At 37.8% G+C, this 144,179-nt stretch overlaps 1 protein-coding gene across 2 annotated transcripts; it reads right to left on the minus strand.

The window, feature by feature from the left end:
* Window positions 1-5,077: 5,077 nt before the first annotated feature.
* dgkg (diacylglycerol kinase, gamma) lies at window positions 5,078-108,448 on the minus strand. 2 transcript variants are annotated; one of them, XM_079881129.1, is made up of 26 exons: window positions 108,150-108,419; window positions 90,897-91,242; window positions 82,776-82,852; window positions 80,515-80,535; window positions 79,947-80,100; window positions 73,183-73,443; window positions 72,822-72,968; window positions 70,875-70,924; window positions 70,424-70,498; window positions 70,210-70,329; window positions 70,002-70,119; window positions 69,259-69,347; window positions 68,441-68,557; window positions 67,705-67,803; window positions 66,290-66,397; window positions 66,122-66,195; window positions 64,186-64,260; window positions 60,108-60,193; window positions 56,617-56,706; window positions 53,039-53,199; window positions 40,958-41,022; window positions 25,957-26,047; window positions 24,149-24,350; window positions 8,837-8,957; window positions 7,970-8,030; window positions 5,078-6,123 (listed from the first exon to the last, which is right to left on the minus strand). In XM_079881129.1, exons 2-26 carry the CDS (start codon window positions 90,955-90,957, stop codon window positions 6,025-6,027), a joined length of 2,622 nt encoding a protein of 873 aa, XP_079737255.1. In that variant the 5' UTR covers window positions 90,958-91,242; window positions 108,150-108,419; the 3' UTR covers window positions 5,078-6,024. The 2 variants fall into 2 exon arrangements, with proteins under 2 accessions (XP_079737255.1, XP_079737256.1); XM_079881130.1 differs by lacking the exon at window positions 80,515-80,535 and having other exon boundaries at window positions 108,150-108,448.
* Between the last annotated feature and the right edge of the window lie 35,731 nt (window positions 108,449-144,179).

The raw sequence follows: 144,179 nt of genomic DNA on the forward strand, positions 1-144,179 counted from the left end.
GGGCAATACCTTCCAAAGACACATCTTTGTACCTTATCAACACCTAAAGCATGCATATTAGTACCTTTTGAGGGTACTGCCCCAATGACAAGCTGGTGTACTCATAAAGGTACAATTGTCTGAGAGTCTATGAAGCCACACAATCTAATCAGTACTCATTGCAGATTCTCACTTCAGTGTGCAGGGTCAGCAGTGCTGTGCATATAATGGGAGAATAACACAGCCATTACTTGGGAAAGATTGAATTAAAAAAGCTTGCAATTTCTTCAATTTCTTGCAACTGTAACATGGTAAGATTTAAACTCTTCTGCAATCATGACTGAAGGTGTTGTTTTAGAGATGGAAGCAAGTGTGAAACTATGCTGACATGAGGACTAAAGTCAGTGGATCTTGAGTACAGCACTTAAGGCTCACAGTATTTCTCCCGAGAACCTCATATCATCAGTGCAGGAGCACAGAAATCTGTGATTTATTGTGTGAACTGAAATTCAATCACGTTAAGTAGAGGATTGTGTCGGCGCCATTGCCGAATGTGAGAAAGCATTCCAATCGAGCCACCCAAAGACCAACACCAGACACAGATCTTCAGTCTCTCTGTTTATTCAATAAAACTCTTTTGTCCATTAACATGGATGCCAACAGCTTACAAGAAACAGAGTAACTCTGTGGGTCTGTCAAGGGCAAGATTCACCCTTTAACCCCATCTCACCCAGGACTCCTGTCCTTGAACTTTGTTGCCAACCACACAGATGGACTTGCTACAAACCACATTAACCCTAAGGCAGGAATAAGACAGTGAGTTAACACACATGTAGAACAACACATTCAGAGTTGATATGGGCTCTACTGCATCAGTGCTGCTCAATACTGTTCAACTGTCCCAGCTAAGAATAGAGCTACACTGAGATAAGCCATACTGTCTCTAAGAGACTGGTAAGATGAGCAGAGAAAGAGAGAGCATCTGTTTGATTCTCACTGTTAGAGGGTAACATGTTGCTTAGAAGATCATATTTGAGTCCCGGATTCTGGTTCACCGTTCTTAAAAATCTCAAGGGTCCAGGGTTGGGCAAAACTAAGAACTGAAGAATCAGCTCCTTTTCAACTCATGGGGTGGAATTTGAATAGAATTGCCCATGTCCTTCATGAATTTTAAATGGAATAACAGTAAGAGTAATTTAATGCATTGTAATTCAAAGAAATTCAACACAGGTAAAGCACTCTGGAAAATCAATCAATCAATCAATCAATCAATCAATCAATCAATCAATCAATCAATCAATCAATCAATCGTTCTCTCTGTCCAACCCCTCAAACTTCAAGACATCTTTGCAAAACTTTAAAATAAGGATTTTTTGTTTAAAAATGACAATTATATGAACTTCTTTGAATTTCAATTCATTTTAAATTCATAATTCTGCTTTCTTACATTCACATTCGATATGCAATTCTGCATCCTGCAATTAATTTAAATTTAAAAGGCATTCTCTATTCAATTCTGAATAGAGCACAACCCTGCAAGAGGCAGCACGGTTTTGACAGATAAAATTGGATTATTGTTTTGAGAAAAGAGACAGTGATGGGCAGATTGAGCAATCACAGTTTTAGGACGGCTAAAAATAATAGATAAAAGTCAGTCAGTCCACAAATGAAGACGTATGTGGTGCCAGAGGTCATGAAGCTCCTTTGTGATGTGCAGGACATCGCTCTATCACCTCCCTTCTCTGAGAGCTGAGAGCGAGTAAGCCAGTGTGATGACACTAACAAAAATGAGTTATTGCAACACAGCAAAACAGATGTTGACCTCTCTTTTTTTTCTTCATTTGGTTGATTTTTCAGTGACTTGTATTGCAAAAATCTTTGCTCCAGGCAAAATGCTATTTTGTATCGGTAAGTTAAGGCTATCAGTTATTCACAGAAATGAGACAGAAGGGGACATTGGTACGATTTAGAAATGGCATTTCAGGTGACATTCATCAGTTGCCCATTGATCAGCATATATTGGCGCCAAACCTCAGTCTACAAAATACCAAACAGAACAAAGAACCGCCACAGAGGTACTTGTACAATGAACATGCTACTAACAGATCAAGGAAAAGTACAGTGGATAGATACAAGGGGCTTGGATAGGGTCCAAAATATAATAATGTGAAACTAATAAGGTAGCAACAATCAGCGTGGTCTCTCTTCAAGCAGACGTCTTTGTCTTCTTTGTTTCAGCAGGCATGCGGTGGTTAAACTTTAGAGAAAATATAAACAATATCTATATATACATGACTGTTTAAAATCATTCTAAACTGTAAAATGAAAAGTAGTTGTAAACATGCACTCGTAACCAAACCGCCGTTCTTTAAACACCAGGCTGTCACACTGGATAAACCATCTGTCCAATGACCACAGAAACAATGGGGCTCTATTAGCCGAATCCAACATTCACTTCTATGATAAAGCCATCGACTGGAGCTGGACGTCAGTTCTGTGGTCATATGGAGAGAGATTCGCTTTTTTTAGGACACTGGCGTAGCTTCTGCGGTTCAGTGTTCTTTAAAGGGAACATTAACCTGCTAACCCTGGTAAGAGCTCAGTTTCCAAAGCCCACACCTGAACTTTAAGTCAATCTGACCCCAGTTCTGTATTGGTGAAACATATATACAGTTCCAACACAGACCTTTAGACCCTACGGCACACCGCTAAAGCATCTGATGATCACTGCATGTTGATCTATATCAGGCACATCTGCCTGATGGCTACAGTCAATCATGTGACCCATTAGGTGTCACTGCTAATCTCTGATACTATATTAAGTTATACCTTTAAACACATTCATATATATGCACACAAGGCTCTTGGATTATACAAATACTGATACATCTTTAGGTTAAATACTCTTCACAGGCCTTCTCAGAAGGGCTAAAAGATGAAAAAGATCATTTTTTGGATCTTGAAGTCACTGTTGTTGACGGTAATGGTAAGTAACTTACGATCTTTTCATTCATCTGGATCGCTATCACACCCGTTTAACTGTCGACCTGAAATTGTGAACTGATGTTTTCATGCTGCATTTAGGAATAGTGTTTCACTCCCTGAAATAGGAAGTTAAATTTAGGCTCTGTCCATGCAGCAGTAAATCAAACCCCACTGCAGTAGCTTGTTGTGACAGATGAGGACCAGAGGATTCAGTGTTAATACCAGCGCTCAATTGATTTCAGCCCGTCTCTAAAGGGAGATGCTGTAAGCTACAGCAGAGACTTTCTCAGAAATACATAGAAATTTTCTTTAAATTCTTATTTTTGTAACACCTCATAATATGATTCAATTTCTTAACATTAGTTAATGTGTTTGCGATCATAAGCAAACAATTAATAATACTTTTACAGCATTTAATAATCTTGTTCAATGCTAATTTCTACATATTCATAGATTTTTTAACATTTAGGCTGTGTAAATTAATATTATTTAATATATTCTGAATATACAACAATGAACAACAGTATAAATTAGAGCTAAACTAGATTAATAAATGCTGTAAATGCATCGTCATTGTTAGTTCTTGACATCTAATGCATTAACTAATGTTAATGAATTGACCCTTAAAGTCATAAAGCATTACCATTATTTCCTTATTGTTCCATTTGTATAGCCTGGCAAGCCAGACCTACATCAAGATGTTGGGTCTGGGAACACACCATTGGCAGGGCTCAATCCGAGGGGCGGGATAAACGGTTGTCTTTCAAATTCCCTCTGCACACAATAGGATAACGCTACAACCAACCAGGGGTGGGTTTCCCGAAAGCATCGTTGGCCAACTATGGTCGCAAGTTCCGTCGTTACCAATAGAGTTCAATGGACATTGCGATGAACTTGCGACCATAGTTGGCCAACGATGCTTTCGGGAAACGCACCCCAGAGCGTTTTCCCACCAGTGGAGCTTGTTGATAGATTAAACTTTTGCAGTATCTGGTCGGCAAAACTACGAACACATCTTCCTTTTTAAGAATGACTTAAGTGCCGTTCTTTGTTCTTTTCTCAAAGAAAAGCTTAACTCCAAGTCCTCCAGAGTCACGGCCAAAGCCGATTCGAAAGACCACTGTTCGCCAGCAGCAGCCATTCTATGTTTTCAAGTAGCAGGGAACCGTCGCAACTCTGTCGTCATTATGTTAAGCCCGCCCGCCGACTCTATACACGATGTGATTGGCCTGACTAGAGTTTGGTTTTTCCAGCTCGAAAGCCAAAGGAGAGCTGCTAGACCACCCAGGCTGCAAATAAAATTTGCTGTCGCTAGGGTGCGTCTAGATTTCTAGGCTACCATTTGTAAATAATTGAATTCAAATCATACCTTGCTGATAAAACCGGCATAAAAGAGCGTAAACTGGTTTGCTGGTCTTAGCTCACGCCAAGACGAATATTTGGTGCGAAAATTCAGTGCGATAAACATTTCAATTGAATGAACGACTGTTATTGCAGCTGTTCAGACCGATACAAACAATTGCATGTCATTAATGCAACAGATTTTTTCTACAAAGTGGTGTTCTAATTCATAGCAGTATGAAGAAACCAAACAATAAGATTTGTGCTTTAGGTCACATATGCAGAGCCACTACTGTTACATAAAACTACAGACTTTCTTCTTTGCTGTAAGTGCCACCTACTGTTAGAGAGTGAAGTTGCATTTTCAATATCCTGGTCTGCCATTTTTCTGGTTTAAACAAACAAAACAAATGCAAAAATGTTCATGACAAATGTTTGTGTTGGTGTGAATTGGCTGTTAAGTTGGTCTTCATTTGGTCTAGCTGGGTAACCTGCTAGTCTCCCAGCCTGACCATTTGAAAAATGCCCAAAACCCCTCTAAAACCAGCCAACAGACAGGCAAACCAGCATAGGCTGGTGTAAGATGTTTTTTATCAGCAGGGTATTTCAATGAAAATCAAATGGACTCTTCCCCTAAACTTAATGGCACAATATTTTTGATTTGGCTTAAAAATATAATAAAATGATTGCACAAATTGCCACTTTGCTAATAAACGATAATTGGTAAAACTGTTTTAGTACACTTTCTCTTTTCTGAGGGTTTTCTTTTTTTAAAGACTACAGGTCCATTCTCAACACCGAGCACTAGCACTGTCGTTTTAGAGGGGAGTATAGGATTAAATAAACATCCAGCTAACTGTAACAACTTGCACTGGTCAGTTTTGCGGCCTGAGGGCGAACACCAAAAATGCCCGGGGCAAACTACAGAAGCTGAAATGTTACATCTCTTTCAGGCCAGTCTAACCTATCCCTATCAGCAGACCCCCATAAACATCTTCATAATGGATGAGTTTGCCGTTTCATCTCTTTAGTGGTGGCATGTTGTAGGGCCTTAGAGAGGCACTGGAATGAGTGCTTTGCATGCACTGATGTATAATTCAGTAAGCTCCTTTAGGAGGAAAGTTTGTTCCCTGGTCCTGTTAGGCTAAGCCAGGGCCCAGTGACGTCCATATGTGCACCACCAACTGTCATGTGAAGAACATTATTGTGCCAGGGTGTCTCGCTCTCCTTCTCTTTTCACTTGAACACACTTCTTGTCCATTTACTGGGTGAGTCTCTTGCTCTTCTGGTCCTGCCTCTCTCTCTTTTTCTCTTGGAAATTGGCAGTATCTTCTGATGAGCCGTCTCAAGAGGAGGGAGAGGGCACACAGTGTGATCCCAAGGCAGTGGCCTACTGGTAGGGGGAATTTGGTTGGAATTGAGTCATAGCTTACAGGTCACGAGCCTGTGATAAGACGTTCTGGATGATAAGACACAGTGGTCATGACACTCAGAGAAGGTCTGTTTAACTGGTTCAGCCAGGCTGTGTTGAGAGATGGAGTCCATTAGAGGGCCCATTACAGTGCTGTATTTATATTGATTTGTTCCACAAAAGTGTTTGAAAAGTCTCTTCTCTTTGGGTCCCACTAGCCAAAGACAAAGAAGAGGCTGAGGAAGGTGGAGATGCTTGAGTGTGTTTGTATGATTGTAGAAGAGTGGCTGATTTTTGCAGTCCCACATTTAGTCCCGACTTCTGTTGCGCTTCTTGAAGAAGAAGAAGGGAGTTTTCTGTGGCGGTCCCAGCAGCATAGGCACCTGGTTCTTATGCGTGATCCGTATCTGCAGGAAAGAAGGAAACATTACTCTCCGAAAACAACCAAATCTGAACAGTTGGCTAAATCCTTCTGGTTGCTAATCACTCAAAGTTTTAAGCAGTTGTCTCATTCACATTCAGCAAATGAGCTGACATAAATCACACATGTCCAAATTAACAGGCACAAATTTGAGAACGTGAGAGCTGACCTTGAAACTGAAATAACATCCCATATTCCCCTCTGCACAGTTGGGCAAATTAGAGAGGACTAAAAGCACAGCGGCACACTTTTTTATAGCGCTTGCGCTGACAGAGATGTATATATAGCGGAGGACATTGTGTTGGCGCTATGTGCAGATGGAAAGCTACATGTTTATTCCCCTCTTTTAATGACATAATCAGTCAATGGCAGGGTGTGACATGACAGTGTTTTAATTAACAGTCTGCTCGCTGCGACGGCTGAATGTACAAAGCTGCAACAGATCGGAGGAGGCAATTTTCTGAGATGGAGAAAAGGTTCTACTCTGAATTGACACCTATCATTGAGCGTTGGGTGGATCTGACTTCACATTGCATCAGAGGCTCTTGTGAACTTTAAGAGTAGACAGATACTGTGGTCTCTTTCAGAATATGTTTTGTGTTTATTGGTGCAACTTCAAAGAACCAACAAGGTATGTGAAAAAAAAAGTAGTAAACTCTTAAGGCCCCGATATACTCACGGCAAAGTTCTTTTTCGTTCTTCGTTTAGAGGTAAAACAAAGTTCGAAATACGTGAGCAACGATATACTGTTATCGAACATCTGATGCCGCCAACACTGCTGAGAGCGATGGTTCGATGAATATGTAAATATGTGCTGCACGCTTTCCTCGCAATAAAATGCACACACAACAAAATTGAGAAAACTGCAAGCCTTTTAATAAAGCATTTGAAAAGCTTCTGATTATAGCAATGTGGTTGTGTTTGCATGAGCTCTACAGCACTCCACTGAATTCACCTCACGTTTATTTATATATCACTTTATACACTAGTTAAAATCAAGCAGCTTTATCATATTAAACACAAAAAACAGTGCCAGTGTCTCATTTTATCAGAAGTACAAGTGTATTTTTCTACTATAAAGCAGCTCTCCAGTGTGTTCATGTTTTCACTCACAGACATCTGACCTCGACCGACTGCACAGGCCAAATAAACCAGAAAAGATTTTCACGTGAAAGAAGGCGGAGCCTCTATGCACACAATCCTACGGCTTCCTTTAGCAGCCGGAGCGAACTTTTCGGGGAAGTTCGCTTTGGTAAGCTGTTTCGAACTCCCAAAACGAACTTTGTTTCGGCCTGATTTTGTTCGAAATTACATCATAGCAGTTCGTTTTTTCGATTTCGCTTGAAGTATATCGGGGCCTTTACCATTTGATGTCATATTTCAGGTCATTTAGTTGATCTAAAACCTAACATCTACACCCAATCCCAAAAAAGATGGTCTGGAGTACTTTCAGTTTAACATTCATGTACATTCAGGTTCAAATTGTGCGATGTATAGTTTGCATATTTAAAATAGAGAACAAAACTGGTATCTTGTCCTTCCCAGTGTTAACTAGACAAGTAACAGAGAAGTCATGTTCAAACCAAGTAGATTTCTGTTGGTCAATGTGGCGAATCTGCGTGACTAGTTTTAAAACTCGTTGAAAAATGTGTGTGGGGAAATCTTTTGCCCCGATTGTTTGGATTCCTATCGAAATGACTGGATTTTGCCCACAGAAACTAATAATGTAGTGTCATAATGTGTCAGAAAAATTGTCTGGTATGGGTCATGAAAGAGTGTGTTTCAGACATTTAAATAAAACTGTTAATGAAAGCAAAATCAAATGAGCTGACCGTGCATGGAGGCTGCATCCACGGTTCTCCATCGATCTGCATGGGCAGCAGCCGGGACGTCCTGCGGACATAGAGACAAGAACAGAGAAAGAAAGACAGAGCTGTTACGGGTCAGGTCATTGACCAGGCAGACCGCGGGCACGAGGCTCCTATACAACACTTTTCCTGGACGGCTCTGAACACTGTGCTCTTTGTTCCCACAGCCCCATTCCCAGCCAGGCCCCTTACTCTCTAAACTAACACACTCACACAGTTCAGCACCTCCATCTCCATATACACACAGTTACAAAAAGTTAGTTTAGTCTTTTCAGCAGGGCCACTACGAGTTAAAGCAACACAGCATGGGAGAATGACAATGATGAATGCCCTATTAATGCAGATTACGGAAAGTATTAGGCCATAGGCAGACTATCCTGTGTACAGGTGAGGAAACAGCAGTGAAAATTGTGAATAACCACCTCGCTTCAATTCAGCACTAACTGTTGAGGTCATTATGAGTGTTTAATGGAGCGTAGCAAGCTGGGCAACACAAACTTGTGAACTAGCACCTCAGACGTGATGAGTCTCCACTGGTTCATTAGCATACGTCAGGACTGAGCAGTGTGTGTGTTTAGACATGCTACAAACATCATTATTCATCAGTACGAGCAGTCCAGAATGTTAGAGTTGTTGGCAAAGCGAGTGACAGCGGGTCAAAGGTCTGATTTACTAGCCGCACTGGCCAAGATAGGACGTCCTGCTGAGGGGGAGGGGGAATAGAGAGACGTTTCAGAGTCATGGACACGAGAAGTCAGAGTGTTTGTCTATGAGTTGGACAAATACTGAACTCTTAGTCAATGTGTATGTGGATGGGCATGAACTACTGACCTGATGGTGACACTGGAACACTGTGCAAGGCGCCGCCCAGCGCTCTTGAGACCCGTGTATATCTGACCCATCTCGATGGCTCCCTCCAAACCCACCACCTCCAGAAGCTGATCACTCAGATCTGTTTAGCCGCAGAGGAACAGACAGATAGATTCTTAGCTGTTTCATTTAAGTATCAACATTTTCTCAGATCTAGTGGTCAGATCTTTCTCGATATCTAGGGATATAGTGATTTATTATTAGTTAATAATTTGGTCTTCGAAGAATTTGATGTGAAATAACTGAGTTCATAATGAAATTGTTTGATTGCAGCACAGTTTGTGGCATCATTAAAGGGTTAGTTCACCCAAACATTTTAATTCTGTCATCATTTACTCATCCTTATGTCATTCCAAACCTGTTATGTTCACATATAAACATTGATCACTGAACATACATAGAGCACAACAAATAAGGTCAAAACAAACAAAACCAACAAACATAAAACCCTCAAGCATATTTCATTGACGCACAGGAACAAACCACTTTGCTTCTTGTACGTCAAGCACGTTTGAGCTTCTGTTTACTATATTTGATGTGCTCGTATGTGTGTTGATCAATGTTTATATGTGAAAAAAAGCTTAAATGAAATCTGTTCATCATATAAAGCAATTTTTTCTCTTCAGAGGACTCAATTCATGTGGATTTCATATTCGTTCCCTTAATTAACTTTTTGAACAAAAGTTTAGGTTTCATGAACTTTTAATAGAGGAATATAAATTTCTCAGGATTTATTAAAAATATCTTCATTTGTGATTTGAGGATGAACAAAAGTCTTATGGGTTTGGAACGACATGAAGGTGAGAATATGACCAAAATGTCACGATATCTAAGATCTCCTCTGAAACTCCAAAGGAGACACATTCTGAGAATACTGGGGTATTTTTCTCACTGCGAACAATATGAGAACCAAGATGTAGGGGAAAAGACTCAATTCATTAGAAGTGATCTCTCATTGCTGTCTAGGAAAACAACTGTGATATTAAAGATATAATTTACTTTCTTATAGGAAAGGAAGAACAGGAGAATCATATAGAAATATCTAAATAGCATCTTAAAAAAACATATCAATAGCAAACTTTAATTGGAAAGTAAAACTGCATTTAGGTGGTAGTATGAGAAATAAGCATAGAAAATAAGCATAGAACTAGAGGGGAAAAGACATTGAGGTCCCCTCTAGTTCTTAACCTACTAGTAGCCTAGGATTTAGTAAATGCTTGTGGAACATTGTTATCCCTTTACTCACTCATTAACTTTCTCTCACACACACTGGGTCATGGCAGCAAGTGTCCTATATGCGCACACGCGCACACACACACACACACAACACACACACACACACACACACACACACACACACACACACACACACACACACACACACACACACACACACACACACACACACGCACGAGGGAATGGATATGTCTGTTGCAGAGTAGAATCAGGCACACTAAATGAGTGATTTATAAAAGCCTCTTTATTTCAAAGAGTCTCCTGGGTCATTTATTTATATATTTATAACTATTATAGTTTATATTAATATTTTGAATTAGCTTTTATTTTATATTTATATTTCATAGTTGCATTATTAGTCATTTTGTTTTAGTAACTTTTGTACTTTTGTACTTTTTAATTGCTACTATTTAGTTGTAATTTATTTTCATTTCAAGTTCAGTTTTAATTCAGTTTAAGCTTTCCATTTAGTCATTTTAGTGCTTCAACTTCAACTTATTAAGTTACCAAGGCAACATTTCTAATTTTCTTTTAGTTTTTCCATCTAATTTTTATTTAAATTTAATTTCACCTTTATTTCAAATAGTCTTTCCCTAAACTTTTGCCAGTGATTAGAGTTCTTGCTGGAACATATGGGTTCCATTGTAACAAGTGTGACAATCTGGGGAACACAAATTGTACTAAATATATGGACGAAAAGCCACAAACCTTTAATTCTGACATGTTCTGATAACCATGTCCTGTGTTCATTTGCAAATTAGAAGCGATTAAAATGAGAGTTTACTAACGCTATAAGACTGAGAAATCATTAAGAAAATGAGGCACTCTATGCTACTACTACCCAGCAGTCCAAAAGACCATGTAGTACAAATCCCTCTTCTCTTTCACACTCCATCAGTTCCAAAATTTGACCCACATTCCTGGCTAATCAGTGAAAGCTCTAGCTATCTGTTCAATGTATCAGTGCATAACATCCACACAACCCAGAATTCATCATAAGTTCAAGCCAAATATTCACCATACGGAGCGATCAGTCAAGGAGATGTTCCAATTTTACTCATGTTGGGTCCACCTATAAAAAAGCTCATCCAGACTATTATTAACAAAAAGGTCTCTAATGTGTGACATGTAAAGCACAGCTGCAGAGTCCAGACAGGCAGTGATGGTGTGTTTAGATGAGGCTATATGCAGTTTAACACACTGTAAACATTGTTAATAATTTCACAATGTCACACTTTTGCAACCCGGCAGGAAACTGTCGCCTGGCTTATTCTTGTCCTAGATAGAGACTTGCGCAAGAACAATGATGCAAGTTTGAGCTCCATGAGAACATCACACCCGATGCTGACCAGACAGAAATACCATCCAAATTGGATAGTGTTTGACTTTTGGTTACAATGAAAGGTCAAAATATTAAGAATACTATTTTTATTTTGGCAAAACTAAATATATACAGTACGTATATATGAACAAACAATAAACAAAAACTTTTACAGCATTTCTATAGGTTAATGTTAATGTATGAATATGCTATTATCGCTGTTATTTCATGAAATTGTATGCATTAACTAATGTTAACAAATTTAATATATTGTAAACTGCAATCAATAGTCATGCAGTAAGTACAAATTCTGTTTCAGAAAAAAAATCTGCTGTCTGTTAACAGTAAAATCCAGAATTAACCCAGACATTTGAAACATTTTAATATAAAGGTCAGGTCTCTTGAAACCAGTACAAACTACACGTTGAAATGGGAAAAATCCGTCCCTGATTTCGGCGTTACTGATACTGTAGGTTAAGATAATAAATTCAGCAGCTGTGAATATTGCATTTACGCAGGGAGCAAGTTAGTGAGTCATTGTCAAGTTTAAATATTTCACAGAGCAAATTTCACGGCACATATCACAAAACTTGTCCTCGGTGAACATGGCCAACTTCTAAACTGTGCTTAGTACACTCCAGGAACGCCTACTCGCTCAACAAGGACTTCTGTGAGAAACTTCACTACATTTCATTGAGCAGAGGACAACATATGAGTCGAAATCTGCTAAGAGATAATTCAATTTAATAAATTGTGTAAAATGTGTTATCTATTTTTTGGAAAAATTAAACAACATTTTACCAAACTTTGATCTTTTAAAAAGATAGTGATCAAACTACATTCTATAAAAATCACCTGTCAAGTTTATAATATACTGTATATTACATCAGCATATGAGAGTCAAATTGGACTACTTCTTTAATCACTTATTTAATAGTTAATCTATTGCCAAAATTATACAAAAAAAGATCCAAGAAAAGAAAATTATTGAAAATATTCAAATCAGGAATATCAGAAACAGATTGCGTAGTTTGAGCACAAAATGTCCGTCAAAAACCAACATGTTGAACGATTTTTTCAGTTGGATTGGCGTTTATTCTCTTTAGCATGCAGTGTGAAGTATTTCACTCAGTTCCTTGATTGTTCTGATTCAATTTCAGCGAGTGAAGAACAAATTTATATTCACGTGCGTTATGTATTATGCACGCTATCTTCTCTGACAGACAGCATTTTGAAGCTGCACAGGCCGCCATTTTCTCCAATGAGTGGTTTGGATGCACAAAGTTGTTTTTATTGTCTCTTATAACAAAATATTTTTTTAAACCAATGAAAATTCAGATCCTGTTGTAAATAACAGTGAAAAATAAGACAACCATCCCATTATTACCCCTTAGCAGATTTTGATTCATAGCAAATTCTCCAAATTTTGATCAAAAACTTTTTAGCAAAAACTAGTCTTTAAATGGCTTTTGTGTCCCAAGGCTCTGAATACTGCCGTGCAATAGTTTTCAGCATGTGGTATGACCTGTGTATCTCTTTTGTTGAGTCATGACCTGGCTGAAGAGAAAAAGCTGCCTGCCAGTGTTTATAAAGTGTTTATTGATTGATGAGAAGTGGAGAGGTCTGAACCTGCCTGACTGTGCAGCATTGCTGGGGGATGTTGTGACTCTCCTCCTCTGAAAGGTCAGACAGGAGAGGTCTGCTGAGAGGTGAACAAACCGTAGGCTTCGCATGGAGGGCTATGAAGTGCCTCAACGGAGAAATCCGTGCCTGCTATCCTTTATCCACCTCCACAATGCTACTATTTGACAAGCATGTCAAAGATCTCGATGCTTTGTGAGCTCTATACATCTCATGAGTTTTCCCAGAAAGAATAATAGGATTGAGAGCTATAAGAAGAAAAGAAGGAGGTAAAGAGGGCAGATTAGGACTTCAGCACGATATGAAATGACGTGAGTGACAAACGGCTCCCTAACACCTAAAACTGCAACAATATTCACCCTCACACACATCTACATGGACTCTGCGTCTGCAGAACTCTGAGAATGCTAATTTGCCAATTTTCTGCAAAATTCAAATAGTCAACATTGAATTATTCCATGTATTCCTGATCTCTCGTGTATTCATTAAACATTTTTGGATAATTTAAATATGCTATCTAGGGATGCAGTGATATTAAAATTCTGCCCGATACGGATAAGCCGATATAAATATCTATTATTTGCTGTTCTATTTTGTCTAAATAAATTGTCTAAAAAAATAAACAAATAAAAGTACAGTAGAAACTAAAATTTGACAAAAAAATAGGTCAGTTGTTTTAAATGTAACAAATTAATTTATGCATTACAACGTTGTAATTTACAGTATGAACAATGGATGTTCATTTTGACATATTTTGTTTTTAAATTATTAGGCCGTGTGTCACCAAAGCGTATTTAGCCAGCTGAAGACGCTAGGCACTCCGGTGAAAATGCCTAGCTGTGGGCGCTTGAGGGTTAATTTTATTTTTATTTTTTTCAGTTGAGACGCTTTGCTTGCTATGATACGGAATATACACTGAAGTGTTTCTCATTTCGCACATATTTTGTTTCTGTGCTGTTTCTATATAAAAATGTTGACACAATGTTTGCTCTGGCTCTTGTTTGAAATTATTTTGTTCCGTTATTATGCTTGTTGTTGTCATCTGTTGACGTTGTACAAGCAGAATGTGGCGGTTGGTCAATGTGGTATTTGTCCCGCCCCTCCTCCATTGTGATTGGACAGCTGGATAAAAAATGACAGTGATGAGCGCTGCGTTTTACCCAAAATTTTAAGTCCCCATGAAATCAAAATTGACCCTGTTTACTTTGTTAGCGCATATTACTAGTCTTGTGGTGAACAATTAATCCGTGCAAGTAAATATAAAAAAAATAAAAATTATTTACCATGGTAATCTTTAATCAAAATCTAAAAAATGTTACTTCCGGTCTGGAATGGCGTCTTTTTCTGATGACGTAGGTTTGACGGCTTGGGTTGAGAAACGCTTAACCACTCCCCTCAAACCGTTAGTCTGCTAAGCAGAGATGGAGAGGAGGAGCGCTAGAGTAAAACCCTGCCCTCTGTTCAATATTACGTTTCACTTGGAAATACGTCATAACACTGGAGAAAAGTCGTTTGCAACTTCCGGTTCACGGAGACTTTAACATTCTTCAACTCTCGGCGACCGGTAAAACGTGAAGTAGACACTCACAACTACCGTTTTGAAAACGTGGCACTCCCACTGAAAACAGTTGGAAAAATGCTAGTTTCTGGATAAACGCTTTGGTGGACACACGGCTTTAGTGTTTTTTAAAGATGAACTTTAAGCGTTCGATGAATCTAAATATAATAAGGATAATGAGCATAAACAATTAAATATCCAAATAAATATATATTTTTTCCATTTTTTTTGCAGAATAATATAGTCAACCAGTTATTATGAAAAATTCTGTAAATCACTGTAAAAAGACGAGTAATAATATATTCACATATGCTGTATGCCATATCCAACTGTGTATTTACTGTCAGCCTTTTGTTTTGTGGAGCAAACCTATTATTATCAAACACACAGCCTCTTGTTCGTTGCCCCAAAAGCAGCAATAAAATAATAATAAAGAGAGGGAGGGGAAAAAATTGACGGGAGCCTTATTTTCCTCACGACACGAATGTTTCCCGCTCTGTCAGGTCTGGGCTTTCTTATTCCAGGCAGCGCATCACAGTGAGGCAGCGCTAAGAATAGCTCACAAACGCCTTCTTATGTAACCGTGTCAGAATGCATTGTGTGGAGGATATGAAGTCCTGGCTAAGCAGGGTCGTGTTGGAAGTATAGAACAAACGACAGTGATCTAAAAACAAATTTCATGATCCACACTGTAGAAAAGGACTAAGTTTAGTTGATCACTGCCATTTACTTAAGTGGAAGCCCCTTCTCAGTTACCTGTGATTTCAGCTGAAATCATTCACTGAACACTACTGAGGTCAGCATACTTTTCAACACTGGCATTTTGAAACTCGCTCGCATTTTAGAAAGCAACAAAAAGTGAACCTGCATGTGAAGCTCAAACTGTTCACCTTGTATAATGACAACTATTCATCTAACTCTGAGTTGTTCCTGTTCACGGTCACCTTGCACTTGCTGACCGAACTAGAGACCCGACAGCCTGTAAAGCTGCTTTGTGACACTTACCATTAATAAAACTCTATATAAATGATGAATGGAATTAAACCTACAGCAGAAAGAGCCATGAAACCGGTTTATAAAGGAGCATCAGGACCCATCAAAAGACAGAAAACTGAGGGGTCTGTGGGATGCCACATGGGTGAGGAGAGCAATTATTTATTGCGTTCTGGTTCCCTCTGGCCTGTGCTGTCCCTTTGGTGTCTTGGGCAAGTCGAAGAGAAGGCAGATGGTCAGAAGGAGCTGGAGAGGGTGCAGGAGCTGTGGTAGAGGTGCGGGGGTGGCCGGTCTCTTGGCTCATGGACAAAGCATGAGAGCCACATCTCAGTGTTTACAGAGAGCAATCCACTGTCCACAGTTTCAGCCCGTGTTACAACTCACGCTCACTCAGAATGAGCATTCCTGTACTACGACTTTACAGTTCTCTTGCATACTTCATTGGAAAGAGCTTCTTTTGCACTCTTTGCTATCATACTATATTCCAAAGCTTTTCTATTTACTTCTTTCTAACATACTTTATTCCCAAGATCATCTTATGTACTCTTCACTGCATACTTTTCCCCTGAGATTTCCTTGTGTACCCTTCTCTAGCATCTCTGAGATCTTCAATCGCAAAGCTATTCTTATATACTCTTTTCTAGCATGTCATTCTCAGAACTCTTCTCTGGTAAACATCATCTCCGAGATATTATTCACTCTTTACTAGCATTCTTTTTGATCAAGCTCTTATACTCTATGCTGAGTATGCTCTATATTCCAGATCTCTTTATGTACACTTTCCTAGCATTCTAGCATACACTTTTTACTAAGACTTCTTTGGGGCTGTATTCGCAAAACATTCTTATGAATAAAATTAGGACTTAAGAGTAAAACCGCAAATTTTCATCTTATGTTCTAAGTAAAAAAAAAAGTTAAGAATATTTTGTTCTCCTAAAATACTCTTTAAAAGCAATAATTCACCCAAAGTTAAAGGTGCATTGCGCAACATTTCATGTTAAAAATACCCGTTTTTCTAACCCACATGCTTAAACAATTACCTGATGGGCTGAATGAGCCCTTCTCTGATCACTGCGATTGCCTCTATAATCCTGTACAGTAAAATAAATAAGAGGGATTCGGGACGGAATTTGAGACTGGGCGTGACGTCATGCGCGTTCACGCTCACCTGGCTATGTCTGGCAGGTTTGTGTATTCGCCGCCATTCTCCATATCAGCGAAGACAACTCGAGCGACAAAAGTAGAAGATGGATTCAAAGAGACCGGCTTGTAGTCCATTCCAAACCCCAACGCAAACTCCACGTAAGACAAAGACACATGCGTGTGGTCCATGAGCGTGCACACCTCTGGTTGCAGTTTCGCTTGTCGCCAGAGGGGGCATAGTTCTGCAAAAACTCAGAGACTTGCGCAATGCACCTTTAATGAAAAGTTCATTTACTCATGAACTATCGCTTTAAGAACGTTTTACCCTTTTTCTTAAGATTGTTCTTAAGACAAAACAAAAAGAATGTTCTCTCATTGTAAATAACTTATTAAAGCTCCAAATTGTCTAAAATAAACAAAGGTCAGATGTTTAATTCAATTTATTGGGTGGTTTCAAATATTAAGAACTCAGCATTAGCAAAATATAATACTAATACAAGATTTTACTTACACAATATAGCTAGTCATTTTTTTTTGTAACAATCAAAGTCATTAGCACATCTCAGAAAACCTTAAGTTGAAATATATATATATATATATATATATATATATATATATATATATATATATATATATATCATGAGGGGCTTGCTACTTAAAAAGGGTTAATAGATGGGCAAATATATATATTGTTAAAGGAGAACTCCGGTCAATTTTAACATTGAGCTCATTTTTTTGTACATTTGGAGTGCTGTCAATACAGAGAACAACGGCAAAAATCGGTGTTGCCTACACCGAGTTATTCTATTTTTAAAATTTGCACCCTGTTGACTTCAATGGGGCAAGTACTAAACCTGCTTTTAGCCTCTTAACATCCTTGATGTGTCATTACAAGTGCACAGAAAATGTGAGTGATTCCTTCTGAGTGAACACGAGTGAATCTGACTGCAGTAGATGTGAAAGAAATGTATAAAAATGATGTTATTTAAGCCAGCGCAAATACCTGTGTTTACATCCTGTTTTTCGGTTAAAGTCCAAAGTAGTCGATTGCCGAGTTCACGCGCATAGGTTTAGTTACCTATGATCACGCGCGTGAACTCGGCAATCGATTACTTTGGACTTCAACCGAAAAACAGGATGTAAACAGGTATTTGCGCTGGCTTAAATAACATCATTTTTATACATTTCTTTCACATCTACTGCAGTCAGATTCACTCGTGTTCACTCAGAAGGAATCACTCACATTTTCTGTGCACTTGTAATGACACATCAAGGATGTTAAGAGGCTAAAAGCAGGTTTAGTACTTGCCCCATTGAAGTCAACAGGGTGCAAATTTTAAAAATAGAATAACTCGGTGTAGGCAACACCGATTTTTGTCGTTGTTCTCTGTATTGACAGCATTCCAAATGTACAAAAAAATGAGCTCAATGTTAAAATTGACCGGAGTTCTCCTTTAAAGGGTCAGTGCATCCACAATTTACTCACCCTCAAGCCATCCTAGGTGTATATGACTTTCTTCTTTCAGCCAAACACAATCGAGTTATATTAAATAATATCCTGGCTCTTCCAAGCTTTATAATGGGAGTGAATAGTACCTGAGATTTTGAAGTCCAAAAAAGTGCATTCATCCATCATAAAAGTAATCCATACAACTCCAGGGGGTTAATAAAGGCCTTTTGAAGAGAAGTAATGCGCTTGTGTAAGAAAAACGTCCATATTTATAACTTTAATCACTAGCTTCCGCTAACGTTTGTCCGCAAGTTCATGAGAGAGTCAGTTCCGACATATGACATATGATGTAGGATGTTGGAGTAGCGTAAGCTTAGGTGAGAGTAGACGCCTCTCTCGGTTCAAACAAATAGGGCTAGGCAACAAACTCAAGCTCCTCCGATATTTCTCTATTTGCCCCAGACCGAGGGAGATTGACCGTCATCTTGAACTTCTTCCATTTTCTAATAATTGCGCCAACAGTTGTTGCCTTCTCACCAAGCTGCTTGCCGATTGTCCTGCAGCCCATCCCAGCCTTGTGCAGGTCTACAATTTTATCCCTGATGTCCTTACACAGCTCTCTGGTCTTGGCCATTGTGGAGAGGTTGGAGTCTGTTTGATTGAGTGTGTGGACAGGTGTCTTTTATACAGGTAACAAGTTCAAACAGGTGCAGTTAATACAGGTAATGAGTGGAGAACAGGAGGGCTTCTTAAAGAAAAACTAACAGGTCTGTGAGAGCCGAAATTCTTACTGGTTGGTAGGTTATCAAATACTTATGTCATGCAATAAAATGCAAATTAATTATTTAAAAATCATACAATGTGATTTTCTGGATTTTTGTTTTAGATTCCGTCTCTCACAGTTGAAGAGTACCTATGATAAAAATTACAGACCTCTGCATGCTTTGTAAGTAGGAAAACCTGCAAAATCGGCAGTGTATCAAATACTTGTTCTCCCCACTGTACTTCTAGGATGGCTGGAGGGTGAGTAAATTATGGGACAATTAAATTTTTGGGTGAACTAACCTTTTTAATTAAATTAACCTACTTTTAGATTTACCAGTGTAAAGTTTGAATTTACGGTATTAAAAAAGGCAAACTCATGAGTAAGATTTGTCTGTCAAGATCTTTCATTTTATCCCTACGATAAAATTAATTACATTGTTCTTAAACGAATATGTGAAAAATGCCCTTAATTGCACTCTTCTCAACATTCTCATAAATATCTTAGAATTTCTCTTTTTTTGACTTTTTTCTTAAGATTTTTGTGAACGCGACCCCTTCTGCACTCTTTATTGAGTATGTTCTCTTTAGCTCCAGCCCTGCTCTATTTATACAACATAACTCCTCATGACACACTTCCTTCCCATGCTTCTATTCAATAGAGCTGTTCTCATTATGTCAGTATTGTGACATGTCTTAAAACAGTCTCACACCACAGCAGACATTTACGACGAGCTCAAATGAACGATAGGTGTTAATTTTTACATTGTTTAGCATTTCATGACTTGTCATGACTCACATACCGGGGTGGGTGTTGTTCAATGAGAGCCCTACTGATAGTCTGCCACACTGCTCAGGCTCTTCTCATCATCACACGCTCACTGTACGGATGCGCTCCGTTCACTGGCGTTCTGCATGCAAAAGAGCTCGCCAGTCTCCCAACCTCTGTTCCCATGCCATTCACAAACAAAGCTCCTCTCACAAAGCAGGCCAACAATCACAGCTCTCATGACGCAGATCATGGGAAAGGGCCTCTTGGGCCAGAAACATCTTCAATGATTTTGAACCCCTGAGGGGTGAGAGCCACTCTTCAGACGTCCATCACTCTTGCTAAAGCCAGAGCGAAGCCGTCGATTGGCTTTTTTGGCCACCGATCGAGGACGCTGAGCCACAGTGGAAAGCGTCCCTTTCGTCCACTGAGTCACCGTGTTCCCACAATGCTCTATGGGTGGAGAGTTTTACTTCTATTTCTGTCATGTGCGACGGGAGTGAGGAAATACAACACAAATCATTCGCTCTGTGTTTACGAGGTTCAGAGTGTGTGTACGTGTGTGTTTTTGTTTGTGGGATGTAACAATGAATGGCACCAGTGCCCTAAAATAGCCAGCAACATGAGGCAGTGTGCGGCAAGATCGCAGTGGGAAGGGTGGAGCGACTTGTGTACGAGCCATAAAGAGAAAGAAAGAGGAGAGTTAAAGGGTGTGGGAAGCAGGTGAAAGGACAAAATGTCCCTCTGTGACCCTGAAATAAAGAGAGGAAAAGGGAAGAGCCTATTTGAGATAAGAGATGTGGAAATGCTGCCTACTACACAAATACTGCTTCATTATTTCAGATATTCCTGAAATATACAAAAGAAGTCCTGTACATTTTGATTGTCTAATTTATTTATTAATTTTTGGCAGAAAGGCATTGTGATTAAGCAACTTTTGCATGTTCATTTCATGTTATACTTATGTTTAACTCATTATCATCATAATGATCAATCTCGTACAGTATGTTAATTCTACAACTCTTCAATGAGGCATGCTTACTAGAACATAGGCTACACTACCATTGAAAGTTCAGTTAGATTTTTTTAAATATTTTCATTCAGCAAGGATGCATTAAATGATCAAAAGTGACAGTAATGACCATTTCAAGCAAATACTGTTCTGTTGAAAATTCTATTCACACAAAATAAATAAATAAATGCACCACGGTTTCCACAAAAATATTAAGCTGCACAACCATTTTCAACAATGATAATAATAAGAAATGATTCTTGAGCACTAAATCATCATATTAGAATGATTTCTGAAGGATCATGTGACACTGAAGACTGGAGGAATGATGCTGAAAATTCAGCTTAGCCATCACAGACATTTACACATTTTAAAAATAGAAAACAGTTATTTTAAAATGTAATACTATCTTACAATATTACCACTTATATTGTATTTTGATTGAATAAATCCCCCGTTGCTGATCATAGGGGACTTTATGCCTTTACACTATTACTGTTACAGTAAAGCTGCCAATCATACACTTTTAGAAAAAGGTTTTTTCAATTGCCTAACAATGCTTCCATCAAAGTTTGATAGAAAAGATGATACCAACAAAAATAAAATATTACACTATATAAGTATAATAAATATTTATAATTTATATAAAAAACAAAAATGTAATAACAAAACAAAAAAAAGTGTAGTTGAACACTAGTACCTAAATATAACCCCCACCTACATTTAGGGAATGCTTGTTTATTATGGTCAATTTTTTTTTACCTCCACCCCTCTACAATTTTCAGAGCTCTCCAGAAAAGATTTAGTGCTACAGGTCTGATAACACTCCTGCTATTACAACAGTCACATGCAGACATCAATTAGGACCTGAGTCATGTGCAAATTGTTGTGTAGAGCGAGTGAGAGGAATTCTCTATTCATATAAACCTCAAAATACACTCCATAGAGAGGTGGAGATGAGGTCATGATCTTACAGCTGTAAACAGCAAGTCATGTAACCCGTGCCATCTAAACATGTGGAGCGAGTCGGCATCACCTAACTGACTGTTGAGTTCTCAGAAACCCCGTAGCACTTATGGCTTCATGCAGATGATTGGACTAACTAACTAACTAACCAACAGAGTGATCACAGTTACTTTAGATAGGATGTGGCTACAGAGCTCTACTGTATATGCTGTATGCAGTGCTTGAGTATTTGCGCCTGAAGGCCAGTTAAAGATTACTGATATTAGTCACACTGCTCACAGCAGCCCACTCTCTCTCTCTCTCTCTCTCTCTCTCTCTCTCTCTCTCTCTCTCTCTCTCTCTCTCTCTCTCTCTCTCTCTCTCTCTCTCTCTCTCTCTCTCTCTCTCTCTCTCTCTCTCTCTCTCTCTCTCTCTCTCTCTCTCTCTCTCTCTCTCTCTCTCTCTCTCTCTCTCTCTCTCTCTCTCTCTCTCTCTCTCTCTCAGCCCCGATACGCTGTTCCTCAGTTCAGGAGGGCCTGGAGGTCTCCATGGTAACATGGATTCATGTGAGTCAGTCAGTGGAGTACAGAAAGCACACACAGAGAGAAAGAGAGAGAGAGAGAGAGGGAGTTGTAAATGTGTAGAGAACTGAAACCGACCAGAGAGAGAGAGAGAGAGAGAGAGAGAGAAGGAACAGGTGATGAACACACAGGTCATCGAAAATGACAGAGGTGCCTAAATACATCAGAAGGAATTTCAAAATCAAGATGCTGCTCTCGAAGGTCACAGCCATCAATTACTGACGTCAGCCAAAAAGGGAAAGAAAAGGAAACAAAACAAAAACATCTCAAGGGTCATGATGACTAGAAACCCATATATGGGCTCTATTATGCGCTGTCATGCATATCAATTTGTTTTGTAAGCATACACACTTTTGCACAAACAATCCCACTGGATGAAGCTGAGGGATGTATGTATATTAAATAGTGCTGAAAATAATGTCACAATCACAATGTTTTCACCTAAATATTGAAGCCTGTTCCCGCCTCATAGTAAAATAACAAAGTGAAGTAATTGTGAGATTAAGTTTAACATTAAAAGTTTAAAAAGAAAAGATGTCACACGATTATAATATATATTATAATTATAGTCATAACGACAACTAAGGGGAATTATGAGGTTGCATTATCTGGCATAGTCACATTGCAAAATAAAGTCATAATTACAAAATATAAAGTCGCATTTACACTACCGTTCAAAAGTTAGGGATCAATAATTTTTTTAAGACATAAAACATAAAAATAGAGAATTTTTTTTTAAAAATTGTAATTATATTACTCTTTTTACTGTATTTTTGATCCAATAAATGTAGTCTTGGTGAGCATAAGAGATGTCTTTCAAAAAAATCTTGACAAACCAAATGTACCAAATGGACTTTCATACATACAATGTGAAACTTCCTCATTTAGCTCAGGGGTTTTCAACCTTTAAAGAAAAAGAGTCTCTCCACAAAGTCTCTCAACCAATACAAGGCCAACCAGGATTTTCTTATTACACAATTTTAATTAAAAAACAGATTTTTGCATGCTGGATTAAAACTGGAGTGCAGTTTAGAGCCAGAGGCATACAGCCAGTCTAGATACCCCTTGTATATGACAAGTACCTTCACCTGGGATATACATTTTCATTTCAAATTGAAAGAATTTTAATTTCCCTTTGACAAAACACATGCCTGGTACTGAAGGCTGATTCACTGCCACCTGAAACAGCTGCTGTTGCTCTGTCCTTGGGAGTCGCAGTCACATCCAAGCTCCGATCTCTTGACTGAGACAGCTGATGGTGACGCCAGAGGCCCGGAGGCTGGCGTCACAAGGGCTTTTGTGGTGACTTACCCTCCCTGAAGGACAGTCAGTAGGATGGTGACACCAGCCTCTGTGGGATCTGGAAAATCTGCGACTGCATTCTCAGTGAGGCGCTGACACAGATATCGCTATCCCTAAATGATGATTAACACTGCTAATAGTGCTTCACACTCTGGGAAATGAACGCAGGAAGTCCCAAAACACAGTGAGACTGAACATCAGTGTTACGAGCAGCCGGAGAGGCTCCCGCTCATTAGCGATGGGTTAAAAGCTCCACGGCAGCTGTGAGTCAGAGATGCATATGAAACAGCTCCACATGGTGTGCTGATCTACCGAAGACGGCCAGTAATTTGAATTTTATAGCAAGTGGCAGGAAATCAGAGGTTTCGGTCAATTTTCGTCATCAGCACTTAAATGTACTACAATGAAACAACAGCTGTACAACAACACCAGTAGCAACAGCTGAATTTAAAAAGGATGCTGTGATCATTTCCCTGCTATATATAGAGATTTGGTTGTACAAACATTTCAGGAGCAACCCAGGTCTTATTCAGGGGTTTACGTCCTAAAGTCTGACTCACCTTGCACACAAAACTTGAGCTCCTTGGCATCAGTGACAGTGCTGCCAGTCATTCTCTCTGGCACTTTCTTACTCATGCGATTGTAATTCCGTCTTTTCTTGGACTCGCCCCACAGGTTGGAGCCCCCGTGCATGCTGGGAATATTGAGCACAGCGATACCCTCCAGAGCCGTGCTGCTGAGATCCAAGATGATGCCATCACACTGGGACAGAAACAGAGAAAACAGAAAATGCTGAACATTTCTTGACTGAAGAAAATCTGCAAAAATATAGATACAATAAGCCTCTTATGCTCTTACATAAAGTCCCATATGCTCACCAAGGCTGCATTTATTTAATCAAAAATACATTAAAAACATTAATATTGTTAAATATTACTACAATTTAAAATGACTAGTATTGAATTTGAATATATATATTTATTAATATGTAATTAATTCCTGTGATGGCAAAGCTGAGTTTTCAACAACCATTGCTTCAGTCTTCAGTGTCACATGATCCTTCAGAAATCATTCTAAAATGCTGATTTGCTGCTTAAGAAACATTTCTTATTATTATCAATGCTGGAATCAGCTGTGCTGCTTAATATTTTTGTGCAAACAATGATAAAAAAAAAAAAAGCAGGATTCTTAGATGAATAGAAAGTTCAAAGGAACAGCATTTATTTGAAATAGAAATCTTTTGTAACATTATAAATGTCTTTACTGTTACTTTTGATCAATTTAATGCACCCTTGCTGCTAAATACTGTATAACAAAGAATAATAAAAGCAGTCGAGGCATGATAAACTGTATCCATGTTTTTAACTATTGGGATGGGTGCATCAATAACAATCGCATTCCAGACACGAGAGATGTGAAAATGCCTGCCGGCGATCCAAAAATAGAAATGTTGTACAGTATTTTATGATGTCAGAGACCACCCTGAATCAAACCAAGGGCTTGAAAAGGTACAGTGGAAAAGTACACAAACTTCAAAAGACGAATGCTGACACATTTACGACATAATGAGATGCCTTGATCTGCTTGAGATCCCACACAAGAGTGGGAGAAAGAAACAGCATTTTTTTCAAATGCAAATTCCTTTACTGCTGATGTTTTCATAGCTCTTCTAATTTCATAACAGTTGTGAAACATCAGCCTCTTCGGTCGGAATCAAAGTCCCTTTAAGGCAAGTCAGTTCACTTGGCGGCCATGTTGACAATGCCCCTTGGCAGCTTTTTTTTTATGTAGGTAGTGAACATTCAAGTACGGCTCTTATGTACCAGAATGGAAAAAAAACATGAAATCTTGTTTGCTTCTTTTAACTGAAAGGCAATTTCTGATTTCTCCTATTCATTATACAAGAGTGGTTCATTTTGCCTCTTTATAATAATATCTGTCTTGATGACATATCAAGCAAGCACTTTAATAAATAATATTATATCAATTAAAAAAAGAAATACTCCTCATTTTCAATCACATCATGCATTATTCATTATGTACATCTAACCACATGCACAAACTGGCCAGTGTGCAACTTTCACATGATGGGAATGCTGTCAACAGAGGTCATCTGCCACTGTTTGCTTTCAGACAGACGTTCTGACGTGTTCCCTCAACATTGACTGCGTAAGAGCTGGCTGAGGTTTACTGTAGATACTGTAGCCAGCTGCATTAATGAATCTCAGTTTGTTGAAGGAAGTGTTCAGTGGTTATACTGACCCGATACACAGTTAAAAGACTGTGAATGTGGCTGTATATAATTACAACATTTAAGTAAAACAAGTAAAACAGGGCACTATTGATGGGCTAAATGTCCTGGACTCACCTCCACCTCAATGGTTTCGTTCAGCTTTTTACAAGTGGCTGAGATGGTCTCTGTGGTGCCAAATTCAAAGTACCACAACTTGTTTTTCATCCTGAAGAGAGAACAAAAATAGTTAAAAGTTAAACAAAGAATTTAAACAACAGTTTTATACTCTGTGGAATATTCTGTGCACATTGAATTACACTGTATTAAACTGGTGGGGACATTGAATATAAATAATAATGAATATTCATGAATAATAATTACATTATGCATAAATCAGTAACCATCTTTTATGGTTCTGGTAAATCAATAATATACAGTTGCAATCCAAATTATTCAACACCCCTAGAGACTGTAATAATTTACAAATGTAAGCTTTTCTAAAGATACAGTGTTCTTTTTTTTCTTTTTCTTTTGCCTCTTTAACAGTTTTGTGGCAAATTAAATGTGATAATGTCAATATATAAAGTAATGCTTTTAAGTTATAGGATTTTTTTTGCAATACAGCTATGTCATAATTGTTCAACCCCTATTCAATGCTGCTGTTTTAAGTCACTTATTTGTATGGTATGGTACTATGAAGTTTTGTTAAAACACTAAAGAGCCTTTGTAAACTCTGTAACAAAACAGAATTAGCTTGTGCTGTTACACATCCATACATTTAGCCCATGCATGTGCTAAAGTTGTGTAGCAAAAATGGCCAAGTCAAAAGAGCTCTCACAAAAGCTATAGAACAATTGTTTTATTGCATTAGAAAGTCTATGGCTTCAAGAAGATTTCCAAAACACTAAAAGTTCCTAGATACACAGCTGGCAGCCTTATTCATACGTTTAAAATGTGTTGTACCAGAAAACCTTTGAGGGTGTTGAAGAAAAAGGACAATATCATTAAGGGGAATACAATGTTTGATCAGACCAACTGAGAAAAACCCTCAATTTACAGTCAAAGACTTGCAAGATGACCTGATGAAAGAAGGAAAAAACATTTCAATGCAGAGTATAAGAAGAACACTAGACAAGCATGACCTTCATGTTGGGACATCTTGCTGAATGCCACTCTTGAACAAGAAAAACACACATTGCTAAAATTCATTTGGATAGACCTATGGAGTTCTGAAAGAATGTTTTATAGAGTGATGAGACCAAACTGGAACTTTTTGGACCCATGGATCGGCAGTATGTCTGGTGCAAAATAGGCAAAGCTTATGAGCAGAAGAACACCATCTACATGCTCAAACACGGAGGTGGTCCAGTCTTGTTATGGGGTGCTTTGCTGTTGCAGGAAGTGGAAATATTGACTGTATGAAGGACATCATGAATTCTTTGAAGTATCAAGCCATTTTGGCAAAGATGATCTCTGGACTTTCCTGCAGGACAGTCATCACAAAGTATACATCCAAATCTACTGAAGCTTGGTTCAGGGATCAGTCGTAGAATATTATTGAGTGGCCTGTACAGTCTTCAGATTTAAGTCTCATTGAAAATATTTTGTGGAATTTGAAGAAAGAAGTTGGTAACTTGAAAACTAAAGATTTTTCAAGAGAGGAATGGGGCAAGATTGCAGTATGAGGTGACAGAAGCTTCTAAGCACTTACAGGCAGCGTTTATTGGAGGTTATAAAGAATAAAAGATTCTGCACAATATTTGACTTTTGGGGGTTGAATAATTTTGTACATGAATGTTTAGAGCCAATTAGATGATTTTTCTTCGATTTTCATCAACTTTAGATTCTCAGAATCACTCAAATGTGTATTAAAGGTTTAGTTCCATTAAATCTCCTGGCTCTTCCAAGCTTTATAATGGCCGTGTGGAGCACTTTTATGATGGATAGATGCACTTTTATGGACTTCAAAACAGAAACAGCCATTCACTGCCATTATAAAGCTTGGAAGAGCCAGGACATTTTTTATATATATATATAACTCCGTTTGTATTCATCTGAAAGAACAGAAGAAAGTCACATACACCTAGGATGACTGGAGGGTGAGTAAATCATGGGCTAATTTTCATTTTATGGAAAAAAATACTATGGAAGTCAATCGCTACTGTCAACTGTTTGATTACTAACATTCTTTAAAATATCTTCTTTTGTGTTTAGCAGAAGAAAGAAACTCATACAGGTTTGGAACAACATGAGAGTGAGTAAATGATGACAACATTTTTGGCAGACCTATCCCTTTAATAAACGTTCTATAATAGTTTACTGATGCCTTTGTTAAACTGTTTTCATAAAAAGAAAATTGTTCTTGGCAGCAAAATGGTCAAGGGGGTTGAATAATTTTGATTGCAACTGTATGTAATGTATTAACTTGGATAACATTTGTACAGTATTTGCTCATTTTAAGTCAAAACTGAAATGTTAACATGGCAAAAAGCGGACACCTGTGCGTCTAACTGTTCTTAGATGACCTCAAAAGAGTAATTTACAAATTAGTAATAGTGCACAACATGATTTAGAACTCAAGACAGAAATGATGACTCAATGTGCAGCTGTTCTATCATTGGAACAACAAACAAGTTTGCGTTTACACACCCCAATGTTAATGCTGGCGTGAAAATAAATATTATGGGATGAACAGAGCCTTGGGCTGTCAACGGATAAAAGACAACCGCTCTCTGATCTAACTCTGGTCAAAAATGTACTTCATTTGCAACCACACATAACATGAATTTACAAAAATCTTGTTTAGTTTAGTAGAGGAATTATTATTTAAAGCATCACATTTTTACTATTTAATTCATACAGAACTCTTTGACTCTTTGGTAAATTTACAATTAATTTAAATCTACACTATAGTGTTCAAAAGTTTGAGGTCAGTTAAGTGTATTTTTTTAAGAAATGAAAAAAAATTCAGCAAGGACACATTCAGTTGATCAAAAGTGTCAGTAAAGACATTTATAATGTTACAAAAGGTTTCTATTTCACATAAATGCTGTTCTTTTGAACTTCTATTCATCAAAGAATCGTGCAAAAAGGTATCACAGTTTACACAAGAATATTAAGCAGCACAACTGTTTTCAACATTGACAATAATAAGAAAAATGTTTCTTGAGAATTCTGATTTCTGAAGGATCATGTGACACTGAAGACTGGAGTAATGATGCTGAAAATTCAGCTTTGCCATCACAGGAATAAATTACATTGTAAAACATTTCTAAATAGAAAACATTTATTCTAAATTGTACTAATATTTCAAAATATTACTGTTTTTACAAATAAAATACTTCTTTCAAAAAACGTTTAACCCCAAACTATTGAACGGTAGTGAACAGGCCTAACTCTGTCACAATAAGTTTTATTAAACAAAATGAAACGAAATGTGCTCAGTCTGACTCAGTCTGTCTAATCTTACCAATTACAATCTTTGCTCATTCTTGAGGACATAGTTGAGGTCATGGTTAGGACCAGGGGGCCTTTGGGCCAGTTCATTTTGTCACCCTCTGCCCTTCCCCTGGCCTTCTGAAATATTGATATGCTACAAGGAAAGCTGAGGCAGACAGGTGTGAGAGGACATGAGCGACAGTGAACTTGGCCTCAGCTTCCATAAAGAAACCAGAGCCACCATCGGCAACCTGAGCACAATCTGACATTAACGCTTCCTGGGACACTGAGAGGAGCCAGCTGAGGACAACAGACGGTGCCAATATATCACAGAAGGATATGACAAATCTAAAAGGAAGACCTTATGCTTCAGCTCAGTGTATAAATATATGAGATTAAAAAAAAAAAAACAGATTTGCAACACTGGGACCCTATCAATTCTCTCTCTGTTGTACATGTTGCATTTTCACTTTGGTTATTATGAAACAGGGCAATTTACACTCATCAGATGGTGACAACCAGTGACAAGGCCCTGCAAAGGGGTGTTCTGCTGATAATGACAACACTATTGTTTGCATAATAGACAACATGCAATGGGGGCTTCTCCAGGCCCACAAGGGATGGACACAGAGCAAACATCAGTATCAACTATATAAAGCACGTAATCCGCTGAGGTACAGGAACAAGAACCAGAAGTACAAGACTTGATGGCTGACATAAGCTAATGATTGCTACACATGCTCATGAGTCTCTCAAATTCATGTTTTTTTTATGTTTAACAAATTAAGCTTGAGGAAAATGCTTTGATGCTTCATGTTTGATGTCAAATTATGCAAATGCATGTGAAAAGAAATTCAGACAGTACAAGTCTGTCATCAATGACCTGGTAAAAAGCATGGTATAATGTCATTTTTCTCAGGTTTTCAATACATAAAAACAGTGTTGGGGAAGCAATGTTGATTTTTCCTCCTTCAATCAGAGCAGCACTAAATTGCAAATTTGAACAATTATTTAAACAAAATATGATATTTATTTATCATTTATATAACTTATTACATGTAATATTTAATCATGTATATAGGTCCTGTGTTCGATTCCCAGGGAATTCATGAGTTGCTCAAATGTATACTGTATCTTCAACGCATTAATGAAGTCAGTTTGTTTAGAAAAGTGTGTTAAATTCCTAAATGCAAATAAAAATATATAATATTACCGAGTAAAAAACTGATGATGGACAGCAGCAGTACATTTTCTTTCTTTCTTTTAATTGAATCAGACCTCCCATGTGTTATGCCAATAACAGACATTTTGGGGGAGTGTGAGTGTTTGACAATTCCCTCAGTTTGCTGCGCTGTAATACAATATGTAATGCAATACAATGTGACAAAAATAGCAATGTAGAGTTTTGTTGTGATATTCTGCTACTTGTTTGAAAAAATGTAGCTTGTTACTGGAAAAGCTCCTCTGTTTTGAAAACAGATGAGCCACTGTCACGCTACTGAAAAGTAAAGTACTGTTAAGGCGGTATGTTGCTACTGTTCCTTTAAAACTTCATTCTGTTGTCCTCTCCCTCAGTTAAACTCCAGCAACTTGCTACCTCCATTCTGTCAAATTAAGGGATTATGAGCAGATTTGAAGCTCACAATTAAACCCGCACTGTGTTCTCAACAGGGTCAAGCTGCCTAACCCAATTAGCTAACTTCCATCTGAGAAGCTCTAGAAAAAAAATAGCCATGGGTTTCTCTTTCCACACCACCTCCAGTTGAAGTTTGATGCGAAAAAAAGTTTTGTTAGCAGCCCGTTAGAAGAAGCAAATCATCTTCTGAGCTTTGCAAAGGCCTGGAGGAAGCTGTAGGGACTAAAGGCTTCATGCATAATCATTTTGAGTTGAGTGTTTTCTGTGCTGGCTAGGCCGTCGAACAAAAGTAAGCATTCAAATTGCATCAAGAGGCCGACTAAAATATGATGCTAAAATGCTCTTGACTAGAATTGTGCTTGAAATCTGGATCAGCACATAGAGATGTAGATGTTAAGGGTCAGCGAACCTTTGAATTTAACCAACACATTCCTCACACCCTGCTGGTCATCGAACTAAGATAACCATCTCCCATAATCCCTTCAGAGACTGATGACTTTTTGACCCGTGAGCTCGCAGCCCCTGTATCACTGTGGCAATCAGTCACAACGCAGCTCAGCTCTTATCCTGCTGATCGTGACTCTGATACAGCCTTTGACTGACAGCTCAAATGGGAGTGATTTTAAGGACGGGAGGAGGGCAGTTGGGGGTTAAAGATAAGATGTGATGAACCTCTTGTGATGGGAACAAGAGAAGAAAGGCTGCAGTGTGAACATCCCCACTGTAATCTGGCAAGGCTGAGCATCATGTCAGATGGATCAATGTGACTGCTTTCCATCAGAACACTGAACTCAGTTGTGTCTTTCATTAGTTCTGTTGTCTCTGAAAAGCACTTCAAAAAACACTTGCAACAACATTAAGAATTTATATTTCAATATATCAAACTGTTAATAATATAACTAATATAATAATTGTATTATTATTTAAACGTTCATTCTTAATTACGATTTATTATTAATCTCTTATTCTATTTCTTGATCTAACAGATCTTTTCTGAAAAGCACTTTGTTTTTATACAAATAAAATGGATAATAATAATATTATTTTAATATTACATTAATAACTATCCAATAAAGATCCTACAGTGCAAAATATAATATAAATAAATAACAACAACAACAACAACAACAACAACTTGATACTTCAAGTATGAATTCTATGTATGTATAGTTAATTTGTTGATCTGACTAATTGCTTCTGAAAATCACTGTGTAAACAATGTTGTAAAAAGTTTTATAAACTAAAATGAATAATAATACAAATTATAAAAAATAATATTACTATGAATAAATATAATACTAATGACTGAAAAACAAAATAAATGATATAATAATAATAATGATAATGATTATTATTATTGTTGTTGTTGCTATTATTATTATTATTATTATACCATTTATTTTGTGTTGTGTGCGTCTTTATATGTGGGGTCAAATGAACATTTTACAGCAGTTAGTTCAGCACATCTTCAGCTAGTTTTATGACTATAGTCTGATTCCAGGTAGCTCATGCTCCTCCACAGTCTGTCTGTGACCTGCTCCACAGCAAGTGTGTGTGTGTGTGGGAAGAAGGGTCAGGGCAGGGGGCACGTTCTGTTGGGCTGCTCTATTGGCAGCAGCCAGAGGCAGTGAGGAAGGGAAGCATATATTTATCCCTCCCCACCACGGGCATGGAGCAGCAGGGAACAACAGGTTCCAGAACACAGCCACGCTGGGTTTCTGCTGAGCCCCGGCACACACACATATGTGCACGCGGAGGGATTTGCGCACATGCACACCCACGCACGCATACGGTCCTTGCACTAAAATACACAATGAATTGGCCACCGCATACACACACAGTACACAAACATCCTTACTCGCATAGACATAACCTAGACACCCTCTTAGGGGTTATGAAACACATGCTCACATGCTGAGCAGACAGACGGCAGCTTGGGTCAGGACCATATTTGGCCTTTTCCTCTATCGGTCACATGATCGGAGGAGGTGTTGTAACAGTACAGTTTCATCTCATGACATTTATTACCTTAATCAACCAATTTAACCGGGAAGAGAAAAAAGTCTTCTTTTTATTCATTCAATAATATCTTAATTTCTCTCTTTCTACTGTATAACATAATGCAAGATTTATGTGCAACTTTCAACCCACGACAAATGATCAAAACCTCAAGACCCTGACATTTGAAAGCTGACAGAAAATTACAAAACTTACATTCTTACAGGGGTTTTCACCCAAAAGTGTCTTTTAGCTACCTGCAAAAACTGTCACACACAACAGATTTACTATTTTGTATGAAAGTGTAACGTGTCTGCAAAAAACAATCATAAAAAAGTAGAAAAAACACTAATGTTTTACTGCAGGGCAAATATCTTTCAGAGCACAGCTGTTAATGGCATGTGCCATATTTGATTTTTATGGTGCAAAGTAAAAAGGGACATCTACTTGACCCTAAACAACACATGGTGAAAGCCCAGTGCTTTTCACAGATCAATGTGAAAATACAGTAGCCTAACTGACTTCCCTGTCGGCCACTTGCATGCTGAGTTGCATGCTGATAATCAATAAATGGCTCTTTGAGGCACAAATAAATGCATTTTAATGCAACCCCCACCCCTCACTGACTGCCACATGCAAAGTAATTGTGAAGTATTCGTTCAGAAAAGTTCAAATCTTCATCAACATAATAATTCAACTGAGCTGTTTCCCTTGCAAGTTTTACCATTATAACTACAGTAGAGCTTTAATGGCTGGAGATGACAAGGCTTTGGATTATAATAATATTATTTAGGGATATTATTTGTGGAAAAAAAATGGTTAAGACAATTATTGCTACTACTTTAAACACAATCAAATAATATGAGATAGCCTCAAATGGATTTCAGATTATTTATTTTTTATCTTACGCAGTACATTATCTATTGACAGTCGTGGCTAATACCAATCTACTATATTCTTAATGTACTTTAATGTTATTAATGTTGAATGTTTTTCATTTATTATAGATTTCTATTTTTATCACCATTACAGGAACCTTTTTTTTCTGTAGCTGTAGTTTTGTAGCAGTACTACATTGCATATGAAACAGTTATGCCAATAAAATACTTTGAAATTGGTGTTCAAAAGAAAACATTACGAAACTAAAGAAATAAAGTGTGGGAATGTAATCCACCATGATATTAGGAGAAACAAGACCCCCCCCCCCCCCCCATGTGCCCCCACTCTGTGTTCAACCCTACCTCTCTTGTCATTGTTTGCTTGAGAAACTGACTGTCCACAGAGCCATCATTGTTATTTTAATCAAAAAGACAAAGGCATCTTAGAAGGCTTTTTTCTTTTCTATGGGGCAATTTGACACCTCTTAATCCAAAACTTCCTCTGGCTGCCCCGTTGGGAGGAGCGGACACAGAGGCTCGGGTCCATTGTGCATTCGCGGTCATTAACACCTGGGCTGCGGGTTCCCTGTAGGCCGACTACTGACACAGATCACTGAGCACCGAGGCGAGAGAAGTCACACATATTCCCCCCTGCGTATCCCACGTCACTGTGGGAATGCATGTGGATGTTAACACATGCACTTATATATAAACAGAATATTTATACAGAACATTTTTATTTTAAACTGGACTTTTAACCAAGTGTATGATTATGCTGTTCTGTTCTCTGTTTCCATAGGAGTGAAGTATAACAGGTGGACAGAAACATGTCACATGAACAGGTTCATTGAGGATAAATCATGCAACTCCATGGCAACCATCAGTTGTGTGCCATCTGGTGACACGTTGCCTCTGAGAGCGCAAAACCTAAAAACACTGAGCACAGCCCTCATTAGAAAGCCATAGATTGGCAGATGCACTGGCTAGCTATTCTAAATCTGCATAACAAAGAAAAACAGATGAAGCATTTGGTTTGGCAGTGTTTTATATTATGTTTCTGGGTGACTCACTCTAGGATTAAACACTGGATGATTTAAATAGGCTGAGGACATAATTCCATTGTTCTTATTTTGGGCTCTCTGTCCGTCAATCACTTAACTGCAAATGAGCCACATTTGAATGAAGCTTGCAATGAAGGAGACTAGAAACCCGGCATTGTGGAGAAACCACGGGACGTTTGGCATCACATTGCACCATATTTAATGTGCTGTGGAAATCTAGGTGTATGAATTATGAACAACTGAAACATTAACTAGTTAATTCAGCCAGGCAGGTCCCATAATTCAGATCGTGTATGAGTCATTAGGGACTTATTTAAAAAAAAGTCATTAAAAAGCTGTGCTGCCGTGACAGGCTCTCACTCAAATACAGTAAACTGAGTGGTGGTGGGTGTCATCCATCTTTATGTAAACCCCATCATCCAGAGTTTTACAGCAGAGCTCTGTATACAGGACCCATTCTCTGTCACATCATGAATATGATCTACAGTACCTGTCACTGCCACTCAAACACACTTCCTGTGGCACAGTTTTACAGATTCTGTTAGCAGAAAGGCAACAGAAAATACCTAACATTCATTTAAATAGCAAATAATCACTTGAGCATTATATAGCAGTTAGTTCTAGTCCTTTAATCTGATTGGTGTTCGAAGAGTCAGCACAGGGACTTTTCATTGTTTGAAAAGACCTTATTCAGAACAGCTCCATGACAGGCATGAAAGCGAGGCTGTGAGGGATAGACTTACTGTGTTTTCAATGGCATATGGTGTGTATAAAGCTCCTAGATCACTTATAATTTTCCACAGCTCATGCTGTCTGGAGTTTTTTGTCTACTGAAATTTCTTGGAGAGATATTTTTGCGCCAGCAGAACAATCCAAAAACAGTACAACCCACTAAAGAGATGTATGTATATCTCTCGCAGCCTCGCTTTTATTCCCATTAAAAATCAAAGATGGTGCTGCTGTGAATAAGGTATTTTGACTGAAAGTGGTGCGATATAAAAAACAGCAGGGAAGCACTAATTTTAAAATGATGACCGATATTTATAAGCCAATAATTATTTTTATGTTATGGTTGATAACCAATAAATGGCTGATATCTAATTAAAATGAAAGACTAAAGCTAAATTCAAGCATTTCAAATGTCAAAAGTTATTATAGGAATCACAAAATTATAATGTACAGCATGGCAAATGGATATTCATTTTGAGATTTGCTATGGATTCCCTTTAACAGTGTTATCAAATTATTAGCATTTTTAAAGATGAACTTTAGGAGTGTTAGATGATGACAAAGGTCATATTAACATTTTAGATGACCTTTGTCATCATCTAACACTCCTAAAGATGAACTTTAGGAGTGTTAGATGATGACAAAGGTCATCTAAAATGTTAATATGACAAAGAATATCCAATGAACAATTAAATATCCAATATCGACGTATACACAAATTAAAAAATTAAGGTAACAATGAAATGTGTGTTCATTTTTTCAATTTTCAGCATCATTCCTCCAGTTTTCAGTGTCACACGATCCATCATAAATCATTCTAATATGCTGCTCAACTTTTCTTAATGTTGAAAACAGTTGTGCTGTTTAATATTTTTGTGGAAAAATGTACATATATTTATTTTTAAGTGTAAAAAGAAATCTTTTGTAACATTATAAATGTCTTTACTGTTATTTTTGATCAATTTAATATCCTTAAAATCCTTCACTATTTCTTAATATTAAATATCAGCCCTCTTGGAACATTGTTTGTCCAATCACATCAGATTATGCAACCAATAACAGTTGCATAAATTTCAATATTTGTGCTGCCTTATTGAGTTGCTTTGGTGAGAAAATGAATGGCAATCTAAAATGCCTGGAATCTTACCAAGCTAGACCACTGAAAAACTAAAAAGCCTCATTCTTTCAGAGCGCTTCCCGGCCAAGGGCTACGCAAGCTTTTTACAACATTTCTCAATAGAGGCATCAACTAACAGAATAGAGAACAGTACAACTGACTTGAAAGAGATCCACATCAAAGGGAGCTGGGAATGGCTACTGTAAAGTGCACCAGAGGCTCTGAGGGACTTTTTCTTAAGATAAAACATGTTTTATGGAGCTGTTAGAGCCGACCCAAAGTGCTGTACTAGGGTCAGTTTTAGCCGTTATCCTTTTATTGCTGGAAGACTGAAGAAGGCTTATTGTAAACTACAAATATCTCAGAGCAATGATGATTTCACTACTGTCCTTCCTCATGCTGAATTGCCTCGCTAAAGTCGTCATGACCCATTCTACCTGCTCATCTCAACCATTTATCTCTCCTCCTTACTTAAATTGACACAATTTAGTGGAGATAATAGTAGAGGGATCAAATTAGACCATATCTTTTCTACCCTACCATTCTAAATGGATACTCTAAAGAATACATTACCGGTTTACCTTCCACCGCTGAGGCAGAGATGCGTTGCATAACATTTAATTAAGAAACTCCATTCAAACGGACTCTACTTGAGTTAGCAAGCTCAAACCTTCATTTTGTCCTAATGATATCATTCACTCGAGATTTTTTAATTTTTCATTGATTCGGTTGGGCCAGGTATGGTATCTCTTATCAACAAGTGTCTCAAAATGGGCTCTGTTCCTGCCAATGTTAAAGGTCCATATTGTCAAAAATGACTTTTTTTCATGATAGCAGAGGTCTGGGGGCTATGTAACTACCATATAAGTTTCAAAACAGTCAATCCACAGACAAATGCACACAGCCTGCATAAAGTAGCTCTGCCTTTTCACGAGCCGTTGTGACTTCCATAAAAATGTGATGTCAGAACTACTCAGTCACCGCCTTCAGTCTCACCCCGAGCACTTTTGTCCAACCCCAGACAACATTGTTGCTGATCGAGCAACAACACGGAAACAAGTCGAGAAAATGCTGTTCAATCGATGGATGTAGAGACCTGCACTCCCACGGGACCCAACCATAGACTGTAAAAAAATAGGACCCAACACAACAGAGTGCGGCACGGGACTAGATTTGATGGCCGAGTGAGGGCGCGGGTGGTAAGGTAACGTTACTCGTGTGTGTGCAGGTTGCGGAAGAATAAAACGATTTGCTCAAAATAGAAATATCTAAAAATAAAACATCTAAACACAAATAAATTGTTATTCATATGTTGCACAAAACCAACAAGAGTAACTAAAACTAAATAAAAATGATTTACAGGCCAGAATGAGTTTCTATTTATAACATGTTTGCAGCGTTGAGCAATGTAGCCAATCACAGACATATGTGTTGATTACTTGAACGCAATGGCCAATGAGATGCATTTAAGATAGAATCCACTCACCACTCAAAACTGAGTTTTTGTTCAGTGCTGAATTCTTCAGCTGGTGAAGAATTCTTCATAACAAACGAGGTGTAGACATTATGAAAGAATTATTGTGGAGCTTTGTGAGATCGCGATGAACTGAGATATCAACTTTTTAGGAATTATTAAGGGAGCGCACTTTGCACTATTTCTGTCATGCCAAACCATGCACATAGTAGCCTATGCTTGCTTTTATGTTACATTAACAGTGGTTTGTGAATGTTTATGCTTTAATAACAAATAATTTATCACCATCATTACAGGTGTTTGATGTACCTACTTGTGAGCATCACCAAGCCACAGCAGGCTACAGCATACATGACCCTAGTCACTTGTGATTGGCCTGGCCGTGCGTCACTCAGAAAACAACAGGCCAATCAGAAGAGAGGCTCATGAATATTAAGTAGACAGGCCAAAATCGACCTGTTCTTGGCAGAGCTCCTGAGAAAGGAGCTGTAAAAATATATTGAGATGGTTTTTGGTACTTAAACCGCAAATATATATTCTTAAGGACATCAAAACCTAAAATAAAACTTCAGAAAGGTGTACAATATGGGACCTTTAAAGTGGCTACGGTCACTCCTCTACTCAAGAAGCCTTCACTAGATTCACTAAAAAATATTTCGGCCTATCTCTGTCTTACCTTAAAACTATTGGAGAAAATTGTGCTGGATCAACTCCCACACTTTTTGTCAAATAATTGTAAAGGCCGCCCTCCTGAGAGTGCTAAACGATATTTATCTCTCTACTGATTCCGGAGATACTGTGGTTCTTGTTCTCTTAGATCTTTCATCAGCTTTTGATACCATTGACCACCCTACTCTTTTATCTAGACTTGAGTCTTGGGTGGGTCTAAAAGCTTCTGTCCTGAAATGGTTTCAGTCATACCTGTCTGACAGAAAGTTTAGAGTAAAGATGGGTAATTTCTCCATCTCTATGGCACCTCTGACCTGTGGTCTTCCACAGGGCTCTATTTTGGCTCCTTCTTTATTTTCTCTATACATGCTACCTCTGGGCGCTATAAGGAGTCATGGCGTAACCTTTAATGTTTACACGGACGACACTCAAATTTATATTCCAATCAAGAGAAACAACCCTGTAGCGATGAATTCTCTTCTGCAATGCTTAAAGGAGGTTAAAGCATGGCTAGCCAAAATTTCCTCTTCCTAAATGAAGACAAGCCTGAGGTCATTGTTTTCGGCCCAAATGAAAACCCTCAGTGTATAAGTCTAGAGTTAGAGAGTCTATCGGCTTTTAAATCCCCAGGGGTGCGGAACTTAGGTGCTCTTGTTGACCAACAAACAGATCTCATCCGTAATCAGTTCCAGTTTCTACCAACTTCGTCTATTGGCTAAAATCAAAGGCTTCCTCACCCCGAAAACTCTGGAAATGGCTGTTCATGCATTTATTACATGTCGGCTAGATTACTGCAATTCCTTATATTGTGGTATATCAAGTTTTCAAATTGCTCGTCTTCAGTTAGTCTAAAATGCTATGGCCAGACTTCTACATAAGTGTCGCAAATATGACCACATCTCTCCAATTCTCAAATCTCTTCACTAGCTGCCAGTTCGACAGAGAATAGATTTAAAAATTCTACTCTTTGTTTTTAAATCTCTTCATAACTTAGCTCCTGCCTATCTCTCTGAACTTGTCCACCCCTACACTCCTTCCAGAAGCCTAAGATCCAACGACCAGGCTCTGCTGGTTGTCCCTTGCGTTAGACTTAAGCGTAGAGGGGAGCGTGCATTTGCGGTGGCAGGGCCATGACTCTGGAACACCCTACCCCTTGAGATTAGAACGGCTCCTACTCTGTCTGTTTTCAAGTCTCTGTTAAAAACCTACCTGTTTTCTTTAGTATATTGATCTCTTCTCTAATGGTTGGTTCTACTATTTTATATTTTATATATTTATATAGTTTGATACTGTTTTGCCACTCCTGTTTTTACATTCTATATTTGAGTTTGACACTGCTTTGCTACTCCTGTTTTACTATTTGAGTCTGATACTGTGTTGTCACTTCGGTTTTAAGGTTTCGCTTAGCTTTGCTGCTCTTATTTGTGTTTTATGTGTTGTTATGCAGGTCTTACTATATTTTAATCTGATTGTTCTGTAAAGCACTTTGGTCAGCCTAGTGTCTGTTGTAAATGTGCTATACAAATAAAGTGAACTTGAACTTGAACTTAGCAAAGCAATCGAAACAGTCAGGCAGACGACATTGTGCTAGATCTGACACCTACACAAGCAGATTGAAGAGGCGAATAACACCGAATGGTGATTCATCAGGTATTTTTCACGCTAAAAAATAAGTCTCTATTTGAAGGTCAAATAATAAAACTTCCATTTGAAATGATTTTGATCTGAGGACACCCAATTGATAGAGAAAAGTGTAAATAGTGTGTTTAGACCAAAGTCAAAGATGTTAAAATACAAAAGGAGTGTAAGTCTGCTCATGATGCAGTAAAGTGAAACCTAACTTATATAGAGAATAAAAAGGCTTACATTTTGGTCCAATGAGTTTTCAGTGTGGGCGGGGCTATGCTGTATGACTCAGCAGAAAAAGAAACCAATGTCGTGTAGTTTATTGTCTGTCATGGCTGATTTGGACAAAAAGTCAGTAAAGGTTTTAGTTCCCTCTCAGATGTTACCTCAAACTTACTTCATATTTTTTTCTCCTCTCTTTTCACTTGCATCATTCATCTGCAGTTTTTATTGAAATTCCCATTAGCATTTTTTCCATATGCTCATATACAAACGTGCATGTTCTCTTACCTGCTGTTAAACTTCTCTGGATGTTTTTCTCTCATTAAGTGGAAGCGATGCGCTATGGATGCGTCCTGAAAGGGGACACAGAAAACAGGAAACACAGGTTGACTGCCTCTTTTTGCTAAACACATAAAATTGTTTTAAGTCTCAGGCTAATGAGCTACAGACAGTGCTGTTGGATGGCTGATGTTAGCGCCCATCCTAAATCAAGTAGTGTTCAAAATCAGGACTGAGAGGAAACAGCAGCCCTAGGCCATACAGCATAGCCATAAAGCTGTTCAGACATGACCCAGACGATGTGGCACAGCCATCCCTGCTAACACTGATCAATGTTTAACCCTCTATGGAATGGCAACAAATTATTTTCATAAAAATTAAATCAGAAAAAAAAAACTAATTGCTAGAATTAAAAGGACAGCCTCTAAAAACAAACAACACCATAAACAATAAATAACAATAATATACATATTTGATTTGATGAAGACATTGTTTGTAGGATCACCCTCACAGGGAACACACATGCTGAGATGCTCCTTAAATTTATGTAGATATCTAAATTTTTCTGCTTATTTGATAAGTTAAATATATGTTTTTTTTTTCTGTTCACAAATCAACATTGTATAGTATAGTAATAGAGGAATATATATATATATATATATATATATATATATATATATATATATATATATATATATATATATATATATATTACCATTTCATTACCGTGCACTCCAGTGGAATTGCACTTGAATCAAATGGCATCAATTATATTACTGCAGTGCTTTGTTTATTTTGAACTGTTGATTATAATGCTCATATTAAGAATAATTGTAAAGGCTAATGAGTCAAGTAAATATACACCATTGATTGGGATCTGTAAGATTGTTTTATGTAATCCTGATGGCAAAGCTGAATTTTTATCAGCATCATTACTTCAGTCTTCAGTGTCAAATGATCCTTCAGAAATCATTCTGATATGCTGATTTGTTTCTTATTATTTTGATTCTTTTTATGTCTATTTGCCTATTTTTTTGTCAAAATAGCCATCACTAGAACATAATGACTTAGATTAAGCCAGTTTTACTAGCATTTATAAGCATTTGATGTCAGTGCAAGTTGCTTTCAGTTAAAACAGCTCAAACATGCATTTCAGTCTGGGACTAGCTTAAGACTTGTCTGTGAAACTTGGGGAATATTATTGAGTGCAGAGCCGATCAGCCCTATATGCACACTACGCAAGGTGCGAAGGCCCCTGCAAATTACTCAAGGCCCCTCCTCCCCCTCGTGTCAAAGCGCATCAATCAATGTTTACAATATCGATGAGAAAATGAAGCGGAACTATCCTTCTGGTCACGAAAAGAGAGAGAAAAAAACATCATGAGAGTGAATTGCGGCAAAAGTTATCAGGTAGACTTGTGTGCTCTCCTCTCAAAGTTTGATGTCAGCAAAGAACAGTAGGCTAAAGTTAAGTTGATGTGAGTTGATTTATTATGTTTAATAAACGACAAAGGACAACGGTGTTTGTTTATAAACTGTAGCTCGGAAAAGATAACCGCGTCGTGGGTTAACATGCATTCATATGCGCGTGCATGAAATGAAACGCACACTTTCCAGCAGAAACATCTGTTGTCGGGACCAGTACAATATGGGAGTGATGGCATTCCTCATTATAGTTTTAAAACAAGATGATGATTATCTAGTCTCTCAGTCAAGGTTTAGTTACAACTCTGCACTAAAGCAATATGGAAAGCAATGTATTGACATTGACTATTGATAGGCTCCATTGAATTTAAAATGTTGATTGGCTGGAGATTCTGGTCAATATGGATGCACATCCCTCAGTAAATAATAACCATCAAGTATCAAGAATTGCTTTTATCATTTAAAACACAGTGACATGCTATGGCACCATTTTAGCTTTTATTCATTCACAGGATATGCATTTTTTATATCAATAATTCAATTTGTACTATTTAAAATGTGACTTTTTTAAATTCAATTTGTAACTTTTTATTAGTAACAATGTCTTCTCTGGAGAATTACATTTTCACTAGAACTAGTTAAAGGAGGGATTGTAGTGGGAACACTGGGGTGTCAGGTGTGACTGTGTGGCAATGGCAAATGGTTCATGGCTCACGGGTCAGGTATGAGGGCCCCTAAACAGAATTTTGCTTAGGGCCCCAGGGAGGTCAGGATCGGCTCTGATTGAGTGTTAAAGTGAAACCTAGTGGCTCATTGAGTTTATAGACTGATGATTTCAAATTGGTGCTAGAGAGGTGATTTTCTCTCTGGTGCAATAAAAATAGCCATGCCTAGAAAACGAGAGCTTCTCGGGTATTAACAGGCCCCTGTTTCACATCATGAGCTCATGTGCTATGGGGGAGGGATCTGCTTTTCAGATCTGTTGCTGTGGCCTGAGGGGAAGATGATTGTGCAGATAGGCCTGTTGGACAAAGTACACAATTCTGGAAACGGGGCCACAGCTCTAGAGTGCCTGAAAAAAAAAAAAAAAAAAAAAAAAAATATATATACTGTATATATATATATATATATATATATATATATATATATACTGTATATATATATATATATATAAATAATACAGCGAAGCTGGATGCATAAGAGATGGTATCAGCAGGAAAGAGGCTTTCCAGGAATGCCAGAAGATGATGGGGGAGGGGGAGGAGTCAAAGAATAGGACACTGAAGTCCAGAAAATGAACAGTTGTGCTAAGACAAGTAACAACCAAACTTTTACACCGCTAGTGTGTACTTCATCATACTTATCCACAGTTGTTTTCCTAAAAAAAAAAAACATTCCAGGGATTTCCTAGACATACAGTATTCCTGGAAGCAAATACTTCAGCTGAAAACAAAGGTTGAAGGTTATTTAACTGCCTCAAATAAGTAAACGAAAAAGAAAGACGTATCCCACAATGATTATCAGCTGCCTGTACAAGAGTAGTCATTAATAAATTATCTTATCTTGAAAATAGCTCAGGGCCACAGTGTCATTTGATTAATTACAATAGTATATATTTTCAACATCAGGGTAAATAAACTCTAATTGTTATTTTCTGAGGATAATTTAATTATTGTTTTCAGGCATTGTGACCACTTGTTATGCACAATTATGTACACTTTCACGAAACTGCTGTGGTTCAAAACAAGAAAATAAATACTATAATAATACAGAAGTGTCATCGTCAAATAAATATATATATATATATATATATATATATATATATATATATATATATATATATAAAAAACACTGCCTTAGCAAACACTAATTATTAAAAACACTGCCATAATAGAAAAGAAAAGCAGTTCTAAATACTTTTTTTGACAAAAAATGACCACATCAGCTACTTATATACCATTATCCTGTCAACTTGAACGATATTGAGCTCTGCCTGTGAGGACCTAATGGCAGCTGAGAGCATAAGGGATCAAACAGCGAGTTAAAAGGTTGTTTGCTCTTGCAGCACCAAACCAGAGTGGAATCCACTGTCAGTGAAGCAGCCTTGATTAAAATCAAAGCAACAGTGCGCAAACAGAAGAGCTAATTGATGAATCAGGTCTGCAACCGTAACTGATTATTTCTATATTTACACACGCACATGTAAAAGACAGAAGAGCTCAAAGCCACCACATCCTTCACTAGGCCCGAGCCTGAACACATTCACACACACGTAACACCTGTCTCGGAGTTTCGCTGTGTAATATAACGATGGATCTCGGCACACTGCAGTGCTCACCGTGTCACAGACTCAGACAGGGAGGAAGTGTGCGAGTGTGAGATTCTCAGGGTTTGATAGCTGCTGGCACGCCGATCAAGCCGCGAGCAGACGATGCTACGTTAGCACCTGTGCTGGCTTCCTGCCCGTGCTTGCAGGTGCTGCGGCGCTCACATGGGAGAGGGTACAGGAAGTATGGGGGGTTTGGGGAGGCTGCGTGGAGGGGCGGTGGACTGGCATCCCGCACATATCCAAACCACTGCAATGATGCATTGCATTCTACAGAAGGGACTCCTGCTGTGCTCCATGCACGTATGGTATCACTGAAGTCAGTCAAAATATCAAAGAATAGACAATGTCTATGCGACATTTTTCAATGCTCAGAAAGTCCATGCAGGTGTTCCACAAACTGGCATGTGTGAAATTAGAAGAGTACAGAACGCACCGTACCTCAATCACTGCAGTGAATGCCAAGACACGGAACGGGCACTGCACGACACCTCGCTTTAAAGAGCAACATAACTAAAGAAAAACAGGAAGCTGTCCTCAAAAAGCACTGCTCTCATCCAATGACGTTTTTATTTCCTTTACACAAAAGATAATACAATGAAAACAAGGGGTTCCAAAACAACTAAATCTATTAGAAACCATTTTCATTAATTATACTGGTTCATCCATATACTGGATAAAAGATTGTTTATATGATCCACTGCTGGAATATTCCTGAAAACATGACATCAGCATATTCTGAATAAGCTCAGACATGCTTTTCCTGCTTTACTTTTCCTGCAGTTCTCTTCTGTAAATACTAGAGACGTTTGTTCTAGCAAAGCATTTTAACCAACTCATTAATTCCTGTTCATGCTTACGATAGCACACAAGAGTCATGAGGCTCTTAAAAATGTAGGTCATGTTTTGTTTTGATGTCAGAGTCTCCTCCTTACTCCAAAAATGTGTTTTTTTTCAATCGCTCCAATAGTTCAGACCTACATGCATTTAATATAAGGCAGAATGACATTACATGTAGTTTGGGAATGCACAGATATAAATGGAAGGTTTTGTTCAGCTTCACAGTATCCCATCTGTATTGTATATTTTCTAAACTTTTAGCTGCCCACCCTTCTGGGGTGTTATGCTATGATTTATCCCAAACTGTGCACTATGGGAGGACATCATGTCCTCCACTAAGACATATCCTGTCCCTATGGAATGAAACTGCGGGCTTAACTGTTCTTGGCATTCCCCCTCCACTATCTGAACAAGGTAAAGGTTGTATATCACCTCGGGGTTTGTATCATATACAGTTAGACGGCTTCTACGTATTTGTGGACAAAGTTCAAAAATTAATTCAGTCCAAAAACAGATATTGTCCTCCTGGGAGAGCATGTTTCGATGGGGTGAAGAGGTGAAGGGTATTAAGAGAGGTGATATTCAGGTCACAGTGATTGGTGTGTCCACACTGGGTTATTGTAGCACTGTACTGAGTCAGTGCCCATCTGTGCTCCTGTCAGCACGTTGGGAGCAGGTGCATATGGGACTTATCGTGAGATTGGAGGTGCGTTCGTGTGAAAGTCCACATAAGTGCGTGAGTGAATTATGTGAATACTGTCTGAATGCTCTGAATGTGTGCATGTGTAAGGTGAATGGAGAGGTGGGCCCTGTTTTCCTTCTAACTTTAAGACTGGCCAGGTGTCACTCAGCACGGCCATTCATCATGGTGGTAACCTGGTCCGATTCTGGCACCCAAACACTTCCTGTCACTGATACTTCCCCTGACCTTCAGTCCGTGCCAGTGCTATAGACACAAATACACACACATGCACATGCATACACACAGACTGACAGGCTCTAAAATAAACACTCTTATCACATAGATAAGGTTGAACGATTGAATATACCTCTTAAACGGTTGTTTGTTTAGCTACCTATTAAACCAGCGTAAGCTCTTCACAGCCAAATCACAGCCATATTACACTAGGATAGACTGGACCCTTTTCACATTTCTGGGGTTCTCAGAAGCAGTAGTCGCCATATTTAGATAAACTTCTATAGTGGTGAACGGAAACTACAACAAATATAATTTTTGTGCTTCCATTAGCCCTAATTCCAAAAAAACATTTGTGTTTCTATATCACTTTACAAATAAGGCAAAAAACACTGAGATTGATTTACATTGGGCAGAAGAGAAAAAAAAAACCCGTTAAATTTGCCATCACTCCCTCAGTCGTCGTATTATGCTGCCTTCACGTGCTATCGGAATTATCGAAAATATGAGTTTCCTAGTTAAAAATTGGAGACAAATAGCCTAGTTGTATTTTCTACTGAGAAGCTCTAGATAATTTTTATACCTGAGTTCCTAAGTTGGGCTGGCCATTAACTTTAAACATTGTGGAGGGGAGAACGATTGCTACTAAACTGGTGCATATTTACATATATGAATAATCATTTGAAGCTTTTTGTATGTTTCATAAACTAAGCAGTATAACCAGTACCGCTGTCCCAGGGCAGAACTGACTGAAGTCACTGGAGACGAAGGTGTGCATGATACCACAGCAGTGAAAACATGATGGCAGCGGGACAGTTTTCCAAACACCCCAACCACGGGGAGGGGGAGAGGCTCACACAGATAAGTTGTTGATCTCAAGAGAGGCGATTCGATTTCAACTCTCAGACCTGGAGATACATGGAGAGACGTCCTTAAAGGCTGCTGACATGGTGTGTTTGCTGTCCTTAATTCCTCCTGAGGATTCTTTCCAGGGTGAATTGGATCACACAGCAGGATTGCAATGCCATTCTAAGATGTCTCAGAAATCAGATTCACATGGATGTAAAGCACTGCCCTCCTCTATCAGTTGGTGCTAGTTGGGGCGAAGGTTCACTCAAAGAAATCTATCATACCTGAAAGCATTTCTATTCATCTCAATGGTAGTTGCTAGACTAGTGCAGGGTCCTCCTGAAGTATCTTTGTTCAAAGAAAGTTTTGGGCCAATGACCTGAACTGCAACTACATGTGACCATTCAATGGAACTGGAGGAAAATCATGAAGAAGTTGATTGGCTAATGACACAAGAACACACACAACCCCAAACCTTTCACTGCTGACTGTCCTAAGCACTTTTGTACAATTGACTAATAACATGAATAACATTCTTAAAAACAAAATAAATTTGAGTAACTTTTATTGTTTAATAATTGGACTTTGCACAAGTCCCACATGTGATTTCACTTTCCGCACAAATATCAGTATCTTCCCTCCCACATCCGCACTCAATTCAAATCCAGTCCTGTGCCACACTAAGTTTCAAGTAGATAGGTCCCTCAAAGTGGACCCTTAAAAAACCACACAAATTAACACGATGGTAATCCAAACGACCCAAGTGGATGAATCGATGTCTTCTGAAACAAAACGATACGTTTGTGTGAGAAAAATACTCCCTAGTGAAAAATAAATACAACAAAATGTATTTGAAATACATTTACTTTATGCTTAGAATACTACAAATGCATTTAACTATGTGTGTACAGTACTTAATATGAATACCCTGAAATTGTACTTTTGATATACTAAATTGATATACTAATTGATATATATACAACATACAGTTTTGTACTTAATGCGCTTTAGTTATTCAGAAATAGTGCTGAAGTTCAACTAAAGATATACTAAAGTATATTTGACTGAGCTAAAGAGGAACTATTGCAAGTATACTTTACTGTAGGTACACTTTAAATATCTTGCATTTAAAGACTGATATTATACAGATATCATACTATCCTAACTATAGTGATATTAAAACACATTTTAGGCTTAATATTAAGAAATGTGCATTGTGCAATAAACTACAAATAATACTACAAAAAAACTTTAATTATAATATTTATATCAGTAAGTCTCAAGTGAACTTTGAAGAATCCATTTGCATTATATGGACTTATTTTTCGAAATATCTCAATTTGTGTTCCACAGAAGAAAGTCATTCTTCTGGGACGGCATGAAGGTGAGTCAATGGTGATAAACTTTTCATTTTTGGGTGAACTATCCTTTTTTTTTCTTTCCACATGGCTATTAGTTTAGCTAAAGAGAAAATGAGCTCTGTCACAAATGATGAAATACATAATCCTGGTGATAACGGCCTGAAAACCACAAACGCCATGGATCCACACCCAAGCGTCTATAGTCGACACAACCTTCATGGATAGTGACTGGAAAATGTTGAAGGCTGAAGCAGCATTACTAATGATTACATCAGGGCATGAGTCACTGCACTGCTTTACTCAGGTGTCAGTGGCGCCCAATGCGGAGCCATCTGTCCTGTCCTCCTGGACTCCCAGCACCCTGTCCCTCTGCTCCAGTGCCATGCCACACTGCACCAAACACCACAGTATCGTGATTTCACTTTCAGACACAAACGGCCCCCGACAATACTGCCTGCGTCCTCGGAACTGTGCATCAAACTGAAATGTAATTAACTGGAACCATCAAAGCTCACATTATTGGGTCATTCTTCATTCTTTCATGAACAGTCAGTTATCATATGACAGACTTTACTTTCATATCAGAAATAGTTTAAAGCAGAAGAGCAATGTTTGGATGTTTACAGTTTTTAGAAATATTAAAGGGATTTTTCAATAAAAAAATGAACAATCTGTTATTTAATCACCCTCATATTATTTCAAACCTGAATGACTTTCTTTCATCTGCAGAACACAAATTTATGAGACATTTCTCAAAATATATTTTTAATGTTCCATAGAAGAAAGTCATGCAGGTTTGTAACAACATTAGGGTGAGAAAATTATGATAAATGTTCATTAATGAACTACTTCTTCAACCTACAACTGTCTTATAGTTGTCTCAGTATTTCAAAATCCAAATATGACACACTACAGTTTAAAAGAAAAAGTCTAACTCACGAGTCTGTTTTTTATATTTTATTGATGTCTTGTGAGAACTAACTTCAGTGCCAAGCCACACAAGGACCCACATGGCACAGTCAGTCCACCCCCATCACAAGACTCAGGGTTCACAGTATAGGCCATTGTCCATTCATAGTCAGCACTCCTTCATGTTACCAGCCTCTTCTAACCACCACACTGTATCATCCGATGGTCTGACACTAGGGCTGTGCAATTAATCGTAATTGATTTTTTCGATTTTGGTTTCCAATGATTATAAAAACAAGATAATCAGCGTAAAACGATTATTGTGTCGCTGCCACACTCCTTCCCTTCACAGCGGTGCTCTTTCGTTCCTCCCTAAAAGCCCAAACTTGACATCCAAATCAGCCAAATCAAAGTGTTGTAAAATGCAGTCTAATGTTGCTAAACTTTGGGACGTGTTTGGTATTAAACAGTGTTATTAGAAGCATATTAAGCCGCAAAAGAGATACTGTTTCCAAGGCATCCTCCTGTGCGTGCGAGCTCCGAGACGGGACGTAACACACATAAGGAAAGAATACTGTGGGCTTCAGATACCTAAATGGTAAAATAGCCTACACACAAATATGTCGAAATGCCGTTTTGGTAAGTATCCTCATAAACACAGTCGGTTGCGTCTTAAGTGAAAGAGAAAGAGCGTGCAACAGTATATTAGATCCGTGCATTAGCTCTTAAAATGACAGCAGCCTAAAAAATCTGCAACTGTCATAACTGTTAAACAAACAACAAAAGACAAAGATAAAATCACTCACTGCCCTTGAATGAATTAACTGTTTTTGGTTTTAATAAGGATTGGTCTATATTTTATGTATACAGCAGTGTTATTTTACATTTGATTACTTTATTCAATTTATGTTGTAGTGTATTACTTATCCGAATACAACTGTTAGTACATCTTCCTGAAAAACCTAAAGCACTAATTATTTAATGTGTATTTTTGTTCTATTGTATTTTTTTCCAGTTTTGTTTATAATTTAGTTTCTTTTTTCTTATTGTATTACTGACTGTTTACTTGTCTTATGTAACTGTTTTCAGGAATTTTACTTACATTAATTAACCTAGTATTAGTTTTTGCTGAAGTATTGATATTTGTGAAATTTCACTGACATTTAAAATGATTCACATCATGAAATAATGCTTTTATCATATCACCCACCAATAATCGTGATTATGATATTTGCCATAATTGAGCAGCCCAATCTGACACAAACCTGACCAAAATTAACTACTGCCTCTTTACGGTGCGTCTGTCTTTTAATTAATTAATTAATTAATTTAATTTTAATTTTATATTATTTAATACCAATCATTAAAAATTTTCTATACATCAAAGAATCCTGAAAAAGGGTGACACTGACAATTATTTTTCCCCCATCACAGAAATTCATTATATTTTAAAATATATCAAATTAAAAAATAATTTCATAATTTGTTTCAATATACAGTTTGTACTGTATTTTATATTTAAAAAATGCAGCACTGTGCAGCACTATATATACAGTACTGTGCAAAAAAGCCAAAAAATGGTTTTAAGACCAGTTATTTATATCGTTTGCTGTAGAATGTCAGTAGGAAATATCAGTTTACATTTCCAAACGTTCATATATGCACAAGGAGTCTGACAACAGCTGGTGCTCCACACGGAGATCTGATTTCACCATCATCGAGTCTGTCTGTGATTACATGAAGAAACAGAAAAAAGTGAGACAGAGTAAATCCAGAACAATGGTGGCAACATTTCCAAGACGCTAGAACAAACCTTCCTGTAAAGCTACCTGAAAAACTATGTGCAAGTCTACCTGGACAAAAGCTGTCTTAAACACCAAATATTGATTTGATTTAGTTAATAGAAGTTAACTGATAAATACAATCTATTTATGACATTAGTTTTGAAAGCATCCTCACTTCACAGCATTTTTACACAAGTGTCTAAAACTTTTCACAGTACCGTCGCTTTGCAGGTCGGTTTCTTCAAGCGTCTTGGAGACGTTCTTCTACATTTAGTCTGTTTTTTCTGTTTTCTAGAAATATAAGATGATATTTCCTACTGACACAAGCAAAAATAACTGTGAAAAATACTAACGTGCCTAATACTTTTGCACAGTACTGTATATATATATTTTAAGTTACATGAAGTACTGGTTTATTAAGTATTATATAATACGTCATTAATTATTTTTTATTTCTTATAGAACTAGAGTGCTACATTTATCATTTGCACACTTCAACAATTTCTCAAGGCTTCTACAACAATAACACAGTCTGTACGGGAGACAGTGGGACACTAAGCTGAGTTACATAACAGCCCTGAAGTGGCGCATTCTTTTGACTTGTTTTCATGCCACCTTGCGTAAAGCTAGCATGTACCTCCTGCCACTCTTCACACCCATTTCAAGCAGGTCAGGTGGCCCGTTTCAGGTCATGTCACTATTTCTGGCCATTCTAAATGCGGCCTGACTACTTGGCACATTTCAGCGAGATAAAACAGCAATCATCCAACACACCTGGGATTCGGCTGATTATAATAGAATATTGGACATTTTTCAGAAATGAAAGCAGACTTACTATTTATAGCGACAGGTTCTAAAAACAGGCCAGAAATAAATCATTAGCTAAACAAGGGGAGAAAGACAGGCTCACGGAGACACACCTGGTCCCAGTGTGGCCAGACTGTGCTAGCGAAAGAACAGAAATTCATATAAAACCTCCTTGGCATTTATTCCTGCATCGAATTTTGTTTTCATCTCAGTTAGTTATTCCTCTGGAAGGTTCTGAATATTTTCAGTAGCTTCAGTCAGTAACTTCTTACTGTAACAAAAAGTGACCATCTATCCACCTGGCAAAACCACTTGAAAAAAAATAAAAATAATAATAATAAAAAAAATAACTTATTCATTTGTTATATAATCTGGTTTATAAAAATAAGTAGAAAAAGATTGCATAAGTAGTTTGACATTTAACTGCTCTGTTAATAAATGCTTGATGATAGCAACAACATGGGATATAACATTTGAACAGAAGAGGGTTGCTAAGCAACTGTGTGTGAGAAGGAGAATTCTGTCCAATGATACACGAGTCACAGGCATGAAACTGCTTCAGACGCAGTAAATCACATCAGCAAAGTTTGAGCATGTTGTCGTTCCTCTGACAACGATAATTAATTCTAATGCTACATGAGAAAACAACGTTTAATTAATCACAAATTACTTTTAGCCTCAGGCTTTGGTAAAAAATACACACTCATAATAGGGAGTAAGAGATTTTGACTGATGAATGAGTGTGGTTAGAAAGACAGGAGGAGGTTTCTGTAAAACATCTGATATAACAGCACTTTCAGGAGGTCTGATACTATAATGTTGAGTCTCTTTGAGCTGCAAGCATTTGTGAAAAAAACTGTAGTAAATTCTCACCACTCCGATGGAAAAGTAGTTGTTCACTATGCTGTAGGGTACAGGATCTCCCTTCTCCTCCTTATCATCAGGGACAATGTCGATGTTCCAGCGGTCAAGCATCAACTCGGTGCTGTGCTCAATATCCCTGAGGAACTTACCCAGACTGCCTCCTTCATAGCCTGTCAATCACAACACAGACACTGTGTGAACCTACATAACACAAAGGGTTAATTATAAAGACTTGAATTAGCCACACTAGAGCTGGACGATTAATCGTTAAAAGATCGTGATCTCGATTATAGCTAAATGACAATGATTCTCCTATGTCTATTAAACCTTTGACGAAATCACACCGGAACATTGGAATCTGTGTTCGCACTGCCACTGATCCAGAGAGAGAGCAGTTGTCGTGTACAGGTATTAAACCACTTTGCAAACAGTCTTTTCAACCACACAGTATCATTATTTCCGTGTTACAAATATTCATATTATCACAGAAGAACTGGGATAAAAGTTTATAGTTCGGTTATGAACACTGATGTCTACGGAAGTGATCAAAATAGACTAAATCACCTTTTAAAAGTAAAGCCAAATCGTTTTATGTCGTTACGCCAGCAGTGGCGACAAGTGATTGTTACAGAAAATGTTTTTGTCATTGAATCATTCATTCGAGAGATTTGTTTAAAAACACGACTCATCCAGTTATGAAACAAGTGAAGTCTTTTTGAGTGAGTCATTGAATCATTCACTCAACCCCGATTTAAAAAAAATCATTCAAATTAATTAAACATTTTTAAATTGACTGCAGCAATTATCACTTTGTCAGAACCTCTAGTAAATTACGTCATTTTGTTTACTTGTCTATTCAGAATTGTGGGAGAATCATGACATGAAGAAATGTACAAAAGCTCCTTTTTCTCTATGAACAAGAGTGTGCAAGAGTCCATGCATAGAAAAGAAGAATAAAACAAGCACGATTCAACTTTTGTTCAACTCATGACAATGAAAGACAATTCCAAGGTTAACATAGCTTAATTAAAAAACTCAACACAGCAAGATCAGATGATTAAACTTGCCAAAGTAACACAATGTTGTGAAAGTATAAAGCTATCTCTATCTCTCTATCTCAGATAGACCAGAAGTCATTCTCCAAACAGTTAATGGGCCCATTTGACTTCCATAGTATTTTTTTTCCCATCAAATGTTTGATTACCCATATTCTTCAAAACATCTTCTTTTGTGTTTAGCAGAAGAAAGAAATTTATACAGGTTTGGAAAAACTTTTTTTTTGGGTGAACCATCCCTTTAAATTGAGTCCATTTCACAAACAAACTGATCGTATGACTTAAGAAGATTTGGAATATGAGTCGTATCGACCACTTTTCTTATACATTTATGGTGCTTTAGGTCAGTATTGAAGGTACATTCATTGTAATTGCATGCAAAAAGAGCAACTAATACATTCTAATTTTGTTGAGAAATTAGAACAACATGAGGATGAGTAAATAATTTTTTTGTTTTTTGTTTTTGTAAGTATCTATTATAATCACCAAGGGTTTGGACACCATGACCTGAGAAGATTTTTTCAGTGCATGGCAACCCTTCAAACTGACATGAAGGGATCCTTTGAGAGGATATCTGAGGTGAATGAACTGCAATTACTTCCCAATTGTAATGGGAAGGATACAGAGGCTTCTTGTTACATCATAATCATAGAGGTGCCATCTCTTAATGAGGCCATCATGCTGTGAGTCATGTGGGGATATTGACTCACAACTGGCAACCCAAGGAGCAAAATATAACATGTGTGAAGACACCAGGTGCTCACTCTGCCTTTCTGGACCAGACATGCAGACACTTCCAGTCGTACGTTACACGAACATACGCTCACATGGCACCTCTTCACTGACTACAGGTGATACACCTTTCAAAGTCAATCAACTCACATGGAGAGAAAAAACAGCATACCAGCCAAATGAATTTAAGAATACACTCATGCAAAACCTTACCCGCTGGAACAAACCGCACACATGCACACACAGGAAACATTGATACGAGGCCAATTAATTCAGCAGCCTCTACAAGGCCATCCACACCTGTCTTACAAGCAGACGCAGGCTCACTGATGCATATCATTCCATCATAACCTTCTGAATAAACCCAAATATCGAAACAAGAACACACATATGCAATCACACGGGAATGTATTAGTGCAGGCAAGTGATTGTAAAGTCTATATACTGTATACTCAAAGCACAGTTTATTTATCTCTTGTTAGAAATGACTAACTAAATTCATTTTTAAACAATTCTTAACAGTATTGTAATCTTTAACTAAAATTAAATTGATAAATGTTTTTCGGTAACTGAAACTGAAATAAAATGAAACATAAATATTAATATTATTAAATACTATTAATTTTAAGTAGTAAAATTCTTAAAACTAAATCTGAAATAAAAATAAAGCTAAACAGAAATATTATAAAAACTTATAATAAAAATGACAAAATACATAAAACTAAAACTGAAATTAAAATGAAAACGGAAAAAATTCAAAATATTAATAAACAATATAATAGTACATACTTCTAAAATAGCACAGCCTCTTTAAGGGATAGTTTGTGCAAAAATAAAAATCCTGCTATTTATTATTTATTCAACCTCATGTTCCAAACCTTCTTGTGGATTCTATGGAAAAAATAATGTATTGGATACTACAATGAGAACTACAATGAATGAGGAATGTTCAAAAGTTTTCAAGCTTCATAAAAACAAAAACAAAACAAAAAAGCAGCATAAAACCAAGTCTATATTCTTAGTCTATATTCTTATATTCTATACGCTATATTCTTAATCTTCAGAATCCATATGACAGCTTTATGAGATGAACAGAGCAATATGAGTCAGTATTCACTGATAATGTTGACATCCACCATCTTCTAGAGAGCTCATGAAGTAATGATGTCCGTTTTGTAAACAAATGTTTTTTTCGGGTTGGATCTTTTTAATGAATCAATTTATTAGATTGACAAAACTGGCCTGAATGAGTTGTTTTTAAATCTCACTAACACACTGGTCTGTTAGTAGTACAGATTCAAAAGACTTGGATAATAGCACACAGGCTATTTTTGTGGCGTCAGCACATTATTCAAAAGTTCTTCTTTTGTGCTGATAAATGATGACAGAATTTTGATCTTTGGTTGAACTATCCCTTTAAGTGTACACTCAACTGGCTTAACTAACTGGGCAAGTGCTTGTCGCGGTCATCTATGTGATGAAGATCACAGAATGAAAATCCTGAAAGCAAGTGTGGTCTCAACAAATCCTGCTTTCTCATTCATGTGACTGGAGCATTCAACAAACTATGATTAAGTTTGATTATTACAGTCTGACCTTCTGTTCAGGGTTGAGTGTGGAAATGTTTAAAAGTTTTTAAATCCTTTTGAAGGGTTTATACAGGATTGCATCTAGATTCAAAGAATTCAAAGCCTAATCTCAACTCGAGTGGTTCTGTGAAGGAAAGCCCTTTAAGTTTTATTTCAAAGGCCTTAAGTAATTCCCTCCAACTGCTGGTGGAGTCTCTAGTTTTTTCCTCACCTCCACCCCAGCGCAGGCAGCGAGCGAGGTCATTCCCAGTCCCCAGCGGCAGGATCGCAACAGGAGGATGCCGAGCAAAATTGGCCTTATCTGTTGAGAAACAAAGAGAGCTATTAAAGCTTCTGCATTTTTAACTAGTACATAAAATATGTAGCCTAGAAATCTAGACGCACCCTAGCGGCAGCAAAATTTATTTTGCAGCCAGGGTAGTCTAGCAACTCTCCGTTGACTTTCGGAGCTGTAAAACCTAAATTGGGTCAGGCCAATCACGTCGCGTATAGAGTAGGCGGGGCGGGCTTAACATAATGACGACAGAGTTGCAACGGTTCCCTGCTACTTGAAAACAAAGAATGGCTGCTGCTGCTGGCGAACAGTCTTTCGAAACGGCTTTGGCCGCGACTCTGGAGGACTTGGAGTTAAGTTTTTCTTTGAGAAAAGAGCAAAGAACGGCACTTAAGTCATTCTTAAAAAAGGAAGATGTGTTCGTAGTTTTGCCGGCCAGATTCAAAAGTTGAAAGCTCAGCTGTTGGGAAAACGCACTGGTTGGTTGAAGCGCTGTCCTATTGCGTGCAGAGGGAATTTGAAAGACAGCCGTTAATCCCGCCCCTCGGATTGAGTCGTGTCTATGGTGAGTTGCCAGACCTAACATCTTGATTTAGGTCTGGCTTGCCAGGCTATAAAATATGATTATATTTAATGAATTTGCACGTATATGTACACTACCACTCAAAATTGATGTTTTTGGATTCTAAGGTGAATAGAAAGTTCAAAAGATCTGCATTTATTGAAAATAGAAATCTTTTGTAACATTATAAATGCCTTTGCTGTCACTTTTGATCAATTTAATGCATCCTTGCTGAATAAAAGTAGCCTATTTGTTTTTTTAATGACTAAAAATCTTACTGACTCATTTTGACTAGTAGGCTAAATTACATTAATTTGGAAATATATGTTATTATTGTCCAGGCTTTAAAAATTACACTCTTTTTTAAAGAATATGTAACACAATTCGATTAAATTATGATTCAGAGGGTAACAATTTGATTATAAAATGATTCCAGAGGCATCACGATGCATCTTTTCCTCAAATTCTTTCTTTAATAATAATTACTATATTATGCACCACTAAAGAGAACTAAATTCGGGATTGCAGGCAGCTTTCTGTGCGCTCGCTTCAGGTGTGTGTCAGTCAGCGGGAGTAACGCATTGAAATCTTTTCATAACTGTTTAACATCAAGCACGCCCTGCACTTTATTTTCACACTCATGCATGTTCTGTTCATAAAAACCGAAACATCAGATGCAAGTGCTTTATTTATATATAATGAGAGTAGCCTACTTTACAATAAAACAGTGCATTTATATGTATTATAGGCCTATTTAAAAAAAAATATATTCTTTTATTTTTATGCATCGATGCAGAATCGTTCACATCAGCATTGCAATGCATCGTAAAAACAATTACTGGTATATTCCACAGCTCTAGCAACAGGGCCTAGATAAAGACATGCACTAACATTGAAGTTAGGTATACAGCACTGGATAATGTCTTCTTCATTCATAAATGTGTATCATTCCCATGTAATATCCTTACAATAATTCACACATTAGATTTGTTTGTTTCTCTTGTTATGGGACACACAGAACAGTGTGTGCTATCCGCAGAAGAGAGTCAATGATGAACTGTATCTTTCTGTCCTCACGCTGATGGTCCCTGTGTGGCTCATTGCTTTGTGCAAAGGGACCGCGGGGACGTTGTTTTTGATGCTGGTCCGTATGGCGCGATGTACTGCCTAACCGCAGGGGCTCTCTGAGTAATCGTCAGCAGCAGACATTTTATAATACCAGTCAAACTCGTGTGGGTGAACAACAAGCAAGGACTGATCGCAGAGCGGCTCTCATTCAAAAGCTGCTCCTAAATCATCACTTTAGGGCAGTTAGAAGGACAAACTCCCACGTGTGTTCCTGTCAGCCTCAATTTGCCAGCCTAAAGATTCTCTAAGGCGATGAAGAGCACATCGCTTCTGATCTGAGTTCAGGTTTCAGTACCATCAGCCAATTGCAATTTCAAGCCAAAGGTTTGGAGACCAAGCTGATTCTAAATCAGCACTTAGCGGCGATATCTACCACCGCCCACACAAGGTTCCTCTCCAGCACTCATCCATTAACATCAATACGGCTGTTAGGAGGGGGAAAGACAGGCCATTATATCTCCACTGTTATCCTGCATTCACTCATATGAAAGAGGTCACAGATGAGTCAATGCTCTTCCTAGAAACAATGATTTGTCTTTCTGATCTTTCTGATGGTTAAACGTCATGATTATGTGTGCCTTAAATAAGAGCCAGTCTTGTGTCTAGTACCGCATGGAAGGACGTCCTAATGTTCAAATGTTTGTAGCTGAATTGGTCGACATGCTTTATTGATATCCTAGGGGAAATGCAGATGCAATATAGCAGCAAATTTAAAGTGCAATCAAGAAGTCACCTTTATTTATAAAGTGCTTTATACAATACAGATTGTTTTAAAACAGCAATAAACAAGGAAATAACAGAATCAATGGTGCAAACTTCCTCAAATACAATTAAAATTCTGCTGTAAAGCAGCTCCAAAAAGACAGTGGTTCATCAATTAAAGTGCAACAACCTTCTTTGTATTGACTGAGAAATTCACTTTTATTTGTCAGCAAAAGTTTTTCGTGCATGTTCATGGTAATCCGGTTTGAAATGTTGACTACAAACACAGACATTTTTCAGGTTTGCTGTTGCGGTGTTCTCTCCGTATTTTACGATTCTTTGCAGCATTTAGCCACTGCGATGAATACTTCACTGGAAATTTCACTTTGAATTCTTGCACATGGGAACAATACAAGTCGACACCATTATGACTAAAAGTTTGCTAAGAAGTATTTCCTACTAAAACAAGGCGGTATTTGACTCTGGTCAAGCATAAACATAGCAGACTGGTGGGACTGGCCTCGGTCGGCAACATGCCTGGTGCATTATGGGTGTTGAACCTATTTGGCAAAAGGAAAGACAACAGCCTTTTTTCTCTGCTTTTTCTAGTCAGGTAGCACCGATTTAACTTTTTTTTTTTATATTCACATTTCTACTGTACGCAGCCAAGGTTTATTTAAAGCTTATTTATTTAAAGTTTATTTATTTAAAGGTTTATTTATTTTATTCTTTTAAATCCAAACTGCAAGAAAATACATATTCTGTACCTCAAATGAAAGCTTTTCTTTGGTCATATCATCAAACACTAATCTTGAAAGATAAAAATGATATTTAGTAAACCAGAAATCACTTTATTTTCTCTGAAATGCAGCTGAAATGCAGTCGGTGTAAAGTCCCAATGCGAGCCTACTGTTGCAATTTGTACTTCGAATACATGTACAGTGTTACTGCTAATTTAGTCAGATGGTCTATTAAGTCCATGTAACCATGTTAATTATTACAGCTCTGGAAAGCACTGATGATGATGCGTACTCACCAATGCAGTCCAAAATCCACCCCACTGATCCATCGCCTCCACAAGCCAGCACTCGGAAATCAGGCACGTCTCGAAAAAAGTTGAGCCTGGGAGACATAAAAAACAATGAGAATGATCATCATTCCCCAGTGGCTATTCACAGTTTACTGTTCAATGCAATATGTTTGATCTGAAGGATGTTATAGAAGATTTATGTTTTTCCCATTCAGTGTCATGGGAGCAAATCTCAAAAAACAAAAACATCTCTTCCTTTTAATCTCAACTAAAGCCTCTTTTGACTGTGAAGCCAGTCTTACATTTGATCCTAAATTTGCTCACTCTTTATTTGTTTGTGAAGTGACCTTAAGCTGTGAGCAAAGCACTGAATGAATAAAGCTTCTCAATTTCTCACTAGAGACAAAAAATAAATGAAATTCAATTTATGTCACAGATCAGAAACAGAAGACAAACTGCAAAATCAAATATATTAAACATTACACGTTTTGGTCACACATTAGATTAGGGTCCAATTCTCACTATTAATTGACTATTAACTATGACTTTGCCTCAAAAAACTCCTAATTACTAGTTAGTAAGGTGGTTGTTAAGTTTACTTATTGGGTAGGATTAAGAGATGTAGGATATGGTCATGCAGAATAAGGCATTATATGTGCTTTATACAGTAAGTACTAAAAAAAGCCAATTTCATGCTAATAAACAACTAGTTAATAGTGAGAATTGGACCCTAAACTAACATTTTTAATGTATGTACTATTTTAATACATTTTTAAATACAATTTATTTCTGTAATGGAAAAGCTGAATTTTCATCAGTAAATTCCAGTCTTCAGTGTCACAAGATCCTTCAGAAATCATTATGGACCCTTTTCACAGACTATGTTTGCACATTTATCAATATTGCAAATATAGTAAAGGTTTTCATATTTTCATTTTTTTTTTTTTTTTTTTTTAAATGTAAAGCACATTTATAATGCCATACTTTGTGTTATATTACCTTGGCAGTAATGGGGAAAAAAAGTAATTAACGCTGCTGAGAGGGTGTTTCTAATTCAACTGCAAATTTGACATCATTCTCTCTTCTGACTGCTATAATCAATCTATAGATATTTTTTCCCTCTTTTGGAAAGTCGCCAAAATCCTATCACTTATTTTATCTGTAACACTTGACCTCCATCTCTTCACTGAACATTCAGAGGCAAGTTTAATAGAGCAGGACAGAGGCTGAAGAAGACACCACCCTCTGCTGGTCAGAAGCATGTACTGCAGCACAAGGGTGAGTCCAGGACATATCCTGCAAACAGGCACATGTGGGATCTGCTATAGACCTGAGCGTAATACACCAGCAGAGCAGTCACACAACTGTCTGAAATATTAATACTGTGTAACCTCTTTTGATGGGCTCTGACAATGCAGCATGTTTTATGTATGCAGGACAAGAGCGAAACAGACGAGTAAATGTGCCACTACATTTACAATGACAATGCAGTCAATTGGATTCAAGAGGTTCTGTTTTTTTGTACCTTCTCAGGTTTGTTGCTGTAGTGCCATAGAAATGCTCAAACTATGTCAACAACAATGTCCACAACATGGGTGTCCACTGAAGTTCAATGGGCGAGTAACACAAGTGGAACATGACTGTGGTTCTGGACAGGCTTGATCTGGAATCATGTTTCAGCCTGACTAAATGAGCTCTGCTCCAGATAAATTTGTAATGTACCAGTGCCAGTCTGTTTAAAATGGCAATGTTGCTGTTGTAGAGATGGGGGTTGCGTAAACAATTTCTTATCCAATGACATGGCAAAAGACAAGACACTTGAGCAAGCTGTTTTCTATATGCTATAAGAGCGGACTCTTCAGCACAGACAGTTAGCAAAAGTGCACGCTTGTCCTTTTTCATCTCTCAATCTTTTGATATCCACTCAGACCCCTGAGTGTCAATCACAAGTTTGGATATAATGAAATGAGCAAGAGATTGAAAAGAAAGATCAGTGAAGAATATAGCCAATTCAAAGGCGTTTGTTCTGAAACATCTGAAACAAAATAATCAATCTAGAGTGTTATAGTGAAGCTGTACTGATGATACACATTATATTTCCATTTAATTTTGCAGACACATACGTATATCCAGAGCAACACAATCAATTGATCATAAAGGATACAACATTAAATCAATAGTTCACTCAAAAATAAAAGATGTCATCATTTGCTCACACTCGTGTTGTGTATGACTTACTTTCTTCTGTGGAACACAAAAGAAGATATTTTGAAGAATGTTGGTAACCAAACCATTTTGTTGACCATGGAGTTCCATCGTATGGACACATTTTTCAAAATAACTTATTTTGTGTTCCACAGAAGAAAAAAAGTCATAGAGGTTTGGAATGACATGAAGGTGAGTAAATCATGACAGAGGTGAGTAAATATTTATTTGAGTAAGAGATCTCTTTTGCAGCACCATAATACCAAATCTCACAAGTACACTATAATATTAGAAAGGTAAAGTAGAAATGTAAGAGCAGTATAGAATTTTTTTTAGATTTATTTTAAAATAAAGGGCCTTAATCTAAAGGAAATACAAATAAGGGATATGTTTACTACTATTCAAATATAATATAAATGTTTGGACTGCATTTTGGTTGCTAGTTCTCTCTCTTTTTTTTGTATTAAAGAGGGTCTGTTATTACGAACAATGGCAGTCATTAACAAGATTAAAAAAAATCATCAAAAAAGGCTGCCAACCCTTGAACTATATGCTTATGAATTAGCTAAGTGCTTAAGAAAGAGAATTTTATGTATGATCATATGGTTCTCCATGAGTGAAATCATCATTGTCATACAATCTTCAATCCCCTTCTCTCTATTTCTCTCTGAATGGTCTCATGATGAGTAGTGCTACAGTCGTGACTACAGAACATTTCGTGGTGGGAGGGGGATCTAGGACGGAAGGTTAGCCTGCTTTCCCGTGGAACGACCATTGCTTTTGTTCTGTACTTTCTCTCTCTCTCTCTCTCTCTCTCCTTTTTCCTGAAGGAGAATCACTGTTGCACAACCGCAGGGTGCTGAACAGAATGTACTAGTGTGCTTTGAGTGGGTTTAAAGTATGTGTAACTGTGTAAGAGCACAATACAGTGGAAGTCCAAAAAAAACTAAATCTCCTCGATATCTAAATTGTTTCTTCTAGACAGCAAATGGATTAAACGGAAAACAAATAGTCTTCTGATTCTCAGATTTTTCTCTTGAGAAAAAGACTCCACAAGAGATCTGAATGTCTCAAATATGCTCAGATTTGACATTGAAATTCAAGCACTAAAATAATTAAATCTGAAATAAAAATAAATTAAACCTATATAGAAATATACAAAAAGAAAACAAAAAAAATATTAAAAATAAAATCTATTTCAAAATAGCTTTTACTAAAATACTATATAAATACTAAAAATACTATGATCACTCATAAACAATACTAAAATAATACTGCTCTGTATTCTTACAATGGTCTCATTAGCGTTTATTTTTCCTAGGAAATTTGAGGACAACCCAATATACTTAACCTCTGAGTACTAAAATGTTTCTTCGTAAGCAATCTCATCAGTTAGCTAAGATCATTAGAGTATGTGCCAAAATGTTAGAAGTTAGATTACACCACTATGCTACAATTAAAAACTGATTTGGACGACCCTGAGCTGGTCCAAATCAGGCGGAGTGTATGGGCTAAGAGGATTTAGTACAATATATTGTTGCTTAAAGAGGAAGCCTTGATGTGACTGACAGGCTCAGAAGTGCATTTATCACTTAAATGAATATATTTACACAGCAGGGTGTTGTTTGAGTCAAAGTAAATGTCTTGTAGGTCTCTCAAAGTCAGCTTCGCTATGTGAGTGGTTCCTCTCTCAGACTAGTTGATTGCAGGTTAGTAGAAGCAAAAGGATAAGAGCGAGAGGGAGCCATTCCAGAACAAAACAACAGTGAGAATGTCAAACAGTTTTTGAGCAATTCCGTAATGACTAAAAAAAGGTTTTTATTCGCACACATCGCACACGTCTCCATTGAAATTTGATGGTGGCTTTTAGTTGTCTTACCCTGCCATGGGTCCTCCTCGTTCCAGACTGTACACCTGTCTGGGGTTAAGCAGATACTGGAATTTCCGCAGCACCCTGATAAAGACAAACGAGGACACAAAAGCATTAAAAGACACATAAAGGAATGACATTTTTAAACATATAATCACTGTGAACTTTCCATTATGATAAAAGGCTTAACGGGGTAATTCAACCAAAAAAAAAAAAATCTGTCATCATTTACCAACCATTCCAATGTCTTTCCAAACTCAAATGACTTTCTTTCTTTCATCAAACACTAAAGTTGATTTTTTGAAGAATATCCTGGCCACTGTACAAAATCATTGAGTAAGGACTGGTGGTGACAAGCTCCAACAGCACAAAAAAATAATATAAAATATCATAAAAGTTATTATGTATAGAAAATCTTGACATCCAGCCTAGCTCTCTTTGGCACCTTCATGGGAGTTCATGAGAGAATGACAATGTTCGACTCGTTCTTTTCAATGAATCATTGATGTGATTCACACAAAAGGTCTGAATAATCTAAATAATCATGAATTATTATTTTGGAATAAATGTACTCTAAAACACTAACCTGACATTTATACTTTGTTTTAATAAATAGAACATTAATTATTACATGGACCCTAATAATAATCCGATTGTAATTGGAAATAAATGACCTTTGTGTCAAATTCTCCTTCCACTCATCATCTGTGAATGGAGCAGGACAACGTCCTACCAGACCTATATTCAGACTCTCATCCATAGACGCTTTTTTTTGGGTGCGGGAATGGGCATAATTATCCTCGTTTGCCAGTGTACTTAAGTTCCCTTGTTTCTGTTCATTGCTGTTGGGTCTCGTCTATTGTATGGTTTACTGTTCTCCAGGAATTACCTGTGGATTTATTGGAACAACATGAGGGTGAGTAAATGATGACAGAATGTTATATTTTGGTTGAACTAGTCCTTGAAAAGACCCAGATAGACACGCATATGGAGGAATGATATTCTTAAAACGTTCCATTCCATTATGAAAAAAATCAACACAATCCTGGGAATCATTGGAGTCAAGAAAGTCAGAAGCACATAAACACAGATTGCACACTGTTGCAGCAGTGCTCCTCAATAACCTTGAAGTAATAAAATGATTATTGAGGACTCTGCAATGTCCTTCACTTCTAACTGTGTTAGCGACTCTTTCCTTTTAGTATGCAAAGACACAGAGGAAGAGAGAGAGAGAGAGAGAGAGAGAGAGAGAGAGAGAGAGAGAGAGAGAGAGAGAGAGCGAGAGAGAGAGAGAGAAAAAAAAATAAGACGAGCTGCGTCACAAGCTATGCTTTTATGTGGGGTGATAATTTGAGCACTTATCAACACTGAAGACTTCATTTGTTCCCTATGCAAAGAACAAAAGAGTGCAGACAAATGTCAAACCCAACCTATGAGCTTTCAATACGCAGCTCGGGGTGAAAATGGTGGAAAAATACACTCAGTACAGTATGATTCAACGGTGACCACTCTGTTCCTTTGTTAGCATCAAAGAACCACCAAAATGGTCTTTCTTTTTTGGGGCCAGGGCAGTTATCACGTCTTTGTTTGAGCACATGTCTAATAATGGAGGATAATCGGCCAATTAATGGTATTTAAAACTGTGTTGCTATGGTGATGCCAGCACAAAATCCCAAAACTGGTCTCCCGGAGGACGTTGAGTGGGTGGTGAGAGCTGAAACAACACCCACATTCTTCCTCCTTAAACAGCATTACTGTCTCCTGCAAGCTTTGATGGTATTTAGGACACTGCCAGCAAGCAAGAAAAAGAGTGGGACTTTTGTTAAACACGTCTATGCAGATTCGACTGACTTTAAATGGTTAGGCAAACCATTCTCCAACCTTGTACTGCTGTACAGAATATGAAAAATGATGATGCAACAGTTTGAGTTTCAAAGATGTTTACCTCTCACCCTGTCGACCACCACTCTTAGGATTAACCAGCACAAGAAGGGGGTGTGTCCCAGGCAGAGGGGTGATCTTAAAGGCAGAAAGGAGGAAATAAGGTCACAAACACACACACACACGTACAACACAGATTTGAAGTCTCAGAGAGTGTCTGATGCCGGCTCACCTGCAGTGCCTGGCCGTCCCCGGTGAACTTGAAACACTGGGCAGTGTCCTCAGGGCTGGTACTGGGGGATGATTCTCCTTCACCTCTTTTGACAGCACACTGACGGTCCTACAGATACAGAGACATTACAGTCAACGTCAACAAAGAGAGATGGAGAGAAAGACAAATGTAATTTAAGAATCTGTCTCCCTTTATTTTATTTCTTTTTAATTTTAGAAAGAACTGATGTTTTAACATTTCTACAGGTCGTTTTACAAGGTCGTTAGACCAGACATGTTCACAAGTCTCTAATGTCCATGTCAAGTCTCAAGATCTTTCTATGTGCTGCAGGGCTTTTTCTATATGTTTTACAAATAAAATATATTACATACATTACCCCTCAAAGGTTTTTATTTTTATTTTTTTAAAGAAATTCATACTTTATTCATCAAGGATGCATTCAATTCATCAAAAGTAGCAGTAAAGACATGTATAATGTTATGAAAGGTTTCTATTTCAAATAAATGCAGTTTTTACTTTTCATTTCATATAAGAATCCTGACTTAAACTTAAACACCAAATCATCATATTAGACTGATTTCTGAAGGATCATGTGACACTGAAGACTGGAGTAATGATGCTGAAAATTCAGCTTTGCCATCACAGGAATAAATTACATTTTAAAATATATTAAAATAGAAAGCGGTTATTTTAAATTGTAATAATATTCCATAATATTACTGTTTTTACTGTATTTTTGATCAAATAAATGCAGCCGTGGTGAGCATAATAGACTTCTTTCCAAAACATTAAAACAATCTTACTGACCCCACACGTTTGAATGGTAGTGTACTTAAAAAAAATAAAAAAAGATTTCCTTGATTATTGCGTCATACTTGCTGACGAGACATTATATGATATAACTAACGAATCATTTTATCTTGATAACCATTTACTTTTAAAATAAATAGTTTATTTATTAAGTTGAGAAATCTGGGACAGCACACAACAAAAAACACATCCTTTATGCACATTTTTCTAACTGTAAATTCTCAGTCAGTAGGATAATTTGTCTTGTCGTTGTGCACAAGAGACGTCCTTTTGATAAAAAATATTTTTCTTTCATTGTAGATGTAATTACTGGATAAAGTAAACAGCCAATGAGTGTAAGTCGTAATTAAATTCTTTTGTGATATGTGACATATTATCTCTGTGTTAGATCAAAACATTGCTTTTTGTAAAAATATTTGCAAACTACAGTAGCATGCAGGAACTGTATTTGTATTCTCTATACTATAGACTACTCGTTGTTTCCAGTGGGAAAGAGGCCCATGAGGATTTTGTCGAGGACTCCGACCTACCCATAAACAAAATTGTCCCGTGCTTCTTGAATTTTAACATATCATAAATGTGCAGTGGAAAAAAACACAACTCACCAGAACAACAGGGCAGATGTACGAGGGCAGGAGTGTGTGATCTTTTAACGGTCCACCATCACACTCAGGCTTCACATTGGACGCACACTTGTTATGGAGCTGGAAAACAATACAAAATACAAATATAGATGAGGAGTGGTGGAGAAAGACACATCAACAGACTGGAATGACACTAATTTAAACAAGTAAGAAGACATTAAATGTTAGGAGCAAAGGGGACAGCAGGATATGTACTTGATATTAAATTAGTTACAGTTTTAGAGTCGAAACTGACAGGAAAGCTACTCGATAGAGATAGTGTAGGAGTATATAATGTGATAATAAAAATCATTATGGAGAGAAAAAGCCTTTAGATGAGTGTTAAGTGCTGACACTTATCTTTATTACAAAGGCTATTTTTAAAACAAATCAGCCACGGCCACCAAATACTGTGAAAACTTAGTGAAGAACACCACCAAGTGGTGTGAATAAGTATTACATAAAAAATGGCTTTTATAAAATAGACAAAACCACAAATTATTTTGAATTGTATTCAGTCTTTTTTCTGTGTTTGATCAAGGTCTCTTGCAGCAGAAAAATAAATTGCAGATTCATATATGAAAAACTATAAATAATTATATTGATGGATTCTAATTATGTGACAGTCTTGAATGAATGAATGAAGTATGGTTGCAAGAAGTGTTACTAACACATAAGAGTTTCTCTTGTTGGTCACAGTATGTCTGTTTATACTCACAGTGATTTGACACCAAACACAGTGAAGGCCTGTTAGACCTTGATAGCACTTGATACTGCGGTGACATTTGTCACATTTTGTTGGGGAGTTGCCCTCAATCCAAACATGCTGCATAGCCTAGAGATACATTGAAAAGAGACATAAAAGAGAAAGTCATTATCTGTGAAATATTCAAACAGCACATCTAAACATCACTGAAAGTATTATCTTGAACTGTTCAATGCAATTTTATTGCCTTTTACACTAAAATTAAACTCCACATCACTTAACACATCACATAACACATTCTGTGAAATCATAATATAATGACAACATTTTGAGCGTATATCTTCCATCTCTGTGGTAGTTACTGAATGGGGAGCTTAAGTTCTAAAGAGGTGTCAGAGACTATTAAAACAGCGTTGCATGATCTCACTTTTCCCCCTCTAATTCTCAGTACTAAAAAAAGCCGTTACACACAGGATGTTCTCATAACCTTCCTGACATGTCTACAGAACATTACTTTGAGATTTAACCAAGAGTTAAGGGTCTGGGAAGTTGCCTTGGGTGAAACTGAACTGGACTGTGGTCAGTGGATAAAATAATCATAACACAAATCTTCTATAATAGAACACTGTGTTTGTTAAACTATGAGCTCTGTACTTAATAGATCAATCTTGGACTCACAGTTAAAAAAAAAAACTTTTTTTTTAAATTTACCTATGATTTTATTATTTCTGGCCCTATTCTTCAAAAGAATCAGTTTAAATCTTCAATCATCAGTTTAAACAGTGGTGAAGTGTTCATTTGTAAGCGTATGTTGCTGTTTATGCACTCACATTGGTGTGTCTGCGGGACTTGGCGTAGGTGCTAATGCAAGGAGCAATGTCTTTGGACACACAGCGCTCATGGACTGTGTACTTGCATACTGCCAAACAAAAGACAGGACTGTGAGGGATGGAGAGTGAGAGACTGAAGGGAAACATTTCAAATGAAAAACTGCACACCTTCAGGTTAGACACATCAAATTTCAATGAATACAGATAGACAGAACAAAAAGATAGAAATAGAGAGACAGCTGGATAGACAGACAGACAGACAGACAGACAGATAGATAGATAGATAGATAGATAGATAGATAGATAGATAGATAGATAGATAGATAGATAGATAGATAGATAGATAGACGGACAGATGGGCAGATAGACAGACAGATAGATAGATAGATGGGCAGATAGACAGACAGACAGATAGACAGACAGACAGATAGACAGACAAATAGATAGACAGACAGACAGACAGGCAGACAGACAGATAGATAGACAGACAGACAGACAGAGAGATAGGCAGACAGATGGGCAGATAGACAGACAGATAGATAGACAGACAGACAGACAGACAGACAGATAGGCAGACAGACAGACAGACAGACAGACAGAGAGATAGGCAGACAGATGGGCAGATAGACAAACAGATAGATATAGACAGACAGACAGACAGACAGACAGACAGATAGATAGACAGACAGACAGACAGACAGACAGACAGATAGGCAGACAGAATGATGGACAGACATACTCACTTGAGCAGCAAAGGCCCTGTTTTCGTACTCCTAACAACATTGTGTGGCAGTAATTACAGTATGCTGGCTTGTTGAAATGCTTTAGTCTCCATACGTGCTGCCCATCTTCCTGTACATTCTGAACGTATGTGAAAGAAATACAGGAATTGAGGAATACATTTTTATGTGTTGTTTACTTTTTACAACTCACAATTACTTTTTTCCTCACCGTCTCCATTCCCAGCAGTACCAGAAGTGGTATGGTGGTCATTCCTCCTCTGATCCACTCCTCTAGTGTGACCGTTCCATCCCGGTCATAGTCAATCTCCTCCATCATCTCCTTTAGAATCTACAATTTTAGACATTAAAAAAGGGACAATGAGATGTGGATTTCACTGTGCATGATGGGACGGCCTGGTGGTAAAGTTTAAATTGATTCATACCGGCCGTAGTTCTGTAGAGTCCCATTCCAGGTACTCGGCTACATGGACCATCTGATTTATTATACGGTCAAGCTCCTAAATTGACAGATAAAATTGCTTTACACATCACAGACAATAAAGCATAAAGTTTCAAATTCACTTTTCACGCATCCTGTTATTTACAGCTTCCTCTAAATATCAGTTAAAAGTTTCAAACAAAAAGATCAATAATATACGAGCCACTCTCTGAATCACCAAGGCCTGATAGTGCAAAGATGAATGAAACAGAATCAATGAGAGGATAATAATAATATTACATAATCCAAAATAAATGACTATCAACCCAACACAATGACATCACACACGGAAACTACGAACTGTATTAATCCCACAATATAATGTGTACTGCATTATTAACTCTTTGTCAACAACATCTAACCATTACACATTTTAACAGAGATTTAGGACTTACCGAACTGTCCAGTAAGCCATTGCCATCTGTGTCGTACAGCCTGAACATGACTTTAGGGTGAGAAATGAGAAAGATAATAGACTGAATCTTTTTGTAGTGTGAAAAACATTTGTCAAGTACAGACCCCATGCTAGCACCTGAAGCCCAGGTTATCTATGGACAGACTGAGGCAGCTAGTGAGGATTAGCTTTGGGCAGAAATAACTTCCTATGCTAAAGAAAGCTTGTCTACACTTGGCAAACAAGGACAGGAGCGGAGATAAGCCTTTACGGAATGAAAGCGAGAGCGAGGAATTCTAGAAGTCTCCTCCTGTCACTCTCACTTTGTTAAAGGAGAACTCCGGTCAATTTTAACATTGAGCTCATTTTTTTGTAAATTTGGAGTGCTGTCAGTACAGAGAACAACGACAAAAATCGGTGTTGCCTACACCGTGTTATCCTCTTTTTAAAATTTGCACCCTGTTGACTTAAATGGGGCAATAGTTAAACCTGCTTTTAGCCTCTTAACATCCTTGATGTGTCATTACAAGTGCACAGCCATGTGAGTGATTCCTTTAGAGTGAACGCGGGTGAATCTGACTGCAGTAGATGTGAAAGATATGAATAAAAATGATGTTATTTCAGCCAGCGCACATACCTGTATTTACATCCTGTTTTTGGTTGAAGTCCACAGTAATCGATTGTCGAGTTCGGGCGCATGATCGTACGTACTAAACCTATGCGCGTGAACTCGACAATCGACTACTGTGGACTTCAACCAAAAACAGGATGTAAATACAGGTATGTGCGCTGGCTGAATAAACATCATTTTTATTCATATCTTTCACATCTACTGCAGTCAGATTCACCGTGTTCACTCTAAAGGAATCACTCACATGACCTGTGCACTTGTAATGACACATCAAGGATGTTAAGAGGCTAAAAGCAGGTTTAACTATTGCCCCATTTAAGTCAACAGGGTGCAAATTTTAAAAAGAGGATAACACGGTGTAGGCAACACCGATTTTTGTCGTTGTTCTCTGTATTGACAGCACTCCAAATTTACAAAAAAATGAGCTCAATGTTAAAATTGACCGGAGTTCTCCTTTAAGGTCAGAAGTCTGCATTAAAATGCAGAACTGACAAAGGCGTGGTTGGGTGTATCTACACGTAAAAGTAACTTGTAGCTACTATAGAAAGAAATTAATTATTTTATTCACCAAGGATACTTTAACTTGATCAAAACTGACAGTAAAGGCATTTATAATGTCACAAATATTTCTATATCAAATAAATGCTAATCTTTTGAAATGTCTATTTATTAAAGAATCTTGAATACGTTTCCACAAAAAAAATACTGTTTTCAGCATTGATAATAATAAGAAACATTTCTTGAGCAGCAAATTAGCATATTAGAATAATTTCTGAAGGATCATGTGAAACTGAAGACTGGAGTAATTTGCTATCACAGATTATAAAAGCATCTTGCTATGATTTTAACAAAACAGTTCAAACTTATTTGATGGTTTTACTTGACTGATGTGTGGTAAGCATGATAAATTATGCTGACACAAAGGCTACAGACACTGAAATGAAATTAACTTTGCTTTAACATTTCAAAGATCCATTTACCTTGCATATGCTGCATTTAAATATGTATTGTGAGAAAAGAAATGAAATTCGTGACAGCTGCCAAGAATAAGGTTACTTTTTCACGTTTGTGACTAATAGTATGATTTCTGTGGTTTGGCACGATTGGTTTAGGGAAAGTAATTTGCTAAATTACTTAAATTATTCTTTGGATATTTTGTCTTAATGTAAAAAATGAGATTAAAGGAATAAACGAGTTGAAGTGATAAGCATTTGAAACTGTATTTTAATGTCTTAAAATTAATCCTAAAAATTTCCCAAACACAGCTAAGATAAAAAAAAAAAAAAAGATATGTTTATAATTTCCACTCCAACTTACACTCAAGCTTGTCCTCTGGCGTCCCCCTCTCCAGCAGAGACAAGTAGCACACAATGTCTTTAAGGAAGACCACTTGGGGCGATGGAGAGCCATTTTGTGGAGAAGGACTCCTCCGGAGAGATGTACGATTCTCAGATTGATTACGCTCTGGAAGGATGCCAATTATATGTCTATTAGTAATGACACCTGTTATCACACCAAAATATGTGTGAACTTTCATCTTGTTTTACAAGTAGTGCAAGTTTTGACGAATTTCTGTCAACAAAACATGATTCTGATCAGGCAATATTGCTTCATAAGCAATTCCCTGTGTAAAATGTGTGGCAAAGATCAAGGTTGTTCACTTGTACACGACTCTGACCTGGGGAAAGGCGCGGGGAGTTTGTGGTCTTGGAGAGAGCCAAAGCATTGCTGCTGCTGCTACTGCTGCCCGCTGGGGGTCTGGGCTGCATGCTGGGTGACCGGTGGGGGCCTCTGGGTGTGTGGCCCCCTGCGCCTGATCGCTGTGAGGAGGAGCGGGACGAGCAGATCGACGTGGTGGCCCCTGAGCCTGGAGTCATCCCTACAGAGTTCTCTGGTGTATGTCGGCTCAAAGCACTCAAAATACTCTTTCCATTCATACCTACAAGAAAAAAAAGTGATACAGGAAAAAAAAGAGAGGAGAATGAAGGTTATAATCTGAAATGAGAAAGGAAGCAACAGAGCGTAATACAAAAGAAAAGGATAATGACATAGCGTCTCATTCAATGAATGTGCGTACACACATATTTATGTGTAAAACCTGTGCATGAACACAACAGAAATCTTGACTCATCAAGAAGTTAGCATTTTTTTATTTATTAAAACTTTTGACATTGACAGGGTTTAAGCATATTTGGCGCATCTGAGCTAATACAAATTGCCCAGGTGGCTATTCATTTGAATTCTCTACAAAATACACATCAACATACAGCATAACCAAATACATTATCCATTATTACACATACACACTGAAGGGGGTGGATTGGAATCCACTGCTGTTTCAATGTATATGTAATGAGTGATTATAATCAAGGTATTAATCAATATTTTTCCTTCTAAATATCACATGAGTTGAATGACTTCTCTAAGTTTCTGAGATTTTACTTTGTTATAGAAGTTACCAGTGTGATCACTGCAATGATCGTTTCATGTATTCTCAAATGTCTGTATTTGATATGAATGCAGTAACAGTGCTTGCTCATTTAGCCCTGCTTCCAGAAATGAAATATGGAAAGATGTTTTGTTTGAGAACGATCTTCAACATGTGTCAATACATACATCTGTTTTTAGATATAGACCATACAACTATGGTCACAAGGGTCAATGAAGTCTATAGTTTAAGGGACCATCTCTTTGTTAAAACCTTACTTTCCAGTTAGACTAAAGTGTAGCTCTCCTTGAGAGAAAGAGCGCATTATCTTGATGTTTTGAGACGACTCTTCTATTTATAGTTAGAGCCTGGCCAAACACAACCTTGGATAAGCTGTGTGTCAGTGTGTGTGTGTTAGTCTTTTTGGTTGCAGGTTAAGGAACCACTGGCATTATTGGAGATTGACTGAGTTGTTGTTCTGGACATGTTGGCACCCAGCAACCCAAATCTGAGAACTGGAAGGTCACAACTTCAGGGTTCGAGTGTCAGCTGCATAATCGATGGAGATATGCTTCAGTCTATCTGTAAATGTGTGGAAAATTACTATGTTTATCTATTTCTTAGCGAATCAGAAACTGCAACCTGAAGCAAGGACGTAGCTTAGACCTTGGTTTAGGGTATAACTGCTGTGATCTTTGTAACTGTAAACGGGGTGGCCTACAAACTCCTGTGTGAGTCTTGAAGCTGACTTCTGCTGATGAAACTTTTCTTCAGTTTATTATAATACTGACTCCGGGTCTTCTTTCAAACATCTGGTCCTTGGGTCCTAAACTGTTACCCCATAACAGTAATGGTGGAGGATGCGTGGGCAATTATTCTCAGTGACACCCCTGGCAAATCAGCAAACAAGGTAGAACGATTTTATTATTTGGTTAGGGCTGTCTGAATGGAAGAGATTGGGAAAGGAGAGCGGGAGGATTAATTATACTAAAGTATATGAAGTCGCTGATGGCGTCGTTAGAGGCAGCAGGCAGTGCTATGCACGAGTAAGTGCTAATTAATTATACTGAGAGTATAAGAAGTCGTTGATAGCGTCGTTACGATTGACAGCAGCAGACAGTGCAAGCGAAGCGTGCTCTGTGGGGGCCCCACTGGGCATTGCACCACCCCAGTAGAGTACGTCCCTGGATTGTACGTCCATTGGCACTGCAAACCTGATCAATCTCTTCCATCAGATAGGGGATCCCCGAATTTAGTGAATCAGGCAATTAGGGAATAAGCTATTAGTTAGGAAAACAAAAATGCTAACAAAAATAGGGTTGTTTGCCAGGGATGCATCAGGAACGATCCTGAGAGAAAAATAAAAAAAGTTGTGACCCAAATTGGCAATAAAATGCAGAAGCCAAGCTGTGTTGTTCAAAGATCGCTGCCTCCATTTCTGCAATAACTTCAGGTGAGTTTGAACCGTTTGATTTGAGTTTGATTAAGATATGGCAGACAAATGAAGTAACTTGATCAGTAACCTGAACAGTCCTGAAACAAATAGTGAGACAGAAGAGAGCAAACGCTGCAAGCAGCTGTGCTCTGAAGCTCTCAATTCAAAGAGATTTGCAGAAATTAAGAAAATGTTTAGTCAGGGTTTTGATTAAGATTGGAAAGATAAACAACAACTTGACTGGCTACAAACAAACAAAGAAACTGAAAAATTAAACGTTTTAGTCTCGTATTGCTTACAATGATTACAAAAAGCAAGTAAAGGAAATTATGGGTCGGGACCATTTCCTTGGACAAAAGATAAACAGAAACTCTGTGAAGACCCCTTAGAATATTTTGAACATTTTCGTGCAGCTTATGAAAATTAATGTTCTGCCAATGATAATGATGAAGATTATGATTCGGCTACTGTGATTGAATCCACCACTGGTGGACTGTAAAAGAATACAGAGAACTGCTTATCAGTGGCTCTGTTTACATTCCTGATTGGGACACACTGCTTCAATGGTGTGCTGTAAGTTGGAGCCGTTTGCAAGCTCACAATGACCAAAATGTAGGCAAGGTGTGTGCTGCTGTAGTTGAGGCTGACACACAGCCACCAGATAACAGAGAGTGTTTTACTGTAAATGGCACTCAGAAGGTGAGAAAATGTGAAAGTGACAGAAATTTCTGGTGTTAATGTGGGTTTGAAAGTAGATCAGTGTTTAATATGACGATAATAACGTTTACGTCTGAGAAAGAACAAGAGATAAAAACCAGGCCAAAAGATTGAAGTCTTTTGAAGGAAAGATCTATAATAATTTGTATAAGTGAACTGATAAATACAGGTTGACGTAAAATGAATGACTCCAAACTCACACGAAAATGTGAGTTGCAAAAATATATAAAAATTATGTTTATTTGAAAATGCATGTCATTTCTGGCAAAAATGCCTTAAGCTGGGCTAGAGTTAAAATATGGTAAATAAAGTCTGATGTTAGAAGTTTATGAGAGTGCAGTGTACCAATCCTGAATGCCTCAGAGTCTCTCTCATTCAAAGTCAGCTAAAAGCTGTTATCTGAGCCTGTGTCATAAGTGATAATAAGCTATTTATAGTAAGGCACAGTGTTTCAGTTGAAAGACATGATGTTAAAAGAAATCATGCTACAGGCAGTTCAGATTTGACACATTTAGAGGGCAATTTGTATCATCTACTGTAAAATAAATACTGGTTTATTTTGGGACCAGTAACTTATTTGTCTAGTCTTAATCTACACCATGATGATGCGGGGCTAATCTCCAGTTACAGATGTAACAGTACATTGAATGGACGGTTGTGATAACTAAATTCACTGAGTATAATCTCAGCACTGAGATTTTGCTGATTTGGAGATGTTTAATGGATTTTAGTGATTAAATACTGCTATTATTAACCTGTCTCCCTGTGTTAACACTATAAGGCAACCTGATGGCTCTGGTGACTCTTGAATGCGCCTTCCCTAAGCTCCAGAAAACAACTGATTATGTTGAAGAAAACTGTCAAAGATTCTGTTATGGGAAAGAGCGGTTACCAGTGTGCACGAGGTGATTTCCGAGGAGATCCTCTTTGGCCAGACAGAGGGCAACCTAAGGCAGGGTGTCACCGCCGCCACTGGGCATCTCCTGATGGGAGGTGTTTTATGTGAGATGGGTATGAGAGTGGAGTGGATGACCGTGAGGCCAGCAGCATCATTATATCATTAAAGGGCACCTATTATGCAAAATTCACTTTTACATGGTGTTTGAACATAAATGTGTGTTGGCAGTGTGTGTACACAACCACCCTATAATGATAAAAATCCACCAAGTGCTTTTTTAAAAATCCCCATGAATCACAAGCACTGTCTCAGAACAAGCCGTTCTCAGATTCGGGGCAATGTGACGCCACTTTGCACAGGCCCCTCCTACGACTGTTGATTGACACTGCAGTTTGAGCATAGACCCGCCCTGAGTGAGCTGGACACAGTCCACCATTGCTTCGACGCCGGAGCAGCTGTAGACAAGAAATGTCTCCTAAGCGATTGAGGTGTTTTGTTGTTGGATGTAAGAATGAACATAGCAGCCTTCATTTACTCCCGTTGTTACTCGAGGATGGATCTGTACCAACTGTTCGTGATCCAGTCTCTGGAGCGACAGGCCTAACGTTACTGACCACGGCAGAAATGAAAGTGAGAGTGCGCACTTTATGACAGCTCATCGAGTCATTTTTCCAGTTTATTAAACATCCACTGAAAAGGTATGTATATATTTGTTTACTGTTGGTTAGTTGTAACGAGTGTTTTGTGTACTTCGCTGTGTATGTTGGTAAGTTACACGGCGTTAAATTACCTCATGTCTCAAATCACATAACATTAAAATAATCATGAACGTAAACAACGTACAGATCTCTTACTTGTACTACCTGACTGCTGCAGATTCATTTCAGCATTGATAGTGTTGACAAAAAAACGCAAAAATCCGAATCTGAGAACGTGAACAGCTCCAGTTAAACGTCACGGGTTGCCTTCTCTAAATTACAGTTACGACATGGCGTGCACACAGCATAAGCTTGTTGTTTTGATTCAGGAGGAACTGTAAAGGGCGGCTGCTGTTTGTGGTGCTCGGTGACTGTCTGTCTACAACTCTACATAGCCTTAAGGAACGCGCTGATGACGTGTGATGTCTGTGTGAGCAGGGTGCGCGGAGGTATGGAAATACATATGTTGACAGGCAGGTAGGACATTGTATCATTGCATTCGAACCGAAATATTGTTTATATTTCAGAAATATTTTTTAAAATATTTTTTACCACTTCTATAATTGATTGCTATCAGGATGTGAAGAGAGTTTCAACCAGTATAACAAAATGTGTTTATAAAAAAAAAAACTACCCTACCTTTAACATTTGTTGACCGAGTTGCATGAAGGGCAAAGGGACCAACGGAAATCACTGATTGTACTGTCTTTGCCAGTCCAGAAAAATCATGGCACTAGATGGCACTCTTGGCTGTCAAACTTTTCATACAGTCAACTGATATTTGCCTTAATCATCTCCGGCCAATAGTGATAGTAGAGGTATTCAGACGCAAGGACACCAGCATTATAGTTTCCATTATAGTGGACTTTTACAACAGAAGTCAAATCTGTTCATTTGTCTAGTCTTCACAGAGAGCAGGTCTCCCGCCAAGAGCAGGATTCCGACATAACACGGAAGCAATTGCTCACCAGATGTGTGTGGAATCTTCAGGTGTCTACCAGTTCATTATTTTAGTCATGCAGGTTGGGTGTTTGTTATATGCAGGATAACACACAAACTGGTTATGCACAGTCCAATCTAATTCAAATAAAAAGGTAAAATGGGATTCAAAAGTACTTTTTTATGTCATATACACTGCAGTACAAAAGTTTGGGTTCAGTACAATTTATTTCTTCTTTTTTTTTTAAAGAAATTAAGTTTTATTCAACAAAGATGCATTAATTTGATCAAAAGAGACAGTTATAATGTTAATTCAAACCATTTCTATTTAAAATAAATGCTGTTCTTTTGAACATCCTAAAAAAAGGTATCACAGTGTGGCCAGCAGGACGAGGCTGAGGGCCGTGAGAGAACGGCGCGAGGCCGGTGGGGTGATTGATAATGAGCGACACCTGTGCAACGCATCTCTCACGGAGGAGCGGAAGCATAAAATGAGGAGCGACGACGAGAGAGGCCAGGCCTGGATTTATGTTGTTTTGTTATATGTGACAGCAGTCGTCCGTGAGGGGCTGCTGTCTTTACTTTAATTTTGTATTTGTTTATTTTACGTTTATTAAAGGCTTTGAATGTTCGCCGGTTCCCACCTCCCTCTTCCCACAACATTTCACCTTGCTACACACAGTTTCCACAAATATATTAAGCAGCACAACTGTTTTCAACATTGATAATAATAAGAAACGTTACTTGAGCAGCAATATCAGCATATTAGAATGATTTTATATTTCAAAATATAACTGTTTTTACAGTATTTTTGACCAAAGAATTACAGCCTTAGTAAGCATAAGAAAATTTGTCAAAAATATATATAAAAAATCATACCAACCCCAAACTTTTATACAGTAGTGTATATCTTTTCATTAGAAATTAAATGATCAGTATAACAATTTCAATGACCAGAAGAAATATCTTGAATTTCTTCTTTGTCCTCTTTTGCTTTAATGACAGCATTGCTTGAGCAGACATAAACTCCAAAAGTTTAATTAGTGACCTATAAATAGTGCAAAATTGTAAACATTCCTTATTTTGTCCTAAGGTTTATTATGACAAAAATGATTTGCTTATTTCCAGGTTTCCAATGTGGACCCAATTGTACATGTACTGTATCAGTGGGTAATAGTGATACAGTTGCTCATTCACAGCTCCTAAAATAACCTCAGGGAAACATACACTTTATTTTTCAGAACCTATTAAAATTAATATGAATATGAAATCCAGACTTCTACAGCGTGTAATTGATAGAATAAAGACATTATAATAGACTATTTACCCAGCATGCCTGCTCCAGATCGAGAGGTGTCAGGGGAGCTGCCTCCGCCATTCTTGCTCTTGAAGGAAGTGAAGAGGTGTTTGCACAGTTCCTCAGGGATGTCATTCTCCAGGTAGGTCGTCATGAATAGCTGGAAACCCTCGTAGTCGATGGGCTACGGGAGACAAGTGGAGAGTTGATGAGAAATAAGAAGATGGGAAACCTGTGAGATGAAATAAAGCCATGAATATTCAGCTTCCTGCTCCTTTTTTTTCAGCAGACAGAATGTTCCTGTCTCTGGGCATGAATGACACGCTCAAGCATTTCTTTATGAGACACGGCAACAAAAATACAGAGGGAGCTCACTGACACACATTTTTTGCAGCTCATAGAAACAAAATCATCTGAGGTTACAAAAACACCATGAAGACACATGGCTAACACTGAAAAGCACTGGGCACGACCTTTGACCTTCAGTAGACATTATGACCCAAGCTTGACGTTCTTGTTAGACAGGGATGGGCTGGGACATGCAGTCTGTAGACACATCGAACCACAGAACATGCAAACCCAGAAAGTAACATCTTACTTGGTTGAGAACATCTTGCTTCTGTGTGGCAGTAAGAGATATATGGAGAGGGTAGAGGGAGAGAGGGGTTATATACACTGCAGAGGTTGTTCGTGCAGAGGGAAGCGATCAGAGAATGGTGTTACCCGTCATATCCTCTGGTGCTCTGATGCTGAATGAATTCACATTATTCCATCTTTAATGCTGTATGGCATTAGTCCACCCGCATCATACTTAATGCTGTTCTGCAGGTTTATTTGCATAATCCTGACTTACTTCTTTAAGGTGGTAATTTGATCATAGTAACAAAATGGGGGGAAAAGTATGCAATAAAAAACTAAAAAGGGGAAATCTTTATCACTCTTAATGAAAACTAAATCCAAACATTTTTGTTAACTGAAATAAAAGCTAGCATAGCTGGGAAAAAATAAAATACACTAACCTTAAAATGTTTGGGGTTGATAAGAATTTTTTAAATGTTTTAAAGAGTTTCAATGCTCACCAAAGCTACATTTATTTGATCAAGAATAGAGTAAAAAGTAATAGTGTGAAACATTATTATAATTTAAAATAGCTGTTTTCTATGTGAATATATTTTATTCCTGTGATGGCAAAGTTGAATTTTCAGCATCATTACTCCATTTCTTATTATCATCAATGTTAAAAACATTTGTGCAGCTTAATATATATTTCAGGATTCTGAAAGAAGAACATTAATATCAATTTTAGCTATATGGTATATTATAAAACTCTTTAAATCTCACTGACGTTAAACATTAAATGGACAACAGATAGCAATAACACCAGGTTGTGCTAGGAAAATAAAACAGAATTGATTAAACCGAAACTAGAAAACTCTGAAAAACAAAAACTAACAATGATAGAGCAAAAACTAACATTGAAACAAAACAAAAGTTGAATTAAACTAAAATATAGCCTAAATAACTAAACAAATAAATAAAAAACTAAAACTAAAAGCCCTGTAAGAGATTTGATATGATACTGGAATTTATTTACATGTTTGTGTGATTTAGCACATAATTCACTAAGGTAAATATGCAAATCGGGTACTGGCACAAATGCACCACCAAATCTGTGCTGAAGATCATTTTCATGGGACTGCGAGTGCATTCACCATTAATCATACCAATGAAGGAATGAACAAACCTAAATTCATTAGATTCTGCCTGTTGCTGAAATTAAACTTTGTAAAAGGCAAAAAGCCAGTAAAGCAAAAACAGATAGAACAGGAGAGAATGAACTAGAGGTGGAAGAGAGGAACTTGCATGCAAAGGGGGGCTACGCTTGAGGGGCTGCAAACGTTGGGCAGATGCATGCCAAAAACAGGAAGGTGAAATTACCAGAACACAAATGTGTCTTTGTCTCAGTAATAGCAAATGTGTTTGTCTGTTTTGTAGGGGAAAAGCAGCGTAACCAGCCGTGGCTGTAAGAGGAACTTCCTGTCTGACTTTCAAACGTGCAAAACAGAGAGGCTGACTCCGCTAACAAATAATGCAGGAAACAATGAACCGTTTATTTAACCTTTCATCGGCGCCCATTTTTACAGACACTCGTCATTTGACAAAGGTTACAGAGTCACCCTAATTAAACTTCATTATAGAAAGGCACTCAAAAGAGCTGTGATTCGTTGAGGCTACGATGAAGGATATTTACTGCCCAGCCGTAGTCAGACAGTCAATCACGGCTGTATCATGAGTGAAATACAGCGCTCTGTCATCGTAAGCAGGCAGCACTGAAGGCATGTCACCTCCATTTTGTGATACTTTCAGGCTTTATGATCCATAGGTGGTCACAACTGAATTAATGAACAATGCGCCGGATGCAATTTCACATCACAGCCAACCTGGCGTCAGCTTCAGACCCATTAACTGCCACCGGTGCTGATTCTCTATTGATTCCGCCAAGACTCTGGGTCAAAACCTGTGGCGCCAAACCCTGAGCATCCTCTTATTTACGTCAGTGCGGAGGAGAGGAGAGAAATATAATGGTGACACTCCATAAAGCAAATTATAGATGCGGCTGCCCGCTGGCTTTGTTGTCACGGCAACGTGATGCATGGGCTTTATGATGTCAGCGAGGACCTTCTCTAATAGGAGGTGATATCTGGCCACTTGGTTTCGGGGAGCGGATGACTAAGCATTTCCTTTAATGACTTGAGCCCTGAGTCAGGTTGTATTGGTGTTCTGTCAAGTCACAGCCAGAGGCTCCGTTGCCTCTAAACAGATCATTTAATCAGGAGAGACCCATGGCCCCTAACATACCTGTTCAGGGTTGTACTTGGAGAGGACACCATTTCCATGAAACTCTTCAAGGACATCTTTAAGCTTCTTGGAGGAATCTGTGCAAGAGAAAAATTAAAAGGAAAAAATATTAGTTGCATATAGAGTACATCTGTACGTACTGTTTAAGTGTAGATACCACATATTAGTATGGAAATATTTAGATGCACACTACTGTTTAAAAGTTTTGGGACAATTTATTTTTATTTTTTTTAGCTTTTATTCAGCAAGGATTCATTAAAATTATTAAAAGTGACAGTAAGTACATTTATAATGGTTTAAAAAAGATTTTTATTTCTAATACATGCTGTTCATTTGAACTTTCTATTCATCGATGAATCCCGAAATGTTTCACTGTTTCCACCAAAATATTAAGCAGCACAAAAAAATTCAACATTGATAATAATAAGAAATGTTTCTTAAGCAGCAAATCAGCATATTAGAATGATTTCTGAAGGATCATGTGAAACTGAAGACTGGAGTAATGATGCTGAAAATTCAGCTTTGCACCACAGGAATAAATTATTTTTAAAAATATATTCAAATAGAATACTTTTTTTTTAAATTAGAATAATATTTTATATTACTACTGTTATACTGTGTTTTTGATCTAAGAAATGCAGCCTTGGTGAGCATAAGAGACATAAAAAAATTAATAAACCTAACAAATCCCAAACTTTTGAATGGTAGTGATTCTATATTATATATGTATAAAAAAATGGGTATGTAAAGAAGAGGACAAGTCTTTGACCTAACCAAATGCAACTTGGTAACTCTTAAGACAGTTTAAAAACGATTGACTGCACTTGCTGGAGGCAGAAACAAGCTGGATTTGTCTTGAATGCTAGACATTAGATGCTAACAAATTAAATGTCACTTAAAGCTGCAGTCCTCAGTTTTTCCTCTTTGTCGCCATCTCTGTTCGAAATCTGCAATTGCAGATATTCGCGGAATTATCAACTTTACGTGCGTTGTGCCTCGGCATGGCACAGCGCGGATGAATCCAATGTTTTCACAGATCCTACTTTTTGGAAATATGAACAACATAAGAATTTTCACCGGAAAATGTTGTCTAAACAAGTAAGTAACATCCACTTTTGTTCTGACCAACTAAGGGAAAAAAAGCATTGCAGTAAATCGCGCCGATTAAATCTAACGATCGCTTATCATATCACGTCAAACCGTGCAAATTATACTTTGTTCTCAAATTGTTAATGTTAACAACATCAGCATTACGTGACTACATTTAATGCCCTTCCGATATTTGTCCTTGTTTTCGCATGGGCCCAGTTGCAGTGTCTTTATTTCTGTAGCCACTCCGAAGTCCGAAGTCTTTTGCGTTTTACAACGGGTGAATCTCCAGTTGTCACTGGTGATTGTCGCTTGAACCTTTCTGGATCCGTCATCAAATTGCTAAGTTTAATTATATCAAGTGCTGTGAGAAAAAGCCTATAAATCTCCACCTCCAACATCCTCACACTCATAGCCTACTAGCCGAGACTCCTTCTTTATGAGTACAGATATGACGTAATGACGCAAAGACATGCTCGAATTTCCCGCGGAAATCCACCAGTACCACTGGAATTAAAAACTTTATTACAAGCTTACCGTTTTGAATCGAGCTAAGGCAAGCAGATAGTTTTGAACACTGGCTGGTTATGTACTTGCTCAAAAAATTATTTTGGATCATTTTTAACCCAAAAAAGCTACGGACTGCAGTTTTAAAAGCTGACACTTTGTGTGCGGTCTTCCACTCAAAAAAGATCCATTAGTCCATTTATCTATGAATATTCACTTTGATGAACTTTATTAGAACTATATCATTAGCATCATCAGTGAAACAAATCAACAAAGCATGCTTTCCTGGCAAGCTGTAACTCTGTTACTGTCTGCTAAATGATTTAGCTCCCAACATAGGCTGTTGTCCTATAGTACATCCTTTACATGAGGTCCTTTCATTAGGAAATTCTCTTGCAATTTAGCAGCATTACAAGCAGAAAAAAATCATGCAACCTTGTGTGTTTCATCAAAACATCCAAATTCATATTTCATTAGTCACAACTCAAAGCTATATCCAAACCCAACAGAAATGTACTTGAAACTTAAACTACATCCATAACATTTTGAAGAAGGGCCTTACATTCTTGCATCTGGTATCTAATATTGGGAACATTAGATGTATGCTAAAATAGGCTTAAGCAGAGAAAATAGCTGAGCAGAAAATGTCACCAAAGCGTATTAGCATTAGGACAGGAGAAATGAGCCTGTAATAAAATAAAAATAAATTAAAACTATATAGAATATGAAAAAAAACCTAATAAAAAAAAGAAAAAACTATTAATAAAATTATTAATACTAACTGAAAATATAAAAATGAACAATAATTCAGATTAAAACATATTATAATAGTATGGAAAAAACAATAAACCACCATTAGGGGAAGGAAAAGCCAACATTTGATGTGACTTACAGCGACAGTTCACCTAAAAAAGATTTTATTTCTCAAACATACGACAACTTGAAATACAGACTAATATTTTTTTTGGAGGTTGACTATATAAATCGTTACTGTACAAAAAAGAGTTTAAAGATTTCTACTTCCATGTTCCATGGAATAAATAACATACCGGTTTGGAGCAACATGATGGTGAGTACATAATGACATTACTATCATTTTGGGTGAACTATCTGTTTAAATGGATAAAAATAAATTCCAATATTCAAATCATAAGCAGTAGTTTGAGGTGAGTCAGTATATAGAGACTCGGTGGTTATGGGGAAAACAGTTGGGGGCAGCAGGGAATGTGACAGACCCTCATGACTGAAAACAAAACTGCACCCACTACTTAATCTGAGCAAAATGAGTCTTCCCTCAAGATGTGCAACTCAGAACAAAGCAGTCTGGTGATTTCTGTGGTCGGAAAGATTGACATCACACTTTTATTATCAATCAGAGGTTTACGAGCTGTTATAGTTTCAGATCATAATTCAGAACATGAAGTGTGATGTCAGAGGTCAAACACACAGGGCTCATAAATCTCTGATCTTTGGACTGAGACAAATGGACTCTGACACTGTTAAACGTACAAGACTCATCACTGACTTAAAGACTGACACCAAACTCCAAACAGCTTGGGGCTTCTGTGGGCAGCGAACACATCCTCTTACTAACAGATCTGTGTGTCTGGGTGTTTTAATAGTGGGGGATCTTATTGCTGTGACTGGAGTTTCAATTAGCAGCTCATTTTGCAGAGATGACAAATGTATTCCACTGATTATTAACACCACTGAATCAAAACAATAAAAGCCTTAGCACCTAGCTGAGCCAACACATTGCTCAGTGGCAAGAACATACACACTCTCTCCTCTTGAGGACAGCCTGCGTTGTATGACAGAACCAGTAAACAGAGTTTCATAATTAATTCACTCATAATTAGGAATGAAACAGTAACTGGTTTGACGATAAACCATGAAATCCCTGAGCAGCAGATGAGATAACTGCAGCGCATGTTTATAATAAACAGTGATATCACTAATATAGTTATTGTTATAGTTATAGTTCTTGGTGTAAATAGGTGTTAATGCCTAATAAATTAGTGTTTATAAGTGCAGCATTGCTTTTTGTACAGCGGTTATCGGCGAAATGGCTCTATTTCTGCTGTTCAGTAAGCACCAACAACTGGCAGAGAATGAATTTACGGTTACACTTTATTTTTAGGTGTTATTGTTACAGTGTAATTATATATTTAAGTACCAGGCAATATTAATTAACAACATGTACTTACTATAGGTTTAGGGTAGGATTAGGGTTTGGTTGAGGGTTAAGCCTGGTTCACACGGCAGGATAATTAGGCCGATTTTAGCCCCGATTCACCCCTTCCGACAATCTTAAAGTCCCCATGAAATCAAAATTGACCCTATTTACTTTGTTAGCGCATATTACTAGTCTTGTGGTGAACAATTAATCCGTGCAAGAAAATATTTAAAAAAACATTTTTTTACCATGGTAATCTTTAATCAAAATCTGAAAATGCCCCTCCCCTCTGCATTGGAGGACCTTCTCTGATGACGTAGGTTTGAGGAATTGGTTTGGGCAACGCTTAACCACTCCCCTCAAACCGTTAGTCTGCTATGAGCGAGAGATGGAGAGGAGGAGCGCTAGAGTAAAACCCTGCCCTCTGTTCAATATTCCTTTTCACTGGGAAATACGTCATAACACTGGAGAAAAGTCGTTTGCAACTTCCGGTTCACGGGGACTTTAAAGGAGAACTCCGGTCAATTTTAACATTGAGCTCATTTTTTTGTACATTTGGAGTGCTGTCAATACAGAGAACAACGACAAAAATCGGTGTTGCCTACACCGAGTTATTCTATTTTTAAAATTTGCACCCTGTTGACTTCAATAGGGCAAGTAGTAAGCCTGCTTTTTAGCCTCTTAACATCCTTTAAGTGTCATTACAAGTGCACAGAAAATGTGAGTGATTCCTTCCGAGTGAACACGGGTGGATCTGACTGCAGTAGATGTTAGAGATATTAATAAAAACGAAGTTAATTCAGCCAGCGCTCATACCTTTGTTTACATTCTGTTTTCGGTGGAAGGCCATAGTAATCGATTGTCGAGTTCACGCGCATAGGTTTAGTTACCAATGATCACGCGCGTGAACTCGACAATCGATTACTATGGCGTTCCACCGAAAACAGGATGTAAACAAAGGTATGAGCGCTGGCTGAATTAACTTCGTTTTTATTAATATCTCTAACATCTACTGCAGTCAGATCCACCCGTGTTCACTCGGAAGGAATCACTCACATTTTCTGTGCACTTGTAATGACACTTAAAGGATGTTAAGAGGCTAAAAAGCAGGCTTACTACTTGCCCTATTGAAGTCAACAGGGTGCAAATTTTAAAAATAGAATAACTCGGTGTAGGCAACACCGTTTTTTGTCGTAGTTCTCTGTATTGACAGCACTCCAAATGTACAAAAAAATGAGCTCAATGTTAAAATTGACCGGAGTTCTCCTTTAAGGATGCTCCGATTATCGTAAAATAATCTGATCAGATATTCCTGCCGTGTGTGGTGTGTTAAGACTGCTCTCGTCTGCTCGGAAGGACGTCGGGACCACTCCGATCTCAAATCGGGGATATCCAACATGTTGGATTTTTTTGGCCCGATTTCTCCTCGTGTGTGGTGTCCCCCGGGGACAAAGGAGCACGCAGCCTGTGGACTGTGGCGTGTAGCCAATCAGAAAGCGAGGTGACGAGGCGGCGAGGAAGCACCGGGAAACAAAATCAAAACAGCCGGCGGCATTAACTCTGAAGTCACGTTTGATCTCGAGGGATTTTGCGAGATTTCCCGTCTGACCTGGGAATGCTCGGGAGTCAAATCGGTTCGTGTGTGATGTGTTGATTTTGCCGCACCACACACTGTACGACCAAAACTGTTAGACCCGTGATTTTTTATCGCCGTGTGTGGGGTCTCTCAGGTTTGGAAAATCGGCCGACAATTTTAAAATTGTCCCGTGTGAACCAGGCTTTAGTTGCATGTAAATTTAAACATTTTGTGCATGTTACTTTTTAAGTCACCCAAGCAAAAAAATTTGTTTAGCCATTCAAAATCTGGCTGTCGTTCTTAGTGTTATTATTTTAATGTTCATGCAAACAAAAATTGCATAGGACTGTTCATTTTATCTGTTTGTTGGTTTTCGATATATAACTGATTTCAGTGTGTAAGTACTTTTTGAACATTTCCATCATATTTTAACAATAAAGTGATAATACTGATAACCGTGATAATTTAGGTCACTGTAATCGTGATATGAAATTTTCATACCATTACATCTTTACCTTACAGTAATGCTAAAATCAGGCCTGGCAATTCATCTGTGAGATGTAAAGTGTAAAGATTAATGCTTCATCTCACACCAACTGAATTCTTAATGGAAATGTGTCCAGTATCCCAAAATATACTCCACATAATGCATGTGCTATTTTTAAAGACATTATACCTTAAAAGTGGTATGATGGCAGAGTCCAGGCTGAGAGCACTTCTGACTGATTATTCAGTCTCCACTGTTCCTCAAGGGGTTTTAATCAAATCTGTTACCAGGCCCCAAACAAAAGAAATGTGAATTTCCTGACTTTATGAGTATTTTACATTTATTACCAGCTTCCAACAAGCCAATTAACCTCACAAAGCATAGATCGATGCTCCTTTTGAAAATGTCATGGTAATTCTACAGGTAAGCTCTTAAAATGGCACAAAGGTCTCTTTGAAATTCACATTACCCAGGCCGTGCAGATAATCACACAACAACAGTGGCTTTAGAGGTTTAGTATGTAAAGTTTGCTGTCTTATGAATATTATTTCATAAACATTGTCTAAATTATTTTTTCAAAACATTAAAACTGAATCAAAAAATAGAATTAAAAAGTTTTTGTTTTATTTACTAGAAAACAAAAAACATTTCAGCTGAGGTAATAGTCGACTGTGGTGTACATAATTCTTTTTAAAAATGTAACTGAGGAAGGCTCTAATGGTCAAGAAATAAACTTGTGATATTCAAACCTTCTTGGAGATATGGGAGCGTCTGATGGACCTACAATAAACTCTTAAAATCTCCTGTATTATAACTTAATAAAGTGCCCCTAGACCACGCAGAAAAAGATTAATGTTATTTTGCCATTCTTCCTGTACATTTTTATTTTTATTTTTTGTGTATTATATTAGTAAAATATCTATTAGTTTTTATATTTTGTATTTTAATAAACATAAAAACATTACAATAAATAATAAAATAATTACTGAGCTTGAATAAAGTCCATAAAAACGCCTAAATATGTACAGTATTCAGAATTGAGAGTTGTAATACAACAACTATAATATACAGTACACCTGTGTGTGTTTTATATTTTTAAAAAGAAGAATAAATGTTCATGCTTTTGGAAAATAATAAAGACCGTCAGAATGTGTAAGAATATGACATACTGTATCAGACCGCCTTTTAAAGAGAAGACTTTCTGAAATACACTTTCGCACTGATCTCTATGCTGCCAGCATCAAACCAACAACACTGTTTCTGGCAGCAGTGCAGCTAATGGTGTTGACTCCTGCTACCCATAATCCATTGTCCTACTATGTACACCAGCGTGGCTGTTCCATCCTCAATCTTGAATGGTGAACTGCTAATCACAATTAGCCAACTTTCCAGCAAAATTTATATATACTTGTATAACAAAATATGTTTGCATTCTTGCATTCACACTCTAATGTTGTTCTTGGCATTTGAGATCTAGCCTGAAGTCAACCACCTGTTTTGATATCTGCCAATTACACAATATGCTAAATAAACTTTGTAAAGAAAACATTCAAAATATCATCAACGCTAATGCAAGTAAAGCTTCCTCTTAGGTTGAATGGAGTAGTTAGCGAGAATGACAAACGGGCCGGTCCTTATTGACCAGATGAAGCATAGTCCTCCTCATTACACATGCTTATGTGCTGGCACAGCCAGTCCAATGATAAAAGATGAGTCAGACTTACCGAAAGCCCTTATAATAATAGAAACATGCTGAATTAATATCTGATCCTGCTTTAGCATCCAATTTCACTTTTTTCCTACATCAAATCAATATAACCACTCAATACTCCCTCAATACTGTCATATCACAGATCCCTTGCAAAATAAAAAGAATTGTGAACTGATAAGCAAGACCATCACTTTAAAATTTCATAGGCTTGTTTAGCTTATAAAGTGGTCTGCATCAATAACTGCATTAAACGTTGTTAATCAATACCGACGCAGAGAGCACTGGCAGCACATTGATGTGTTACGTCAATACAGCCTACATTCCCAGCATTGCTTCCTAAAAGTCAAGTGGGTCAGCCTCAGAATGTGTAAGCATCTTCCAAAATAATATATTGAGCAAAGCATCAGCTTAAACAATGGAGCTAAGTGGTACAGTTATCGAAAAGCATGGCCAAGAACCAACTAAATGGACCGATAAAATATCCCATCCATTCTTATCCACCTAGCAGCCCCAAAATCAATTCCAATCAACCCGCCAGAGGTCAGAGGAGAGGCTTCTTGTGCTCAGATACTCACACTCACTGTACTGCTGCAGCTGGGAGAATTCGGCTGGGCTAAGACACACCCAGTCTCCCATCTCGCTGATCAGAGCGCTCGCGGCGAGCTGGAGGAACCAAGCTGATTGTCCTCAGGTGAGGTTTGAGAAAGAGATGGTATGATCTGGCAAGTTCATATTGCTTTCCTATACGAGCAGATGGTGAATTGGCGTCCCTGATGAGGATTGGCGAAACAAGGGAGGGCGCAAGGACAAGGGCAGTGTGAAGGTGAGGTGCGTGCCGTGCCACCGGTCGGAGCAGCTCTGCTGTGGTGAGATGACTGGTGCACACGGATGAGCAACTGATGACCTGTCAACTGGAGTTATCTATAGAGTAAGACAGAGAGAAAAACAGATTTAGTAACGTCTCTAAGCTGACTTAAGGTTATCGACTCATGTCAAGCATTATTTATTATACATGTATTACAAGGTCTCTGATTCTAGCAAACAGCCCAATGACAACAGAGCCTGTGTGCCTGTAATATCTCAATTGTTTCTCCAAGAGAGTAAATGGAGAGAACATGAAGACTTTTGCTTAAGTCCTGCTTCTCCAGAAATCTCACATGTGTCTACTCTAGAGCGGTCTTCATCCACTTCGTCATTTTCATTCTGGCCAATAATACCATATATTTAATATCATATCACATGTAAATATATTAATGTAGCCTATATGGTTTTCACAATGCTGACATTTTTTTCAATATTTTATTTAATTCAACATAGAATTTATTACACAAACTTTTAGGCTATTTCAGAAGCTGCATCTGAATTGGTATTTAGATATATTTATAGACCAAAACAGTTTGATTACCAACATTCTTCAGTTCAAAATAAAAGAAAGTCATACAGGTTTGAATCGACACAAGGGTGTGTAAATGTAAAATAAAAGCATGTAAAATAAATGCACACCTCAGATCACTTCCTCCTCACTCTTAACCTCAACCTGGCTCAGGACACAAAACGCACTCCTCCACGGGTCACCTTTTGGCGTTTTTCCTTACGCTCACCCTCACCCTCCTGCCTATCCTCTTTGGTCTCATCCACACTTCCTCAGCTCTCATCACTAGATACTAACAGTGCAACTGACAATTTTTCCTCCACTCTAACCGGTATTTTCCTTACAAATGTTCAACAAAGGCATCATTTATGTCGTTTGGAATGCTGTGGGCTTATATTTTAAAAATAAGAAACTCAATGACATAAGGTTGCTTTCAATTTCAAATGCTGATGTGCGCTTTGTAAAGAGCACTCGCACATGTGGCTGGGTGTGTCTCTGTGTAAGTGGTTAAATGTAGGCCTACCTGCATCTCAAAATGCTTTTTAGGCTACTATTTTTATGTTTTGAAGCTATATTAGTTTATATATATATATATATATACACAATGACCTACTTAGTTCAGGTGCAAGGCGGGTGTGTTAAATGCGTTCAATTATTTTAACGCATTTAACACACCCGCCTTGCAGACCCTTATATACAGACCCTTTCCAAAAAATTAGAATATCATGGAAAAGTTTATTTATTTCCATAATTCCATTCAAAACGTTCAACTTCCATAGATTATAGATTCAGGGCCCACAACTTAAACGATTTCAAGTATTTAGTTGTTTATTTGTACATAATTTGGGCTTCCAGCTCATAAAACCCACGAAAACAGGATTTAAAAAAATTAGAATATTACATGAAATCACACAGTAATTACACAGTGATACCATGGTCATTGAACCAGGTTTTGGTTCTTTTGGCAGTGTGGGCAGGTGCAAATCCTGCTGGAAAATGAAGTCAGCATCTCCATAAAGCTTGTCTGCTGAAGGAAGCATGAAGTGCCCTGGAAATGTCCTGGTAGACGGCTGTGTTGAGTGGACAGCACAGTGGACCAACACCAGCCGATGACATGGCTCCCCAAACCAACACAGACTGTGGAAACTTCACACTGGACTTCAAGCATCTTGGATTGTGTGCCTCTCCATTCTTCCTCCAGACTCTGGGACCTTGGTTTCCAAATGAGATGCAAAATTTGCTCTCATCAGAAAAGAGGACTTTGGTCCACTGTCCTTTATTAAATCCAGAGTCAACATAGCCGTCTACCAGGACATTTTCAGAGCACTTCATGCTTCCTTCATTTTCCAGCAGGATTTGCACCTGCCCACACTGCCAAAAGAACCAAAACCTGGTTCAATGACCATGGTATTACTGTATAATTACTGTGTGATTTCATGTAATATTCTAATTTTTTAAAATCCTGTTTTCGTGGGTTTTATGAGCTGGAAGCCCAAATTATGTACAAATAAACAACTAAATACTTGAAATCGTTTAAGTTGTGGGCCCTGAATCTATAATCTATGGAAGTTTAACGTTTTGAATGGAATTATGGAAATAAATAAACTTTTCCATGATATTCAAATTTTTTGGAAAGGGTCTGTATATATATATACACACACACACACACACACACATATATATATATATATATATATATATATATATATATATATATATATATATATATATACACTACTGTTCAAAAGTTTGGGGTCAGTAAGATTTTCAATGTTTTTAAAAGAAGTTTCTTCTGCTCACCAAGGCTGCATTTATTTGATTAAAAATACAAACAAAAACAGTAATATTGTGAAATATTATTAATATTGAAATCTAAAGCTTTTGTAACATTAAACACTACCGTTCAAAAGTTTGGGGTCAGTAAGAATTTTAATTTTATTTTTGGGGGAAAGAAATAAAATAAATCAATACTTTTATACATCAAGGATGAGTTAAACTGATCAAAAGGTACAGTAAAGACATTTATAATGTTAGAAAATATTCTATTTTAAATAAATGCTGTTCTTTTGAACTTTGTTCACATTTTTTGCTCTATAAGAGTTCAGATGCAAAAACCTCTGAAATTTTCTTCTAGAATTATAATTTTTATCAAGCTCGTTTAAGTTCAGTAATTCACTTAAATGGCAATTAATAGGTAATTTTCATTGCCATTTAAGTGAAATTACTGAACTTAAATATACGAGCTTCATAAAAATGATCATTCTAGAAGAAAATTTCAGATGGCACTTAGAGGTTTTTACATCTGAACTCTTCATATATATATATATATATATATATATATATATATATATATATATATATATATATATATATATATATATATATATATAAATTATATAAATTTACTGAAATACACATCATATTTTAAGTTTCCTCAATAGATTTGAAACTTTTAGCTAAATTTGAGCTAGTCAAATCTTGAAGACCCCTGCTTTCAGTTTCAGACAAAATCTGAAAGATAGCATCTGCAATAATTCTCTCACTTTTTTCCATTCAAGAGATTTTACAACAAACATATAAGACAAGATTTAGACTTGAAACACAATGGAGAACAACAGTAAGCCTCCTGGGATAATAAAAAGCACCTCTGAGCAATACAATTTTACTGAAAATAATGATGATCTCCTTTTGTTTTTGACAAGGTGTAGAACTCATGCAGTATGCTGTCTCTGCCTTCAGTTGGACATTGTCTTCGCTCCAGTACACCCAGTTAAAACAACATAGCATTGCTCCTCCATATAGCTCTGAGTTCAAAGGGCCACTCAGCAAATGACTCACATGGGCTTGGCCTGCTTCCGTGCTGAGCATGCCACACCAATCAATGTCCCTCGCTCTCTGTCTGCTGAATAATCTCGTTCTGTCTCTATTTCTCTCTAGCTTTGTCTCTCTCCCTGTTCTGACACTCTCAAAGAGTTTAAGCAGAACGAGAAATCAACAGCACTTTACCAGCACATTCACAGGGAGGGAAGAAACAGACATAAAATCTGTGAGAGGAGCCGACGCATGAGAAACTGCCATGATGAGAAGAGGAAGAGACAGAGTAAAAAGACAAAAATCAATGGAGTTGATAGGGCTGCCATGAGTTACAGCATGCCAGGGAGTAAGTTCATTCCCACTGGTTTAAAAAGCACAGAGCGATGTGTGATGTTTGTTGTACAGAGAAAAGAGTTTAAGCACGAGGGAGGACGAAGACAAGAAGTATAAAATAGCCTACACAAAGTGTAAAAAAAAGTAATATAAAGCCAAGGTAAAAAAATTATACAGTATCAATGGTCAAACAATAAAATGAATTAAGGTGTTTCAAGATGTGATGCACCCTGAAGAATCTGTACCACAATACCATTATAGAGTTTGCAATAGAGAAGCACCGGTTGACCGACCATAAATGGGAACCGGCCGCTTGCGGATCATGTGTTTGTAGAAAAAACCTTCAGGTTCTGATTTATGGTCAGTCGACCGATTTTTAAGTTTTATTTTGGCGATCTCTATTGCGGACTTGCATGCAAACTGCATTGCAACCATTTCCCAAAATGTAATTTTTGTGGAAATATTAACAGGACGTTAACACAGGCCAGAGACAGGACACACAGAAAATGGACGCAAAGAAGTGAACACAGATGCACCTGCTGAGCAAATACTGTACCAGGCACAGCAAGCTCACTGTTCGCGATTCTCGAAATATAGGAAGAAATATTTAAATATTAAATTGGGGGTGGGGGTTGGGAACTGACTGTCTTCAGATAAGTTACAATGACATTTTCTTTTCCTCTTACCTCCGTATAAAGTAGTGTATATAAGCGCAGTGCTGCTTTGTGTACAGCGGTACCAAAAGAAACCTCTGCCGTTCCATAAGCGCCACCTACTGTCACAGAGTGAATTTGCATTTTCATTTAGTCCATCTGATGCTTTTGTTTTGTGCAAGTGTCTTATGTAGCATAATTTCACAAATATAAAGTCAGACCATTCTGCTTTTGCTTTAAATCTTGAAATTAAACGATCTAATTCAAATCAAAAACAACTGCTCATGCTACATGTGTGTAGCATCTTTGTTTGGATCGTGATTAAAATGCAGTGGTTCCCCCTCATTTCAAATGGCTACAGATATTTTATGTTTAAGGCTAGTTTGCCTTGTATAGAGGAAATAATCAAATACATTTGCTTAAACAAAGAAGAAAAAAATTTGCTTGTAATAAATCGGAATCTGCCTTGAAAAATCATAATCGGTGCATAGTATGCACAGTCTTTGATATCAACAGCAAAATATATTGGAAGTGTTTTTACATTTCTTTTAGTTTATTTTGCAATCTTAACTGGATGATTTTAACAGCATTGTCATTCAAAAAAGGGAAACACTTACGACACTGTCAAAAGAGACAATCAAGGCTGATTTGCTGTGTGATTATAAATTAATAAATGAAATAATTGTATTATTTACCATTAAAATTAATAAAAAAACAAAACTTTCTTGATTTCAAATGACTGGAATGGGATTCTTTAATTTGAAATTAATTCAGGTAAATTCAGTTGTGTGGAAAACATTGTAAAAGCACAAACAAAGGAAGCAAAAACTGATAAACAATAAGTGGATGATTGAGAACGAAAATATGGCAATCAGTTGTAGATAAATAAATAAAGATTTTGGCATAGGTGCTGATATAACTGTATTGAAACACACAGAAAAGCAGAGATTATCACTGTGTGAAATCTTGCCTGTTATTCTGAAGTCTCAAAATGAATCATCCAACCCAACTAAACTCTCCACATTGACATCTATTATTGAACATTCTTGAGAACAGTGCATGGCCAGAAAGACGTGTATGTTCAGTTTTGGTGTCTAAGTTAGTTAGTTTCCCTGGCTGTTAATTAGTTCTATCACACCTGTTCTGTTTCATACTAATTACTCCCCATGTATTTAAGCCCTGACCCCCGGTTTCACAGACCAGGCTTAGCCTAGACCTAGACTAAAATGCATTACTGAACTGTTTTAACTTCTGTCCAGTCTCGGACAAAGAATACTACATTTATGTTTTTTATGTGTTCGGTTTCTTGAATTTAAAAATAATAATGCATAAAGTTACATGCCACTCCTGCATAAAAACGCATCCTCAGAACTAAGGAAACAGGATACTAATTGAAACATTGCTTCAAATTAAGTTTGATTATCGATGATTATCTCTATAATTAAATGATCAATCCAATCATGCAAGCCTGTCTGGTATTATGGAAATAATAGAAAGACAAATAAGTCAGTAATAACTCATCAAAACCCTGACATGACTGTGTACCTTAAGCATAAACAACTTACATATCCATTAATACGAGAATTCATATGAGACAATACATTTTCCCCCATAATTCATTTTACTTCAAAATGATTTACTGGTCCATAATCAAGGACGTAATTTCTGTTACCATCTGTGACTTCAAAGTGAATTTGCTTTTCCCTTGTGGAACATGTAGAGACCAAAAATAGAACTGAACTATTCCTATGGGACAAGGCCCAAAAGTATTAACTCTGGATTACACACAATATATCTGATTCCCAAAATTAAACTCTCCTTTCAGCTTGCCAAACATGATATCAATAACACGGTCTAGGATAAATAATATAAAAACTTGTCATAACTGTACTGAGCCACTTTATAAATATGTGCCAAATTAGCACAACATAGAACATCGCAGCCAACAAAAAGGGTTGGTTTGAGTCCAAGTGCTCTAGTGACAGGCTTGTATTTCTGCCTACCCTTAAAATAAGTCCTTTTTCACATTTTAATTCACAGTTTAGCAAAGGTTATTCACAATCTGCAAGTCAGGATCAAAATAACCAAACTTATATTATATTTCACAAAGCTCGAGAGAGTTCATAGTGAATTTAAAACATCCTGCTCAGGGGAAGAGGCTCCGATTTCTGCTAGACTGAGAGAGGTGGGGAAAAATCAATTCTGCAACAAAAAATTATTCTTGAAATTTTGAATTGTTACCATGAAAAATTTATTTTGAAATGCTCTTAAAATGTTTATTAAAATGATTGATACAGTACAATAAAATAGTACCCGTCTTTCTACACTGTTATGTTCATTCAGTAGTGATCATCCACATTACCTTTAAAGACATTTTAAAATGGGAATTCCCAGACATTTTACTGGGAAGAATGTTTAATGTGACTTAATGTTCTAAAACAACAAGTGATGCTGTGTCAAGTTAAAAGAAGTTCAACTTTGAAAACTCTTTGTTTGTCTTTGTTTTATTGTTGATAATGTGTTTCTTTGTTATTTGTATTTTTGAAGCTATTTAGTTGAATTATTATTAGTTTTTACAAATATTTTAAAGAGTACTTTTATAGATAAAAAAAATTAATAATTAAATATTTTAAGACTTAAACAGACATCAACAGTCTGGAAATCAAAAGCCAAATTGTATAAAATTCCAAAATTGCAATACATATCGTATGAGCAAAATGAGCTAAATATTGTTGTAATATAGAATTGCGAGGTCTATGGCAATTATCAGTCCTAAAAGTAAGTATGGGCCAATTTTCATGACCACTGAAATCATACTTCAGATGTTGATTTCACGGTTAAAAAATTGCTATTTATCTAAAGAAGACTAAAGCACCATAGGGTCTTGTTTAAAGAATGAGATCATGTTACTGTGGTGTCTCAAACAGACAGGCTGAAAATGTTGTCTTATCGATGTGCCATAATTTCCTGCTGCTAGAACGCTGTAAGAATCAAATCCACCTGCTCCATCCTTATGAAAAGAGACGTGCCGTGCTGAGTGCTAAAAGGTGGAAAATGTGAAGTAGAGTCAAAGTGAAAAGGTGAAAAAATAAAAAAAGAAACTAGAGAAGACAGAGACAACACATAACCGTCATCTATTAAGATAAAAGGTTTGTGGTAAAGGATTTCATTCTAGTATCACCAGAAGAGGAAAATATTTTTGATCCTCCCACCATGCAAACTGCCTTTCACTTTGCTCCATTCCTCATTACGGTTAGAAAAACTTTTCTTCCTGTGTGGGTTTCCCTCATCACATAGTACATCATAGTATTTTTCTCCTCCTAACAATGTAAGCTATACATCCATAAGTTATTACTGTCAAGGGCAGAATTCAGTAATTGGCCGGGTAAGGAAATGTGTACATTAAAGGAAGGATCGAGAGACAAAGTTAATGGCTGTATTGTGCAAAAGTGTGTGTGTGTGTGTGTGTGTGTTAATGGGCTGCTCGAGCCACGTGCTGATCAACAGGATGGGGCCTCCCCTCTGCAGAGAGGGATTCTGTTTGCTCAGACAGTTGCCTGGCAACCTGACGTCATAAGTTTGCAGCAAGGAGATGAAATGAAAGCGGTTATGGGTTTGTGTGTGTGTGTATCAGATGGAGTGTGTGTGTACATCAGTGCATTATGGGATCTGTGTTTGTACCAGTCCACAAGAAAGCAAAACATAATGCAACGTCATTCTCATATACCGTTAAATCGGATGCATGTAAACATAAAACATGTAAAAGAATGAGAAGAGCACTACACACACATTTCAAAAAGTAAACAGATTTTTTTTTGTTTTTCCATTTATGTCAATAAACCATCTTACTGGACCAGGTCCAGTACACTACATGCATATATGATAAAGGTGGACAACTTACTGTAGATGTAAGGAGATGTTAAAAAACAAATCTGACATGAAGGTTCATACATCAGACAAAATTCTTAAGTGTAAATCATATATCATATGATCATAAATCATAAATCATCTATATATGAAATGGTCTCTAGACTGACTCCTGTCTTTAGACGTCATAAATTACTGAGCTTGTCAGAGCTGTGGTGCTTAGAGCTCGGGACACATACAGGAGCTGGTGGTTCATGGGAAACCAGTTTCATGTCCTGATCCCATTCACCCTTTCTCAGCCCAATATTCCTGTCAACACTAAACAACTATCCCAGTATAAATAAATGTGAAAACTGCCCCCAAAATTAAGCCTGTTCCATATTTTTATTGCACTAGTTACAGTTTAAACTCTGTGCTTTATGAATTATATGTATATTGTGGCATATTCAACATGTTTCCACTTTACAATTTGATCTGAACTCAATTTTTCTGCTTGTCCAACCAGTCTTGTGTTACTAGCCCTACTGCAAAAATGATACATTTTAATTTTAGCAGCATAATTGATGCATCAGGGAAAAGGTTTTGTTTCATAATTTATAATATTGATCAGACAACAAAAAATGTTTTTACTTTGCAATAATAACTGTAATTCATACAATGCTTCCAAGTCTATCATACATCCTTTTCACAATCAAATCTATGTGCAGTTGTGGCAAGCAGGACGAGGCCGTGGGCCGTAGGAGGACGGCACGAAGCCTATGATTGCTGATCATGATTGCGTGATTACTGATGAGCGCCTCCTGCACGCTGCACTGGTCTCGTATCTCTCACGGAGGAGCTTCGGACGCATAAAAGAAGGAGCGACGAAAGTGAAGGACGAGAGAGGACCAGGCCTAGACTTTACGTGGTGTTTTGTCATTTTGCACTTGACCTACTTACACACCGCTCATCTACTGTCTCTCTCTCTCCCCTCGATGAACCACGTTCCCCTCGCCACAACAGTATTTCTGAAAGCTATGACGTCATGATTTTTTAGCAGCTGTTACTTCAGTCTTCAGTGTCACATGATCCTTCAGAAATCATTCTAATTTGCTGATTCGATACTCAAGAAACATGTCTTATTATATTATACATGTTGAAAACATTGTGTTAATATTTTTGTGGAAACAAATGCTACATTATTTTTCTTCAGGGTTTTTTGATGAACAGAAAGTTCAAAGGAACAGCATTTATTTGAAATACAAATCTTTTGTAACATAAATGTCTTTACTGTCACTTTTGATCAATTTAATGCACCCTTGCTGAATTATAGTATTAATCTTAAAAAACAAACAAAAAAACAATTCTGACCCCAACAACAACGTACAATAAATCACAGAATGTAAAATATTTATGTTTTCAGGGCATAAACATGACCAATGAACACAAGATGTAGTAAAATGCACCGTTCCACCAATATGTTTGAAATCTCTCTCACACCGAACCCTTACTGTTGAACCCTGGAGGTGTTTTTTCCCCTGACTTACAAGCTCAAGCAAATTCCTCTAGATCAGACTGCAGCAGGAACAGGGTCTAGACTGGGACAGAGCGTGTTGTCCAGCAAAAGGCTTGTACAGTGAACACAGATCTTATCCAGAGATATTTTACCTCTTAGTGCCATTAAACAGTATGAGCCTCATTATTCTCTCTCTCCATCCGCTCTCTCTCTAGCAGTGAAGAAATGCATGTACCCTATTCCATTTGCCTCTCTGTCTCCAAATGACACTCCATTATCCTCCAGCCCTGGAGTATTTATACCATTCCCTCACATCTATATTAGATCTTTCTCTCCATTTCTCTCTCTTCCTCCCCCACTTTTCTCCAAACTACTTGCTCGGTCCATGATTCATCTCCTTTTCATGTAGAATTTATGTGACCATTCTTTTACATGTACCTCTTTATTTGACCCTTTCTCAGATCCATTATTAAACTCTTTCTACGTAGCCCACAGATAGTTTCTCAATGTAGTACTGGGGAAGGTGCGAATGATTACACTGTGCCTTTGTAATGTGGGTGCAACTGACATAACAGTTTCAGCATGACAGAGATGTGATGGACTCCTGCACAGGCACAGCCCACGATGGAAAAGAACTTCACGGTTCAAAAAGCAGCGAACTGATAAACTGGAATCTCAGCGATCGTCGGTTGAGCTTTGACAGGGCTACAGTATGAGCAACTTTCTCTTATTTTCTGCCCTGTTTATAAGATCCCTTCCCACTCTGCCCCAGACACAGAGTTTCCAATAACCTTATTAATCATATGTGCACCATTCAGTAAAGTACCAAAGGAAATTATTATTAACGTAATTAACAATAAAAATCCACTTGCAGCCGCCCTCTTCAAGTCCTGTCACGACCTTCCTCCCACTGAACATGAAATGTTTTAACAAAAATTAAACAGTGAGCTAATAGATATTTCAGGAAAGTCTTTCTCATCAGCAGCCTAAGCTATCTGAATCGTTGCTGTAAACATCTCTGTATAATTTATAATTGGTTATACATTCAACTTTTGTGTTTCCATTCATTAGGTTTTAAGTGTCTTTTATGCAAACATGTCTCTAAAACAACTCTAAGCCATAAATATACGGTAACAAACCATACGTAAAATATAGGATAATACAATGTCTATAAACAAAGTCATATTCCACTGACAAATTTACATCTCACATTAGTGGAATTTTAGTGAGATGCTTATGTAGAAATGCATGCAACAGTAAGGAACTCTAAGAGGAGCACAACTGCATTATTATGTGAAATTATCCAGATCTACAAGCCTCTCAGTCCACACTTGACACGTTAACTGCGTCATGCTTCGAAACAGCTTTACAGTAAGAGATGTTCTTATCCATGGTACTGTGCCTAAAGAACATCTATTAGTTATGAAAACAACAACTGTTTTATTTATTCATTCACAGAGGAAACGAATGAAATCTGGTGCTAGCTAGCTAGTTCCACGCTGCTAGCTGGCTAGTCAGCCAAATAGGTTTTGCCGTGTAGTGAAGAGTCACTCAGAATCAATGCGCCAGAGAATAACTGTCTGCAGCTGTGTTTGTTTCACACACACGCACACACACATATGTTTTTTATCATGGTGAAGACCTCCCTTTGAATTCTTTTGTACTTAAATTAAGCTGCTACTATGTACTAACCCAAACAAACCCTAACATTGTTCTTGCCATTTTACATGAAAATAGTTATTCCCTTTATGGTTCATTCTACAAAGCGGACACCATCGTATAAGTTTACATTTACATTTAATCATTTAGCAGACACTTTTATCTAAAGTGACTAACAAATGAGGAGAGCAATAGAAGCAATCAAACCAACAATAGGGCAACAAGTATGCAAGTGCTGTGACCAGTCCCAGTTAGTACACTGTAAAAAATTTCTAACCCTCCCAAATCAAACATTTCAAGTGACCCATAACATCTAAATTTTTCAATTGGCCCAAGTGAAATTCTGTAAATTATAAAATTAAATTTACAGATTTTCACTTGGGCCAATTGAAATTTACAGAATTTGATTTGGGAGGGTTAGAAATTTTTTACAGTGTATAGCACATTACACGTAGCAAGGTTGTTTTTTAAAAATAGATATATAGAATAGTAAGTGTTAATGGGTCATGTGTTGATGAAAAAGATGCGTCTTCAGACGTTTCATGAAAATGCCTAAAGACTCTAAATGGCAGCTCTGGTTGAGTTAGGCTTGTCATTCCACCAACTTGGAACAGTCGAGGTAAAGGTCCGTGAAAGTGATTTTGTGCCTCTTTGGGATGGCACCACATGTTGTCGCATGATCCTTCAGAAATCATTCTAATATGCTGATTGGTGCATATTATTATTATATTAGTTATCAATGTTGAAAACAGTTCTGCTACTTAATATTTTTCTTTTCAGGATTTTTGATGAATAGAAAGTTCAAAAGAACCGCATTTATTAGAAATAGAAATCTATATAACTATCTTTTGCAGAATTTGCAGAATAAAAGTATTATTTTCTTAAAAATATGTATTACTAACCCTAAACTTTTAAACAGTATTGTACATATACATTTTAGTATTAAAAGTCTTTGTGTTTCCAAGACATATCGTAGCAGTAAAATCACTCGCCTCCAGGACAGCGGACAGGCTCACACAGAGAGTTTATACACAGGAGAATGAGACAGCGGCTGTGATGAATGAAAAATCTGCAGAGAGTGGCAGGCTGAACAGCTGGGATTGAGAGGTTAGTGAGGGGCACAGAATCATCAAAATCCCAGCTTCCATAAACACAGTCCGCTCTAGAATTAAACAGCATGGCTGGGCCGCAGGAGTCGCAGTCCATTCAGAGACAACAGCAGTGCTACCATGTGCAGCCAGTTTCACTAACCCACACCCAGCTGCTTGTCACAGTCTTAAGTATGATAAGGTATGGTGTAATATTTTTGTAATATTCTCCACAGAAGAACTCAACAGATCTCTGTGGTCTGGCGTGCAGCCGGAAGAAAGAGCTCTGACAGCGCATGAGAGTGGCAGCTAAAGATGTCACATTATCAAACCCTAGGGATGAGGCTGGAAGAGACCTGATAATGCCATTTCAATGACAGCAACTGCTGGCCTTTCACATGAAACTCCCAGATGTGCCAAAAAATTAGCAAGTTGCAACTTGAGTGTATTTATACAGTATGTGGTTGTAGATTGTCTACCTGATATTACTTGTGCTTACAAAAATACACTGTGTGTTCAAGTTTTTATTTATTTCGCCACATTAACAGTTTACAATATTCACAATGTGTGCATGAGAAACGTAGGTGTAAGTAGAGTTTCGACACTGAGTCTTTTTGTTGTTGTGTGTAACACTGAATTCAGTAGAAAAAAGCCATGAAATCTATTTATCAACATGATCTTTTTTACAATATATGTTTTTATGAAACAACATACAGTATTTCAGCAAACTACTCAACCTTTGCTTGTTAGCAATTATAGTTGTCAATGACTCACTTTTGACAGCCATTTTATAATCAGCTATAACCTATAGATCCATCAGGGAATAATGCTTCTCATACTCTCTATATATTTAGTTTTTTATTTTGTAATGCATAAAGTTTTATTTACAATATTTAAATTGTCCTCATATATGCCATGTTATAATATTTTAACAGCAATGTTCTATTTCATGTTAATTCTTATACATTTAGTTTCTAATACCTCATATTAATTGAGAAAATACAGCATTTGTACTTTTAATAATTCATTTGTCACACCAAATTTAACCTAAGAGAACTGCTAAAGAAAATGGTGGAAAAACTTGGTGATCAGTTCAGTATTATTTAGCATTATTTATATAGTATTTAAGTATTCAAGTAATTTAATTAAATATTTCTATTTGGCACAATTGATTTTTTACTTTAGTTTTAGTAATTTTAGTACACTTACTTTATCTCAGTTTTTAAGTAAAATTTTCTAAAGTTCTCATCTAATAGTTTATTTTATTTCAGCTTTATTTAGATTTCAGCATTATTTTATCTAGTCTCACTTTATATTAAGTGGCTTTAATACTACTATGTACTAACATTGAAATTAATAATTTGATACAATGGACTTATTGTGTACATACATGTTTTTACATTGTACTTATATTTTAAAAATACCTGCATGTAATTACAGCTGTAATTAATTTATGTAATTACATTTGTAATTACACTGTTGACCCTTTAACCCACTCTTAAACCTTCCCATACCACCACACCTGTTCCTAACCTTACCCGTATCCCACCTCAATAGCAGCAAAAGTGTTTTACAATACAACATGAACACAATAAGTACGTTGTACCTACTTTTCGATGTAAGTACCACTTAATATAAAGTGGGACCTTTTATGTTATTTAGAATTAAAAATGTACACCTAATAAATGTACCTAATAAATTCATACACATTTTATATCAGCATGATAACACTTTCCCGAACAACTTAATGTTTTCAGTGGTTCAATGAATATCTATTTATACAGCAGGACTCATACATGCTTATATGCTCTGCCCACAAACCCGCGGCCCGGCCACTTTTATAATTTAAGGCCAGTGGAACAAATCAGAAAGAAAAAAAAGCATCTCACACACTACTTAAGTAGAAATGTTGTCTGATTGATAGATGCACTGAGGGCATTTAGGTATGGATCTTCTTCTGGGTCTGTTTGGGCATTGCTGTCTGGGTAAAGACTTTTTTTTTTCTATTGATTTTACAGAAGCAGAATCGGCGTAGCATGTCCAGGCCTAAAGAGCAGACAGGAGCATTTACAGTAACTCCCAACACAAAACTGAATATTGTGCTTACTTCATTGTTGTGACTCTATCTGATGCATTTACATGACATGCCTTTTAGAGTTCTCTTTTCTCACATCAAAAACAACTTGACGACGCTTTAAGTGCGAGCTACCACAAAGCAAATATAATTACTTACAGCTGCATTTGCCACTTATGCATTAGTAAAGTGTGTGACTGAATTGAGATTTAGCATGGTATCCTTAATGGTCCAAAATAATGTAATGGCTGATGAAACAGTACAAGAAAAGAGAATATGACATGCACTGTTGAAATTAAGCAATGCTAAATGGGCATGCATTTAACGATCAATCTCAAAACACAAATTTACCATTATTTAGGCATGCAAGGTTCTTTTCGGTTGCACCACGTCAGAAAATCTATGTTAACAGTTTCTTTACATAACTTTTTTCTTTATAAAAAGTTTAAATGATGTATAAATAAATGTAATTTAATGTTGGAGGCTGAACACCCTCATACATAATACTGGGAAAAATATTCTCTCTCTCGCTCTCTCTCGCTCTCTCTCTCTCTCTCTCTCTCTCTCTCTCTCTCTCTCTCTCTCTCTCTCTCTCTCTCTCTCTCTCTCTCTCTCCTCCTGGGGCCTACATGCTCAAAGAATCCTGGGAGTATTTACAGAGGGGTTGGATGTCATGGCAACAGGAGGGTTTGGTTCGAAATTGCAATGCAATGACATGGAAAAGCCAGGCAAGACCTGCTCTCATTCCCAGCTATGGGAAACCTACTGCCCTTAAATACAGCCAGAATGTCTATTAATGTAACTGAACATCAACAACAGAGCACTAACCAAATAATCAAAGTGTAATTATATTATGCAGCTAATATTTAATAAAATTAATATTCTGCAATTCTTCATATTATTATTAATATTTAAATCAAAATAGTGGGAAGAACATAAAATAATAAAATATCTCATTTAAAAATATATATAAAAAAATGATATAAAAACAATGATATTCCTGCTAAATTGTTGTTATATTTATTATTATTTTTATTATTACTACTACTACTATTATTGTTGTTGTTATTGTTGTTGTTGCAAGAACAATAAAGTAAATGACAATAGCATGAAGTTGGAAATAGGAAGAAGAAAGACACTAATGTACTGAAAGCCACAGCACTATATGTAATATGTGCCAACACTTATTCTAAATAAAACAACATGCATAGCTCCCTTTCTATTTATTTTAAAAAGTTTCCCACTAACACAGTGTCTCCCATAATGTGTACATACTACATGCTTCAAGTGAGTACACCAGGACAAAACACAGCGCTTCTCTGCCAGACAGAAACATATTCATCTACACAAGAGCGGCATAGTAAAGATGAGAGACAAGCCAAAGAAAACAGTTTGATGATCAGTAAGTGTTTATTCAGGCTCTTCTTTATCGTGGACTCCATTAAGATACTCTGTGGCTGACTGCTGTTTTTGACCTTGGGTAAAGTGTCATGAGCAATCTTTTCTCTTTCTTTATATTTCTACTCAGTGTGTCTTTTTATAATGACTGAGAGCATGTCTAATTACTAAGTAAAACATTGCAAACATGCACACAAGCATTCGGCATGCCCTCTCTGAGGACTGAAAACATGAATCGCGTCCTCAAGCAGCTATAGAGAAAAAGCTCAAAGCTTCTACCCATGAAACACACACACACACACACACACACACACACACACACACACACACACACGCAGTGCTCAAGCTGTTCCTGCTTCAGAGATCCTGTTGAGACATGAAGACCCAGTGCCTTTGGTGATTACATGATGAGCCTTAATTAAGCAAGCAGATTGGAGATTTACCAGCATCTCCCGACCACATGATAGCACAGGTTTGCGAAGAGAATGAATCATCGCACACATCAAAATTGATTGCATTCCCTCACAACAGAGATTGTGGGCCACCCCAGGGCATCACGAAAGATGCCGAACAAACCCGGTCAAATTTCCCCCCATATCAAAAGAATCCATCCATCATCCAACGGCATTGATCTCTCACTGAGTGTGAAATATAAACACTATCTGCACTCAGCTCTGACATGGCAGACAAACTATGACAATGTAGACCATAACAAAAGCACTAAGCAGGCAACATCCTACACGTGAACTCAACAAACCACAGGAAACACCTAAAATCCTCTCCTGCGAGACGATGAAGATGGTGCAAATGAGACAAAAAACAAAATCAACACAAAGCGCAGCAATTCATTCTGACTCGCAAGTTAAAAAGCCTTGATAAATGTGCACATTTTAGTGTGACAGTTTCTGATCTGCAGGCTTTCATTGCTGACTGACAGAACCATAGAGAACAGGCACCGTGAGAGGAAAAAAAGGGTCACTGGCTCGGCAGGCAACATTTATCGGTACATGCACAGAGAAAACACATGAGAGCGCAGAGAACAGATGTGCGTGAGAGAAAAAAAGACAAATCTTACCCTATACCTCTTCTTGTTCAGGTGATGGTGCTCAGAGCAGACTGCTCACAAACAAAATGCTTTTTTGAGCTCAGTCAGCAGCAGAAACATCCCTCCCCTCCTGCATTAATTAATTAAACCTTCTCTCGCCCTCTCTCTCTCTCTCTCTGCCTCTTGTGATTATCCTTCAATGTTGCATGCAACGCACTCTTTGGCTGTAGCGGATTGAAAATGTCCCTGCACTTTCTTCTCTGACAGCCTGTTTACAGAGCGCTCTGCTGTCGTTCTGTCTCTCTCTCGCTCTCTCACTCTCACTCTGCACACACTCTCTCTCTCATCAACAGTGCAATATCAAAGTGCTTCTCATAGGACCAGCCCTCCCCCTTGCGAACAACCCTAACCACCGCAGTTAGTGCCCCTTACTGTAAAGTGTCAGCACAGAATATAAAATAATTTCTGCTATAAAGCCTTTTTGGACATAAAGAAAACTGAATAATGCATAAAGAATTCTGAATAATGATCTTTAAAATGTGGCTGTAAAATAGCTTTTAAGGACATTTAAGTCATTCACTTTTTAAAATAAATGTTAATATATATATATATATTATTATATATATTATATATATATTAATATATTAAAATAAACAATATATATATATATATATATATATATATATATATATATAATATATATTCTACTTAATTTTTTTATACTCTACAGTTCAAGTTTGTTGTGATAGAAATGACTAATTTTATTCAGCAAGGATGCACTAAATAAATCAATAATGACAGCGAGCACACTACATCTTTTATGTACATCTTCCAATATTAGAATTTTTTTTTATTTAAAATAAATGCTGTTCTTTTGAACTTTATATTCATCAGAGAATCCTCATAGCATATTTTCCACAAAAATATTATAGGCGGATCAACTGTTTGCAACATTTATAATAAGAAATGTCACTGGAGCACCAAATCAGCATATTAGAATGATTTCAGAAGGATCATGTGACACTGAAGACTGGAATAATGATGCTGATTAAATATCTTTTCCATCACAGGAATACATTTCATTTTAAAATATATTCAAATTTAAAACTGTTATTTAAAATTGTACAAACATTTCACAATACTACCGTTTAAGTTTTAATAACATAAATGTTGCCTTGGGGAGATTAAGAGACATTTAGAAAAATCTTACTGACCCCTAATCTTACAAACATTTTAATGACAGTGTATATTGCACATTTATTTATTTCTTTTTCACAATAAATAGTTTTGAGATCAAACTATAATTGATAAACCGCAGTACTGTAATGGAACCCCGTTTGCTTGGATCCTATGTAATATTCTGATACAACAACCAAGTGGTAATAAGAACAGTTCTATTTCAAAACATGACTGGGCAGACTCTAGTTTTGCTCTTTTCTATTTTATAATAAATAACATGCTATATAACTCTGCTCATTCTGTAGAGCCAAATACAACCACAAAATATCATCTTGCTGATATTATCTGCTACAAGCTAAAAGTTTAATTTGAGAAGATCACACAAATGTACCACTGTGACTTCTAGTTGGGAAAGTGTCATGTGGCTGGTGGTCACAATACCGTTCCACTACAATTTAGGGCTGGTCCGAATACCATTTTTTGAGCTTCGAAGCTTCGGTAGTAATGGACATCGAATATTCGAAGCTTCGGAGAGAGGGGGCTGAACATATTCTTCTCTCTAATAAAGGCAGGGATCTCTATGTGTCTGTCTGTCCATTTGCATTATTATTATTTCGAGAACCGTTCATCCAATCGACTTCACACAGGAGTGCAGTCTCAGTGTTGCATTTGGTGCAATATAGATGGACATGCGAGACGCCACACATTCAGAATTTAAACTTTTAGTAAAACTACAGAACAGCGCGAGCGGGAAGCGGCGCGCCTCACACGGGCAGGGCTTATATTCTCCGAAAACGGACACTGCACTAGTGATATAAAACGCGCACACACAGGTCTGTTAAATTAAGCAATACTTTTAATGTAGTCTAATATTTTTCTGACTAGTCTAATATTTTTCTGACTTGTAATTACTGACACAGTAAATTTAAATAAATAAAAAAACGAAATTTAAATAAAGAAAAACGAAATTTAAATTAAGAAAAAACGAAATTTAAATAAAGAAAAACGAAATTTAAATAAAGAAAAACGAAATTAAGTTAAATTAAAACCGAGATTAATTTAGATTGATAATAACGGTAAAAAGGCTAATACATTTTGTTTCTATTATTCTATTTTCCACAATGTCAAAGCAATGCAGCTTAACCCAAAACACAAGCTCAGGCATGCACTTCGGTCCATACAAACTCCGCTGTTCTGCGCAGAACACTCCCGTTGCTGGAACACTTAAGCGTCGGTTCTATTTCTAGCATTGCACATTTTCCGCGTGGCTCGAGCCGCGCCTGAGACGCAGGCAGTGTGCAAACACCAACCTGTTAACATGCGAGCCAATAAAAACGGACACGTCACGCAGCCAGTGAGTCGCCGGCCTTATTCAAGTGCGAATGAGAACCGTTTCGCGGGGGATCCCAGGTGTGCAAAAAAATTAATAAATAAAAATAAAAATAAACGAATATTCGAATGTCAAATTTTCAAATCGAATACCAACCCACCGAACGATTAATCGAATATTCGAATATTCGGGTCCAGCCCTACTACAATTCAGACCCATTATTCATAAACAGAATGAGATCAGCACTAAACAACTCATGATGCTTACCGAAAATCAGAGGACTGCAGACTATTTGAAAAAGAAACCATTAAAGACCCAATGAAATTTTTGTGCCTTTCAATGTCTGTTGGCTTTGAGGTCATGTACAATGTCCCATCCACTAATGCAATCTGCAAATCGACTAGCAAAGAGCAAATCATGGTTTATGGTGCTAAAATAACCAAAGCCCACTAATTACAGAAAAAGCCCTTCGACAATCAAAAGAAAAGAAAAGTTTCAAAAGAAAATACATGTCAGTACAGAAAAAGACAACAGTGCTTGTTGAACAATTTCAAGGGAGCTTCAAGAACATAACACAAACAATAAAAAAAAAAAAAAAAAAATTATTATAACTAATATAACAACATTAGTTGGAAAAGAGAGTCACAAAGCTTTTAGCACACATAAATCTGAGCAGAGAGAAAAAATGTATTGTATGTATATGTATCTAAAAATATTGATGCACGTTCATAGATGTAAGAGCAATAGTGAGAAACTCAATGGATCTTCTTTTAATGTCACATTAGGATGATATAATGGTCCCTCAAAGGACGATGGGATGAGACCAGTGCTTATCAACTGAATAGGGAATTAAGCTGTAGCACCATCGCTCCATCACTTAATTTGAGAAGCAGACAAAGGGACAGAAATAGCCAGGGAGTGCTCCTCCCCTGCTCCTATGATCAAAAGCAGACTGTTTTTGTCTGGCTTGACTTTCACCTAGGTATGCCATATCCCATTTTTAAAAAAAAAATTGAAAAAGAGAGCAATCACGCATTTGCTCTAAAAAACCTTTTTAGGTAAGTGGTTTCAATCAGAGGGCATGAGCTGACCCTGAAGCCTCCGGCCTGTTGAGATTCTGCAGTCGAAGGACACAGAGAAAAGATCACACTCTTGCCATAGACAAAAAAAGGAGTCTAAAAGATACGGCTGTCCTTAACGTGATAAATTCAGAATGGTAAACTGGCCTTCTTGTGCATATAGAAATAAGTGTTCAGGAAATATGAAGGAGTGTCAACGTGAGGAGACGTCTGTTTTCAGAGTGTTGAAGGTAACAGAGAAGAACCACACCATCTACATGCTTCTTACTATTGCGCAACAGCACAGAAGTACCATAAAAACCCACAAAGTGGTGAATTTACATGGTGAAACAGATAACACACAATTATGTTTGAATAGGCAAGAGAAATGAAACAGCGAGAGGAACATTTATATAGTTCTAGAGGGCTGCACAACATGTCTGTTCTTTCTCTCTGTCTTTCTCTTGTGCTGTCTCTCTTTCTGACGGGACTTTCCCTTTTTCTGTTAGAGATGGAGGCGTTGCCTTGTGCCAGCAGAGCGTATGCTTTCACTTCCTGTCCCTATCTTATTGTCCTTTTTGTTTGAATATATGAGCCAATACTTTTATGAACCAACATGCATTTGATTATAAATGAAAAAAAACCTCATTTGCTCTAAATATTCTCAACCTAATATCTATATTAGGTTCTATCTGCTATATTATTATATATCTGCTCTGAGATGAAACTGACAGCGTGACCCTGCTGTAGAGAGTCTATATATGGAAGTCAGCAGGGTAAAGGGACAGAGACCCTCACACAGTGTCCAAAAGGACAAGAGAGAGCCTGGAGGGTGGGATTCACGTGCTATTTTTAGCCATCCGACTGTCCCATCTCCCCAGTGAGCGGAAACACTGTCCTTCGCGCCTAACCTCAGAGCCCACTGGGGCCGGTCACCTCATTATCATCATGAGAGAGAGCACCAGGGACCTTCATTTTTTCCTCATTTACTTTCCAACGACGCATGAACCAGACAGCATTCAGTAGAGCCAAAAGTATTGGCAGTGACATAAATCTTGTGTTTTGCAAAGTTTGCTGCTTCAGTTGTGGTGATGATTCAAATTGCTTCTAGATTATTGTTCAGAGGGATTAGATGCATTTTAAATAATTACAAAAAGCTTTTTAAAAAATGAACTTTATCACAAAACCCGAATTTCACTTTTTTATTTTATTTTTGGCCCTGGCATAAAATTACCAACTAACATTATTTCACCACTCATGTCATCAGCACATAGGAAAGTGAGAACAAGTACTATTCAGGTGAAATCACTCTATCATTCTGATCGGATTATAAGACTAGACTGATTACTATAAAAGGAGGGAATTGTTTTCTTGTGTCAGTCATCATTGATTTGCATCAAAATGGCCTCACATGCAAGGGAATTGCAGCAAAATATAGTTCACCTGGAAGAACCATTTAGAGGATCATGAAGAACTAGAAGTAGAGAGGTTCAACTGCTTCAGGATGTCCCTGTGTCCAGCAAGCGCCAGGACTGTCTCCTGCGGAATCATGTCACCAGCTCGCTCAATATCGGCAGCAGGTGGGTGTGAGTGCATCTGCACGCAGAGTGAGGCCAAGACTTTTGGACAATGGCCTTGTGTCAAGAAGGGCAACAAAGAAGCCACTTCTTTTAAAAAAAACAAAACAAAAAAAAAACATCAAGGACAAATTCTGCAGGAAGTACAAGATTGAACAGCAAGAGACTTGTGCAACGTTATTTTATCTGATGAAGCTCCCTTCCAACTGTTCAGGACATCTGGAAAATCGATTGTCTGTAAGAAAAGGTGAACGCTATGAGTCCTGTGTCACGCCATCAGTGAAGCATCCTGAGACAATCTATGTGTCGGTTTGCTTTTCTTCTAAGGGAGTGGGCCCTCTTCACATTTCTGCCCAAAAACTCTGCCATGATCAAAAAATGGTATCAAAATGTCCTGCAAAAGTAACTTCTCCCAATGATCCCAATTTAGTGAGGATACATGTATTTTCCAGCATGATGTCTTTATTCACTCATGTTGATGTTGTTTCTAACCTACTTGACTTTTTCTTCTGTGAAACTCACTAGAGGAAATTCTACAGAATGTTCTAGTCGCTCTCTTCCATGCAATTACAATGAAAGAAGTATGAGGATTTCCACCTTAAACACTATATTCAGAAGACTGGGCCACTTTTATGATACTTTAACTGATTTTTAAGGAAAATGGCTGAAGCCTCCCTAATCTAGAAAGAGCTACAACACCGTTACCATTTTTTGGAGTCAGTAACATTTTTTTTTAAAGAAACAAAGTATTTTATTTAGCAAGGAAGCATTAAACTAAAATTGACAGTAAAGACAAGAGATGAGTCAACTAAACGATACTGCTGCTGCTAGTCGACATTGGAAATACTAGTGCATGTGCATTTATTTGTTTGCACACTGAGGTTTTGCTTTATATTTTCAGAAAATGCTGCATTAAAAAAATACATTATTTTGAAAAGTGTATATCTGGAGCGGGGAAAAAAATCATTTAATTTGACCTCAGTACATTTTTTTTCCTCGGTGTCACTCGCGGCAGGCTCAGTAAAATGTCCAGTTACACTTTATTTTAAGGGGTCCATGTTAGTGGTAACTACACAGTACTGAGTAATAATAATTAACTACATGTACTATAGGGTTAGGATTAGGGTTAGTCACATGTAATTATGTATAATTTATAGTTATTACTATAACCACATGTAACGTGTAACAAGGACACTGTAAAATAAAGTGTTACCAACTGTCCACTTGGAAGACTGATTACACCAAATTGTAATTAGAAAACAATTTTACAGGATTCGAGGTTCAGTTCATTGAGTATTGCATTTTGCAACAACAGGAAGTGAGATTTCCCAATACAGCGTCTGTATCCAACTGTGATCCAATTAAAGTGTAAACAATCCAGCATAGTAATTCCAAATTTCCGCACTAATAAGTAGCTACAGATGTGAAAATAAAAAGACAGATTAGGAATGTCCTAAAGGCTATGTTGCCTTGTTATTTTTTTCTCTCTCTGTTGGAAATAAAGGGGGGGGGGGGGCACCAGTTATATGACCACCAACGGGTGCAGTGGACAAACAGTTCTGCATTAATGCACATCCTAGTCTGTGACAGACAACCATGTGGCTCCATTAAATCTCTACCCCATAATGAGATCCAAAGCTACATCACTGGGCTGGCAGTCTCATCCCCAGGGACACCAAGACAGGAAGAGGAGATGGAGACGACGTGATGAAGAAGCACAGCACAAAACAACTTCAACAAACCTGACAAGCTTAAATTTCCTAAAAACATCAGACTTATCCAATAACATTATAATTGTAATTCTTGGCTCACATAAACCAAGATCAAAAAAATATGTTTTCGAAAAAAGTTGCAAAAAACAGATTATCATGATTTGAAATACTTTTTGAATTAGCAACAGGCGCTTACGTGCAGATAAAACAATAATAGCTTGTACAAGAAAAAAATACGCTAGTGATAAAGCAGTCTAAGGCACGTATGATTACATTCACTGGTAAGAGGACTCCATGGGTACTTAGAGAGATTCGCTCATTTCTGGGAAAAACAGAGAAGTGCAATACATTTTCACACATCCACAGCCTGATACTGCATGTTACTGACACCCACCCACACGTGCATAAAGGTCACACATACGCACACAAGGTGAAAAATGTACTGCGTCTTATCCTTTTCTCACACAGGACAACGCTAAAAAAACTGACTGGCTTTCTATTGTACCACCTTTATTATTATAGTTGTTGCATGTGGTATCAGTACATTAAGTTAAAAAGCAGATTTTGGTCATTCGTGTAGATTGGTATTAACAGTATATATAAATAATAAAACATTCAGTTATAAGCTCTAAAACTTACAGGCACTCAATATGCTTTCCTGTTATACCTGAAACATTGGTTCACTACACAAAATACAGTGACAATCTAAATTCAAAGAAAATTAAAAAGCAATATGACATTGGAATGTATTATAGTGATTTTATTGTGTAGCCTAAAGGGTAAATAGTATTCAATACAAAAAAACCTACATTTTAATGATAATATTATTAGGCTATAAGTATATATTATAATATTATTATTATTATAAGTAACAGTTAATAATGTGGTTGCAAAGCAACAAAGAATATAGACTGTGCAGGCACAGGTGTGTTAGTCACTAATAGTCAACCACATATTATGTGGCTTAACCAATCAGAATTTAGTTCTGTTTTAAAAACAATTCACTAAATGCTTAAAACAATAACTCTTTGCACAAACCACAGTATGAGGACAGAAACTTCCTGCGCTTGTAACACTGACAAAGACAGGTTGAAATCCTCAGCTCATCTTTTTTACCACAGTCATGCTCACATTTGCAAAGAGATAGAGCTCTGGTTTCCTCTGCAGGGACCTCCTGCTCTCACTTCAGCATTTCCTTTGATGTAAGCAACGGCACTACAGTAGCTTTACGCAAGTGAGTAAAAACACGGCCATCCAGTTTTCAGTTGTGACATTATATGGATTCCATGTACTTCATTATAAACAGGTGCCTGGAATAACACCAGCACAGCACTGACAGGGAATCTATCATGCACATCTATGCCCTGACTTGAGAATCAATGTCTTTGGAAGCCTCTTGATGAATGGTTAACATTAGCGTTACTATGCACACAGTACATTTGCTACCACCTCTATTAGCATGCAAATGCACATGGAGTATCCTACCTTCAAGAAGCAAGGGAATAACTCTCACCCATATGCATCTCCATGTAGGAGTTTCCTTTTAACCTTGGGACTGAATGCCATTGACATTACAGTAAATCACACAAATATTTATAGAGGCAAATGTTGAAATTATGCTTAGGACTGGACAAAATGTGTAAAAAAAATAACTATCGAGTTGAAAGATGAAGATGATTCACATAAAAAATAAATAATACTAAATAAATAAATAATGGGGAAGAAATGACCAAAAAATGTATTCTACCTTTAAATTTTAATTTTGACCATAATTTATCTGTGGCAAGCTGTCTTGCTTACGTGTCAGCTTTGAATAATTCAGCATTAGGTTTAAATAATTCAATTTTGATTTAAAAAGCAGATATTGCATTTGAAAATTTAAAGACATGAGAAATGAATGCAGCTGGGGCTCTGAATTTATGCTTAATGTTGCTAAATGCAACATTTGACACATACACAATCAAACTTTAATTACCTAAAAACTGTGAGACTTTGGATTTAAAAAAAAAACTGAATAGTACATTATAAACTGCTTATTGTTTCAGTCCCACTTTATGCAGTCAAACACCGCAAGGAAGGTCCTGATTACAATTCAAAAATCAATATTTTGCCCTAAAAAGATTACACACTTGGGATCTATTAGGTTGCTATAAATACACGACTGGAGAGTTCATCCTTCAGTAATAAGCACTGTTTGCTTTCACAATAAAACAAACTGGGCTCGATGAGCTCCAGCACATTATTACTTTTCCACAGTTGCATCATTTTACTGCTTGCCTCCAGCCACAGCTTCTCTGTTTGCTCACAATCACATGGACCCGTCAAGTAATTGGTTTTACTTTGAGAAGAGTGCCATGTGGATGTGTTTTTTGTTTTGTTTTTTTAACCCTTATGAGAGGTCTGATGGAACTTGTGTTAATTGAAACAGATCATACAGCTGAAGCAGTGGGAAAATCATCAATGTTAAGCATCAGCCATGAGAATAATCTGGGATAAATGAGCAATGGATGGGAAGAAGGAGAGATGAAGGGGTTCGAGACAGCAGGCGGCAAAGAGCGATCTGACTCAGCCTGCATGTGAGGGTGGGTGTAAAGAACAGGGTTTTCAGCGGGACAAAAACCACTGACACCTAATCATTACACCCACCAATGACAGATATGCTATTACTGAGGGTGGAAATAATTAAGTGAAGTCAGCAAGTCAAGGAATGCAATTTGGGAATAGCTTTTCAAAGAGCAGGTTGCCTTGTGCCTGTGGTGGGGCAGCGGAGGTGGTACTTCCCCTGTGGTGTACAGCGATACATTACTGTGTCACATTCTAAAGTTGGACAAGAGAGAGGAAAACCATACTGCTTTTTCATGTGTTGCCATTGAGAAACTCTTGAATTGTTCTCTCACAAAAACAAGCTGTGCTGAGTGTACCTGCATTTTATGTCCTTGTTATATCATGCATTTTTAATGAACTGCATCATTGTTTAATAAGCTTCTCTTTCTGCTTCCATGGAAATATAATATTTTTTCTTTCAATTGTCTTAAAGTAGATAAATGAATTATTAAGTTCAGTTGGCTGTGATCATCAGGCAATATTTTTTTAGAGTACATGGAGCCATGTCCAGTGTCCAAAACAAAATTTACATTTTAAACTTAAATGGTCTTATATGTTCCTATTAGTATCCCTCCTGAAAAAAAATACAATAAAATAAACATATAAACAGCTTAAAACTGCTTAAGATTATTTACTATACTTAGCTGGTTTGAAATTTGGCTGGTTGCCAAAACCCCTCTAGTAACTGACCAGCTAAGACCAGAAAACCAACCAGCCAAGGCTAAATTAGGAATTTCTTGCAATGTTTTCTTAGTTGTGCTAGTGTTGAAATATCTCTATTGCTACCACAGAGAAACATAACGTCAACAGGGCATCAAAGGCTTGCTTAAATAGGTTGGTAATTTGGATATAATGTATTTCCCATGATGGCATCATCACTCACATGCTTGAGAAACTTGTATACAGTAAGATGACCAGTACAGCAGTACCTTCCATGGTGATAATATAATAATAACTTGAAAACCCTTAAAAACAAAGTAATTATTTAACTTGATTCCTAACAAGCAACATTAGGATCACAGAACAATCTGTCCAGTAAAAGATCATAGCTGAGTGTGCTCAGCAAGCATATTGGTTAATGTAGCTCAAGCCACATTTTCTCTTGTGCTGAGTGATATTTATTACTACACCATCTGGCTTAATATGAAGCCAAGGCTAGGCTGGAAAAGACCAAAGAAATGTGTAATAATAAAGAACTGAATGTTCATGTAAGCTAATGAGCATGAACTGCATATATCATCAGAACATTTCCTAAAAACATTTCCTTCACTTTCCCCTCTCTGTATAGATATATTCCAGCTGTCCCTGTGTAAAACTACACCTTGGACACCTCTCCTCCCTGTAAATACGGTGCTAATGTGATTAGCATGCCTCTAGGGCTCATTACAGAGAACATAATTAGCAGTCAGAGGAAGAATAAAAGGCAACCTCCATCCAAAAGATCCAACATGTTTTCCATGTTTCATATTTACATGTTTTACCAAGCAGCAAATTCATTTAAAAACAACAGAGGTGGCTTGAAGAGATTATTCTCTAATCATATTGTTGCCGATCGAATGCTCAGGTTTTGATGTAAATGAAAAGGAGAGGGAAAAGGGATAGAACGAAGGCCACCAACCCCAATGACATGTCCTGGCAGTGACATCAGCAGCTTGCTGTCACCATAGTGATGGAAACCTCCTAGGGAATACAGAGACCAGGAATGCTAGTAAACATCTCAATGGACAAAAGCATAACCTTGTCCCCTCGGTCAGCTGACATGTATTTTGGTCTACAGCATTATTCTTCAAAAAGTGTAGTATCGTTAGTATTTGTTTTTCAAGCCAAATCACTTTATGACCACAACTTTAATGCATACTTTGGTTTTCACCATTATGATGTAATGTTGGTGAGTATATCATCGCAGATATGTTCAAAATGTACAGTTGTTAAATAGAGAAAATGCTGACTCAAGTTACAACTCACCATTTGTAATTCTTTTTCCATTACAGTGAGTGAATCAATAAAATCATAATAAATAATAATGTAAATGCAGGTTTATTGCTTAGTGTAGTATTGTGGGGGAATTTCCTCAATGCTGTAATAAACTTTAACCCTCACATTTCTGGGTAAAGAATAAACTATGCTATTTGGATGAAAAATAAACTTTGCATTTCTCTGGCACTTGTTGGCAGAAAGCGCCAGGGAAATTAATATGAATTCCTATATGGGTAAGTGTACCTATTAAGCCCACCAAAATCTAAGTCTAGGTTTTTTACATAGATATTGACATGGTTTATAAGAAAAATCATTTGTTAAAATGGAAGATTTATCTCTCATTTGAAGATGTATTAATTAGTTGATGTACATTTTAGAATGTAAAATTAAGATAATTTAGGAATAAAGTCAGAAGTCTGGCATTGGCTTCATTGGTACTTTGGCACCATTTAAGCCCACATATGTTCCAAATAAGCCCACTTCATGATTGATTCACAAAATACAAAAATTAACTGATTTTAAAGAAGTAAAACATCAATATATTTATTAAGTGACAGGGAAGTATTAAAATAATTCCTTTTGCTAATGTTTGATTAGAGCCCTGGGTGGGATGGGTAGGTGTTAGTTGCAGGTGGTCTGGAGCTTTAAGTCGGCTTGACTGGAGTTGTAGCTGGAGTCAAGCTGGCAGTTTGACCGGGTGTATCTCGGGAGCCAAGCCGAGTTGGGGCTCCATACTCTGGGCTTAAGGGGGCCTCCTAGTGGCCCCCCACGCCGGGAGTCTGGAGCCTTAAGTTGGCTTGGCTCCCGAGTTATGCCTGGTCAAAGGTGGAAGGTGTATCTCGGGAAGTAAGCTGAGTTTGGGCTCCAGACTCTGGGGTTAGGGGGTTATGGAGCCTTAAGTCGGCTTGGTTCCAGAGTTATGCCTGATCAAAGTTCCACAGCAAGTGACCATATTTCGGGAAGAAAGCCGAGTTAGGGCTCAATACTCCCGGCATAGGGGGCCCACTGGGTGACCCCTCCATGCCTGGAGTCCGGAGCCCCAACTCAGCTTGGGTCCCGAGTTTTGCCCGGTCAAAGCTGGACAAGAAGTGGTGGTATCTCGGAACCGTATGGTCCCAGGGGCTAAGGACTGTGGGGAATGTAGGGTCCCTCTGGGACCTCTCCATGCCCGGAATCTCAAGGCATGGAGAGATTCATGGAGAGAGCCCATCTTGGCTCCCGAATTATGCCCGGTTATACATAAAGGACTTTAGGACAAAACGGGCTCTATCTCATTTGAAGTATGTATGTAAGTGAGTATTCACTTATATTAGTTTTCCTTTAAAAATGTAAGATATGTTTACAAATGCATGGAGCTTAAATATACTGTGGACTAAGTCTAATAGTAATTTTCATTGCCCACATTGAGAAATGTTACGTTTTTTTTTTTTTTATTCAAGGTTAGCTTGTGTTGGCTATAGTTTGCATGTGTTTTGTGGCACTGTACCATTTATGCCCATCTTAAAAAGTTAATTTATGAAAATAATCTTCTCTACAAAACAATTTATGATGTGCTTTTTTTGTAAATTATTTTAAAATGAATCACAAAACATTTATTGTTTGCAGGTCACTGCTTAATTATTTGACAGTCTAGCCTTTCTGTAAGGCTAATGGTTTGACCTAGAGATTAGCTTTGAATGCAAGCTAATACAACTCATCTTTCCATTTAAAGGAAAATTACATAAAATGATTTGTTCATACACAAAAAACAATACATGTATCTCTTATTTGACATAATGTCAATGTAGTTACCAAAGAAATGGCTGAAAATTGCAGAAATGTGTAGATTTCTGAAGGGTCTCGAAACACCAAAGTTTTGAGGTTACTTTGTGTGAGGTCCCCTGAGACAGCATGCACATGGGTGGGGCTAACTCAACATTGCCAAATGTGATTGGTATACAATAAAAAATGCCAGGGAAGTAACACATCACTGGATTGGTTAAAATAATGAGCAGCATAAAATATTATTTTCTCTTTTTTTAATTTGACTTCAGAGTTGAAAGTGGGCGTAAAGGGTACATGGGCTTAATGGGTACACTTACCCCTACCTTGTTTGTGTAATTGGTTTATGTAAAACATACTATTCCCCTCATTGTCTGAGTAATACTGATGGCCTTATTTGTTTTGCAGTGATGCAGTGCAGTGATTGCATAAGCAGTGTGTTTGTGTGGGGAAACCTTGCCATGCTGGCATCCTCCCCCAATGTCTCAGCAGTTTTTTAATTAAAATGCTCCATTTGTGCCACCTATCCTGGTTGGCTGAGAAACTAAATAAGAATAAATTGCTGCCCTCATCTCCAGACAGATGGCCAGGGCTTTGCATTTTGCAGCCTTTTATTTAACATCAATGGGAAAGAGGAAATACATTAAAGTATCACAATCAACTTGCAGTGATTTGATTGCAGTGTCCATGCAGCTGCAATTTAACTGATGAACAACTAGCTCCATCAAATAAATAATTCATTTTTATCATTTTTAACATTATATTGCTACATTTTACAGTTGATTTAGGCATGTTCTATATAAAAATGCATGTAAATTGTGAAAAAAAATTAATGATTATGCTCACATATTGCTGTGCAAAACATATTCCCTTGCTCTTGCACTTGTTATGAATGCATATAAAGCAGCATTTAATGTAATATACTGTATATATATATATGGTGATATAAAGGTGAATTTTCTATTGCTGTTGTTCAACTGCCAAATTATTTCTTTGATTTGCTATTTGGATATGCTTAATATGTAAAAAAATAATAATAAAATAAAAACATTTCACATAATGGTAATTCATTTCTCCTTCAGTGAATCATTTTCTTGAGGTCATTTTACACCACCAAACTGCATTTAACACATTTGGCACCTCCCCTTGACATTTCTGTATTTCTCTCAATTGCTTTCTCTCAACTGTCATGGCCCAATGCTGACGACGTTCTATATTTTGCATTGGCAGGTTTCCTCTCTCATTATCTCTAGACAGAAAAGGTCACTGCTTCTGTGTTGTTTTTCCTTGCACAAAGACACTTCTACAACAGTGTTGTGCGACCTACTACAACACAAACACATATGGCTTTGGTGCCTGTTGACAGCTCACACAATTAGACCCCTGTCTGACAAATCATCAAATCATCAAATATGTAGTTAATATAGCTCACTGTGTTACACAAAAAATGACTTGACTGCTCCTTTTGACACATTTCATATACTGTATACCAAAAGTACACCTAAAGTGAGACAAACCACACCATTCTGCCTATATGAAAGTAGCACATCGCTGTAATAATGGATTGCATACACTGCAGCATTTTAAAGAGCTTATGAAAATAAACTAGCACTCAAGATTTTCTTTTCTTAAAGAGTATAGGGAATTTTACCTTGCTCTCCTTCACACAATGTCTAAAGTATAATGTATAGGCCCCTATGCTATAAATTGTATGCAAATAGTTTGAAATGTAAAGGCTTCAAAAAAGGTGCTTTGTAAAATTTAAATGATCCATAATAAAACAGTTCAGCAATTTAAGTAATAATCATTCCCTGTACTTAGGGGTCCAAGTAGATGGAATTGAAATTGTTGAAATTAGTGTCAAACATAATAAAGTTATTTCACTTTCATTTTCCAACATATATACTGTGTAAACTGCTCCAAGAGAAACGTTATGCTTCTTAATATGCAATGACCAGAACTGCCAAAGATATATCTGAAAATGTTCCACTACAAATGCAAAACAATTACAAAATTATTTACAGGGTACGTTCAAACAAAAATTGAACACCTAAATTTTGGTGAGGAAGTGAGGAAGCTTTCTATCCCTCCATAGCCAGCAACGCAACTGAAACTTAGATGCTTCAAAAAGTTCATAAAGGGACTAATCCATATGAATTGATCAGTTTATTCCTAATTTTCTGAAGAGACACGGTTGCTTTATATGATGAACAGATTGAATTTAGGCTTTTATTCACATATAAACATTCATCAACGCACACATCAGTTATGATAAACGGGAGTTTATGATGTTCTTTCTGCTCAAGAATGTTTGCTTGACATGCAAGAAGCAATGAGGTTCATTCTTGCGTGTTACGCAGCACGTTTGAGCTTCTGCAAGAGGTTGTTCTTGCGAAAGATCCTGATTTGTGTTCCAAAGGTGAATGAAAGTGGGTGGAATGACATGAGGGTGAGCATATAATGACAGAATTCAAATTTTGGGAGGAACTAAACCTTAAAATAATCTAAATGATGTTTTATTAACAAAGTTCGGGAGGAGCACGTTCAAATAATCAAGCAATCAATCAATCAACTCATCAAACAATTACCATGTCTACCCTATCAGCATGAGAGGAAGCATATATATATATTCACTCTGTCAACTCACCTAACTTCCTTGACAGTTTTCAGCATCCCTCCACCACCCCGACTCCTCACTCTTGGCTTGTTCTTTCACAGCCAGGAATACGGGGGGAGTACTCTGGGTTCGGGCCAAATACCGAGCCCGGAGCCCTCTCCTCGGACAGCACGCCAAATACGCATTTTTTCTATCTGACTTATTTGTAAGTGTGAACTCGTGAAATGGAGAATGAAGACACTTTCTGTGCAACAGTATCTATTCCTTTTGAATTAAGATCCTCAAATCTACACCACATCCACTACGTGCATTCATTCAACACAGAGGAAGGCTCTTCCGTTGTGATTTAAAAAGTTTGACGGATTATACATGGGATGGAAACTTTAAAGGCATAGGTCATGTTTAAAGTCAGGCGTATGGCGTTAGATACCAATCTGGCTCATGCTGTTATGACAACCTTGGAAGAAACACTGTGAATGGATCTGTGCCTGTATATATTGTGTTTAGTATCAAGAGACATCATTCTGTCAAACACTGAATGCCCATGAAGAATGTCCTAATGCTCCATGTGTAAGGAACACAATACTGCACTACGTAACTGCCTTAGAATCTGCAGAGCAAAGCAACGACATAAGAGCAAGATGGAAAAAGGGAATGGCACCACATCCGTTTGTCCTTTTGGATTGTTTTTGATTTAAAAGATGTGGACCTATTAAAGAGAAGGGGGCTGATGTTCCAATCCTCAATCATTGAGATGCAGGGAGCATCTTACTGCACTGTGCAGAGGAATGATGAAATAAGAGCTAAAAATAGCAACCTCCCAGGATCCCCCTTTGTCCAGCACTGTAAACACCTCATTTCTGAGACAGTCCTGGGAAAAGCACCACATATGCAAACCCCGTAAAAAAACAAGTGTGCTTATTTTTGGAAGTATATATCCATACACATTGCAGGCAATTATTAATATATATAACAAGGTACAATAATAATTATTATTATTTTTTTAAATGGTAGGCTAACTGTTTTGAGTAGACAGCATAAAGAATAAGGCTACTGATTAGGTTGTGCTGTCCACTGATATTTAAAGCTTATTGTTATTTACAAATACACATTTCCCCATAATATCTTAAATTCTATTCTATTGTGTTTTTTTAAATGGCCCGCTATTAAAATACTATCAATAATCAATGCCACACAATACGTAAAAAGCAATAACAAGGTGAAATCATATGAATAATGAGGCAATGTCCGTAACATTTTATCATTCAATGTCATGGATTAAATCGTTATTTGCCTTCTTAATCTATTAGCAACAATCCCGGTAAACTACTAAAAGATAAGAACCTACCCACAGATGAATTCATTGTGTCCTCATCTCCCTGCCAGTCTGGAGTCGTGACTCTGGCTGTTTCTCAAAACCTAGCGACCTGCCTACCTTGACAGCATTATTGGGCATCATGTGCACGTGCAGCATCATAGGCATCGTGTGTGCATGAGCTAATTGTGCGTTCAAGTCCGTCGTCCTGGGAAGTTCGTACATAGCCTACGAGGTGAAGTCGTGTTTACGACGGCAGATGCGTTCAAGTCACTTTCGGTGAGTCAGATGGCGGTGTACTTTCTCTTAATTAATTACAAAAAAATAAAAATAAATTTAAAGTTCTTAAACTCTAGTTCTAGAAAATGAAGAACAAAGAAATGTGCATAAGGTGTGCTTTGCTTTTTTATGTTTTTAATTAATTTATGAAGCCACTGCAAACTTTATCTTTACATATTACATTACTATATTATAATGCCATCATATTCTGTGCAGGCAATTAGCTTACTGCGTTGTAAATAGAAAAGCCTGACAATATCACAGCTAAATACCTTTAAGTATTGTGGTAGGCTATTCCGCCAAGAAGTAAGAAGCTCAACGACTTTTTATGTCAGGTATTAAAGGGGTGGTTGATTATGATTTCACTTTTCTAACTTTAGTTAGTGTGTAATGTTGCTGTTTGAGCATTACCAACATCTGCAAAGTTACGATGCTCAAAGTTCAAAGCAAAGGGCGATATTTTTTTTTAAAGAAATTGCTTTTTAAGGACTACAACAAACGGCTGGTTGGGACTACATGACATTCCTCTAGGGTTAGTGACATCACAAACCCTAAAATTTACATAAACCCTGTCTCCGGCTACGATTAATAAATTATCATGACAGAATATGCGAATCAATGACTTGAAGACAACTACACATAAGCTACATAAATTCATCAACTTACCATTCAGAAATGTTGTCTACATGTTGTCACTTCTTCTTTAGTCTCTCCATCTTTGTCTGACTCTGGTTTAAACATAAAAGGCTAAAAGTTTTCAGAGCATGTCTATGTGAGGTAATCGAAGCTTCTAAGAACAAGCTGTTGAAGGTCTGCCCTCTGTGCCGGGAGCAGCAGCTCATTTGCATTTAAAGGGACACACACAAAAATGGCACGTTTTTGCTCACCCTCAAAAAGTGACAATATAAACATACTATATAAAAATATCTGTGGGGTATTTTAAGCTAAAACTTCACATACACACTCTGGGGACATCAAAGACTTATTTTACATCTTGTGAAAAGGGCATTATACCACCCCTTTAAGGAAGTACGTCATCGTATTTTCTTCCACGTTGCAAAATAAGGTGGATAGATTTCTTTTCCGTGAATTTACCCCCTTCTGAAATAATAATTAATAATTAAAAAACTAAAATTGCTCATGTGTAATGGATTAAGTGTATACAAATTATGCAAATAATATATAAATCATATAAAATATTTATAATAAATAATTATGGCAATATTGACAATTTTGTCTTTAAAAATCTATCACTATGTTGTGACCTTTAATTTGGAGCAAGAGAAACTGGGGAGGTGACTTAATTGTGTCAGACGTGTCACTTTGCTCACTGCTGATTGGTCCAGTTTCAGTTTGCAATCTCTTATACAGAACATAACCTGCCATGGAACATAAGTTAGTATGGCGATGAACACTGCTAAAAGCTGAGCCACTTTCATGGTGCCTAAAACTAAAAGGTTGGCGCAAACTAAACTGAAACATACATTGCTAGCCACCGAAACCAGCTTCATGGTGTAGGCCCATGTTCTACTTTGTTAAGTGAGCGAGGGAAGATTAGTTTAGTTAAGGTAATTTGTTGGAAGCCATTAGGTGTATTCGGCTTGAAGCAGCCCAGTTTGCTACAGTAAGTTTCAAATGATTTTTAAACAACAAGCACAAACTTATACAAAAGTGACTGCTCTTCCGGTGCACTCAGTGTCAGAATTTGCTCACTCTTTTTAATGGGGAAACTCTTTAAAACTCTTTTTAGGGAATACTCTTTTTAATTCACTCCTTCAAGTGGACTAAATTACTGAAGTAATGTAGGGAATAGTGAATGAGGGTATAGGGGGCAATTTCAGACACACCCATGGTCTTATTATTGGGAGATATAAGGGTCAATGGCTCTACCATTGGAGAAAGTGCAACTGCTAACTTGAATCACATGTGCCTTGATAAAAAATCACATTACAGCATTGACGTCATTGAATTTCATTCGGAGTTGTTCGACAGTCAATCACTGTTTGCGGATATCATATAAATGAGAAGTGCCATAAATGGAATCATACCTGTTTTAGTGAATTGTTTAAGTGAATGGTTAAATGATTCACTCATAACACTAAAAGACCATTCACTTGCTCACTTGCGTAACAACCTGCATAAAGGGTCTATGAGCGAATTTTTGGACTAAAAAAATCAAATGATCAAGATGAATCCAAATCCCCGCGATTTGCGTGTGAGATGGAGAGAAAATTTCATTAGTACTGTTTTCCTTACAAAGGAACAACTTTGTGTAATGTATTGTTATGACTCACCACGGTTAGAATCTGAAATTTTCCACCCATAATGTTCTCTGTGGGGATTCAGGTGTTTTAACTCATATATAATGAAAACATTTTTTTTTTCACTGTATTAGGTGGTCGTGGGGTTTGGGGTGAGATATTGCGACAGGCATTTTGCTGCCAGGGTCAATAGAATCTGTCCGCAGCCTGCAAGACTTCAAGTTATGCCCACTTCAAATTGCTCACTGTTTTTTTCGACTTAAAGCAGCGCTGCACAGACCGGTCGGTGTATGACATCAAATTACCGTGAGAGCGATTAGAGAACAGACAGTTGCGTATGCTTTTGAATTGCTCTCGCACGAGTTTAACATTAACTGAACATACTAGAGTTGATTAAACTGACTCTTAGCTGTTTAAGAACCGAAATGCTTGTTTTATACAGTAAAGCAAGATGCAATCTGCATTAGTGCCAGGGTACTGATAATGTATTGCAAGAAACCATATTGCAATGTATTGTTTTATCAATTATTCGTACCACCTCAACTGTGTGGAGCAAGCACTAATATATCCTTTTGGAATTGGGCTTTATTTATATATTTTTTTCACATCACACATCTTCTTCCGCTTATCCGGGAACGGGTCGTGGGGGCAGCAGTCTAAGCAGAGATGCCCAGACTTCCCTCTCTCCAGACACTTCCTCCAGCTCTTCCAAAGACATGTCCTATGTCTTTCCTGTGGTCTCCTCCCGGTGGGACGTGCCCAGAATACCTTCCCGGGAAGGCGTCCAGGAGGCATCCGGAACAGATGCCCGAGCCATCTCAGCTGGCTCCTCTCGATGTGGAGGAGCAGCGGCTCTACTCTGAGCTCCTCCCGAGTGACCGAGCTCCTCACCCTTTCTCTAAGGGATCGCCCAGCCACCCTGCGGAGAAAGCTCATTTCGGCCGCCTGTATCCGGGATCTTGTCCTTTCGGTTATGACCCACAGCTCATGACCATAGGTGAGAGTAGGAACGTAGATTGACCGGTAAATCGAGAGCTTCGCCTTGCAGCTCAGCTCATTCTTTACCACGACAGACCGGTACATCGACTGCATTACTGCAGAAGCAGACATCCGTCTGTCAATCTCCCATTCCATCATTCCCTCACTCATGAACAAGACCCCAGGATACTTGAACTCCTCCACTTGAGGCAGGAACTCTCCACCAACCTGAAGTGGGCAAGCCACCCTTTTCCGACTGAGAACCATGGCCTTGGATTTGGAGGTGCTGATTCTCATCCCAGCCGTTATATTATTTTTTTTAAATAAATAATTGTAAACATCTTTTGATGTCTAAAGGTGATGATTCACAGGGCAACTTTTTGAGCAATATTGCTGGGCAATGTTGCTGTCAACTGGCAACCAGATGAGACACAGGGCCCACGACCGATCTAAATTATCCAGATTGATTTTCTGGTAGCAGTACGTGTTTCCTCAGTATTCATTTTAGTAGTGGTGTGCCACCACAGCAAGACAAATGTGAAATTAAAATAAACTAAACAAAGCATTAGTCTATTGTAGAAGTAATTATTATATTATGTGATTAAAATATTTTTAGCACTAGAACCTCGACTTGAGTCATACCTTAGGCCCAAACATGGACAAATTAAGGACAAATGAGGAATCGTCATTCAAAAGCACCACAGCTGCACAAAAAATAAAGACGAAACAGTTGTAAACTGTTATAGAAAACAAGGAGACATCTATGCACTAATGGACATCTTTTAGGTATCTTTGAGAAATAGGATTAGTAAAACAAATGTCAGTCAAAGCCTTAAAATAGGTCTGTAGTGGCCTGTTTTATATTACACTGACTCCTTTGTCTTCCTCATGCTGCAAGGTATACCGGACTGTAATACATGGTGTGGATCTCCAAGTAAAAATGCAAAGTCTATATCCCAATAATAACAACATTTATAATAATACAATAAAAGGAAAAATAATGTACCATTGGAAATGTTTTGTTCTAAATACTACGCTGCCCTCCTATGGTGAAAGTAAAAGGCTCAAGTGAATCCAAATCCCTACACCTACATTTCACGGAAGTCTCTCATCTTTAGTCTATAAACTAATTAACATATTTGTTGATGAAAATTTCAAGTAAATATTAAAGTTATTTGTAACAGATTTATGGCAGCACTAGGTGGGTCATCTAAGGAACCTCAGGCTGAGGCCCATAATTAAGGACCCAGCATGCCGTTCTGTGCCAGGTGTACCACCAGTCTGTCTGTCATCACTAGAAAGGTGTGAGATTGCCTGTAGGTCACCCCTTCAGCCTACCCATGTAATAATGAATCCTACTTTTCTCCTGTATCTTAATAAGCCTTGTTGGACTGAATTATTAAGAGTAAAATATATAATATTTAGGCGTAGTTAATATGTTGGGGTTTTGGAGAGTGTATGTTTTATACACACTAGTGGTTACTAGGAGAGGTCTGGATTTTTAGTGCAAATCTACTGCTTTTAAATCTTAAGCATCTCAAAGGAATACAGGCAAGAAATAGGTTTTGTTTAATAATTCATGCACTCATTTACTAAAGAGAGAGAGAGAGAGAGAGAGAGAGAGAGAGAGAGAGAGAGAGAGAGAGAGAGAGAGAGAGAGGTGTTAAGATACAGACAATTAGTCTTTACAGAGACTTTAAGATACAAGTCTCCTATTCCAGGAGCTTTACTGCACAAAAGGTTAAAGAACACTGTTCTTCAAGATTACACTACTGCCTGTTTTATAGTTTAATAGAAAACAAATGACAGACATACAATTACTATTCAAGCCTCTTTTCAGAATCTACTGTAAACATCTTTCTTTTTATCATTGAACAGCATTGTTGGATTTTACAGTGCCCAAGGCAACTCTTCAAATATTATTACTGTAGAAACGAGATGGCTTTTGCATAGATGAATATGGTGGGTTTTTTTTAACCCCTGCCCGCTCATTCCACTCGAACTCTGTTGCTATTTCCTTACAAGGCAATTGTCTTGTCTGGAAAGTTTATTTTTACATTCTTTTCATAGGATTAAAGTAATTCCTTTCAGCTGTGGACCTGTATCAGTGACTCAGAGGTTTAAAAATAGTCCTGGAGGAATGTGATTCTGAAAGCAATAAGAAAACGTGAAATTTCATTCACATGGGAAAAACAACAACCACGGACCAGACAAATCAAACTTTTAATTATTTATTTATTTTTTTAGATTAGGCCTGTGACAACATAATGTGACATTTGTACTACTGTACAATACATCATTACTATACTTTTTCAGAGAAAATTATAGTGATTTCAAACATTTTATAAAGGGTTTAAATGACATTACTGCTTTAGAAGTCTATTTTACAATTAATTCCTGCCATTTTTTAAGATGTCTCCATCTTTTAAAAGTGCTATAACATTGCAGCAGGGGTGTCTCCACAATGACCTTGCAGTTCCCAATCACAACTGTCAGGTAATTAACACCTGCACATACTTTGCCAACTTGTTAATTCATAGCTGTACCACATGGTACCATCTTATAAATCTTACAGAAGAGGTATCCTGATCAGTGGCGTGCACCTTTAATCATGGAAGTGCCCTTTTCGGCCGTTTTGCCGTGCCCCACGGAACGCGATTTCTACAGAGGGGGACCGACCAATTAATGTTGGGCAAAGTTACTTTTAAAAGTAATGCATTACAATATTGATTTACTCCTTAAAAAAGTTACAATTGCGTTACTAAGTTACTTTTTTAGGAAAGTAATGTGTTGTGTTACTTTCACCTGGGCTGGGCTTGCTTGTTATTTTTTGAATAAAAAAAAGTTCTGTTTTTGTCAAATGTAATGGACCTTTCACACCAAAAGTGAAATAAATAAGCCTCATGCTTTTGATTAGCAAACTTCCCTAAGTACTTCCCCTCGAGGGAATCCCCACCATCATTTTGAAGTGGTTTCAACTTCTACAAGTGGACGAGGAAAGTTTTTATGGACAGACCCTCGACCCCTTGATTTTGACTGAGGGAGCAATTCTACTTATATGTACACTTCAGGCAGATCAGCACAACAGCAACTCATTGTGCTCGTGCTTAAAGGAACACGCTGACTTTTTGGGACTTTAGCTTATTCACCGTATCCCCCAAAGTTTTCATCTCCGTGCGTGCTGTAACTCTGTCTGACGCACCCACCGCTAGCCTAGCTTAGCACAAAGACTGGAGGTAAACGGCTCCAGCTAGCATACTGCTCCCAATAAGTGACAAAATAATGCCAACATTTTCCTATTTATGTGTTGTGATTTGTATAGTCACAGTGTGTACGAATAACAAGGTCACATGAGACACAACCATCTTCTAACCGTATACATACTGGGAACTATATTCTCAGAAGGCGAAGCACTGCTACTTCTGCGGAGTGATTTACTCCAACTCTGAGCGAACTCTCTGCTCCTCACCTCGGGGCTTCTCAGGTGCTGCGAGCAAATCACTCCGCCCAAGTAGCAGTGCTTCGCCTTCTGAGAATATAGTTCCCAGTATGTATACGGTTAGAAGATGTCTGTGTCTCATGTGACCTTGTTATTTGTACACGCTGTGACTACAAATCACAACATGTAAATAGGAAAATGTTGGCGTTATTTTGTCACTTATTGGGAGCAGTCGGGCCATTTAAAATTTTTTTTTTTTTACAGATCGGGCTTTGGTCGGACTTGGGCTCATTTAGCTTCTCTCCTTTCATCGTGCCCATAATATACGTGCAGAGCACAGGCTACTGTATGAAATATTGGGTAACACTTTACAATACGGGTGCACTAATAAGCATTAATTCATGCTTAACTAATGCACAGATAATCATGTGTTAATGTATGACTCATGAAGAACTAAACCATTAATTAATGATTACTGCATCAGCAACTAATAAAGATTCTAAATGATTCATAGATTAAGTAATATATGAACTGTTATTAATTGAATGTGTCATAATGTATTAATTCCTTAATAACTTATTTTATTAACTAAAAGTGTAAATTAATGTGTTAATTACCACAGTTGGTCAAAGTCATGTACTTCAACTTCCAGTTGTCTGTTTTAATTAATCATTAACTAATGATTTGCAAATGTATCATTATGTTATGACTTTACTTGTTGAGGCGCATGACTATTAGCTAATTGTTAAGTAATATGCCATTTTAAACCCATAAATGGCATATTACTTAACAATTAGTTAATAGTCATGTGCCTCAGCAAGTAAAGTCATAACATAATGATACATTTGCAAATCATTAGTTAATGATTAATTAAAGCAGACAACTGGAAGTTGAAGTACATGACTTTGACCAACTGTGGTAATTAACACATTAATTTACACTTTTAGTTAATAAAATAAGTTATTAAGGAATTAATACATTATGACACATTCAATTAATAACAATTCATATATTACTTAATCTATTAATCATTTAGAATCTTTATTAGTTGCTGATGCAGTAATCATTAATTAATGGTTTAGTTCTTTATGAGTCATACATTAACACATGATTATCTGTGCATTAGTTAAGCATGAATTAATGCTTATTAGTGCACCCGTATTGTAAAGTGTTACCAAATATTGTTATATTGATAATATTATAAATATGCAACGCAATATGCGATTACGTGAGTAACGCGACGCGCGTGCAATGCATTAGATGACAGTTGACCATGCAGAGCATCAGGGAGAAGTTGGAGTGTGGGGAGTTACTAAAAGTTCCCAATATACTTCAGGAAAAGCTGCATTTTGAAAGAGTTTTGATTTGATTACCACAACAAACAATGAGCCTGAAGCCTTCAACAGTGGATGCTATTCTTTTTTTCACAACACTCGAGAATAAACAGTGAATGAGCCTACTCAGTTCAACGGATTTTTTTTAATTTATTATATTTTTATTATTATTTAACTTTAGCCAGTTGGCGAAGAGTTCTTTGAAACGTTGTTCTTCAGTGAAGTTACTTAACATCAAAAAAAGGTAGGCCGTAAATCTTTATTTACTGCTGGATCACATTTGGCTATTCTCTACTGCATGCTTATGCTTCTCTGTAATGGACAGTCTGTATTAATATTTGTGGGCATAATTGTCGGTGGTGGTAGTTATGTTTGAGGCCTATAATAAAATTTTACCTAGTAGCGTGTGCGCATCAGAGAGCTTAAAGTGATATTGATGTTCTTGGGTCGGGTTCGGGCTGAAAAATTGCAGACGTTTTTGGGCTGGGGCCGGATTAGGGCTTGAACACCACGGGCCAGGTCTCGGTTAGGGCTGGATTTTTTGCCCCGTGCAGGGCTCTAAGCAGTATGCTAGCTGGAGCCGTTTACCTCCAGTCTTTGTGCTAAGCTATAGCGGTTGGTGTGTCAGACAGAGTTACAGCACGCACGGAGATGAAAAGGGTATGTATGGCCTTATCTAACTCTGGGGGATACGGTGAATAAGCTAAAGTCCCAAAAAGTCGGCGTGTTCCTTTAATTTACCCACAAGTGATCAAGGACTTAGGGCATTCTATTTGCAGATGGGAGTTTTACTTACTCAAACATGTTCTGAGGGCAGAAAGGAAAATGATTTGTTTACAGCTTCAACCAATGAAATTGAAGAAAGGGCGGGGTCAAGACGTTTGAACGTGCTGTGCAGAGGGATTGAGGAATAGTCGGAATACAAGACAGATGTACGTGAGAGAACGCATTTATTGCAAGGTAAATGAATTCACAATTATATTTTGTTAAAATTCAACATCTTCTAACGTTTACTAAGATAATTAGCGAACATTAACTTGCACAGAACTAATAATCATCGTCTAAATATCATATTGTATGCATTTTGATTCGACTGTTTCATCATTTGACCACAACAAATCTGATTATGGGGTAACTGGTGTAAAACATGCTTTTCCAATGCTACCTCGCTGTCTGTTAAATTGATATATGCGAGAACAGAACTTGTTCAAATCTCCGCCATATGTCAACGGTCAAAATGATTCATCTCCCGCCCTAGTGCTGCTATCCGGGCAAGAGTAGTCACTAGGTTCAAATCGCTGTTATTTTAGTGTATTACCAGAGCCCGTCTACGGAGAGCCTTGGCACTTCCTATTAAGTCCTATAGTACTGTAACAATTCCCGTAGTATACTGAGAATTTCACATCAAGATAAATAATAGATCTTTTTAAGGAAGTAATCAAAGGAGGTAAAAAATAGTTACATAGTCACACACCATTCGTTCAAACACCAAATTATATTTACACAGCGTACCAAGACAAAATAAACACAGGGTATGGTTGTTTTCATATGAGTGCCGTTGTATGGGAAGATAATAGTTCTTAGTTCATATAGTGTATACAAAGTTGAATCAGTCTCACCGTGACGGCAGATAATGTCCGCAAGCAGTTACGTGAAGGGAAATAATGTCCGTGAGCAACGTCGAGAAAGCAGATAAGGTCCGTGAGCAACTCCGAAACAGCCGATAGAGTCCGTGAACACCTCGTGTCTGCAGAGAATGTCCGTGAGCAACTCCGAAACAGCCGATAGAGTCCGTGAACACCTCGTGTCTGCAGAGAATGTCCGTTTTTAAATCCTCACAGGCGAACCAACAACATATTATACTCCACTCCAATAATCCCAAGTTTTTTTGTACAAACAAAAACAACCATGCCGGTCTCCTCCTGGACCTTCTCCCCCCCCTCTTCTTATAGGATGACTTGTTGATGTGCATAGCGAGGTAACCCTCCGAATCTCGCGAGAGTTCCTCCCAGAGTTAAAGACCCATACACATAAAATCCAAATCCCATGCAGACATTACAATAACGGTATAAGGACACAATATAAATAACCTAACCCTTATGAGGTGTAGCTACATAGACCCCACCCCCAGCTGACGGCAACAGGATAGAGCGGCCGTACCAGCGTTTAAGATTAACAACATTTATATTGTCTGTTTTTGAAGGATTGCCCCACTGGATGGTATAATTTATTGGCCCCAATTTCTTTATTATCTCAGCGGGACCCTCCCATTTGGGCGCTAGCTTAGCAGAGTACTTGTTTGTAGCGGACAAAAGGGGATGAGTCTTCACCCAGACAAAATCCCCCGGCTGAAACTGTGTATCTTTCCTCCGGGAATTGTAGTATCTTGCTTGTCTGTTCTTTTGAACTTCGACTCTCCTCTTGACTTCCTCCGCCATGACCTTCTGACGTTCCACGAGATCATAAGCAGTTTGGTCGGGTGAGGGGGACCTATGAACCAGTCTTTCTAGTGGTCCCTGGAGATGTCTACCAATCATCAATTCAGCTGGGGTTTTGCCTGTTGTCTCCTGATAAGCAGAGTTAATAGCAAAACGGAACTCAACAAGCCACTGATCCCATAACTGATGGTCCTGTCCTACATAGGCAGCTATCATGGTCTTTAAAGTTCGGTTTATGCGTTCAGTAAGATTAGTTTGTGGATGATAACTGGTGGTTAACTTCTGGATACTTCCCCATGTCTTACAGAGATCGGACATCAAACTGGATGTAAACTGGGCCCCCCGGTCGGACACCAAGTATTTTGGCACCCCCCAGCGGGTAAATATTTCATCCCTCAATATCCTAACTATCTTTGGAGTTTTACTATCTCGAAGGGGAAATAATTCTACCCATTTCGAGTAATAATCCACGATGACAAGCAGGTAAGTGTTTTGTTTTTTGCTACTTGGGAAAGGTCCCATCAAGTCCACACCCAACATTTGTCCAGGCTCTGTCACTTCAGTGGTTTGAAGAAGACCACTGGGTTTAGTATTGTCATGTTTGTATTGTTGACAGTTATTACATCCTTTCACATACTGCCATACATCTTTACGCACCGTTGGCCACCATGACACTTCCAACAACCTCAGCAACGTTTTCAATTGACCCATGTGTCCCCCCAGAGGGTTATCGTGAAAGTAATGGAGAAATCCAGGAATTAATTTTTTAGGTACCACAACCTGGAACTTGTTCCCATTATTCTTCATTGGCACTTTACGGTATAAAACCCCTTGGAGGACTTGGAAGGTAATTTGTGGGGCTTTTACCTTTCTCATTTTTGTTTCAGATTGCAGACAAGAAACGGTTTCATCTTGTTGTTGGGCTTGAGCTATTTCATCCATGGTGTGTGGTATGTCAGAAGGATGTTTTGGACTTATTATTGCTAAACACTGTGCTTCCTCTCCACTCACCAGTTCAAGCGATCTGGACAAAGCATCCGGGCCTAGATTAAGACATCCTTTCCTATGATGAACATGAAACTCAAACTGCTGCAGACGTAGGGTCCAACGGGTTAGGCGTGAGCTAGTCTTGGGACAGTTAAAGGCCCAAGCTAGTGCAGAATGGTCTGTATATACATCAAACCTCCTACCTTCCAGGTAGTGCCTCCACTTTTCCACTGCCCAGACCACCGCCAAGCATTCCTTTTCAGAAGTAGAGTAGTTGATCTCTGCTCCTCGCAAAGTTCGTGACGCATAAGCAATCACCTTTTCTCCATTAGAGGTTATCTGACTGAGTATGGCCCCTAGGCCCACATCGCTTGCGTCAGTGTGTACTTGAAATGGCTTTGTAAGATCAGGTTGTATTAGTACGGGTGGGTTCTGGAGAGATTGCTTAAGGTTATCAAAGCTGGCCTGGCATTCAGGGGTCCAGTCCCATTTCACATCTTTTTTCTTTAGATTGTTGAGTTGAGCTGTGATATCTGCAAAGTGGGGAATGAATTTATGGTACCAACCTGCCAGTCCAAGAAATCTTTGTAGCGTCTTCAGGTCGGTGGGAGGAGAATACCGAGCGACGGCTTCTGTCTTTTCTCGGTCAACCTCCACTCCTTTTCCAGAGATGATATGTCCCAGGAATTTAAGTTGTCTTTTGAAGAAATGGCATTTCTTCATGTTGAGGGTAAGGTTGGCTTGCGTGAGTCTTTGAAGAATTATATTAAGATGATGGAGATGTTCTTCCACTGATTTGGAGTAAATTATTATATCGTCAATGTACACAAAACAAAATTGTCCTCTCAACTCTGCCAAAACCTTTTCCATGAGTCTCTGGAAAGTGGCAGCTGCATTTCGCAGCCCATAAGGCATAACCTGGAATTGAAATAGCCCTTTGGTTGTAATAAAAGCTGTTTTAGCTTTACTCTCTTCCTCCATCTCTACCTGCCAATAGCCAGACTGCAGATCTAAGGTAGTAAACACGGTTGCACCTTCCAAGGACTCAAGGATGTCGTGAATGATTGGCATTGGATAAGCATCTGGTACTGTTTTACTGTTTATCTTCCTGTAATCCACACAGAACCGGTACGAACCATCAGTTTTGGGGACCAGGACGACAGGGGAGGCCCAAGGTGAAAAGGAGGGCTCGATGATATTGTCTTTGAGCACTTGGTCTACATGGCCTTCAATTATATGTTTCTTAACAGGCGATACCTGATAGGCTCTGGATTTAACTGGCATTGTGTCAGATAACACGATTTTATGTTTCTCCATTGCAGTCCTTCCCAAGATACTCGAGGTTGTACGAGGCCAAAAGTCCATCAACTTCTGCAGCTCCTCAGGTTTATCTGAGTCTAATAATGGTAAATCTTCAGATATCAGTGGATTAAATGGAGGTTCCCAGGAAGGAGGCAGGGCATAATAAAGGTTTGTAGTGACAGTTTGGATGGAGGTTTCCTCAGCAGCAATATTAGAAATTCCTGGAGCCCTCTGATCTGGTAAGAAGGTATAGTAATCATAGCCTTCATCAGTCTTCAGACCATATCTGTTTTGGCCAACCTCCAAGATGGCTGCTGCAGCTCTTAAAAAGTCCAGACCGATTATCAAGGGGAAGGCCAAATGAACATCTTTCATAATATACGTGTTCAATTGACATACCTGATTATGCCACGTATAACTGATGCTTTTTTGATCAATCGCTTGGTGCACTTGTCCATCGGCCAATATGAAACGTTGTAGATGTCCCGCCGAGCACCACAACACGTCTCCTCCTAAGGATCTCCACAGACTTTCTTGCATCAAAGTAAATGTACTTCCTGTGTCAGCAACTGCCCTTATCTCTTTATTCTTTACCGTTACAGGTATCAACAAGAGGGATGACACTGAATGAGGTTGTGCTATGTTCAGTCCAGCCAAATGTTTTGTAGTACTACGTTCAGGTTGTTTCTTATCAGTCTTTTCTTTACTGTTATAGCTGTCAACTTTTTTCCAATAGTCTTTAGCCCCCAAGCAGTCCTTTTCCACCATAGACCCCACCTTTACCAACTGTTCAATTGTCTTCACTGTGCCTCTGAGACATCCTGCCACCCTGGGGTTAATGTTATTCAGAACACGACTCACTATTTCATCTTCTGAGATATCTGATTTCCACTTCAGACAAAGGGCCCGGTAATCATAAGCAAAATCCCTTAAACGTTGTCCAGGTTGTTGAACCATCGATCTCAGCTTATCTTCTACCTCAGTGAGGTAATCCTCAGGTAGAAATGCTGTCCTGAACACATTTTTGAAGGATTGCCAATCTGAGACCTTCCTTTTCTCAGCTTTCCACCAGCTCAGAGCAGGACCTCGCAACACTGTGCTCAGGGTCCCAATGAGCTCTAAACTAGGGAGGGGACGGATTTCTAAGTAATTTTCACACTGTTCAATGAAGGTGAGTACATCAGCAGTCTCACAAGCCTCACCAAAGGTGGGAAATTCCAGACGAATCGGTGGCTGGGCACAAAATGAAGAAACTGCTGTAGGGTTATACACAGTGGAAAGTTGCGTATCACCCAGTGAAACATCATACGTCACATTGATAGGTTTTCTGGAAGAGCCTCTAGTAGCTGGAATTGAAGTTTTCGGAACCTCGACGGATGACAAGGATGTACCTGGAGTATAAGGTTGGTTTCGGAAGAAAGAAGGTGTACTTGTCAATTGCAGCCTTTTTAATTGATCTTCCCACCTCTCGTCTCTCCTCAGAAAACAGTCAGCCACCACTCTTTCCAACTTCTCCAGAGATTTCTGGAAATATTCATCCAACTCTGCCAAGCTAGCGTCCACGGCAACACGAAAACTACTTTCTCTATTTAGTGCACTCTCCACAGATTGTTTAAAATCATGTTCCCCCGCCTGAACTCGATTACCAAGAGCCAATAAATCCACCTTCAATTTGTCTACATCGGCTCTCATCATTTGCATATCATCACATTCATCTTTCTCTACATCATCAACTTCATCCTCAACATCAGAAATGTAAAGAGAACTTAACATAGATGTTACTTCAGCGGTAGGATTGCGTCTTGTAACAAATGGACCAGCCGAGAAATCCATGTTAGGTGTTACCCCAGCAATATCCACCACTTCATCAACATTATTACTGGAAGTCGATGCCCCTTGGTTGCTAATACAAGTAGTCTTTTGAACAATTGGCCTTAGTGTGTCACTCTCTATTTCCTCCATTATGACAAATCCATTGAATCCCTTAAAGTAAGACAATAGAACCTCCCCGTACGGGCCACCACTATGTAACAATTCCCGTAGTATACTGAGAATTTCACATCAAGATAAATAATAGATCTTTTTAAGGAAGTAATCAAAGGAGGTAAAAAATAGTTACATAGTCACACACCATTCGTTCAAACACCAAAGTATATTTACACAGCGTACCAAGACAAAATAAACACAGGGTATGGTTGTTTTCATATGAGTGCCGTTGTATGGGAAGATAATAGTTCTTAGTTCATATAGTGTATACAAAGTTGAATCAGTCTCACCGTGACGGCAGATAATGTCCGCAAGCAGTTACGTGAAGGGAAATAATGTCCGTGAGCAACGTCGAGAAAGCAGATAAGGTCCGTGAGCAACTCCGAAACAGCCGATAGAGTCCGTGAACACCTCGTGTCTGCAGAGAATGTCCGTGAGCAACTCCGAAACAGCCGATAGAGTCCGTGAACACCTCGTGTCTGCAGAGAATGTCCGTTTTTAAATCCTCACAGGCGAACCAACAACATATTATACTCCACTCCAATAATCCCAAGTTTTTTTGTACAAACAAAAACAACCATGCCGGTCTCCTCCTGGACCTTCTCCCCCCCCTCTTCTTATAGGATGACTTGTTGATGTGCATAGCGAGGTAACCCTCCGAATCTCGCGAGAGTTCCTCCCAGAGTTAAAGACCCATACACATAAAATCCAAATCCCATGAGGACCAGGGTTATTATAGTTTTGCAGTTTTCATTAGTTTTTATTTTTATTTCGTTTTGACTTTTTGTTTTCAAATTCAGTTTAGTTTTAATTAGTTTTTAAAGTGGGTTTGCTAGTTTAGTTTAGTTTTTATTTTTTGAAAATGCTTAGTTTTAGTTTAGTTTTTATTAGTTTTAGTGTTAGTTTTAGTCTTTTTTTGTAATTTGGGTTATTTGTCAGGGGCAAGATTCAAAAAGGTCGGAAAAAGTATTGTGTAATAATAACTCAACAAAAACATCATACAATTTTAGAAAATAGCCAATAGCCTACTCATCTGGATTTAAGCAGCAAACATTCAGTGTAAAAGTAAAAAAATGACATAACATTATTTTATATTTGAATCACAGCTTATAGTGTTTTGACATCGACAACCACAACCAAAAAGTGCATTTTACCTCAAACTTGCGACTAGTTAACTTTCTAAAGAAGGCCAATCGCTTCTCGGGTCGACATTAACACACTGACAAAATTATATTTAGAATTTAAAATATTTTTATACCACTTTTTAATGTGTGATTGTGTAAAGGTGTTCACGAGATAGAGATACCAACCTTTCGCGAACTTGCTTTCAACGTCGAATGAACACTCGTTCTCATGGAGACGCGGTGTGCACGGAGGGGAGGGGCTGTGTGTGTGTGTGTGTGTGTGTGTGTGTGTGCGCGCGCGCATGTGAGAGACGCATGGGGAAAGGAAATGCAGCTTAATGAATACGCTGCGTGTTTTAAATAGCGTTAAAAAATGAAAGACCTTGACAAAGACGAAAACTAAGGACATTTACTCTATAATTTTATTTTATTTTAGTTAGTTTTGCCAAACACACATTACAGTTTTAGTTAGTTATCGTTTTTTTGCAATGCCTCGTTTTTATTTTTATTTCAGTTAACGACAATGTTTTTTCCCTCCTAGTTTTCGTTTTTTCGTTCGTTTTCGTTAACGATTATAACCTTGATGCAGACATTACAATAACGGTATAAGGACACAATATAAATAACCTAACCCTTATGAGGTGTAGCTACAGTACCGAATTGTGGTTGTAGTTCCACCAGAGTTCCACTGGAGGTGATCGCGGGCGAGTGCAAAATGAATGGGAGTCTATAGGGCTAGACGGCTAAATTTGTCTCTTTCACCCGATTGCCGTTGAGAAATCTCAGATTTGATTGTAGGTTTTGCAAGTTCAGCATGGGTTATAGGTCGAAAGTTGCATGAACGTGTACTTATGTCCTTTCGATTTCTTACAGGTTGAGTTGTTGTTGCCCATAACACGCTAGCATTCTGCTAATGAACGCTGATTGGTCAGTGAAGGACTGATTACGAGCAGAGATACCGCTTGATGGCATCGTGGCATCCGAAGCGGGACTAGAAACAAACAAAACAAAAACTCTTCTAGCACGTGTATTACCTGTGTCAGCTGTGTTGTCAATGCCTGGAGAGAAAAGACAGTGCAGAGCGCGAAAGCACCAAAGTGACTGAAGGACTGCCGTAAAGCAGTATCTCTGGTCGTACGATGTGTATGACATCATTGACATTTTAAAAGACTTTTTAAAGCAAATAAGTGACTCTAAAAAATCTAACACCCAGCAATGTGTAATTTCTTTGCATCTCCTTTCGAATACAACATTCAAATTACTAGACAAAAAATTATAACCTGAGAAAAGTGGATTTTGATGGGTATAGCGCCATAGACCTCCATTCATTCTGCACTCGCCTGCGAGCGCCCCCGCATGGACAGAGACGTGTTACTGCAGCCAGTCCAGAAACCGGAAGTAACCAGAGAGTGCCAATTCTCTTCCTATTATGGTGCATTCACACCGGACGCGAATAGCGTGTCAGGCGCGAGTGATTTCAATGTTAAGTCAATGCAAAGATGCGTTACGCGCGTTAAAAATTCCTGCGGCACGAATGAGGCGTAGAGCGCGGCGCGGTAGACGCGAATACGCCTCATTCGCACATCAAGTTCACGCGAATGGCGCGAATTGAGCGTCTGGCGCGTTAAGCGCATTATGCGCAAATGATTTTATTAGTGCTTTTGGTGCATTCATGGGTTTGACGCGAATTCGCGTCTGCTGCTCGAGTTGAAAAATCTGAACTTCTGCGTCAATTCGCGCCGCGTTAACCAATCAGGAGCCTGCTTGCTGCTGTCACGTGGTGAAATGACAGTTTATAATGTTATTTTATGTTTCGCCTCAATAAATTTTGTAATATGACTAAAATGCACAACAAAGCAAATCTTTCACATAAAAACTCGATTTCAATATATGAGAGATACTCATTTTGTATTGAATGCTATTTATTCCATATCTATACTAGATTATATGAAACATTATTAATCTAATGTAAAGACAACAAACACAATTTAGTGTATGAAAAAAAAAACAAGTAATAAAAACTCAGTGAGTGTTTTAGCGCAATTTTCTGACGTCATGGGATCACAACACTAAGAGATAGTAAATCTTTTTTTTTTTTTTTTTTTTTTTTTTTTTTGTGTGCGTTCCCGAGATTAGACCTTCCTTAACATAATGCCGAAAACCCGAAGTCTCTAGGTAGTCTGGTTGAGGAGGAGATAGAAGTGCAAGATTGGTGCGCACAGACAGAACAGAAATCATGAGTTAACAATCGCAATTTTGTCCGTAGGAAAATTGCGCTAAAAATCACAGGACAGGTTTCACTTTTGGAGGCTGGCTCCATTTATTATCAAAACAAAATTAAATGACAGATTAGGTGGGTGCGGGCGAGGGTGAACCTTGCGCCGGGCTGTACAGCGCGGGCTCGTCAGGCCTTATACGGCCTACGCTGTCCTCGTCAGCGTCCTCACCGTTAGGTCCACCAAACCTAGCTCCTGGAGCAAATTGTGAAACTCCTGAAACCCTCCGGAGGGTCTGGTGGACCCAAGTACAGCGACGATGTCCCCTACGCAGCTGTTTCTGTTCTCCAGAGCATATACGAGCGGTGACTCTCTCGATTAATGCTAATGCTTGATAAACGTCTAAAAAAAGATGGCCGCCAACGGGTTTCGAAACTTTCGCCTCCGGATTTCGCCTCTGACGCGCGTAAATTTCGCTTCAAACTTTTGTTTTTACAAATTAACACTAAGTGGTCAAGCATATAACTAGACGCGGCAGGCGCGAATTTGACGCGCTATTCGCGTCCGGTGTGAACGCACATTCTCT

Source organism: Squalius cephalus (assembly GCF_949319135.1).
Source record: "Squalius cephalus genome assembly, chromosome: 9".
Classification (NCBI taxonomy): Eukaryota; Metazoa; Chordata; class Actinopteri; order Cypriniformes; family Leuciscidae; genus Squalius; species Squalius cephalus.

Coding starts and splice junctions, on each gene's coding strand:
- dgkg (XM_079881129.1), bottom strand. CDS start 90,957: ATGGGAGACTGGGTGTGTCTTAGCCCAGCCGAATTCTCCCAGCTGCAG. Junction 60,194..64,185: donor CGAGGAGGACCCATGGCAGG/GTAAGACAACTA, acceptor TATGTCTCCCAG/GCTCAACTTTTTTCGAGACG. Junction 26,048..40,957: donor CCAGAGAAGTTTAACAGCAG/GTAAGAGAACAT, acceptor TTCTCTCTTCAG/GATGAAAAACAAGTTGTGGT.